This window comes from Vulpes lagopus, chromosome 15 (genome assembly GCF_018345385.1).
Source record: "Vulpes lagopus strain Blue_001 chromosome 15, ASM1834538v1, whole genome shotgun sequence".
In the NCBI taxonomy this organism is placed as follows: Eukaryota; Metazoa; Chordata; class Mammalia; order Carnivora; family Canidae; genus Vulpes; species Vulpes lagopus.
Genome location: NC_054838.1, coordinates 19,179,566 through 19,323,744, shown reverse-complemented (window position 1 = coordinate 19,323,744; position 144,179 = coordinate 19,179,566). Strand labels below are relative to the sequence as shown.

The following is a 144,179-nucleotide window of genomic DNA, read 5'->3' as shown; positions in this document are numbered from 1 at the left end:
GTATTACAAAGCTGTGGTCATCAAGACAGTGTGGTACTGGCACAAAAACAGACACATAGATCAATGGAACAGAATAGAGAACCCAGAAGTGGACCCTGAAATGTACGGCCATCTAATATTCGATAAAGGAGGAAAGACTATCCATTGGAAGAAAGACAGTCTCTTCAATAAATGGTGCTGGGAAAATTGGACATCCACATGCAGAAGAATGAAACTGGACCACTCTCTTTCACCATACACAAAGATAAACTCAAAATGGATGAGAGATCTAAATGTGAGACAAGATTCCATCAAAATCCTAGAGGAGAACACAGGCAACACCCTTTTTGAACTTGGCCACAGTAACTTCTTGCAAGATACAACCACGAAGGCAAAAGAAACAAAAGCAAAAATGAACTATTGGGACTTCATCAAGATAAGAAGCTTTTGCACAGCAAAGGATACAGTCAACAAAACTAAAAGAAAACCTACAGAATGGGAGAAGATATTTGCAAATGACATATCAGATAAAGGGCTAGTTTCCAAAATCTATAAAGAACTTATTAAACTCAACACCAAAGAAACAAACAATCCAATCATGAAATGGGCAAAAGACATGAAGAGAAATCTCACAGAGGAAGACATGGACATGGCCAACATGCACATGAGAAAATGCTCTGCATCACTTGCCATCAGGGAAATACAAATCAAAACCACAATGAGATACCACCTCACACCAGTGAGAATGGGGAAAATTAACAAGGCAGGAAACAACAAATGTTGGAGAGGATGCGGAGAAAAGGGAACCCTCTTACACTGTTGGTGGGAATGTGAACTGGTGCAGCCACTCTGGAAAACTGTGTGGAGGTTCCTCAAAGAGTTAAAAATAGACCTGCCCTACGACCCAGCAATTGCACTGTTGGGGATTTACCCCAAAGATTCAGATGCAATGAAACGTCGGGACACCTGCACCCCGATGTTTCTATCAGCAATGGCCACAATAGCCAAACTGTGGAAGGAGCCTCGGTGTCCATCGAAAGATGAATGGATAAAGAAGATGTGGTTTATGTATACAATGGAATATTACTCAGCAATTAGAAACGACAAATACCCACCATTTGCTTCAATGTGGATGGAACTGGAGGGTATTATGCTGAGTGAAATAAGTCAATCGGAGAAGGACAAACAGTGTATGTTCTCATTCATTTGGGGAATATGAATAATAGTGAAAGGGAATATAAAGGAAGGGAAAAGAAATGTTGGGAAATATCAGGAAGGGAGACAGAACATAAAGACTCCTAACTCGGGGAAACGAACTAGGGGTGGTGGAAGGGGAGGAGGGCGGGTGTTGGAGGGGAATGGGTGACGGGCACTGAGGTGGACACTTGATGGGATGAGCACTGGGTGTTTTTCTGTATGTTGGTAAATTAAACACCAATAAAAGTTAATTAAAAAAAAAAAGATGTAGAGCCATGTATATAAGCAAAACTATGAAAATCTTAGATGATATTTAAAAATAATAACCTTTTAACAGAGACCTTTCAAATATTAACACAAAATTAAGTCATAGGGAAAAGACACTAAATTATAAATGTGTGATACAAAAATCCATAAATCAACTGGCAAAGTAGAAAAAGACTTATTTTTAATACAAAAATCAAAGAGTCCATTCTTCATAATATTCAAGGGTTTTACCCAGCAATGAAAGAAAGTTGAAGAGCCCAATAAAAGAAAAGTAGGAAGGGAAATACACAGTCACTTCACTGAAGAAATAGGAAATGAAATGATCAATAAACTATAAAATTATGCACATCCTCAATTATAATTAAAGTATCATATAATAAATTAACAGGGAGATACCATTTTTTTGACCTAATGGATTAACAAAATTGAAGAGTTTCATAATGCCAAGTGGTAGTAATATTGTACTAAGTAGGAACTTTTTTTGCAATATTGTGTAAAATAATACAATTTTAAGAGGGCAATACAATATATATTGTATATTTTAAAGGAATTCTTAGATCCTGTAGAACCCCAGGAATATATGTTTCAGATAGAGTTGAGAAGGACACAAAGATGTATGTTCAATAAAGTTCTCTTTTGGCACTGTTTTAATGTCTGAAGATTGGAAAAAATCTGTATATCCATTCGCATGGATATGGTTAAATGTTACAGCACATTTCTACCATGGAACATTATCATTTATTTTTAATAAGTTAGGTGTGTATGTGCTGTGAATTCAAAACTAAACTATAAATAATGTGTAAGTCAAACTACAAAATCAATAAAACAATAAAATTCAGATTAATAGCATTTCTTTAATGTGATGAATGATGTTTGCTGAAATGATATTGCCACAGGAATATGACTGGGGGATTAACAGCCTCAGGGCATTTTCTTGAACCCAAATAGCAGGGCATTTCCTTGAACCCAAATAGCTATACTACCATATAATAATCTGATTCTTCCACCTTTTTTCTCTTACGATTTTGGACCTTTGGATAATATGAATGCATCATTTGGATCTGAAATTTACCTTTAACAAATGTTTTCATTAGCTTGAGAGAGTTATAGGAGTAGTTCCTTTTTCATGTGGCCAAACCAAAGTCATAATAGTTTAAAAGTCTCATTCCTTAAGACTGCCCTTTGTGAATTATTCCCACCAAAGGAAAGCTTTGCCTTTATGTCCAGTATATTAACAACTTTAATAGAAGAGCCCACCCAGAACACCTACTATCATGTTGATATTAAGACCCTGCTACCCAAATGAACTCCACCATATAAGGTGAACATATGGCATTAAAACAACAGTAGACCAAAATGAAACTATGAGCCCCTGCAATTAAGTTTGTAGTACTCAGAAAGTTGGCATCCAGACACTCCAATATCTATTTACTTTCATTTCTTTTCATTGCCATAAATGTTAAAACACAAGTTTGATGACTTGTGAACCCCGAGATATCTGCTGATGCTATCTGGAACGCCACTGGTGTAAGGTTTGAATGAAGGGTGCTAGTATGAGTCAGAGACTTCAGTCTGTGACCTCAACTAGAACACCGAGTGCCCTAGGATGTCTCAGAGGATGGAAAGGTAATCAGGTGAGGGCTTTTCAAGCTCCAGGGAATGCTCTATTTACATACTCTCAGGACCTCAGCTTTAAATAGATCCTTGAAGGAAAATGCTCTCTGTTCAGGAGTGGGACCTAGGAGAATTGGAGTTTGTACCTGGAATTCAGTAAGGCAGAAAAGCTTGGGGTGGAGGCAGACTCCTAGGATGACTGGAGTGCAGCCCTGGGAGGCATTGATTAGGAGCCAACCCACAACCGGTGCTGCCCTTCCAGACTGGATCTTGGAGGCTAGAGACATCATTCCCTCCCACACTTGATCCTTGATTCTTCACCAGGGACCTGCATCCCAGTTTCTGCCTACTCTCTGCCTCCAGGTGAGAGTGGACAAGCAGGTGATGGGCCTCAGGCCATAGGAATCTTAGTACCCATTGGGGGTTGGGAGGTGGGCATGGCATTGGGAAAGGTAAATTTTGACACTTGCTTTCTTGCACATCAATGTTCCTTGCTGGACACCCAGAGACAACAATTCTATTCCCACTCATCTCCAGGATCCCAACCCAAAAATGCTTTCCCAGACTTTCTTCTTCAGGGATGGGGCTCCTTCCAGAGAGATCACAGAGGTTGTGCTTCTTGCTGTTGAAAAGAAACTTCCTGATACTCCCTTTGCCTCCTTTGTCAGGACTTCAGCATCATGTTTGCCTCAGCTTGCATTTGTCCCACCCTCTCCCACTGAACAGGCAAGGGGCTAGAAGGAAACAGGAATCTTGCTTCAAGGAATCCCATCAAGAGCTCCTTGCTCTTGCGTCCTCTCCGGGTCTAGGAGATGTGAAGGAATCAGGACCGCGTAGTACAGCGTTCTAGGAAGGCAGCACTGCTGCCTCCAAGCCCCTGGTGAGTTAGGGTAGACAGTGGTGTGAGTCCAGTTACAGGCAGTGCTGGCCTTGCAACCCTGAAGAGGATACTGGCGCCCACTACAGGTGCCCTCGGGCAAACATCCCATAGTGTGGTATCCTTCACATAAGGTCAGGCATGTGGGTTCCCACAACACCCAGCCTTGGTCAGTATCCAGTTGGCTCAGTACCCACTCTGGGACATCTTTGGGTGTTGTGAAAGATATGGTGGCCATGAGGGTATATAAATTAGAGTATGAAATACTTCAGTGAGTATCTGTGGTGTTGGATGTCTGTGTTTATATAAGATAATGTGAAGCTGAGAGTGAGTATATGTAGCATGTGGTGTGTGTATATGACAAGGAACAATGCCATGTATGCAATGTGACTGTGTGAGACACAGTAACTAAGAGAAAATATCTGGAAAGACTATAATAGAATTAATGTTATTAGGGCCTCAGAGGATGAAAGATGCATTGCCTGTCCCTTTGATTTGGGGACAGAGCCATACTTTCATATCTCTTCCTGTATTTCTTTCTTGTTTTTTTTTCCACATCTCTAGATTTCTGTTCACTCAGCTTCTGTTCCCTGATTTCATATAACTTCTGTTCTCTTTATTGTATCTTCCACTCTGATTTTTCCTCTTTGCTTTTTTTCTGCAAATTTGATAAACCAGCATCATTGTTTAATTAATTAGTAAAGATGACAAAGTTAAATGAACTCTTTAAGACCATGAAAATAATTCCCTGGCCTTCTTTGGAATGTAAAGAATACTACATTTCATCTCATTTACCACCTTTTCTACTGATTTTTATTACTGTCCTGGTGCAGGCCTTCCCAATCTGTGTATACACATTACAAATCCTACCTTCTAGGGATAAATAATCATTCTTTAAATATACCATACAATCTCTACGTGGATGCTACGTTTTTGTTGTAGGTTAAGAGTTTATCTATGAGGTAAGGGTATTATTATTTTTTATATTTTTTATTGGAGTTCAACTTGCCAACATATAGCATAACATCCAGTGCTCATCCTGCCAAGTGCCCCCTCAGTGCCCATCACCTGGTCACCCCAACCCCCTGCCCACCTCCCTTTCCATTACCCTTTGTTCGTTTCCCAGAGCTAGGTGTCTCTCATGTTTTGTAACCCTCACTGATATTTTCACTCATTTTCTCTTCTTTCCCCGTTATTCCCTTTAACTATTTTTATATTATTTAATGGAATCATCTCTAGAGGGACAGAAACATATATGACACACAAATATACATACCCTCATACACCCTATATGTGTGAATCATACATATTATTTCAACCTTGTCAAACCCATTTTTAAAACTCAACAGCATGAGCAACATCTTTCTATGGAAAATGTAGATCTACTTTATTTTAATGGCTTAAAGTTAGTGCATCATGATCACAGTAGCCATTTCTTTCAATGTAGCTGTCAGACGTTGTGCACACTACTTTCCATTAAGTTCTTAACTTAATCTTTACATCCATACTATGAACTTGTGGTGTTATATCCAATTCACACAGGAAAACAGAAGCATAAAGGGGCTAAATCAACTGGTCAAGGCCACAGAGGTATGAAATAGGGGGAAAGGATTCAACCTGTGTCTGTATGATTCACACATCTTTACAGTTACCCATTTCTCTACATGGTATAGATTATATTCGAAAGCAATAATTTATTTTGCCCATCACCTATTGTTAGACTGTAAGTTATTTTATCCTAGAAACAATCCTATATGTGAATACTCTTTAAAGCAAAGTTTCATGCATACCTGTAACTCTTTCTGAAATGTAAAGTCCTAAAAATAACAAATTCAGAGAAAAGGCAAATCCATTTCATAGATTTTTAATATTTTTAGATAACTGCCTAGAGATATTTTATAGATGTTACATGTCTACATTTTCATATCTGTTTGTCCCATTCCAAAAATACAGTGGGTGATTTCTTTTTTTTTAATAATAAATTTATTTTTTTTGGTGTTCAATTTGCCAACATACAGAATAACACCCCGTGCTCATCCCGTCAAGTGCCCCCCTCAGTGCCCGTCACCCATTCACCCCCACCCCCCGCCCCCGTCCATGAAAGACTCCTTTTTTAATTTCTTTTTTTATAATAAATTTATTTTTTATTGGAGTCTTTATGTTGTGTCTCCCTTTCTGATATTTCCCAACATTTCTTCTCCCTTCCCTTATATTCGCTTTCACTATTATTTATATTCCCAAAATGAATGAGAACATACAATGTTTGTCCTTCTCCCATTGACTCACTTCACTCAGAATAACACCCTCCAGTTCCATCCATGTTTAAGCAAATGGTCGGTATTTGTCATTTCTAATGGCTGAGGAATATTCCATTGTATACATAGACCACATCTTCTTTATCCATTCATCTTTCGATGGACATCGAGGCTCCTTCCACAGTTTGGCTATTGTGGACATTGCTGCTAGAAACATTGGGGTGCAGGTGTCCCAGCATTTCATTGCATCTGTATCTTTGGGGTAAATCCCCAAAAGTGCAATTGCTGGGTCGTAGGGCAGGTCTATTTTTAACTCTTTGAGGAACCTCCACACAGTTTTCCAGAGTGGCTGCACCATTTCATATTCCCACCAACAGTGTAAGATCTATTTCATCTTTGATAATCTAATGTGAGAGAAACAATAGTTATTATTTTATTCTCTGTTTCTTTAGTTGAGAATGAACATTCTTTACACAATTTTTGGGCCTTTGCATTCTTTCTGTGAATTGGCTATGTAACATCCTGTTTGCATCATTTTCATTGATATTCTTTTTAGAAGCTCTTTGATGTCCTAGTTTCCTATTTGTTGTTTCTATGTTAAATGTATATGTTCTTTATTAAACCACTCATTTTTACATTGTTTTATAATAGACTATATCCACCTTTCCTTAATGGTTATGGTTTTCATGGCATCATTAGAAGGTCCTTTCCCACACAGGCTGAATCCTGGATCATATGATAATTCTAATTTTAATTTTTTGAAGAACCCCCCATACTATTTTCCACATGGCTGCACAAGCTTGCATTCCCACCAACAGTATACAAGGAGTCTTTTCCCCCACATCCTCCCCAACACTTGTTGTTTCTTATGTTTTTTATTTTAGCCATTCTGACAGGTGTGAGGTGATTTCTCATTGTAGGTTTGTTTGTATTTCCTTGATGAATAGCGATGTTGGGCATCTCTTCATGTGTCTCTGCCATCTGTATGTCTTCTTTGGGGGAATGTCTGTCCATATTTCCTGCCCATTTTTTTATTGGAGTATTTCAGTTATGATGTTGAGTTGTACAAAATCTTTATATATATGGATAATAACCCTTTATTGGATATGTCATTTGCAAATATCTTCACCCATTCAATAGGCTGTCTTTTAGTTTTGTTGATTTTCTCCTTTGCTGTGCAGAAGAGTTTTATTTTGAAGTCGTCCCAATAGTTTATTTCTGCTTTTGTTTCTCTTGCCTCAGAAGACATTTCTAGAAAGATGTAGCTATAATCAAAGTCAGAGAAATCATTGCCTGTGCTCTCTTCTAGGATTTTCATGATTTCAGATCTCACATTTAGGTTCTGAATTCATTTTGAGTTTCTTTTTGCATATGGTGTAAGAAAGTGGTCTGGTTTCATTCTTTTGCGTGTAGCTGTCAAATTTACCCAACACTATTTGTGAAGACTAACTGTTTTCCATTGCATATTTTTGCCTCCTTGATCAAAGATTAATCTACCATATAATGATGGGTTTATGTCTGGGCTGTCTGTTCTACTCTACATCTCTGTGTCTGTTGTTGTGCCAATACCATATTGTTTTGGTTACTAGAGCTTTGCAGTGTATCTAAAAATCTGGGACTGTGGTACCTGCAGTTTTTCTTCTTCCTCAGGATTGATTTAGCTCTTCAGGTTCTTGTGTGGTTCCATAGAGATTTTTAGCATTATTTGAATCAGTTCTGTGAAAAATGCTGTTGTTATAAAGATTGTGTTTAATCTGTAGATTGCTTTGGGTAGTACAGATATTTTAAGGATTTGTTCTTCCAATATATGAGCATAGAATATTTTTCCGTTTGTGTTATCTTCATTTTTTTTCATCAATGTTTCATAGTTTTCAGAGTACGGGTCTTTCACCCGCTTGGTCAACTTAATTCCTTGGGTCCTTATCTTATTCTAAATGGGATTGTTTCCAAATTTCTCTTTCTGCTACTTCAATTATTAGTGTATAGAAATGCAACAGAACTATGTATTGATTTTGTATCCTGTGACCTTTCTGAATTCATTCATCAGTTCTAGCAGTTTTTAGGTGGAGGCTTTATGGTTTACTACACATGGTATCATGTCATCAGCAAATAGTGAAAGTTTTACTACTTCCTTACCGGTTTGGGTGCCTTTAACTTCTTTTTTTGGATTACTGTAAGGCTAGGACTTCCAGTATCATGTCGAATAAAAGTGTTGAGTAATATCTGTTTTTCTTAGTCTTTTGCTGTGATTTAGTCCTGTTGTCTCATTCAGTATATATTCCTTTGTGTCTTCATTTTGAATGTCAGCTACATCTCCTGCTCTTAAAAGTAATGGCTTTATCGGGCACCTGGGTGGCTCAGCTCATTAAACGTCAGTCTCCAGCTCTAGTCTTTCACCCTGGGGTTCTGGGATCAAGCCCTGCATTGGGCTCCTTGCTCAATGGGGAGTTCGCTTCTTTCTCTTTTTGCCTGGCACTCTGCCTGCTTGTGCCCTCCCTCTCTGTCTCTCTATCTTCCAAATAAATAAATAAAATCTTTTTAAAAAGTAATGGCTTTATGAAGAAGAGGCCCTATATGTCTTGCAGTGCAGTGTTTCTTGTTCTCCAGGACCTGATGCCTCAGGAAGTATCCTTTATCTGTTTTGCTTATGCCCTGCTGTTGAGTCATGGCCACTTTTCCCCTTCAGTCTGGTAGTCTGCAAAGGCTCTCTTTGCCTTGTATGGGCAGTGTTTAGTCTCCAGACATTGGAGCACATTTTAACAGGGTGTGCACTGGTCTGCTTGTGAAATGAGACCTGCTGGTGCTGCTGCCAGAACTGAGGTCCTACAAAATGTGTGGGTCAGGATATGAGGTGTTGGTGGGCTTTGTGCTGGTCTTCTGTGGAGGGATCCCATGGAGCCAAGACTGAGGCAAGTGTGACTGTGAAGGAGGAACTGCCAAAATGTGGGTGTAAGCAAGTTAGGTAGCGAGTGTCAGCACTGTGTTGTTTCCCACCAGTGGCCCTGTGTTTATGCTGAGTAGTGAGAAAGGAAAATGGTACCTGCCAGCTCCTTTGTTCTTAAAGGGGGCCTCCCTGTGATCCCTGCCTTTCTGTGGCATGCTCTGAGATAAGTAGTCACTCCACCTCCTCTCTGGCCCCAGTGTTTTTCAAACTATTATTTCCATGCTGTATCTTCCCTGGCTGTTTGTTGTGCTATCTCTTTAAGTGTCTTTTAGAGCCCAGTCTGCCAATTTTTTTAAAATTCTAGGCTGTAAGTCACACTGGTTGGGAGAACTCACAAGGTTTGGTCCCTCTCACTTTCAAGGCCAAATGTTATGTGGTTTTGTCTTTCCAGAACAAGCTCTCTGGTGTGACAGTCTGTTTTTTGCCTTTCTCTGCATCACTGGTTGCCTCCCCACTGTGGACTGCTCTGGTCCATTTCATTCCCAACTGGTGTGTTCACCCTTCTTACCTCTCTCAGTGTGGCCTCTTTTCTACATGTAGCTGTGGAGTTTGTTCTGCTGTTCTTCAGGTCATCTTCTGGGTTATTTAAGGTTGTAAGTGTTGCCTAGTTGTATCCATGGGACAAGGCGAGCTTAGAATCCTCTTACTTCACCATTTAATTAGAATGTTTTATCCATTTAGTTTTAATGAAATTATGAATAAAATTGGGTTTAAGTCTACCAACTTGTTATTTGCTTTCTATTTTTCCCATGTATTCCTTGTTTTTTACCTCTTTCTTGCCTTCTGTTTGAGTACTTTTATTATTCCATTTTACATATTCTATTTGATTTTTTGCCATACTTATTGTTTTATATATTGAAGTTTACAGTATTCATCACAGTTTTATTCCAAAGATCTGTCCTCAGAGAGGTAGCAACTCATTGCCAGGAGTTTTCAATGAAGCTCCTCCATTCTGGATGACTGGAATTCCTAAATCTTGCTGCTTTACGTGGCCTCCCTAATAATTGTTTTTTGGGGGGGTTTGTTCTATCTTATTCCATGCCTGCCTGGCTTAATGTACAGCTAAAACTTGTTCAGATTTCTAAAGCCCCTTTTCTATGCAACTGCTTATTTTCTGATGCTCTCTTTCACCACTTCTAAATACTTCGGCACTATCAGTTATGGATCTTTGTCTCCTCAGCTCAGTGAGGCCATCATGCTCTGCTTAGGCTCCAGTCTATGGACCATAGTTCTCAGAATGTCTCTACACATAACGTTAGTGGGACCCTGGCTGTTCAGGATTACTTTATGAACTAGCTTTAGTCCAATGACTGAATATAGTAGTTCCATCATTTGTTTTATATTTCTTCTAGCGAGAGGGCTGGTGCTATAGCAGTTACTTTATGTCCACAATAGCCAAACTGTGGAAGGAGCCTCGGTGTCCATCGAAAGATGAATGAATAAAGAAGATGTGGTTTATGTATACAATGGAATATTATTCAGCCATTAGAAATGACAAATACCCACCATTTGCTTCAATGTGGATGGAACTGGAGGGTATTATGCTGAGTGAAATAAATCAATCAGAGAAGGACAAACATTATATGGTCTCATTTATTTGGGGAATATAAATAATAGTGAAAGGAAATAGAAGGGAAGGGAGAAGAAGTGTGTGGGAAATATCAGAAAGGGAGACGGAACATAAAGATTCCTAACTCTGGGAAACGAACTAGGGGTGGTGGAAGGGGAAGAGGGCAGGGGGTGGGAGTGAATGGGTGACAGGCACTGAGGGGGGCACTTGACGAGATGAGCACTGGGTGTTATTCTGTATGTTGGCAAATTGAACACCAATAAAAATAAATTTATTATTAAAAAAATAAAATAAAACTGAAAGCAGATGCAATAACACGACTTTAGTTTAGGGCATCCTCAACTAAGTGCTGTTTAGATTTTCCCATGTTTATATTTTTCCTATATTGGCAATACATGATGACCTATTGAAGAACAAAAACGTTAAAAAAGAAATAAATAACCCACACATAATTCCAATACCCAGAGTTAAACACTCCGAACATATTGGAAATAGTTTTCTTTCAGTCATTTCTGTGCATTTTGAAAACATATATTAACATTGGCCCCTAAGGCATTAGCAAAACCACTTTTGGTAAATACCAGTGTAAGATGATTGTTATCATTATTATTAATTATATTAATCATTATCTTTAGATTTTAGATGAAACAATAATGCTCAGATAACAGGTAAATAATAAATAAGGGGAAAATTAAGTTACAAACATTACATTACTGGCAGTGCTGAGAGTCGTTATTACCTGTGGAATTTCAGGAATAATTGTGAGAGAGGAAGCAGTTCTTTGTTGAGCTATAGGCACTGTGCTGTACAATACAGCTCTAGGAATTACTCATTTTACATAACTGAAACTTAGTATCCTTTGACTAATACCTAATTTGACTAATAATCACTTCCTTCCCCTAGCCCCTGAAATGACTATACATTCTCTGCTTCTAGGAGTTTGACTATTTTACATAAGTGATATATGTAGTATTTGTCATTTTGTGTGTATGTGTGTATTTGCACTTCTGTATCTGGCTTAGTTCATTTAGCACAACGTCCTCCAGGTCCATCGATGTTGTCCCAAATGGCAGAATTTCCTTCTTTTCTAAGGTGAGCAATATATATATATATTATATATAATATATATAATTATATATTTATTCTTTTCTAAGGTGAGCAATATTCTATTGTGTGTATATTAAACATTTTCTTGATCCATTTTTAAATGGACATTTAAATTGCTTCAGTGTCTTGGCTATTATGAATAATGCTGCTATGAACATGGGAGTCCACATATTTCTACCAGATCTTGATTTCAATTCCCTTGGATATATATCCAGAGGTGAAATTGCTGGAACATATATAGCTGTATCCTATATTTTTTGAGAACCTCGAAACTGTTTTTCCATAGTAGCCGCACCAATTTACATTTCCACCTGCAATGTACAGAGTTTCCTATTCTCCACATCCTTGCCAAGATTAGTTATCTTAGGGGTTTTTTAAAAAAACTTTTTGTAGTAACCATCCTAACAGAGTTAATGTAATATTTCATTGTTTTGATTTATACTTCCAGGATGATTAGTGATGATGCACAACTTTTCATGTACCTGTTGGCCATCTGCATATCTTCTTTGGAGAAAATTTTATTTAGTTTTCTTGTTCATTTAAACACTGGATTATTTACTTTTTTTTTCAGTTGAGTTGTATGAGTTCCTCATATATTTCAGGTATTGACCTTTCATCAGATATATGGTTCGCAAATATATTCTCCTAATTCCTAGGTTGCTCATTTTGTTGATTGTTTCCTTTGCTATGCAGTAGTTTTTTAGTTAGGTGTTTGTTTGTTTTTAAATCTCATATACCTTTTTTTTTTTTTTTTTTTTTTTTTTTTTTGCTTTTTTGGCTTGTGCTTTAAGTGTCAAATCCAAAATCCTTGCCAGGTCTAATGCCCAGAAGTTTTTCTCTTTTCCTCATTGAATTTCATAGTTTCAGGTCCTATGTTAAGTCTTTAATCCATTTGGGGTTGATTTTTGTATATGATTTGAGATAAGGGTCCAATTTCATTCTTTTTGCATGTGGATATCCAGTTTTCCCAACACCAGTTTTGGAGAGGCTGTCATTTCCTCATTGTATATTCTTGACACCCTTGTCAAAAATCTGCTAACTGTATATGTGTGGTTTACTTCTGGGTTCTTTATTATATTCTATTTGTCTGTATATATGTTTTTAAGCATTCTTACATAACATGATAAATAAATTTTCTTGTGAATGTTTTTCTGCAGTTTATTTATTTTGAATAGATTCCTAACATTGGATTTAGAAATTGGCATAATATTTGAGGATATTATATGATATTAGGCCTAGGGACTCAGAAACTCCTAATATTCTAGTCCTGGTCATTCGTTAGAGTCCTACAAAAGAAACAAGAAATATTAAAAAATAACAGACTGCTTTTTATTAATTGCATTAGTCCCTAATGTCACTCAAGTTCAGAACTTTGATAAGCCTGGGGTGGGGTGCTTGGTCTAGTCTAATGTCTTTCAAAATCTCCAACCCCCCATTACATCTTGAATGGGGCTTTCTCTAATTTATCAGTCCAGTTTCATGAAGAAGTGAGGAAATAGAACAAGCATGACCTTTTAAAGCACAATAACCCTAGCCAGTAGTAAATAGGGACCAAGCGACATCCTAGAATGTCACAAATAAGATTCCTCCTCATGGGGAAGAAAGGACCAATAAAAAGGAGCTCTCTCCCTCCCCCATATTGCTGAGAACTGGGTCAAAGTATACAACCATTTGAATTTTTTTAATTAATTTTTATTGGTGTTCAATTCACCAACATACAGAAAAACACCCAGTGCTCATCCCGTCAAGTGTCCACCTCAGTGCCCGTCACCCATTCCCCTCCAACACCCGCCCTCCTCCCCTTCCACCACCCCTAGTTCGTTTCCCAGAGTTAGGAGTCTTTATGTTCTGTCTCCCTTCCTGATATTTCCCAACATTTCTTTTCCCTTCCTTTATATTCCCTTTCACTATTATTCATATTCCCCAAATGAATGAGAACATACACTGTTTGTCCTTCTCCCATTGACTTATTTCACTCAGCATAATACCCTCCAGTTCCATCCACGTTGAAGCAAATGGTGGGTATTTGTCGTTTCTAATTGCTGAGTAATATTCCATTGTATACATAAACCACATCTTCTTTATCCATTCATCTTTCGATGGACACCGAGGCTCCTTCCACAGTTTGGCTATTGTGGCCATTGCTGATAGAAACATCGGGGTGCAGGTGTCCTGACGTTTCATTGCATCTGAATCTTTGGGGTAAATCCCCAACAGTGCAATTGCTGGGTCGTAGGCAACCATTTGAATTTTAAAATATATTTGACAAAATTATTTTCCAGACAGACTGACTAATTTTCCTACCCATTTGCATTGTACAAAAATGTCTTTTTTCTGCACCATCATTTTACAATTAATGAATTCTGCCTTTTATTAATTGTGTAATTTGGAGAAGGTAGCTGAACTTTTCTGTGCTTCAGTTTTTTCGTCTATAGAGTAAGAGCAATAATGTCTGCCATATAATGCTATTGGGACAATGTACTTATATGAAACGCTTCATGCCTGTCATGAGTTAAATTTCCAATCAAATACAAGTTGCTAATTTGTGATGTGGTTGTTTTGTTAAAATCCTAGCTAATTTCCCAGGTGAAAGATGTATCTCTCAGTGTTGTGTTGTAATTATTCAGTTATAATAATTGTATTTTTCCTTTATTTAATAGCTATTTGCATTTCTTCTTTGTAAATAGTCCTTGGTCCATTATTTCATGGCCTCAACAATTTTTATAGTGTTTTATATGTAATCTTAATGTAAGAAAGTCGTTAAATTATTTAAATTTAAATAATTTAAATTCAATTAGCCAACATATAATTCATCATTAGTGTCAGATGTAGTGTTCAATAATTCATCACTGGCGTATAACACCCAGTGCTCATCACATCACATGCTCTCCTTAATGTCCATCACTCAATTACTCCATTAACTTGTGTGAGATCTCCTTCAAACATTTCCTCAGTTTGTAGTTTATCTTTTAATTTTATTCATGATATCATCTCACCGAAGCCTTTCAATTAATGTTGTAAATTCTACATGTTTTCTCCTTCATGGTTTCTTAGATTTTGTATCAACTGATCCTATCCAGATAGCACTAGAATTTTAACTTATTTTTCCTGTTTTTATTGTTTTACTTTCAGTATTTTACTCTTTAATCCAAATAGAATAATAGTCTATTAAATACTAAGGCTTTATTTTTAAAAGAAGAAAATGTGTTGCTTTTAAGAGGTCTAATTAAGTTTGGTGCCTGAAAGCAGTTTCATATTTTTCAAACATATGTTATAATTGAATATGTAGTATTTTGAATGGTTAGTGGTGCTGGTTTATACATGGTAATAGTGCTAACAGTATACACAGTCATTTTGTAACAATATGTGTACAGCCATTTAGTAAAATCCACACAAATTCCAATATCCTCATAGCAGAACTAGCCAGGAAGGCTTTAACAATGTCATAATCTATAAGTGGCACTGGAAAGAAGAGATTTGGGAAAAAGTGAAGTGGATTGAAATTACAACCAAGTAATAAGAATTAATATATTCTATTTAGTATTAATTAGAATGACTTAGATAGCAAAAAGCTAGAAATATCCAATCTGGTTATAAGCTGAGCTTTATTTAAAACTCGACTCTTTTACAAGACTCGATGATACAAACCCAAAGGTTGTTCTTTTTATTTGTGCAAACAGGTAAACAGGCATAAATCTCAATGGGAAAGGAAAACCAAACCTTTGTGACTGAATTTATTTTACTGGGCCTTTCACAAGACTTGCAGACCCAGATCCTGCTGTTTGTTCTTTTTCTCATCATTTATCTTTTGACTGTGCTTGGGAACCTGCTCATCATCATTCTCATCTTCATGGACTCTCGACTTCACACTCCCATGTACTTTTTTCTTAGAAACCTCTCTTTCGCAGATCTCTGTTTCTCTACCAGCATCGTCCCTCAAGTGTTGGCCCATTTCCTGGTAAAGAGGAAAACAATTTCTTTTCTTGGATGTATGACGCAGATTGTTGTCTTCCTTCTGGCTGGATGTACAGAGTGCGCACTGCTGGCGGTGATGTCTTATGACAGGTACGTGGCTGTCTGCAAGCCCCTGCACTACTCTAGCATCATGACCCAAAAGGTGTGTCTCCAGTTGGCCATTGGATCCTGGGCCAGTGGAGCACTCGTGTCTCTGGTGGATAACACCTTTACTTTCCAACTACCCTATCAAGGACAGAACATTATTAATCACTACTTTTGTGAACTTCCTGCCCTTCTGAAGGTAGCTTCAGCAGATACTTACAGCACAGAAATGGCCATCTTTGCAATGGGTGTAGTCATGCTCTTAGTTCCTGTGTGCCTGATTCTGGTCTCCTACTGGAATATTATCTCCACTGTGATCCAGATGCAGTCTGGGGAGGGGAGGCTCAAGGCTTTCTCTACCTGTGGCTCCCATCTCATTGTTGTTGTCCTCTTCTATGGCTCAGGAATATTCGACTACATGAGGCCAAACTCCAAGACCACAAAAGAGCAGGATAAAATGGTATCTGTGTTCTATACAGTGGTGACTCCAATGTTGAACCCCATAATTTATAGCCTGAGAAACAAGGATGTTAAAGGGGCTCTCAGAACACTAGCTGGAAGAAAGTCCTTTTCTCAGAGGCAGTGATCTCTGGGTTTAACTTTTAATTTAGTTTAGTTTTAGTTTTAGTTTTAGTTTTAGTTTTAGTTTTAGCTTTTAGGAGAGAGCGCATGCACATGAGGGGGCGCAGAGGGAGAGGAATCCTAAGCAGGCTCCACGCCCAGCCCAGAACTGATTCAGGGCTCCAACTTACGACCCTGAAATCAGGACCTAGCTTAATCAAGAGCTGGATGCTCAACTGATGAACCACCCAGACACTTCTCTAGGTCTTGCTTTTAGACTATGGTAACATGCTTAAAGGGGGTACAGTATTTTAGTAGACAGTTAAGAATTAGGTCAAGAAGCATAAAAGTAAAGGACATGTTCTAAACACCATGAATCCTCACATGAGGAGAAATAAAAGGATGCAAAATAGGTTTTCTTGATCATGTAGTACATCAAATGCCAATTTAGAGTTTGCGGTTAATTCAGCTAATGCAGATATATTTTAAGCATGATCACAACTGAATCTAAGGTTTAAACTGGATTATTTTGAAATAACATCAATAGGAGTTGCTTACATGATTCTAACATCAAAGACATTTCAGGTCTAGATGTCCTACTCATACAGATATAGGAGTAGGCTCTGATAGAAACAACGTATGTGGAAGAGTCTTTAATACTGAGATCGTTCATGGCTCAGAACATTTCAGCTTGTAAAATGGTACCAAAAGCAAAATATTTCCAAGTTCATGATGTGCTCTCCTGAAAGCTTCCAAAAAATGAGTTTTTTTTATCTTATTATCTCAAATTTCAAGTAAACATAGACTATCAAAGTAAAAAGGAACTTAACAGTCATTTAATTGAAACATAGATCTAAGGCTTTAACCACTCCATTTTTTTTCTATTGAGTAATTATCAAGCATTTACCTAAAGAACACTATATGCCTCCCAACTCTCTTGAATCACCACCTTTCATCTATACAGTTGATCCTTGAACAACATGTGCCAACCTCCTCATATTAGAAAATCCATATATAACTTTGGACTCCTTCAAAACTATCTTCTAGTAGCCCTCTGTTGACAGGAACCTTCCCAATAACATAAACAATCGATTAATGCATATTTTGTACATTATATGAATCATATACTGTATTCTTACAATAGAGTAAGCTAGAAAAGAAAATTTTATTAAGAAAATCACAAAAGAAAATACATTTACAGGACCATACTATGTTGAAAAAAATCCACATATAAATGCACTCATGCAATTAAAATCTACATTGTTCAAGGGTCAACTATAGATAGTTCTTTGCTATTACAATGATCTTCCTTATGATAAGTCAAAATCAATGTTCCTGTATCTTGGCCACTTTCTCCAGTTTTAGTTTTAGAACAATTTTCATTTTCCTATACCACAGCCCACTGAAGAAATTTTCTGTATTGGCCGAAATTCAATTCTCACAGCCAACCATCTACTTGTTTCTTTAAAGTTCCTTTATCTAACATGTTTTGGCACTCTGTATTCATTCTGGTCATCCTTATTTGAACAAACCCACTTTATCCAATGAATACCTCTTCCAAAAGCAAAAGAAAAATGAGAAATTTAGAAATGCAGTTTACTAATCTGAGGCTGATCCCTCCATAGGCTTAGATGCCTGTAACCACATCTCACTATGACTCAACTTCTCAAGAATGGCCGATTCTGGAGTCCACTTCAGGTTTCATAGATCCTTAATCAAAACAATCTAGTTGACAGCTTATTTTACCCAAACTTGAAATCAAGCACTTTTTTAGAGGAGATTTAAAGATAACCATCCTACAGTTGCCATGGATATGAGTCAGGAACTACTGACTCTGCTATAGACCTCCCCAGTGAAGTAGTATCTATTAGGTAAATTTCTTCTTTCTTTCACTCATACATCCATGTTATCATTTTAAAACTATTTACTGAGTACTTATTTCATTTTATCTGATCTGACTCTAATACTATTCAACATATGCAGAGCAGTAACTAATACATACTGTGTTTCCATACACAATTTTGCATTTGTTACTATCTATTTTTTAAAGATTATATTTATTTACTCGAGAGAGTGAGAGAGAGAGAAGGAGCAGAGGGAAGGTGCAGAAGGAGAGGAATAAGCAGATTCCTCACTTAGGAGCCTAATTAAGGGCTTTATGCCAGGACCCAGTGGTCATGACCTGAGCCTAAGGAGGACACTTAACCAACTGTTCCATCCAGGTCCCCTTGCTGCTGTCCTTTTAAATTGCTGGAGCTGCACTACAATAGACAAACTCTAATCTGGGGTGTGAGGATCAGAGAAAACTCACATATAAACATGTGCTAATTGAAATGATATAGACAAGGACAAAACACTAATAGGTGAAGTTGGTGATTTGGCTGCCCATGATGATCTAAATGAGATCTATTTCACTAATGGGAGGAAATGTAAACAGAAAATTTCGACACTAATTTAGAGAAGTCTTGTCATGAAGAAGAAAGAAGATATGGATGAGAAAGTGGGATAGTGAACTTTATAAAAATGTTTACATTCCCAGGTCACTTCCCTCTTTACTTTGAAGACTTTAACCCCTGGGTAACTGCCCACACTACTTTCCACAACACATTACTCCTGTTATAGATCTTAGGTTTTCTAATTTTTACATAAAATGAAATATTAAACTATTCTGCATTCTCAGAATTCCTCCCACGATCTCAGCCATCCATGCCATGGTCGTGTCTTTAATATTGCCTTTACCAGTAGTTGCCATCCCCACTCCAAATTCTGAAACCATAGATCCTGAGCAAAATAAAATGGTTACAGTTTTCAGGCACTGAGTTCTGAGATGGTTTGTTATACAGCAAGGGATAACCGAAATGCTGAGAGAATTATGTTCCCATTCATTACATCAAAATAGATATCGATGGGGTTTTTTCACTCTACGAATAAAAGCTTCCATCTCTCTCAAAACAAAACAAGACCAAAAAAAAAAAATCCCCAACACATGCTCTCTCTCCTGCTATGGAAGGAGAGAGGGAATAAACTGCCAGAAAGTTTCCAAAGAAAACATTTCCTGTATACACCCAAAAATAATAATAAAGATAACATATAGATAAGGGTTCTTAGTTGCAAGTAAGAGAGATTGACTATGTGTGATTTAAGCTAGAAGGAAAATTATTGAAAGAATGGTAATTCTGGTCCTGCAGCCAGAACCACAGGCCAAAATCAGATAGAATGGGTGTGAGGACAGCCTCGCTGCCACTCAGCACTAGATGGAGGCTGTCACTCTGCCAACACCATCAGCCCAGGCCCTGCTGCTGGAGCTGCTGCTTCACTGAGGCTGGAAATTGGGCTGTTGGTGCTTCCTCTGCCCCTGAAAGAAAAAGACTAAGAAAATTGTGTGCTGACCAACACTAGGTCAGTCAGGTGATCCAGGAGAACAGCAATAGTGATCATGTGAGTAGTATGTGCCCTTGGGATGATGTGATGGAGATAGCACTTTATCTTTGTGACCTCCCTCCCCTATACCCATAACTTCAGTCTAATTCGAGAAGAACACCAGACAAATTATAACAGGTCATCTTCCTATAAAATATGTGAACAGTACTCTTTAAATCTGGAATGGGGGATCCCTGGGTGGTGCAGCGGTTTGGCACCTGCCTTTGGCCCAGGGCGCGATCCTGGAGACCTGGGATCGAATCCCACATCGGGCTCCCAGTGCATGGAGCCTGCTTCTCCCTCTGCCTGTGTCTCTGCCTCTCTCTCTCTCTCTCTCTCTCTGTGACTATCATAAATAAATAAAAATTTTAAAAAAGTAAAAAAATTAAAAATAAATAAATCTGGAATGGTCAGCAAAACACAAGTCTGAGAACCTGTCACAGCCAAGAGGATCTTAAGGAGAGATGCCCAGTAAATGTAATATGGCATCCTGTGTGGGATCCTGGATCAGAAAAGGTATATAAGGGAAAAGAGAAGAAAAGAACGGGGACACCTGAGTGGCTCAGTCAGTTAAGCATCCACCTTTGGCTCAGGTCATGATCTCCGGGTCTGGGACCAAACCCCATGTGGGCCTCCCTGCTCAGTGGGGAGTCTGCTTCTTCCTCTACCCCTCCTGCTACACTCGTGCTGTCTCTCTCAAATGAATACATCAACTCTTTAAAGGAAAGAAAGAAATCCAAATGAAGTATGAATTTTGGTTAATACTGTATCAGTAGGGGGCTTGGTGGCTTAGTCTTTTGGGTGTCTGACTCTTGGTTTCAGCTCAGGTCATGATTTTGGGATCTTGGAGTGCTGTGATTATTCCCCATTTGGGGCTCCACACTCAGCGTGGAGGATACTTGAGATTCTCTCTCTCCCTCCCTCTCTGCCCCTCCCCTTACTCTCTCTTTCTCTCTCTCTCTCTCTCACTCTCAAATAAATAAATAAATAAAACTTAAAATCATGAGGTACCAATGTTGGTTTCTTAAAAGTGACAAATGCCATAATAATAATAATGTAAGATGTCAGTAATAAGGGAAAGTGGGTATATGTGGACTCAGGGTACTTCTCAGTTTTTCTGTAAGCCTAAAACTGATCTAAAAAAAAGTCAATTTTTTAAAAAAGAAAAGAAACGACTTGCTGTCCTTGCTTTTTCATATCACTGGAGATTAATTCAGAGTGTAGACTGGGAATATCTGACTGACTCCACCTTACAAGCTATACCATAACTATGGTGATGACAAGAAACTGAATTTCAGGTGTATCCAGCTTCTGTGGAGGGAGACAGGCTCTTAAGTAGCCCAAGACTCACCGAAGACAATAAATGTGAAAGGGAATTCAAATGACCAGAAGCCAAAAACATGTACATATTGCATGTGTAATATGTCCATTACACATGGCCTGTGAAACCAAATCACCCTCACTAATGTCTTGACTACCTATGGATTCCAGCCTGACCAGTGTAATTCATAATCTATACAACACAATACTCTAAGGACTTGTAGAACACAGAATGTTGAATGAAGAGATACAATAGCTTAGCATAAGGACCGCTTCTGTTAGACATTAAGATAGTCCTCATCTGATTGTGTTTCCTTATATGTTACCTATAGCTAGTACAACATCTGCCACATATTAGATTCTCAATAAAAATATGCTGAATGAATATGTGGTCTAGGAAAAATATTGGCTTAAGTCAAGTTTCCTCTTTATTTTTCTCTTAAATAAATACAGATAGGTTCTAATTCAGAAGATCTGGATTTCATGATGCTAAAAGGAAAGGGGAATTTGTAGTAAACGATAGCATGATCTCAAGGATCAAGTCCCAGAGAGCTTCAGAGTCCTCTACCTTTACTATGAATGTCACATATTGAGAAAAACCTTACAAGATTATTGAACTAAAAATCTGGACCTTTAGTAAAGTGACCACAACCAGAAGGTTGCCCTATTTAATTAGACAGCAGCCTCAGGGATTCAGGGGGCCTTTGGTGGCACATGGTCAGAAACCTCATATCTATGAGAGGTAGGAGAGAAGGTCTGTCCTACTTTGTGCCTTTTCCATTGCACTGATCTTTAACCAGGTATAGATCATGTTTGAGCCTCTCTACTGGCAATATTACAAGATAAAATTTTAATTTTTGTCTGGCTACATTATTAAGACTTTATTAAGGCCAGCCTCATCACAAACAATTCATAGCATACACCATACCCCCAGCATACACCATACCCCCAATCTTGAAAAATATCATTGAGTGAATAGCAGTGATCTGAGTAAGAAGTGATCTGAGCTTGGAGCTTAGCTTTGCCAGATTTTAGCGACAACAAATTGGGGATGCCAATCTCTACCTTACCTTAAGGTGTTTTGTGGTGATGAGTGAGATGCTATGTATAATGTGCCTAAGACAGTAGGGAGCACAGAGGAGGTTAGAAAAAGCTCCTAGTATGCTTTTTGTTTTACGTTGGTGAACTCATGGTCTAGAGTTAAAGCTCCCTCCCTGGAGGCTCTCTGTGACTGATTCTGTTGAGTCTTCCCCTGGGCCTCAAGCCAGGACCTTCTCCTTTTAGCGTTTTCTCTTTTTCTCTTCCTTTCTGCAAAGTCATCCTCCCCCATAGCCTCAACTATTATCCACCCAGAACAGACACAAAGCTTACACCTCTGGCCTCAGACACCAATAAGCTGCGGACCCCTGGTCCATCTGCCTATTTGATAATGCTTCTTGGATGACCCAGAGTTATCTCGTACTTAACAAGCCCAAACTGGATTCACGAGACTTCCGCAGACTTTTTACTGGGATGGAAACCAGAATGAATGATTGAGTGAATCGATTAATCAGGGACCACCATGTTTTATACATCCCAGTATATTTTCGAAATTCTGCCCTGTTTTTTGGTCCCAGGCTAATGGGGTGGTGGTAACGCGGAGAAGGTGAGGATTTGGGGCAGTTACAGGGGTGGGATGGGGGAAGCTAAGAATGCACGACAGGCTCTCCCTGCACCTCAACCTGACCTGCACCCTCACTGTGGCCTGCTGCCACCCACTCCCAGCCCCCTGGTTGGACAGCCTTCTACGGGTGGGTGGGGCCTAGGGAAGGGCGGGTCTGGAGATGGGGAGGGGCGGGGCCTGGAGGTGGGGGCGGGGCCTGGAGATGGGGAGGGGCGGGGCCTGGAGATGGGGCGGGGCCTGACGATGGGGAGGGGCGGGGTCTGGGGAAGCCCCAGTCTTCTCAGGTGGACTGGGGCCGCGGGGGCCGCTGGGGGCTCCTTCCAGGGCTGGTGCGCGTGCGTGCGCCCGGGGGGCGGGGGCGGGGCGCCTGGGCTTCTGGGACACGCGGGGCCCGGGCGGCGCGGAAGGGCGGGCTGTGCCCTGCTGCTTGGCCCTGGCGCCCGGGCGGACGGAACGGAGCCCCTGCCGGGAGCCGCGCCCAGGGACCACCGGGTCGGTGGCGGTGAGGACGCGCTGTGCGGCACGGGGAGCCCCGCTGCGGCGCGTCCGCGGGTTGGGGCGCGCGCCCCGCAGTGTGCGCGGGACCCCGGGGGGCGCGGGCGGCGGGGAGGCGCGGGCTGCAGGAGGAGGGGTGCGCGCCGGAGCCCGGGGAGCCGCGTGCGGCGCCGCCTCCTGCCCTGCTGCGGGGGCGGCCTGCGGCCTCGTGGCTGGGGGTGCTTCGGGGCGGGGATGACGGGGCTGGATCCCTGGACTGCAGACGCGGTGGGAAATCTGCGTCCCAGCAGCCTTCTTCCCGGTCATTCCTGACCTCGCCGCCAGTGCGGACACTTCAAGGCGTCTTTCTCGGTTTCAGACGCGCCGCGTGCACAGGGCCCTCTGCGCCCCTCGCCCTGGCCAGGCGAAGGGGCTTACCTAGGCCACTACCTGTCAGCTCTTTCGTTGAAATTTAAACTTGCTCCACAAAACAACCCTCTCCACCCACGGAAAGTACCTTGCTTCTCAAAGGGAATCGTGTGTGCTGCCAAACTTTCTCTCTCATTATTCTGCTTTTCAAGAGATTGAACGTCAACTTTAAGTTCATTTCTCTAATAATGACATTTATGACGAATGAACCAAGATGATCGGTTCATGGAGCCATGCATTGTCTCTTCTGACATTTCTTTTAGGAAGAAGATTCTGAGGGAGTCCATCGGAATCAAGAGAAAATACTAAATTTCAGTTCTGATTATAAAGTCTTTTGTGCTCAAAATCACGTACTCCCTATCCTCCATACCGACTTACTGTCTTCCAAGACCAGCTCAGCAAGGCATATACATCCCCACATGGAGAATCAATACGGACTCCATGGAAGTTCTACTTATGTCCTCTCTACGTGAGGACCATGATTCTTCTTCACAAGGAATTTGACATTGTAGTTGTTTGTTAAAGTAGATCCACTGTGGAAAACACCTTGCCTAGTTCGATTAGAGAGATTTACCCCTAAGGATCTGATTGTTTGAACCAAATTAGTTGAATTTTAAAGGCCAAATTTTAGTTCACTCCCAATATATGCCAGGTTATTACCTTTGTCACATTGTGCCTTCTCTTTTGATACCTTTATTCTTTTTAATCTTTTTTAAAAAAAGATTTTATTTATTTATTCATGAGAGACACAGAGAGAGATAGAGAGGCAGAGACATAGCCAGAGGGAGAAGCAGGCTCCATGCAAGGAGCTCAATGTGGGATTCAATCCCTGGACTTCAGGATCACTCCCTGAGCTGAAGGCAGATATTCAACCACTTAGCCACCCAGGCATCCATCTTTCCAACCCTTTAATAATATTACAACCATTTTTCATCTGAGGAATGAAAAAACCATCAAATTAGCATGTTAGTGGGCAGAGGGGAGAATGCAAAAGTGTGAGCATCTTGGTATAAGTCATCTGAGTCAACGAGTTCCATAAAATCTCTGAAGCCAAGATCAAAGACAAGGCAGAAAGGGGAATCCCCACAACTCTGTTGTCCTGTTGCTTCCAAAGGTGTTATTGACGTCAAGGCATACTGTGCAACAATAGTTCCATTTAAATGAGGTCACCAGAAGGATACTTGGAGCAGTCTCTGCAGTGGGTGAAGTGCTCAGGAGAATTCTGAATCATTAGGGTGGATCTTCAGCTCTGTTTCTTCTCATAGGTTCCCAAATGGTTATAAGTAGAATAAAAAATAACATGCAGTTAGCACTCACATCTCCATTTATGGGCCCCATTATCAGTTCTGCTTACCTGTCCTCTTTTTGCGAAGTGTTGTATTGTTGGAATTAAGTACTGGGTTTCTAGGTTCTAGGTTGCAACCCTGTTGTATTACATATTCTACATATGATTATTAAGAACTTCATCATGTGTAGAATGTGAATATGATGTGCCCTAGATAATAATAGATTCTTCAATTATTAACATTTAACCCTATTTTCTTTGTCTCTCCTAATACCCATAGTTATTTAAATAACTTGATGCTAAATTGTGGACTTACTGCCCAGAATATATAAGGAACTCCTACAGGTAGGAAAAGTCAGAAAATTCCAGTTTATAAAATGGACAAAAGACTAGAACAAGTCTTTACAGCATAGGGAACACAAATAGCTAATAAGCATATAAAAAGTTACACGACAGAATTACCAACTAGAATACATACATTAAAAGTACAGTGAAATACCACTAAGCCTCATAAGGATGGATTTAAATGTCTGAGGATTTTTAACACTTTACATTGCTGATGGGGGAATAGCCTGGCACAGTCAATTCAGACGGTCCATTTGGCAGCATCTTTAAAACCTAACCATAAATATATGCCTTCTCTCCTACAACCAGTGGTTTCTCTCCTCTGTGGTATACATGCCTTGTGGATACAAGTGCTTATATCCACCATAACTATGTATGAGATTTTTTATTACAACCTTATTTATAATAGCTGGATTTGGAAACTATAAATTTCACGGATAATAGAAAGGAAAATTTGTGATACAATCATGCAGTGCAATACTATTAAAATATTTTTGAAAGAATTAACTACTACTACATGCATCAGGTAGACGGAAAGATGTGTAGTATAAGCAGCAGACATTACAAAGTACATTCAGTTTTAAAATTTTTTATTTATTTATTTTAGAGAGAGAGAGAACATAAGCAGAGGAAGGGGCAGCAGTAGAGGGAGAAGCAGACTCCTCAATGAGCAGGAAGCCTGATGTGGGACTATATCCCAGGACCCTGGGATCATGACCTGAGCAGAAGGCAGACACTTAACTGACTCTGCCACCCAGGTGCCCCTAAAAATTATATTCTATCAGATTCCATTTCTTTGAAGTTCAGGAAGAAGAAAATTAATTTATATTTTTAGAATTCCAAGTAATGGTTACCTTTGAGAGACTTTTTATTTGGAGTTGACTGAGAGCTCCTTGATGGCTGTGAGGGTCCTACATTCTGATCTATATAATAGTTATACAAATACATACGTAAGAGTTTCTTGAGCTGTATGCAGATTGGTACACATTCTATATATAAGTAATAACTCATTTAGAGAGAGGGAGAGAGAGAAGAAAAAAATGAGACTAAGCATTTAATTGAAACTGCTGGGGACAGGAGTAGAAATATCAGGGTCAATCCAAAGGCAAAAACAAATAAATAATAAAGAAGAAATCAAAGAAATCGAAAATAAAATATTAATATGATATTTTAACAAAATCCCAAATATTTCTTTAAATGATTACAACATAGCCAAAACTCTATTAAAAAATATTTATGGGGGTCCCTGGGTGGCTCAGCAGTTTAGCGCCTGCTTCAGGCCAGGGCATGATCCTGGAGACCTGAGATCAAGTCCCGCATTGGGCTCCCTGCATGGAGTCTGCTTCTCCCTCTGCCTGTGTCTTTGCCTCTCTCTCTCTCTCTCTTTCTCTTTCTCTCTGCATCTCTCATGAATAAATAAAACCTTTTAAAAAATTTATGAGAGACTGTACTAAGGTAAATATACTAAGGGGCAGTTGGCCCTCCCTCCAAAGAAATGCAAAAACATAACAAATACTGTCAGAATTAACTTTATCTGGTTTCTGGAAAATAAAAGTTTACAGCAGCCAATTGAATGTTTAATCAAGAAAAACACTACTGAAACCATGTTTGAGTTGTTTATACCTTAGTCTCCCCATGAAAGTGAAATGACATCTCATAGAATGGGAGAAAATACTTGCAAATCATATATCTGAGAAGGATCTAGTATCCAGAATATATAAAGAATTCCTGAAACTCAAAAACGAGAAAAGGAAACAACACAATTTAAAAATGGACAAAGGGCTTCTAAAGGTATTTCTCCAAGGAAAGTATGCAAATGGCTGACAGGAACAGGAAAGGATGTTGCACATCATTAGATGTTTTGGAATTGCAAATTAAAACCACAGTAATAGAACCTCTCCTTTCTTCTATAATCCCTTTTACTATTTTTTGTATTCCCCACATGAGTGAAACCATATAATAAATGAGTGGGAAAAATCAGAGAAGGTGACAAAACGAGAGACTCGTAACTCTGGGAAACGAACAAGGGGTAATGGAAGGGGAGGTGGACGGGGGCTTGGGGTGACTGGGTGATGGGCACTGGGGGGGGGGACTTGACGGGATGAGCACTGGGTGTTATACTATATGTTGGCAAATCGAACTCCAATAAAAAATATACATATTAAAAGAAAAAAGAAATAGAACCTCTTCCTTTTCTATTGGCAATATTGCTAAGTCACAAAGTAAAAGCCAAGTGGCACTGGTAGAAAAAAAAGAGTGATAAGTGGAACAGAATTCAGAGTTCATAGATAGACATATATGATTTTAATGTCTGACAGTGAATTCCAAAAATCCTTAGAAAGAGAGGACAAATAGTGAAGTATAAAGTGTCACTAAATACTAGGTTACTACCTAGAGAAAAATAAAACTGGACTTCTACCTAACATGACACAAGAAGGTAGACTCTAAATAGATTAAATAAAAGTTAAAATAAAACAATGACATTATGCAAGAAAACATAAGGGAACATCTATCTTTCTGACCTAGGGGACAGAACCTCCAAAGCACAGACCATAATGAAACAGTTGATGAATTTGATTTCCTCAACATCTGAGATTTGTCTTCAATGAAAAACATTTTATACAAGTAATTTATGAATAGGGGGCAAGATGGCGGAAGAGTAGGGTCCCCAAGTCACCTGTCCCCACCAAATTACCTAGATAAGCTTCAGATCATCCTGAAAATCTACGAATTCGTCCTGAGGTTTATTTTATTTTATGTTATTCTAGCCTGAGATTTAAAGAGAGAACAGCTGGAATGCTACAGTGAGAAGAGTTCACGCTTCTATCAAGGGGGGGGGGATAAAGAAACAAAAGGCCTGCAAGAGGGAGGGGCCCGCAGGAGCCAGACTAAGGCGGGGGCGAGTGCCCCCAGGACAGGAAAGCTCCCTCCAGGAAAGGCAGGAGCTGCACCACCTCCCGGGCGGAAAGGGGCTCGCAGGGAGTTAGAGCAGGACCCAGGAGAGGGAGAGTGCGCCGAGCTCCCTAAGGGCTGCAGCGCGTTCGGCGGGAACCGGAGCAGCTCCGAGGGGCTCGGGCGGTGGCTCCGCGGAGGGGGCTGCACTGCCGGGAGCGCGAATCCAACAGCGCAGGCGCCAAAGCACAGGGCGTCAGGACACAGCCCAGGATCCGGCCTCCCCCGGGACAGGCAGAGGCTGGGAGGGCCCAGGACAGCGAGGACGCTCCTGCCCGGAGCTGAGCAGATCAGCGGCCCCGCCCGGGAGCCCCCAGGCCCTGCAGAAGGAGAGCCCCGGAGCTACTGCGGGGGCTGACTCCAGGGTCCCAGAGCTGCCCCCGCCACTGTGGCTTCCTCCCGGGGCCTCACGGGGTGAGCAACCCCCACTGAGCCCTGCACCAGGCAGGGGCAGAGCAGCTCCCCCAAGTGCTAACACCTGAGAATCAGCACAGCAGGCCCCTCCCCCAGAAGACCAGCGAGACGGACCAGGTCCAGGGGAAGTCAAGGGACTTAAAGTACACAGAATCGGAAGATACTCCCCCGTGTTTTTTTGTTTTTGTTTTTGTTTGTTTTTGTTTTCTTTTGTGCTTTTGTTTCTTTCTTTCTTCTTGATTTCTGATTGCTTCCCCCACCCCACCCCCCTTTTTTCTCCTTTCTTTCTTTTTCTTTCTCTTTTTCTTCTCTTTTTCCCATTTTTTCTTCTTTCTCTTTTTTTCTTTTTCTCTTTCCTTTCCTTCTCTCTCTTTTTCTCCTTTTCCCAATACAACTTGTTTTTGGCCACTCTGCACTGAGCAAAATGATTAGAAGGAAAACCTCACCTCAAAAAAAAAGAATCAGAAACAGCCCTCTCTCCCACAGAGTTACAAAATATGGAATACAATTCAATGTTAGAAAGCCAATTCAGAAGCAATATTATACAGCTCCTGGTGGCTCTAGAAAAAAGCATAAAGGACTCAAGAGACTTCATGACTGCAGAATTTAGATCCAATCAGGCAGAAATTAAAAATCAATTGAATGAGATGCAATCCAAACTAGAAGTCCTAACGACGAGGCTTAACGAGGTGGAAGAACAAGTGAGTGACATAGAAGACAAGTTGATGGCAAAGAGGGAACCTGAGGAAAAAAGAGACAGGCAATTAAAAGACCATGAGGATAGATTAAGGGAAATAAATGACAGCCTGAGGAAGAAAAACCTACGTTTAATTGGGGTTCCCAAGGGCGCCAAAAGGGACAGAGGGCCAGAATATGTATTTGAACAAATCATAGCTGAAAACTTTCCGAATCTGGGAAGGGAAACAGGCATTCAGATCCAGGAAATAGAGAGATCCCCCACTAAAATCAATAAAAACCGTACAACACCTCGACATTTAATAGTGAAGCTTGCAAATTCCAAAGATAAGGAGAAGATCCTTAAAGCAGCAGAGAAAAAAATTCCCTGACTTTTATGGGGAGGAATATTACGGTAACTGCAGACCTCTCCACAGAGACTTGGCAGGCCAGAAAGGGCTGGCAGGATATATTCAGGGTCCTAAATGAGAAGAACATGCAACCAAGAATACTTTATCCAGCAAGGCTCTCATTCAAAATGGAAGGAGAGATAAAGAGCTTCCAAGACAGGCAGGAACTGAAAGAATATGTAACCTCCAAACCAGCTCTGCAAGAAATTTTAAGGGGGACTCTTAAAATTCCCCTTTAAGAAGAAGTTCAGTGGAACTATCCAGAAAAACAAGGACTGAATAGATACGATGACACTAAACTCATATCTGTCAATAGTAACTCTGAACGTGAACAGGCTTAATGACCCCATCAAAAGGTGCAGGGTTTTAGACTGGATAAAAAAGCAGGACCCATCTATTTACTGTCTACAAGAGACTCATTTTAGACGGAAGGACACCTACAACCTGAAAATAAAAGGTTGGAGAACCATTTACCATTCAAATGGTCCTCAAAAGAAAGCAGGGGTAGCCATCCTTATATCAGATAAATTAAAATTTACCCCGAAGACTATAGTCAGAGATGAAGAGGGACACTATCTCATACTCAAAGGATCTATCCAAAAAGAGGACTTAACAATCCTCAGTATATATGCCTCGAATGTGGGAGCTGCCAAATATTTAAACCAATTAATAACCAAACTGAAGAAATACTTTGATAATAATACACTTATACTTGGTGACTTCAATCTAGCTCTCTCTATACTAGATAGGTCTTCTAAGCACAACATATCCAAAGAAACGAGAGCTTTAAATGATGCACTGGACCAGATGGATTTCACAGATATCTACAGAACTTTACATCCAAACTCAACTGAATACACATTCTTCTCAAGTGCACATGGAACTTTCTCCAGAGTAGACCACATACTGGGTCACAAATCGGGTCTGAACCGATACCAAAAGATCGAGATAGTCCCCTGTATATTCTCAGACCATAATGCCTTGAAATTAGAACTTAATCACAACAAGAAGTTTGGAAGGACCACAAACACATGGAGGTTAAGGACCATCCTGCTAAAAGATGAAAAGGTCAACCAGGAAATTAAGGAAGAATTGAGAAGATTCATGGAAACTAATGAGAATGAAGATACAACCGTTCAAAATCTTTGGGATGCAGCAAAAGCAGTCCTGAGGGGGAAATACATCGCAATACAAGCATCCATTCAAAAACTGGAAAGAACTCAAATTCAAAAGCTCACCTTACACATAAAGGAACTAGAGAAAAAGCAACAAATAGACCCCACACCCAGCAGAAGAAGAGAGTTAATAAAATTCGAGCAGACTCAACGATATCGAGACCAGAAGAACTGTGGAATAGATCAACAGAACCAGGAGTTGGTTCTTTGAAAGAATTAATCAGATAGATAAACCATTAGCCAGCCTTATTAAAAAGAAGAGAGAGAAGACTCAAATTAATAAAATCATGAATGAGAAAGGAGAGTTCACTACCAACACCAAGGAAATACAAACGATTTTAAAAACATATTTTGAACAGCTATACGCCAATAAATTAGGCAATCTAGAAGAAATGGATGCATTTCTGGAAAGCCACAAATTACCAAAACTGGAGCAGGAAGAAATAGAAAACCTGAACAGGCCAATAACCAGGGAGGAAATTGAGGCAGTCATCAAAAACCTCCCAAGACACAAAAGTCCAGGGCAAGATGGTTTCCCAGGGGAATTATATCAAACGTTTAAAGAAGAAACCATACCTATTCTACTAAAGCTGTTTGGAAAGATAGAAAGAGATGGAGTACTTCCAAATTCGTTCTATGAGGCCAGCATCACCTTAATTCCGAAACCAGACAAAGACCCCACCAAAAAGGAGAATTACAGACCAATATCCCTGATGAACATGGATGCAAAAATTCTCAACAAGATACTAGCCAATAGGATCCAACAACACATTAAGAAAATTATTCACCATGACCAAGGAGGATTTATCCCCGGGACACAAGGCTGGTTCAACACTCGTAAAACCATCAGTGTGATTCACCATATCAGCAAGAGAAAAACCAAGAACCATATGATACTCTCATTAGATGCAGAGAAAGCATTTGACAAAATACAGCATCCATTCCTGATCAAAACCCTTCAGAGTGTTGGGATAGAGGGAACATTCCTCGACATCTTAAAAGCCATCTACGAAAAGCCCACAGCAAATATCATTCTCAATGGGGAAGCACTGGGAGCCTTTCCCCTAAGATCAGGAACAAGACAGGGATGTCCACTCTCACCACTGCTGTTCAACATAGTTCTGGAAGTCCTCGCCTCAGCAATCAGACAACAAAAAGACATTAAAGGCATTCAAATTGGCAAAGAAGAAGTCAAACTCTCCCTCTTCGCCGATGACATGATACTCTGCATAGAAAACCCAAAAGCCTCCACCCCAAGATTGCTAGAACTCATACAGCAATTTGGTAGCGTGGCAGGATACAAAATCAATGCCCAGAAATCAATGGCATTTCTATACACTAACAATGAGACTGAAGAGAGAGAAATTAAGGAGTCAATCCCATTTACAATTGCACCCAAAAGCATAAGATACCTAGGAATAAACCTAACCAAAGAGGTAAAAGATCTATACCCTAAAAACTATAGAACACTTCTGAAAGAAATAGAGGAAGACACAAAGAGATGGAAAAATATTCCATGCTCATGGATTGGCAGAATTAATATTGTAAAAATGTCAATGTTACCCAGGGCATATTACACGTTTAAGAGTTAGAACAAATTATTTTAAGATTTGTGTGGAATCAGAAAAGACCCCGAATAGCCAGGGAAATTTTAAAAAAGAAAACCATATCTGGGGGCATCACAATGCCAGATTTCAGGTTGTACTACAAAGCTGTGGTCATCAAGACACTGTGGTACTGGCACAAAAAGAGACACATAGATCAATGGAACAGAATAGAGAACCCTGAAGTGGACCCTCAACTTTGTGGTCAACTAATATTCAATAAAGGAGGAAAGACTATCCACTGGAAGAAAGTCTCTTCAATAAATGGTGCTGGGAAAATTGTACATCCACATGCAGAAGAATGAAACTAGACAACTGTCTTTCACCATACACAAAGATAAACTCAAAATGGATGAAAGATCTAAATGTGAGACAAGATTCCATCAAAATCCTAGAGGAGAACACAGGCAAGACCCTTTTTGAACTCGGCCACAGCAACTTCTTGAAGATACATCCACGAAGGCAAAAGAAACAAAAGCAAAAATGAACTATTGGGACTTCATCAAGATAATAAGGTTTTGCACAGCAAAGGATACAGTCAACAAAACTAAAAGACAGCCTACAGAATGGGAGAAGATATTTGCAAATGACATATCAGATAAAGGGCTAGTTTCCAAAATCTATAAAGAACTTATTAAACTCAACACCAAAGAAACAAACAATCCAATCATGAAATGGGCAAAAGACATGAACAGAAATCTCACAGAGGAAGACATGGACATGGCCAACATGCACATGAGAAAATGCTCTGCATCACTTGCCATCAGGGAAATACAAATCAAAACCACAATGAGATACCACCTTACACCAGTGAGAATGGGGAAAATTAACAAGGCAGGAAACCACAAATGTTAGAGAGGATGCGGAGAAAAGGGAACCCTCTTACACTGTTGGTGGGAATGTGAACTGGTGCAGCCACTCTGGAAAACTGTGTGGAGGTTCCTCAAAGAGTTAAAAATAGACCTGCCCTACGACCCAGCAATTGCACTGTTGGGGATTTACCCCAAAAATTCAGATGCAATGAAACGTCGGGACACCTGCACCCCGATGTTTCTATCAGCAATGGCCACAATAGCCAAACTGTGGAAGGAGCCTCGATGTCCATCGAAAGATGAATGGATAAAGAAGATGTGGTTTATGTATACAATGGAATATTCCTCAGCCATTAGAAACAACAAATACCCACCATTTGCTTCAACGTGGATGGAACTGGAGGGTATTATGCTGAGTGAAATAAGTTAATTGGAGAAGGACAAACAGTGTATGTTCTCATTCATTTGGGGAATATAAATAATAGTGAAAGGGAATATAAAGGAAGGGAAAAGAAATGTTGGGAAATATCAGGAAGGGAGACAGAACATAAAGACTCCTAACTCGGGGAAACGAACTAGGGGTGGTGGAAGGGGAGGAGGGCGGGTGTTGGAGGGGAATGGGTGACGGGCACTGAGGTGGACACTTGACGGGATGAGCACTGGGTGTCTTTCTGTATGTTGGTAAATTGAACACCAATAAAAATTTATTAAAAAATAAATAAACCAGACTGTGACACTAGTATATAGCAATTATAATGGCTCAAATTTTAAAAACCAGATATACCAAAAGTAGACAAGGATATGGATCAACTAGAACTCTCATATATTCATCATCGAAATGTAAAATAGTAAAACTCCTTTGGAAGACAGTTTGGTAGTTTCTTAAAAAGTTATATATACACTTACTATTCTGCTTTGTAATTCCACTGCTAGAATGACCTGAATAAAATAAACACATATGTCCACTCAAAAAAAAAAGAAAGAAAGCAAAAGTGAAATTCATTAGTATTAATGGTCTACGAATGGAAAGAAGAAAGATATATAAATTTACCTCTATTAGACCGGCAGAAATTAGAAAGTCAGATACTGTAAATTGTCGACAAAAAGCAGAAGAGAGGAACACACATTTACATTTGGGAAAATGATAGGTACAGCATAATTTCTCACACAGAATATGATACGGTCATATGGTATATTTCTGTAATGTGTGTAGTTCTGTTATTTGTGTTGGCAATGCATTGTGTGATTTGGATATCCTTCACTGGAGAAGAGAGAAATGAAAATGCAAGAGATGTGCACCAAGGATATTGCACAGCAGTAGGGAGAAGGATTAGATAAACACCTGGCATTGTAAATGATCTTTAAGACTCAGGTAAGTGAAAAGGTAAACAAAGAGGCATATAACACAGTATCATTTATTTAGAGTAAAAGTACATGCACACACATAAAATCATTTTTTGATGAAAATAAATGCATCACATATTTAGAATGGTTATGAAGTCATTGGAAATAAGATATGGGTGTATATGATGCAAACAAATGCATAAATAAACAAGAGGGGGGCTTTAAAATCACTAGTCATATAAGATGTCATATACTGAGGAATGTAATTAACTCCATTCTCCACACCTGAGAACACACACACAAAAAACAGGAAAATTAAGATTCCTTGGTACTTGTACAGAAAAACAAAGTCAGTAAAGGAACAGAATACAGAGTAAAGATATAGATCAAATTTAGCAAGAGTTTAATGTCATATAAAAGACACTTAAAATTAATGAGAATTTCCCCATAAGTGGTGCTAAGTGACAACTGAGAGGAAAGAAGATTTCTGCAGCATTCTTTACATCAGAATAAATTCTAGGCATATCGAGATGTAAATGAAGCCATGCGTGTAAGCAAAACTGAAACTTTTAGAAGAAAAAGGGGTGATTTTAAAAGCATAACCCTTTAACAACAGAGACCTTTCAAGGATTAACGCTAAATAGTCATAAAGGGAAAAGACTGATTAAATTATACATGTGTGATACAGAAATCCATAAAGTCAGCTGGTAAAGTAGAAAGACTTCTTTTTAATGTTAAAAGACCCCATTCTTTGTAATACAGAAGGATTTTACACAGCAGTAAAAGAAAGTTGAATAGTCCAGTAAAAGAAAAGTAACAAAGGAAATATTGAGTCACTTCACAGAAGAAATAGGAAATGAAAATGATCAATAAACAAAATTATGCTCATCCTCAACTACAATTAAAGTATCATATAATAAATTAACAGGGAGATACCTTTTTTTTGACCTAATGGATTAACAAAATTGAAGAGTTTCACACTACGAAATGGTAGTAAAGTTGTAACTAAAGAGGAAATTTTATGCAATATTGATGTGTAAAATAACACAAATTTGTAAGAGGGCAATTGACAATATCTATTGGCACTTAAAGCAATGTACCTTTAGATCCTGCAATTAGATTCTTCATCAGATATATTTGACACAAAGATATATGTTCAATGACGTTCACTGTGGCACTGTTCTAATGTTTGAAGATTTGAAAAAATCTGTATGTTCATTACTATAGATATCGTGAGATATTACAGCATATTTTGACCATGCAACATCATCATTCAGTTTTAATGAGCTAGACTGATATGTGCTGTGAAATCAAAATTAAACTATAAATAATGTGTAAGTCAAGCCACAAAACCAATAAATTCAAATTACCAGTGTTTTTTAATGTGATGAATGATGTTTTGCTGAATGAAATCACCACTAGACATATGATTGGGGGATGAACAGCTTCAGGGCCTTTCCTTGAACCCGACATGGCTATCCTACCATGTAATTACCTGATTCTTCCACCCATTTCACTTACATTTTTTGGCCTTCGGCTAATATGAATGCATCATTTGGATATGATTTACCTTTTAAAAAATGTTTTCATTAGCTTGAGAGGACTATAGGAGTAATTCCATTTTTATGTGGCCAAAGTCTTAATTTAATAATTTAAAAGTCTCATTCTTTAAGACTGTCCTTTGTGAATTATTTCCATAAAAGGAAAGCTTTGCCTTTATGCCCAGTAAATTAACAACTTTAATAGAAGAGCCCGCCCAGAACCCCTACTATCATGTTGATATTAAGACCCTGCTAACCAAATGAACTCCACCATATGAGGTGAACATATGGCATTGAACAACCATAAAACAAAAGGAAACTATGAGCCTTGCAGTTAAGCTTGTAGTACTCAGAAAGTTGGCATGCAGACACTCCAATATCTATTTATTTTTATTTCTTTTCATTGCCATATATGTGAAAACAAAGTTTGATGACTTGTGAACCCCGAGATATCCGCTGATGCTATCTGGAATGCTATTGGTGTAAGGTTTGAATGAAGGGTGCTAGCATGAGTTAGAGACTTCAGTCTGTGACCTCAAATAGAACACCGAGTGCCCTAGGATGTCTCAGAGGATGGAAAGGTAATCAGGTGAGGGCTTTTTAAGCTCCAGGGAACTCCCTGTTTACATACTATCAGAACCTCAGCTTTAAATAGATCCTTGAAGGAAAAATGCCCTCTGTTCAGGAGTGGGACCTAGGAGAATTGAAGTTTGTACCTGGAGTTGAGTAAGGCAGAAAGGCTTGGGGTGGAGTCAGACTCCTAGGATGACTGGAGTGCAGCCCCGGGAGGCATTGCTTAGGGGCCAACACACAACTGGTGCTGTCCTTCCAGACTGGATCTGGAGGCTGCAGACATCATTCCCTCCCACACTTGATCCTTGATCCGTCACCAGAGACCCTGCAGCCCAGCTTCTGCCTCCTCTCTGCCCCCAGGTGAGAGTGGACAAGCTGGTGATGGGCCCCAGCCATAGGAATCTTAGTACCCATTGGGGGTTGTGAGGTGGGCAGGCATTGGGAAAGGTAAATTTTGTCATTTGCTTTCTTGCACATCAATGTTGTTCCTTGCTGGACACCCAGAAACAACAATTCTATTCCAACTCTTCTCCAGGATCCCAGCCCAAAAATGCTTTCCCAGACTTTTTTCTTCAGGTATGGGGCTCCTTCCAGAGAGATCACAGAGGTTGTGCTTCTTGCTGTGGAAAAGCAACTGCCTGATACTCCCTTTGCCTCCTTGGTCAGGCTTTCAGCATCATGTTTGCCTCAGCTTGCATTTGTCCCACCCTCTCCCATTGAACAGGCAAGGGGCTAGAAGGAAACAGGAATCTTGCTTCAAAAAATCCCGTCAAGAGCTCCTCGCTCTTGCGTCTTCTCCGGGTCTAGGAGATGTGAAGGAATCAGGAATGCATGCTACAGCGTTCTAGGAAGGCAGCACTGCTGCCTCCAAGCTCCTGGTGAGTTAGGGCAGACAGTGGTGTGAGTCCAGTTACAGGCAGTCCTGGCCTTCTAGCCCTGAAGAGGATACTGGCGCCCACTACAGGTGCCCTCGCGCAAGCATCCCATAGTGTGGTATCCTTCACATAAGGTCAGGCATGTGGGTGCCCAGAACACCCAGCCTTGGTCAGTATCCAGTTGGCTCAGTACCCACTCTGGGACATCTTTGGTTGTTCTGAAAGATATGGTGGCCATGAGGGTATGCAAATTAGAGTATGAAATACTTCAGTGAGTGTATCTGTGGTGATGGATGTCTGTGTTTATATAAGATAATGTGAAGCTGAGAGTAAGTATAGGTAACATGTGCTGTGTGTATATGACAAGGAATAATGCCGTGTACATAATGTGAGTGTGTGAGACACAGTCCCTAAGAGAAGGTGTCTGGAAAGGCCATACTAGTGACAATATTACTAGGGCCTCAGAGGATGGAGGATGCATTCCCTGTTCCTTCAATTTGGGGGCACAGCTATACTTTCAAATCTCTTCCTGTATTTCTTCCTTCTGATTTTTCTCCACATGTCTAGATTCCTGTCCTCTCAGCTTAGCTTCTGTTCCCTGAATTCTTCTGATTTCTATTCTCTTTATTGTTTTTCCCACTCTGATTTTTTCTTCTTCCTTTTTTCTCTAAATTCAATAACATAACATCATTGTTTAATTAATTAGTAAAGTTGACAAAGTTAAATGGATTCTTTAAGACTGTGAAACAGTTATAGTCCCTGGCCTTCTTTGGAAAGTAAAAGATACTATATTTCATCTTATTTACCTCCTTTTCCATTGATTTTTATTACGCCTGTTTCAAGGTTTCCCAATCCACATATACACATATTTATGTAAATGTACAAGTCCTACCTTTAAGGGAGAGAGAATCATTCTTCAAATGTACTGTGCAGTCTCTACATGATGCTAAATTTTTGTTGTGGTTAAGGGTTTATTCATTTGGTAAGGATATTCTTTAATGGAATTATCTCCAGATGGACAAAAAGATATACAGCCTGCACATGCACACACGCACCCATACACACACACACAAAACCCCACATGTTTTTCATACCCAAACATGTTATTTTGCAACCCATTTTTTTAACTCAACAATGTGAACAACATCTTTCTATGGAAAATATAGATCTACTTACTTTTAATGACTTAAGGTTAGTGTATCGTGATCACAGCAGCCATTTCTTTCAATGTACTTCTCAGGCATTGTGCGAACTAGTTTCCATTAAGTGCTTAATTTAATCTGTACATCCATACTATGAATTTGTGGTGTTATATCCATTTAACACTAGGAAACAGGAGGCATAAAGGAGCTAAATCAACTGGCCAAGGCCAAAGAGCTAAGAAGTAGAGGGAAAGAATTCAACCAATGTCTGTAAAATTCACACATCTGTACTGTTACCCATTTCTCTGTTATAGAGTATATTGTATAGGAAAATAATTTATTTAGCGCATCTACTGTTAGACTGTAAATTGTTTTATCCTGGTAACAATCCTATACATGAATAACTTTTGAAGCAAAGTTTTATGCATACTTATTTTGAAAATGTAAAATACTAAAAATAGCATTGTTCAGAAACAAAAGGCAGGTCCATTTTGTAAATTTTTACTACTTTCAGATTGCCTTCCAAAGAGATTTTATAAATGATACAGGCCTACATTTTTCATATCTGCCCTATTCTCACAAATACAGTGGATGATTTCAATCTATTTCACCTTTGCTAATCTAATGTGAGAGATACAATAGCTATTATTTTTGTTTCTCTAAGTGACGATGAACATTCTTTACAGAGTCAGTCTTGGGGTATTTACATTTCTTTGAATTGTGTGTTTAACATCCTGTTTGCATCATTTTCATCGCTATTCTTTTTATTCTTTTCAGAAGCTCTTTGATGTCCTATTTTCCTATTTGTTGTTTATATGTTAAATACATATGTTCTTTATTTAACTGCTCTTTTTTACATTGTTTTTTAATAACCTTAACTAAAGATTATAGTTTTCATGTCGTCCTTAGGAGGTCCTTTCCCACAGAAAGATCACAGACAGTATTCACTTACATTTTCTACTAGTAATAGTATGACGTCTTTGGTTTTGTTTTGTCTTACACTGAGATATTTAATCCATCTGGATTTGAGGAAAGATTCAGAATTGTTGTGAGAGTGTTTTGTTTCCAAACAGATAGCCAGATATCCTAACACCAATTTTAAGTAATACACCTGTCTCTCTTAAGGTAGATGAGACTTGTATCATTCGTTTCCTTAAATTCTTGATTTTGATTCTTGTCTACATTATTTCATTGACATTTTGGTTTTTGAGCGAATACAATACATATAAATTAATCAGATTTAACCGTATATCTTAATGTCAGGTAGGTTAAATTTCCCACCCTCACCCCTACCACAGTGGGTTTTTCAAATATTTACTGTCTCAAAATGTTTTTCAAATATTTACTGTGAAGAGTTTCACAAGTATTCTTCTGGATAAACTTCGGAATTACCTTGTTAAAGTTCCCATCAGAAATGCGTATGGATTTTGATTATAATTGCACTTGATTTTAGCATGTTTCTGGCGAGTGCTTCTCAAAATATGGTCCATGAAATAATCACATCAAAATCATCAAGAATACTTGTTAGAAAGGCAGATTTCTTTGTTCCACCACCAACCTATTGAAAATCTCCGGAGCCCAGAAATATTTATTTTTGACAAACTCTCACAGAATTAGTGAGAACACTTTATATATGAGAAACAAGGATTTAGGAAGCATTCATAATATTTCAGTTTCCCATCTGGGAATTAGGTGTCTTTCTCCATGTATTCATGTTGATGTCTATGATCCTCATTGGAGTATAATTTTCCCCTTGCTTTGATTTTGACCATTTCTGTTAACATGACAACTGAACATTTGGAAGAGGATGCTGTCATGAACTGGAGCTACATTTAATAAATTCTCTCATAGTTCTCATTAATATATAAAAAAGCATACATAAAACTAGTTTGTTGATAGAGTTCTTATTGTTTCCAATCAGTTTTCACTATTTTATTAGGATTTCCAGGCAAAATAATATTCACTTACAAATAATGATGTTACCATTTCTTTCCAGTCCTTGCACCTCATAATTCTAGTTTCTACTTCTAATTTCTATTGCATTAATTAACTCTTTGCAAACAGATATCTTTTCTGAACCCAGAATTTAATGTGAATGTTTTAACATTTCACCATTAAGCATGATGCTAGTTTTTGTTTTCAAATAATATGTAACATCATAAAAGGCAGTATATTCAAATTCCTTTTAAAATGATGCATACCGGGGAGCCTGTGCGGCTCAGTCGTTTGAGCATCTACCTTTGGCTCAGGTCATGATCTTGGGGTCTCGGGATCTGGCCCCAAGTCAGACTCCCTGCTCCATGGGAGCTTGCTTCTCCCTTTCCCTCATCTGCTCACCTTCAATTTGCTTGTTTGAGCTCTCTCTCTCTCTTTCAAATAAATAAGTAAAATCTTAAAAAAAAAATAAAATGATATACACCTAAGTTCCTATTTTACTTAAAATGCTCCTTAATAGTGAAAGTAAACTTTATTAAATGCCTTTTACAGCATCTACTGAGATTATTTTATCCTCATTTTGACCTGTTAATAGGAAGAAATGCTGTAATAAACTTCCGAATAATCAGTTCATCTGTGCATTCATGGGAAAAATTCAATAGATAGTGATACATAAACAAATAAAAAATAAAGTCTTTTGGAATACTGCGGTACCCTATAGGCTTTTATTTATTTTTAATTTTAATTCAGGTATAATTAACATACAATGCTACATTAGTTTCAAGAGTGAAATATAGTGATTCAAATTTCTGTATATTACTCAGTGTTCATCATAATAAGGATACTCTTAATCGCCTTCACCTACTTCCCTCCTCCCCCCGCTAACCCCCCTTTTGTAACCATTAGTTCTCTATAATTGAGTCTATTTTTTGGTCTCTTTTTCTTTTTTCTTTTAAGATTTATTTATTTACTTATGATAGACAGAGAGAAAGAGAAAGGCAGAAACACAGGCAGAGGGAGAAGCAGGCTCCATGCCGGGAGCCCGACATGGGACACAATCCTGGCACTCCAGGATGGCACCCTGGGCCAAAGGCAGGCACCAAACCGCTAAGCCACCCAGGGATCCCTCTTTTTCTTTATTTTTTCTGTTGATGAGCATTTGGGCTGCTTCCATAATTTGAGTACTGTAAATAATGCTGCAGTAAACACACTGGTGCATATATCTATTCAAATTAGTGTTTTTGCATTCTTTAAGTAAATACCGTGTTATGGAATTACTGGATCATATGATAATACCGGTTTTAGTTTTTGAGTCACCTCCATACTGTTTTTCACAAGTGGCTGCACAATTTGCTTTCCCACCGACAGTGTATAAGGGGTTCTTTTGTTATTAGTTTATTTTTGCTTTTGTACACTCAGGAGACATTTCTAGAAAGATCCTGCTATTTTTCATCATATTAACTTATGATTAGTTGTATTTCTTTGGTGCTGTTTGTTATTTCTCCTCTCTCAGTTATAATTTTATTTATTTGGGTCCTTTCTATTTTCCTTTTCATAAGTCTGGCTAGGGGTTCGTCAATTTTACAAATATTTCAAAGAACCAGCTCCTCGTTTCATTGATCTGTTCTATTGTCTTTTTAGTTTCTCTATCATTTATTTTCATTCTAAGCTTTATTATTTCCCTTCTTAAGCCGGCTTTAACCTTAATATGATGTTCCTCTTATAGCTCCATTAGGTGTAAGGTTAGGTTGTTTGTTGGTATTTTTCTTGCTTCTTGAGGTAGGCCTATATTGCTATTAACTTCCCTCTTAGAAAAGCTTTTGCTGCATCCCAAATATTTATGACCATTGTGTTTTTATTTTTGATGGTCTCCATGTGTTCTTTATTTCCTCTTTTAGGAAACGTTTTCATACTCTATCTGTTCTTTCTTTCTTTCTTTCTTTCTTTCTTTCTTTCTTTCTTCTTTCTTTTCTTTCTTTCTTTCTTCTAGATCATGCACACAACTAGCTGGGGAGGGCAGAAGAGAGGGAGAGGAGGTGAGTCTTAAGCTGGCTCCATGTTCAGATGGAGCCCAATGTGGGGCTCAATCATGAGCCTAGATAATGACCTGGGCTGAAATCAAGAGTCAGATGTTCAACTGACTGAGGTACCCAGAGCCTCCATTTCTAATTTGATTTCTTGATTCACCCATTCATTGTGTAATAGCATGATATTTAGCTTCCATGTTTTGTCCTCTTTCCAGATATCTTCTTTTGTTTGCTTTTTAGTCATTGTATTGTGTATGGAAATATGCATGTTATGACTTCACTGTTTTTTAATTTCATAACTTATTTTGTGGGCTAATGTGTGATCTATATTGGAGATTGTTTAATGTGCACTTGAAAACAATGAAAACAATGTGTATTCTTCTGTTTTAGGATGGTTTGTTCTGAATATATCAGTTAGATCTATCTGGTCCAATCTGTCATTGAAAAGCACTGATTCCTTGTTGATTTTATGTTTGGATGATCTATCCAAAGATCTATTATTCTTGGTCTCTTGTTTTTAAGTCTATTTTGTCTGACAGAAGTATTCCTACCATGGCTCTCTTACACTTGCAATTGCATGATAAATGTTTTCCTATCTATTCATTTTCTTTCTTTTAATAAATTTATTTTTTATTAGTGTTCAATTTGTCAACATACAGAATAACACCCAGTGCTCATCCAGTCAAGCGCCCACCTCAGTGCCGCCACTCAGTCATCCCCACCCGCCGCCCACCTCCCCTCCACCACCCCTAGTTCGTTTCCCAGAGTTAGGAGAAAAGGGGGAAATATCAGAAAGGGAGACAGAACATGAAAGAATATCTATTCACTTTCAATCTAACCTGCATCATGTTTCTTTAGGTCTGAAATGAGTCTCTCATAGGCAGCATATAGATGGATCTAGTTTTTTTTGTTTTGTTTTGTTTTGTTTTATCCATTCTGTCCCCTGTGTCTTTTCATTGGAGCAATTAGTCCATTCACATTCAAAGTAGTTATTAATAGATATGTATTTATGGCCATTTTGTGGTTGTTTTGTAGTTTTTCTCTGATCCTTTCTTCTCTTGCTCTCTTTCATGGTTTGTTGCTTTCTTTAGTGATACACTCAGATTCTTTTCTCTTTATTCTTTGCATATCTTATTACTGGTTTTTGATTTATGGTTACCATTTCATTTGTATAAAGCATCTCCTGCAAATAGCAGTTTATATTAAGTTGATAGTTGCTTCTGCTTGGACCCATTCTTTATTCCAATCGGCCCCACACATGTAGACACACATTTTAGTTATATGGTGTCATATTTTACAGCCTTTCATTTTATGAATCCTTTCACTGATTTTTACAGATTTTTAAATTTTTACTGGTATTCTGTTTCCTATTCCTTGTATTCTCACTTATGGTCTTTACTTTCCACTCAAGCAGTCTCGGTTAATGTTTCTTATAGAGGTTGTTCACTAATCCTGAACTCTTTTAGTTTCTGTTTGTGTGAGAAACTCTTTATCTCCTATTCTGAATGATAACCTTGCTGGATAGAGTATTCTTAGCTGCAGATTTTTCCCTTTCAGCACTTTGAATTTACCAGTCTCTACCTCATGGCCTGCAAAGTTTCTGCTGATATCCCCTGTAACTGTCTTCTTTTCTCTTGATGTTTTTATCTTTCTTTTTGCCATTTTAATGACTATGTGTCTTGTCATGGAGCTCCTTCAGGTGACTTTATTGGGGGATGTCTGTATATCCTGAATCTAGATTTCTGTTTCTTTCCCAAGATATTCTAAGTTTTCATCTCTTACTTCTTCAGTAAATGTTCTGCCCCCTTTTCTCTCTCTTCTCCTTCTGGAATTCCAGAATGCAACTGTTATTAGGCTCAATGGAGTCACCAAGTTCTCCATGTCTAACCTTTGTTTGTTAATTTTTTTCTCCCATTTGATCATTTTGATTAATTTCCATTGCTCTGTTTTATTGCTGATTAATTCATTCCTCTCCTCTTCTAGCCTGCTATTTATTCCATCAAGTGTACTTTTATTTTCATTTTTTGTATTATTTGTCTCTGATGGATATTTTTTTATCTCTTTCTTAAGCTTCTCACTGATGTTCTCCATTCTTTTCTCAAGTTCAATGAGTGTCTTTATGATCATTAGTTTAATTCTCGGTGTCTATCAGATAAGTAGTATCTGTTTTGCTTAGATCTCTTGCTGTTGTTTTGTCCTGTTCTTCCATTTGGGACCCATTCCACTGTGCTTTCAGTTTGGCTTATTCTCTGTGTCTGTTTTCTGTTTTAGAAATGTCAGCTATGTCTCTATATCTTTTGAAGGTAGTGGCTTTATGAAGCCTGCAGTGCAGTGTTTGTCCTGCAGTGCAGTGTCTCCAGTTCTTCAGGACCTGGTGCTTCAGAAAGTGCCCTTTATCTGTGTTGTATATGCCCTGCTGTTAGCCCTGGCCATTTTCCCCCTCAGTCCAGTAGTCTGCAGGGGCCTTTCTTTGGGTGTTTTGTGCAGTGTTTAGTCCCCAGTCAAGTGGGGAGCATTATACCGAAGTGATATGCTGGTCTCCTTGTGAAATGAGACCTGCTGCTGCCAAAACTGAGGTCCTACAAAATATGTGGGTCAGGAGATGAGGTGTTGGTGGGGTTCAGGTTACTCTGGGGGAGGCCTCCCATGGAGCCAAGACTGAGGCAGGTGTGACTCTAAGGATCACACTGCCAATGTGTGGGTGTAAGTGTCAGCACTGTGCAGGTTCCTGCAGGTGACCTGTGTTTATGGTGGAAGTGAGAGGAAAAATGGTACCTGTCAGCTCCTGTGTTCCCAGAGGGGTCTCCCTGTGAGCCTGTCTATCTGTGGCATGCTTTGAGATGAGTAATTAACTCTCCAACCTGACTGCCCCCATAGTTTTTCAAACTACTGGATACAACATACATGCTGTATCTTCCCTGGCTGTTTGTTGTGCTATCTCTTCAAGGGCTTCCCAGTCTCTCCTAGAGCCAAGTTTGCCAATTTATTAAATTCTAGGCTGTAGTTGGAATTTAATAGTTCTGAGAACTCAAAAGATTCGCTCCTCCCTCCTTTCAAAGCCAAATGGTACATGGCTTCATCTTCCCAAAGCAAGCTCCCTGGTGTGACTGCTTTTTGCCCTTCTCTGTACCAGTGGCCACCTCCTCACTTCCACAGTCCATTTCATTCCCAAAGTGTGTCTTCACCCTTCCTATCTCCTTCAGTGTGGCTCTTTTATACATGATGTTTGGAGTTTGTTCTCAATCTTCAGGTCATTTTCTGGGTTATTAAATGATGTAAGTGTTATCTAGTTGTATCCAGGGGATAAGGAGAGTTTAAGGTCTCCTCCTTTAAATTGGAATCTTTTATCCATTTACTTTTAATGGAATTATAAATACAATTAGGTTTACTTCTACCATCTTGTTATTCGCTTTCCATTTTTTCCCATGTATTCCTTGTTCTTTTCCTCTCTCTTGCCTTCTGTTTGAGTACTTCTTATTATTCCATTTTACATGTGCTATTTATTTTTTTCTATTCCTATCATTTTATATATGGAGAGTTAGAATACTCATCACAGTTTTTTTCCTAAGACCTGTCCTCTGAGAGGTAGCAACTCATTGCCAGGAGTTTTCAATGAAGCCCTTCCACTCTAGATGGCTAATATTCCAAAATCTTGTTGCCTTACCTGGGCTTCCTAATAATTACTTTTTGAGGGGCATACCCTGTCTTACCCTCTGCCTGGCTATCTTAATGAACACCGAAAACTTGTTCAGATTCCTAAAGCCCCTTTACTGTTCATTTCCTTCCTTTCTCATACTCTCTTTCACTGTTTCCAAATGTTTTGGCACTCATCAGTTATGGATCTCTTTCCCCTCAGCTCCACGAGGCCATCATGCTCTACTTAGGTTTCAGCTCCATGGTTTCAGTTCTGAGAATGCCTCTAGGCATAAAGTTAGTAGGACCATGGAACTCAGCTTATTTATTGCCTTGCTGTGCAGGATTACTTTCTGAATTAGCTTTTGCCCAATGTCTGAATATAGTTGTTCCATATTTTGTTTTATATTTGCTTTCAGCGAGAGGCCTGGTCCTATAGCAGCTACTTTATAAAGACTGAAATCAGATGCAATAATGTAACTTTAGTTTAGGGCATCCTCAACTAAGTGCTGTTTAGATTTTTCACGTTTATATTTTTCCTATATTGACAATAGATTGTGGTCTTCTTATTTTTTTAAGATTTATTTATTTATTTATGATAGACATAGAGTGAGATAGAGAGAGGCAGAGTATGTCACAGGCAGAGGGAGAAGCAGGCTTCATGCCGGGAGCCCGATGTGGGACTCGATCCCGGGACTCCAGGATCGCGCCCTGGGCCAAAGGCAGGTGCTAAGCCGCTGAACCACCCAGGGATCCCCTAGATTGTTATCTATTGAAGAACAACATTAAAAAACAAAAAACATTAAAAAGAAAAAAATAACCCACTCATAATTCCAATATCCAGAATCGATCACTCCCAACATTTTGGAAATTATTTTTTCAGTCCTTTCTGTACATTATGAAAACATATTAACATTGGTCCCTAAGGCATAACAAAATCACGTTTGCTAAGTACCAGTGGAAGGTGATTGTCATTATTGTTATTAACGATGTTGATTTTATCTGTAGGATATAGAGGAAATAGTAATGCTCAGGTAACAGCTAGATGATCAAATGAGAGGAAAAAGAAGGTGACAAACATTACATTACTGACAGTGCTGAGAACAATTGTTACCTGAGGAATTTCAGAAATAATTGTGGGATGGATGCCTAGGTGGCTCAATTGGTTAAGTGTGTGCCTTTGACTCAGGCCATGATCCCGAGTCCTGGGATAGAGCCTGGTTTTCGGCTCCTTGCTCTGTAGGTAATCTGGTTCTCCCTCTCCATCTTCCCGTCTTCCTTGCTCATGCTCTCTCTCACTCTCTGTCACAAATAAATAAGTAAAATCTTTTTAAAAAAATAATTATTGTGAAAGTGGACATGGTTCTTTGAATAGCTATATGCACTATGCTATACAGTACCTCTAGGACTTACTCATTTTACATAACTGAAACATAGCATCCTTTTACTAATACCTAATTTGATTAATAATTGCCTCCTTCTCCAAGCCCCTGGCTATGACTGTACTGTTATCTGCTTCTAGGAATTTGACTATTTTGCATAAGTGATATCTTGTAGTTTTTTTCCTTCTGTGTCTGGCTTATTTCACTTAGCTAATGTCTCCAGGTTCATCCATGTTGTCACAAGTGTAAGAATTTCCTTCTTTTTATTAAGGGTGAATAATATTCTATTGTGTGTACAGTCAACATTTCCTTGATCCATTTGTCAATGGACATTTAAATTGCTCCTATGTCTTGATTGTTATGAATCATGCTGCACTGAACATGGGCGTTCAGATATTTAATTTGAGACCCTGATTTCAGTTCCCTTGAATATCTACCTAGAAGTGAGATTATTATATTATGTGATAGGTCTATGCTTAACTTTTGAGAAACCTCCAAATCATTTCTCATAGTAGCTGTACCAATATACATTTCCACCAATGATGTATAAGGGTTTCCTTGTCTCCACTTTCTTCCCAACACTAGTCACCTTCTGGGTTTTTAAAAGACTTTTTTATAATAACCATTTTAACAAGGGTAATGTAATGTATACCATTGTGGTATTAATTTCACTTCCACGATGATTAGTGATGATGCACAACTTTTCATGTACCTGTTGGCCATTTGTACGTATTCTCTAAAAAAATGGTTACTCATTTATCTTGTCAATTTAAAGCATTGCATTATTTGCCCTTTGTCATAGAGGTGTATGAGTACATTGTATATTTCAGATTTAGCTCTCTATGAGATATATGGTTGGTAATAATTTACTCCTATTTCATAGCTTGCCTTTTTATTTTGTTGATTGTTTCCTTTGCAGAAGGAACTAAAAGCAGAAGGTTTTTAGTTAGTTTTTTTTTAATCTCACTTTTCTAGTTTTTGCTCTTGTTGTGGGTGCTTTAAGTGTCAAAACCAAAATTACTGCCAAATCTAGGGCCCAGAAGTATTCCCTATGTTGCCTTCATGGAGTCATACTTCGGGTATTATGTTAAGTCTTTCATCCATTTGGGGTTGATTTTTGTATATGATGTGAGATAAGGGTCCAATTTCATTGTTTTGCATGTGGATATCCAGTTTTCCCGACACCATTTATTAGAGAGACTGCCATTTCCTCATTGTGTATTATGGGCACCCTCGCCACAGAAACCCAGCCTGTATACGTTTATTTCTGAGTTCTTTATTATATTCTATTTGTATGTCCATTTTTAACCATTATTATATAATATGATGAACATATTTTCTTGCAAATATTTTTCTGCAATTTAAAGTACTTATCTAGAATAGATTCCTATAATTAGATTTATAAATTGGGATAATATTTGAGAATATTATATGAAAAAGAATTTTAAAAAGAGAATATTATATGATACTAGGCCTAGGGACTCAGAAACTCCTAATATTCTAGTCCTGGTCATTCCTCTCATTCGAGTCCTACAAAAGAAACAAGACATATGAAAAATAACAGACTGCTTTTTATTAATGGCACTGGTCCCTATTGTCACTGAAGTTCAGAACTCTGATAAGCCTCAGTCAGGGTGGTCTACTATAAAGTCTTTCAAAATCTTCAACCTCCCTTACAGCTTGAGTGGGATGTGGTCCAATGTATCTGTCCAGTTCCATGGAAAAGTGAGGAAATAGAACATGCATGACCTTTTAAAGCCCAGTAACCCTAGCCAGTAGTAAATTGGGACCAAGCTACATCCTAAAATGTCACAAATCAGATTTTTCCTCATAGGGAAGAAAGGATTAGTAAAAAGCAAATCTTTCCCTCTCTGTACTATTTAGAAAAATTGAGAGCAAAATATACAAATATTTAAAGTTTAAGATACATTTGACAAGGTTATTTTCCAGACAGGTTGGACTAATTTTCCTACTCACTTGCATTGTACAAAAATGTCTTTTTTCTGATCCTTCATTTTAAAGTTAATGAATTCTGACAATGATTAATTGTATGATTGGAGGAAGGTAACAGAACTTTTCTGTGCCACAATTTTTTTGTCTGCAGAGTGAGATTAATAATGTCTAACTTACAATGTCATTGTAACAATGTAATTATATAAAAACTTCATGCCTGGCATGTGTTAAATTTTCAATAAAATACAAGGTTACTGTTTTGTGATATGATTGATTTGTTAAAATCCTAGCTAATTTTCCAGGAGGAAAACTGTCTTTCATGTTGTAGTTGTTCTTAATTAGTTACAATATAATTCTTCTATTTAGTAGCTATTCACAATTCCTCTTTGTAAGTAGTCAGTTCATATTCTTAGCCCATTATTTTTTGGGTCAACAATTTTTGTGGTGTCTTATATGTAATCTTAATGTAAAAAAGACATTAACATTGGTCTGACATCTCAAATAATTTCCTCAGTTTGTAGTTTATCTTAATTTTATTCGTGATATTATTATTTCACAAAAGCTTTTCATTTCATGATGTAAATTCTACCTGTTTTCTTTCATAGTCTATTAGCTTTTATGTCAGTATGATCATGTCCAGATAGCACGAGAATTTTGACTTGTGTTTCCTGGTTTTTTTATTGTTTTACTTTTACCATTTTACTCTTTAATCAAAAGGGAACAATACTTGGTATAATAAGTGATAAGCCTCTATTTCTATGCCAAGAAAAAAATAGCTGTTTTTTAATGGGACAAATTAAGTTTGACCCTGTTTCATATTTTCAAGCATATGTTATAATTAAATATGTAGTATTTTGAACAGTTAGTGGTGAAGGTTTATACATGGTAATAGTGCTAACATTACACACAGTAATTTTGTAACAATATGTGTACAGCTATTTAGTAAAATCCACACAAATTCCAATATCCTCATCGCAGAACTAGCCCAGCAGGCTTTAACAATGTCATAATCTATTAGTGGCACTGGAAAGAGGAGATTTGGGAAAAAAATTAGGTCGACTGAAATTACCACCACTAATAAGAATTAAGATATTCTATTTAGTATTAATTAGAATGACTTGGATAGCAAAATAGCAAAAAGCTAGAAATACCCAATCTGGTTATGAGCTGAGCTTTAAATGAGACTCTTCTACAAGATGTTACAAACTGAAAGGTTGTTCTTTTTATTTGTGCAAACAGGTAAACAGGCATAATCTCAATGGGGGAGGAAAACCAAACCACTGTGGCTGAGTTTATTTTCCTGGGCCTTTCACAGGACTTGCAGACCCAGATCCTGCTGTTTGTTCTTTTTCTCCTCATTTATCTTTTGACTGTGCTTGGGAACCTGCTCATCAGCATTCTCATCTTCATGGACTCTCGACTTCACACTCCCATGTACTTTTTTCTTAGAAACCTCTCTTTCGCAGATCTCTGTTTCTCTACCAGCATCGTCCCTCAAGTCTTGGTCCATTTCCTGGCAAAGAGGAAAACTATTTCCTTTCTTGGGTGTATGGCACAGATAGTTGTCTCCCTTCTGATTGGGTGTACAGAGTGTGCACTGCTGGCGGTGATGTCTTATGACCGGTACGTGGCTGTCTGCAAGCCCCTGCACTACTCTAGCATCATGACCCAACAGGTGTGTCTCCAGTTGGCCATAGGATCCTGGGCCAGTGGAACACTCGTGTCTCTGGTGGATACCACCTTTACTTTCCAACTACCCTATCAAGGACAGAACATTATTAATCACTACTTTTGTGAACTTCCTGCCCTTCTGAAGGTGGCTTCAGCAGATACTTACAGCACAGAAATGGCCATCTTTGCAATGGGCGTGGTCATCCTCTTAGCTCCTGTGTGCCTGATTCTAGTCTCCTACTGGAATATTATCTCCACCGTGATCCCGATGCAGTCTGGGGAGGGGAGGCTCAAAGCTTTCTCTACCTGTGGCTCCCATCTCATTGTTGTTGTCCTCTTCTATGGCTCAGGAATGTTCAACTACATGAAGCCAAACTCCAAGATAATGAATGAAAGGGATAAAGTGGTCTCTGTGTTCTATGCAGTGGTGACTCCAATGTTGAACCCCATAATTTATAGCCTGAGAAATAAAGATGTTAAAGAGGGTCTCAGAAAACTAGCCGGAAGAAAGCTGTTTTCTGAGAGATGGTGATCTCAGGGTCAGAGTTTTATTTCACTTTAAGTTTTTTTTAATAAATTATTTTTTATTGGTGTTCAATTTGTCAACATACAGAATAACAAACAGTGCTCATCCCGTCAAGTGCCCACGTCAGTGCCTGCCACCCAGTCACCCCCACCCCCCGCCCACCTCCCCTTCCACTACCCCTAGTTCGTTTCCCAGAGTTAGGAGTCTTTCATGTTCTGTCTCCTTTTCTTATATTTCCCACTTATTTTCTCTCCTTTCCCCTTTATTCCCTTTCACTATTTTCTATATTCCTCAAATGAATGAGACCATATAATTTTTGTCCTTCCCCAATTGACTCATTTCACTCAGCATAATACCTTCCAGTTCCATCCACATCGAAGCAAATGGTGGGTATTTGGTTTCTAATGGCTGAGTAATATTCCATTGTATACATAGACCGCATCTTCTGTATCCAATCATCTTTCGATGGACACCGAGGCTCCGTCCACAGTTTGGCTATTGTGGACATTGCTGCTAGAAACATAGGGGTGCAGGTGTCCCGGCATTTTATTGCATCTGTATCTTTGGGGTAAATCCCCAGCAGTGCAATTGCTGGGTCATAGGGAAGGTCTATTTTTAACTCTTTGAGGACCTCCACACAGTTTTCCAGAGTGGCTGCACCACTTCACATTCCCACCAACAGTGCAAGAGGGATCCCCTTTCTCCACATCCTCTACAACATTTGTGGTTTCCTGCCTTGATAATTTTCCCCATTCTCATGGTTTTTTTTAAAAATAATATATTTACTTTTATTGGTGTTCAATTTGCCAACATACAGAATAACACCCAGTGCTCATCCCATCAAGTGCCCCCCTCAGTGCCTGCCACTCAGTCATCCCCACCCTCCACCCTCCTCCCCTTCCACCATCCCTAGTTCGTTTCCCAGAGTTAGGAGTCTTTATGTTCTGTCTCCCTTTATGATATTTCCCACACATTTCTTTTCCCTTCCCTTATATTTCCTTTCACTATTATTCATATTCCCCAAGTGAATGAGACCATATAATGTTTGTCCTCCCCCAATTGACCCACCCACTCAGCATAACACCCTCCAGTTCCATCCACATTGAAGTAAATGGTGGGTATTTGTCATTTCTAATGGCTGAGTATTATTCCATTGTATACATAAACCACATCTTCTTTATCCATTCATCTTTCGATGGACACCGAGGCTCCTTCCACAGTTTGGCTATTGTGGACATTACTGCTAGAAACATCGGGGTGCAGGTGTCCTGGCGTTTCATTGCATCTGTATCTTTGGGGTAAATCCCCAACAGTGAAATTGCTGGGTCGTAGGGAAGGTCTATTTTAAACTCTTTGAGGACCTCCACACAGTTTTCCAGAGTGGCTGCACCAGTTCACATTCCCACCAACAGTGCAAGAGGGTTCCCCTCTCTCCGCATCCACTCCAACATTTGTGGTTTCCTTCCTTGTTAATTTTCCCCATTCTCACTGGTGTGAGGTGGTATCTCATTGTGGTTTTGATTTGTATTTCCCTGATGGCAAGTGATGCAGAGCATTTTCTCATATGCTTGTTGGCCATGTCTATGTCTTCCTCTGTGAGATTTCTGTTCATGTCTTTTGCCCATTTCATGATTGGATTGTTTGTTTCTTTGCTGTTGAGTTTAATAAGTTCTTTATAGATCTTGGAAACTAGCCCTTTATCTGATACGTCATTTGCAAATATCTTCTCCCATCCTGTAGGTTGTCTTTGAGTTTTGTTGACTGTATCCTTTGCTGTGCAAAAGCTTCTTATCTTGATGAAGTCCCAATAGTTAATATTTGCTTTTGTTTCTTTTGCCTTCATGGATGTATCTTGCAAGAAGTTACTGTGGCCGTGTTAAAAAAGGGTGTTGCCTGTGTTCTCTAGGATTTTGATGGAATCTTGTCTCAGATTTAGATCATTATCCATTTTGAGTTTATCTTTTTTTGAGAGAGTATTGCATGTGTGCTTGCTCTAGCATGTTAGGGGAAGGGCAGAAGGAGAATTAGAGAGATTGGATCATAAGTAGGCTCCACACCCAGGCCAGGGCTGACTCAGGGCTTGATCCCATAACCCTGATATCATGATCCTAGCCAAAATCAAGATTCGGATGCTCTATTGCCTGAGCCACCCAAGCACCTCTGTGGGTCTGATTTTTAGAACTATTATAATATTCCTAAAAGATGCACAGGATTGGGGATCCAGTATCGCTCAATAACTGGGCCATCCAGGTATCCCTTGAAGAGTCTTTAATCCTTGGATCACTCATGGCTCAAAGCATTTCACCTTGTATAATAGCACAAAGCCAAATACTAGTGCCCGATGTTTTCTCCTGAAGCTTCAAAAAATGAATTTATTTTCACTTGATATCCCTAATTTCATGTAAACATAAAATAGCAGTGTAATAAGGAAATTTAAGTCATGTACACAAATATAGTTCTGAATCTTCAACTACTCTGTATATATCTACTGAGTGATTATCCAGCATTTGCCTAAAGAAGAATATATTCCTCCGTAACATCTTGGATCATGAGATGAATGATTTACTTTCATTTATAAAACTGACCAATGAACAGCATGTGCCAACCACCTCATATTTGAAAATCCTCATACCACTTTTGACTCCCCCAAAACTTAACTTCTAATAACCTTGTTGCCTGGAAATCTTACCAATAACATGAGCAACAGTCAACTAACATGTATTTTGTATACATATTACACACTGTATTCTTACAACAAATAAGAGAAAAAAATGTTATTAAGAAAATCATAGGAGGGAAGCCCAGGTGGCTCAGCAGTTTAGTGCCAGCTTCAGCCCAGGGTACGATCCTGGGACTCCGGGGTCCAGTCCCACAACGGGTTACCTGCATGGAGCCTGTTTCTCCCTCTGCCTGTGTCTAGGCCTCTGTGTGTGTGTGTGTCTCTCATGAATAAGTAAATAAAATCTTTAAAACAAAAAAAGATCATAGGAGAAAATACATTCCCAGTACTGTACTGTATCAAAAAAAAAATCCATGTATAAGTGGACCCATGCAGTCCAAACCTGCATGGTTCAAGGGTCAACTATAGATAGTTTTTTGCTTTTACAAAGATCTTCCATATGGTAAGTCAAAATCAATGTTCTGGTACCTTGAACCAAACTCCTCTAGTTTTAGTCCTAGAGAAATTTCATTTTCTTCTACTATAGCCCTCTGAAGTCAGTTTCTGTATTGGCCCAAATTCAATTCTCACAGCCAATCACTCACTTGATTCTTTAAAGTTCCTATATCTAACATGCACTGGCACCCTGTATTCATTCTGGTCATCCTCCTTTGAATGATCTTATTTTATCCATAAATACCTCTTCCAAAAGCAGAAGAGAAATTCAGGATTTTCGAAATTGGAATTTGTGAACGTGAAGCTGACCCCTACATGGGCTTAGATGCCTAGAACCACATCTAACTGTGACTCAACTTCTCAAAAATAGTCGCTTCTGGGCTCCCCTTCAGGTTTCATGAACCCTTAGGACACACAATCTGCCTGACAGCCACCTATTTTACCCAAGCTTTCAATCAGTCACTTGTTTAAGGGGATTCAATGACAACTGTAAAAGTTTTCTACACGTTACCATGGATATGAGTCCAGGAACAACAGACGTCAGGAGTCAGGAACTACTGACTCTACTATAGAATACCTTCCCAGTGAAGAAATATCTAGTAGCTAAATTTCTTCTTTCTTTCATTTATGCATCCATGCATTCATTTTAAAACCATTATTGAGCTCTTTTTATATTTTCGCCTATCTGACTTAGTTGTTTCCAATATACCCAGAACAGACACTGATGTATTATGTATTTCAATACAAATTTTTTGCAATCATTACTGTCCTTTTAAAATTACTGGAGCTGGACCACAATAGACAGATGCTAGTCTGTGGTGTGAGCACCAGAGAAAACTTTTATAGAAACTGCATCTGATACTTGAAGTGACATAGACAGGAGAAAGCACTAATAGGTGAAGTTGCTGATCTGGCTGCCCATGATGATCAAATGAGATCTATTTAACTAATGGGAAGGAAAATAAGGAAATGTAAACAGAAAATTTCAACACTAATTTAGAGAATTCTTGCCATGAAGAAGAAAGAAGAAGGTATGGCTGAGAAAGTGGGATTATGAGTTTATAAACATTTTTAAATTCCTAGGTCACTTCCCTCTTTACTTTGAAGACTTTAACCCTTGGGTAACTGTCATCCCATGGCACACTATTTTGCTCATTTCATTATTGTTTAATGACATATGAAAGTCTTTGACATTGCCTAACAGTGGAACATGAGCTGTGCTGTGTAGATTTTGATGTGCAATATTTTTATTGTTTCGAATTTGAGTGGTATTTTGGAAGCAAAATTTATTTAATTTTATTTTTTAAATTTTGTTTATTCATGAGAGACACTGAGATAGAGGGAGGCGGAGACACAGGCAGAAGGAGAAGCAGGCTCCATGCAGGGAGCCTGATATGGGACTCGATCCCAGGACTCCAGGATCTTGCCCTGGGCCAAAGGTGGGCGCTAAACCGCTGAGCCACCCAGGGATCCCCATAGAAGCAAAGTTTAAATTTCAAATTAGTTCAGAATTTTTTTTCTGTTTGTGTTAAATTGTAGTTTTCAGTCTGATAACAAGTGTGGTCTCTACACAGGTAGATACTTTTTATTTGAGGCAGTATTTGTATAACCTAATATACAGTAGCTTTTGGAAACCTTTCGTAAGTGCATGAGTAGAAATTATATTCTGTCTCGTTTTCTATATCTCACTAAGCACATTTTCATCTGTACTCCATTATTACCTACTTGTTTACATTATCTGTTAAGGATTGAGAAAACTGCCATAGTCTCCCCTGTTTCTGGTATGTCATTGTTGATTTCATCTTTTGTTTTCTGAGGATTTTGCAATAAAGTATATTCCAGGTATGTTTTTGGTACATGTAGTAAGTTATATTTCATTATCAGTTGTACCTTCAGTCATTTTTTTCTTGTTTGTCTACTTTAATGCATTTGTCCTTTAATTCATTATATCCTTGCATATTGTTTATTTTGCTGCAATGGGAGCTGGTCTTTATTTATCATGTAACATTGAGCTCCTATTTCTTGAAAGTCAAGACAAAAGTCAACCAACAAAAGCTGATGAAAAGGTTTATATGGGAAAAAAAGTTTACATGTAGGGACGCCTGGGTGGCTCAACAGTTGAGCGTCTGCCTTTGGCTCAGGGCGTGATCCTGGATCCAGTATTGAGTCCCGGCATTGGGCTCCTTGTGGGGGGCCTGCTTCTTTCTCTGCATTTCTATACCTCTCTCTCTCTCTCTCTCTCTCTCTCTCTCTCTCTCTCTCTGTCTCTGTCTCTCATGAATAAATAAATAAAATCTTTAAATAAAAAGGCTTAAAAGGGTTTATATGTAATACATTTTAATTCTTTCTGTCGTGTGACACTATCTTGAGTCTGTGTTTCCTTTTCTGATCACCTATAGCCACATGGGATCAAATAAAACCAGTCTCTACATTCCATGGCTCCTTGGATAAACTGGGTTATTCTGAGTCTGGAAATGAAATGAAGCTATACTGTAATATATGGAAGATTCTTCCAGTATACTAAAATCATCGTGGGTGTGGGCCGCTTGTGGTTAGGACACATTCAGCTCTCCTCCTCAGGAGTCACGCCTAACTGCTGCTTCACCTTCCTTGATTTTCTCTTTCCTGCCCTTTCATTCTGCAGAAAACATACCCTAGTTCACCTCAGCACCTTTCTGCGTTAAGAACCCCTCTTCAGAAATGCTTGGCCAGGCTTCTTTTTTAGTACCGCTGACTGGTGAAGAAAGAGAGTAGGAGCCAAAAAGTGCAGCTGTGATTTTGAACATTCTCTATAGAGCAACGAAAATTAGAGGATATATAGATATGTATGTTGTGCCTCCTTTCTCAGGCTGAAGAAAGGTTAGTATTCTTCCAACATATTGTGAATCCTTAGACACTTTTTTTTTTTTAACATTTTGGAAGATACAGCTTCTAATTTGCAACAAGTATAAGAAAGGTGGAGAACAAATCCATAGGGGATTCTTTCTAAGAGTGTAATAGAGGTCTAAATAACATCTGGAGCCTTCTGCCTTCCTGGAACAAGAGTACCCAGTCAAATCCTGGGCATAAGAATGACATGAGGAAACTAATATTTGTTAGTGAGTTTGTTCTTGTGGGCCTTTCAACCTTGTCCCCGCTCCAAGCTCTATTCGTTCTCCTTTTTTTTGACTATTTACCTGGTTAACCTGATGGACAGTGGTCTCATCATCCTGGTCACTACAACTGACTATACTCTACAAAATCCTATGTACTTCTTCCTCAGTAACTTGTCCTTCCTGGAGATAGGCATCAACTTGGTCATAGTGTCTTAACTGCTGGGGACTCAAATCATCCAAGGCCCAACAACCATCTCCTTCCTTGGCTGTGCCACTCAGATGTATTTCTTCTTCTTCTGTGGGGCTGCTGAGTGCTGCCTTCTGGCCACAATGGCATATGACCGCTATGTGGCCATCTGTGACCCTTTGCGCTACCCAATCATTATGAGCAGCAGGACCTGTGCCCAACTAGCAGCTGCCTCTTGGTTCTCAGGGTTTCCAGTTGCCACTGTGAAAACCACATGGATTTTCAACTTCCCTTTTTGTGGCTCCAACAGAGTGAACTAATTTTTCTGTGACAACTCCCCTGTCATTGCACTGGTCTGTGCTGATACCTCTCTGTTTGAACTTCAGGCTCTGACAGCCACTGTTCTATTTATCCTCTTTCCTTTCTTGCTGATCCTGGGGTCCTATGTCTGCATCCTCTCCACTCTCTTCAGGATGCCCTCAGTTGAGGGGAAACGTAAGGTCTTTTCCACCTGTTCCTTCCACCTCCTGGTTGTCTCCCTCTTCTATAGCACCACCATCCTCACATACTTCCAATGCCGATCCAGCACCTCTCCTGAGAGCAAGAAACTGCTGTCCCTCTCCTACACAGTGGTGACTCCCATGTTGAACCCCATCATCTTCAGTTTAAGGAAATGGTGAAGTGAAGGCTGCACTGAGGTGAGTCCTCCACAGGACCCTGGGCCCTCAGAAACTCTACCTGAGTGAGATGCAAACCTAAGGGATGGAATGCAAGGACAAGGGAAAGAAAAAATAATTCCTCCCATGGGTTTTGGTCCCTACTTAATCTAAGAGCCGTGATATACCCACTAGGATTTTGGACTTATTAGGATCTGTTTCTGAATTAAAAAGCATGAGTGATAAAGGAGAACTTCTGTAGGTGCAGGATTCTGTTCGACCAATGTATCTGAGGATGCTGCTAGATTACACAGTTTGGGATCCAATCGTAAGGTTGACAATTGTACTAACAACACTATGATTTGCCATTCTTTACTTATTTTAACTTTTCCTGAACTTCTTCATCCGTATCTTTTTATTTCTATTTGTCCAAAAACTCTGCCTGCAATTTTCCAGGATCCTTTTGCTTACAAAATAAAGTTATGATAATAAATATAGAGTTTTGTTTCATTCTTCACTCATTTCTTGAAACTCAAAATTCCAACACATTTTTTTTCAGCATTCATCATGTTTCATACCCTGAAACACAGTGCTGAGTATAATAGGCAATTTCACCTGGTGGAATGTATATTCTAGTAAAAACGAGAAATAATATAGCAATACTTAAAAACTTTCACTGCCTTATAAAGTAACCATGTACTACTAAGCTAACAAATGAGGACTTCTTCCTCTATTGCTATGATGTTCTGTGCATCATCTGGAAAACGACTACTCAACTCGGACACTACCTCAATCTCAAATTATTCACGTTGGACCTGAGAGACGTTTGACAGAAAGGATGTAAGGAATCTTATATTAAGTGAATAAAAATTATTTGGTAGTTTGTATAGGTAAGGAGCTAAAAGGGTCTCACAGTCAGTGGCAGATTTCAAGCCTGCATGGGAAATTCCTTGTGGCCACTTTCCTCAGAGCTCCCTTCATATCCCTCTTCTTCAAGTTATAGATGAGGAGACTGAGCATGGGGGTCACTATTGCATAGAACACAGACACCAGTTTTCCCTGTTCTTTGGAAGACTTTGGTGTCATGTAGGTGACAATTCCTGACCCATAAAAGAGGATGACCACCATGAGGTGGGAACCACAGGTAGAGAATGCCTTGAGCCTCCTCACAGATGACTTCATCCTGACCACAGTCACTATGATGTGGCCATAGGATACTAGAATTAGGAAAACAGGATGAGGAGAATCATGACACCCATGAGGAAAATGGCCATCTCTGAAGTATGGGTGTCTGTGGATGCCAGGATCAACAGTGCAGGGGCCTCACAAAACAAATGAGCAATACTATTGCTGCCTCGGTAAGTTAGCCTTAGTATAAAAGTGGTATCTACCACAGACACCAGAATGCCGCTGGTCCATGATCCCACAGCCAGCTGAACACACACCCTCCAAGTCATGATGCGAGGGTAATGCAAAGGGTTGCAGATGGCCACGTATTGATCATAGGACATAACCGCCAGAAAGGCACACGGTGTACCCCCAAAAATGAGGAAGAGTAAAAGCTGAGCTGCACAACGTGTGAATGAAATGATCTTTTTCCTGGATAGAAGATGAAACAGCGCCTGAGGAACGATGTTGGTAGAAAAACAGAGGTCAACCAAAGATAAGTTGCAGAGGAAAAAATACATGGGTGTGTGAAGCCGAGAGTCAGCCTGAACAAGGTGCATTAGAAGCAGATTTGCAAGCACAGTAACCAGGTAGACACCCAGGAATAAAATAAATAGGAGCTTCTGAGTGTGGGGGTCATCAGAGAGTCCCAGGAGGAGGAACTCTGTCACCTGCGTCTGATTTGCTGCTCTCATACTTTGTTGTTTCAGGAAGAAGTCAACATGTTAAACATGGATCCATAGAACCTCAGATTTGGAGGACTTTCGAATTGCTCTAAATCACTATCAACCATTCCAAAACTTCTCTTTGATATAAAATGATCATGCTGCTTTAGTTGGAGCATTTTCAGTGTTGTAAAACTTCGTACTTTTAAGCTGGCGCCTTCATTCTTAGTAAGTGTAGAGTAGATCAAAAGAATATACTTCTTATTCTGAATATGAAACATCTAATAATTAAATAGATTTGATTAATCTGTAAAGTCATGGCATTGAATTTCACTATATTATCAACTAGAAATTTGAGTCCTATGCTGCTATTGCCACACATCCCCATTTTATGCTGGCATAGATTTTTTTTTTATTCTTTGGGCATATGACTGTTGTCTCTTCCCTGAAAAGATAGTCAATAAGATATAAGAAATGAAAAAAGGGCCAAAGTATCTTAAAGAACTGACTTTTTTTGGACAAAATAACTTGTTTTGAAAGAGCTGGAAAACCAAGAAGTAATGGGGTAGTATGCCATCATCTCTTTGGCAATCGCACCCACGTCTTCGGATGGAACACCCAAATATCAATCTTAACCATCAAAAACTTCCAAAATGGCAGACACACCATCACAGCATTTCCATTTTAAGCCACCAGGTTGACTAATTTTCTGTGTGCAAACTACACAGCACTAATGCACCACCTCTAGCCCATCAGCTCTCATTGCCTTGCATTATGTGTCTCTTCTTCCCAGAAAATAAAAACTCCTTTTAAAACTAAATCTTTCTCATTTTTGTGACCTTTTATAGACATGATGTTGTGATTTATTGGATCAATTATCATTAATCAACTAAATTTAAAAATTGACCTTATGGTTTAGTAGAGTTGCTTAAAAAGCCTGCCAGGTCTCTGTGTCTAAGGAGGAAACATGGTTGTTCCTGACTTTGTTCCCTCTCACAGGAAAAAGAAACAACAACAATTCCAGAATAAAACACCACTGAGAAGCAACCTGCACCACAGAGACCAAGAGAGATGGCATTAGAAAGGTAAAAGAAGCAACTACTTATCTGATATGTACTCTGGCCAGGGAACAAGGGTGGATGCAGAACTAGATGCTTGATTCAGATCCTCAAAGGAGTTTTGCTGACCTCAGAGACTGGTTTGCCCAGGCCCAGGCAGGGAGCTGAATCACAACCCTGCTGTGAAGAGTGTCTTCTGGCCCCCTCTGACCAGAGGGCTGAGGACAACTTCTGGAAGAGTACAGCCCAGCAGAGCACTAGCTGAGAGGTCAGTGGGCAGAACTGATTACTCCCAGAGCAAAGCCAGTACTAGAGGAACATTCCTGTCCTACACACAGGCAAATGCATTAATTCATAGCCTCGACTGAAGGTAAATCCCAGTGCCTCCTAACTGGAGAACCTGTCTGGGAAACTGAGAGTAGCCTGAAGTGACTCAACTCCCTCCCACCTAGGCAAGGAAGCTAGGGCATTGCCCCACCCACTGTCAAGAGGGTCTCCTGGCCCCATCTGATTGGAAGGGCTGGTGATAGCTCCTAGGGCAGTGCATCCCAGGGACATTCAAGCTAAGAGGCAGGTGCACAGAACTGAGAGTTTTCAGAACCAAGCCAGTGGCTCTGTTCCATCAGGAAACTTAAGGTGGGGCAAGACAAGACAACAGAGAGATTAGCCAGCTTTAGAGCTGCTTTCCTACTGTGCTCAGGCAAGAAATCTTGTGTAGCTCTACTCATCATTGAATACACCCTGTAGCTTGTGCAACCAAGAACCTAACCAGAGCACACTGAAAGCTGCCTAGCCCATCCAACAGCCCTATGTACAGTGGCACTAGAGCAGAGAGCACAACTGTAGCTTCCCTCATCTGTAGAGCAAAACTGATGACATCACTTGGCCAGGGAATTCAGTAAACCCTCTGAAGGACGGACTGGGGTCCTTAAGAGCTGTACAGGCTTTGGGTTCTGTCTTGCTGCCCTGCCAGAGCAGGAAATCTATTTCATATATTATTTTTTTTCTTTTTTTTGTTCTTTTTTTTATTTCATATATTATTAATAAATAAAGTACCTAGTCTTGATCCTCTAATAAACCTGACCAGAATCCAGGCAGCCACAGAGCCCATCCTACAATCTCACTTCAGTAGGGAACTAAGACAGAAGTCCTAACCCAACTGTTCTTGGTCTGTGGCATACCTCCCATCACATTAATAGAATGAAAGAAAAGAATCATATGTCTCCAGGATCGCGCCCTGGGCCAAAGGCAGGCGCCAAACCGCTGCACCACCCAGGGATCCCGAATCATATGATCATCTCAATAGGCACAGAAAAGAAAAAAGATTTGACCAAATTCAACACCCATTTGTGATGAAAACTCAGCATGATATGCACGGAAGGAACATATCTCAGTATAATAAAGGCCATGTTTGACAGCCCACAATTATTGTCATAGTTGATGGTGAACAGTTGAAAAGCTTTTCCTCTAGGAACAAGACAAAGTTGCCCCCTTCCACCACTCTAGTCAACATAATACTAGAGATCCTGGCCAGAGCAGTCAGGGAAGAAAAATAAAAGGTATCACAATTGAAACTGTCTGTATTTGCAAATAATAAAATTTGACATACAAAAAAATCCTAAAGACTCAATCAAAAGAAGAAAACCTGTTAGATCTAATTAATGAATTCAGTAAAGTTGAGGATCCAAAATCAACAAAATCAGTAGCATTTCTATACACCATCAACACAGTTTCTAAAAAACAAATCAGTCCCTTTTGTAGTAGCATCAAAAACAATAAAATACTTTGGAATAAATTTAAGGAGATATAAGTTCTCTATGATGAAAACTACAAGACATTGATGAAAGAGATCCAAGACACAAAGAAATGGAAAGCTATCTCATGTTCATGTTTAGAAGAATTAACAGTGTTCAAATGTCAATACCACCAAAAGCTAGCTATAGATTCAATGCTGTCCTTATCAAGAGTCCAATGGCAATTTACAGAAGTAAATGAAACACTCCTCAAGTTTATAATGGAACCATGAAAAACTGCAAATTTCCAAAGAAATCTGAGAAAGAAGAACAAAGCAGGAGGCATCACACTTCCTGATTTCTAGCTATATTATAAACCTATAGTCATCAAAACATTATGGCATTGTCATAAATACAAACAAATAGACCAATGGAACATAATGGAGAATACGTAAATAAACTCAAACATATGGAGACAAATAACATTGGACAGGCGAAAAAAGAATGCTCAATGAAGGAAAGATAGTCTGTTCGATAAATGGTGTTGGCATAATTGGATAGTGACATGCAATAGATTGAAACCAGACTCATCTCTTATACCACTCTCAAAAATTAATTTCCAATGGATTAGACTTAAATGTAGGTCCTGAAAGAACACAAATAAAAAACAAAAATAATAGAAAAAGTGATCAGACTTGTTACCAGAGGCAGAGGGTATGGGGAGGACATTTTGGAGGAGGGGGACCAAAAGCTACAACTTCTAGTTATAAGATAGATATATACCAGGGAAAGAATGTAGACCATGATGGCTACAGCTAAGACTACTTTATAGTATATTAGAAAGTTGTTAAGAGAGTACTTCTAAGTTCTCATCAGAAGAATATTTTTCCTTTTCCTTTTTCTTTTCTTTTCTTTTTTTCTTGTTTCTCTATAAGAGAAGATGGATATGAGTTGAACCTACTATGGTAATGGTAATCATACCACAATATATGCAAATTAGGCCATCATGCTATATTCCTTGAACTTACACAGTGATGTATGTCAATTATATCTCAATAAAACTGAGGTTGGCGGATGGATGACTGTCATTACGTGCATAGAGATTTGCAAGACTTGGGGAGTAATAATAAAATTTCATGGAACGGTTCAAAAGGACGGGAGAACAATTTAAAGTCTAAAGATTAAGGCCCTATACAAAGTTTAAGCTTTTGGCCCTTTATCTGCTTGGTAAAGGTGTCTCAAAATAATGGTTCCAATGCATCACATAAAATGTATAGGGTTGCCAAGAAGACCAGACATATTCACATAGAGTTTATTATAATAGTTTTAGAAAGCAAATATATAATATAAGGATACATGTGCTTCTTTATTAATGCATTAAATTTCAAAGTGTTGTGGCAGGTCTAATAACACCTTAATTCGAATATTAATGAGCTTAAAGGATATCTGTAGGTATCTTCAACAACTACAATGTGATATAAAAATACCTGTGATTTCTGTTAGTGATCAAGTCTTGGATGCTGCTAATGATAGTTTCGCTTAAATACCAACATTCAAACAAGCAGGACATTTTGAATTCCAGTTAGATTAAAGAAGAAATAAAGAAATAGCATTCACACCTTAATTGAAGAGCACTCTAAAGTTCAACTTAAGAACTCCTAGGCTAGGGGTACCTCGGTGGCTCAGTCAGTGAAGCATCTGTCTTCAGCTCAGGTCATGATCCAGGGTCATGGGATCCAGCCCCACATTGGGCTTCCTGCTCTGCACGGAGCCTGCTTCTCCTCCCTGCCCCTGCTCTCGCTCTCGCTCTCACTCTCTGTCTCCTCAAATAAGTAAATAAAATCTTTTAAAAAAAAGTTTTCTAGGCTAAAGAAATGCCCAGTTTTCTCAAAATGACATTATCACATTCTATGTTATCTGATAATAGGGTCTTAGGCATCTGGATAGATCTATGAGTCAAAGCGATGAAAGGTTCCAATTCATCATTGAAAGAAAGCATGAATAAATAAAACATTAATATAAGCAACCACATCTAGTTGACAATCATTGATGGTTCCCTTATCTAACCCTAGGCCACAATTCCAGCCATTTTCCCTGCCGCATAGCTAGGACACATTGTATTTTTTTCCTCACTGATTTTTGCTGGGCATAATCCCTTTATTCAGAGGTATGCCCACTACTAGGTTTACTATCAATTTCTTGAACATTCATGAATATTTTGAGTATTCAGTCAGTTTCTTGTAGATCAAAAGACATTGGCCAAGCACATTGTTGGTACTGGGGATACAGAAAAAAGAACCAGGCCCTGAAGTCAAAGAACCTCAGATACAAATACCCAAACTATAGTCATATTTCATCCTCAGTATCAGTGTGGTCCCAGAAATATCATAGATTCATGGCAAATAATAGCTTAATGAATGAATATACTGGGTCAAGTAAGTCTGTATGACCTGACAGTTACTTAAATCAAACTTACAAAGAACAGCTTCTAAAGTTAAATGTAGTATATTGCTGAAGTAGTTGACATAAAAATACATTTTGAGACCACACCCTGTTTTAAGAACGGTACTTTGGGAATTTCCTTTCATCTGGTGGAAGGTATTACTTGGTTAGTTCTTAGAGTCTCCCCAAATGCTTTAGACTTTGTTACTCTCTCCACCACAGTTCACACCCATCACAGAGTAGAAAGTATTGCATGTCTTTAGTCTCGGAAAATTAAAGGACAAGCAGATATTCTCAGTTTTGATGAATAGAGATACCATAAAATTGAACACTTGTCCCAAAGTTTTAAGTGATGCTTATAATCAGTGGCTAACCTAACAGACGGGCAGCTGCAGGATTTTGCTGATTTCTATACCTTTATTTGGCTAACACTTTCCTTTCTGACCCACACATGTTTCCCATTCCCCACTCCCACTCACTTCCAATACATGTGGACGTACACAAGTCAACACATCTAGTCTAGAGACTTGATACATTAGTGTACCTTCAGCTTCGTGTACTTTTATCGTGGCTGATAATATTACATTGGATTTATTTTCTTTCTCTGTGAGTGTAACAAGTGCAAGGCCCATATCTGACTCAACTTTTTTAAAAAGATTTTTATTTGTTTATTCATGAGACATACACAGAGAGAGAGAGTTTAACTTGGCACAGTCAATTCAAAAAGTCCATTTGGAAGCATCTATGAAAATTTACCATAAATATATGCCTTCCCTCCTACAACCTGTAGTTTTACTCCTCTGTGGTATCCATACTTTGTGGATAGGAGTGTTTAAATCCACCATAATTATGTACAATGATTTTTTATAACAACCTTACTTTTAATAGCTCGATGTGGAAACAATATACATTTCATGGATAGTAGAAAGGATAAATTGTGATACAGTCATGCAGTGCAATACTTTGATATTTTTGAAAGAATAAACTACTACTACATGCAACCAGGTAGACAGAAAGATGTTTAGTAGAAGAATCCAGACATTAAGAAATATATTCTTTTATCTTAAAAGATTTTATTTATTTATTTGAGAGAGAGAGAGAGAGAGCATAAACTAGGGAAGGGGCAGAGGGAGAAGGTCATATCCAAAATATATAAAGAACCCCTGCAACTCAAAACCAAAAAAGATAAACAACACAATTTAAAAATTGGCAAAGGACCTGTCTCCAGGATAGATACACAAATGGCTGACAAGAACAGGAAAGGATGCTGCACAACATTAAGCATTTGGTAATTGCAAATTAAAACCACAGTTAGAAATAGAACATCCTCCTTTTCTATTTGAAATATTGCCAAGCCTCAAAAAGAAAAGAGCGGTGGCATTGGTGGAAAAAAAGAAAAAGGACTAATAAGTGGAAGTGGAACAGAATTCAGAGCTCAGAGACACACTAATGTGAAATTTAATGTCTGACAAAGTTAATTCCAAAAATCCTTGGGAAGAAGGCCAATAGTGTAGTACAAAGTATAGCTAAATACTAGTTTACGACCTAGAGAAAAATAAAACTGCATTTCTACCTACACGACACAGAAGGTAGACTCTAAATGGATTAAGTAACTAAAAGTTAAAATAGAACAATGACATTATATAAGAAAATGTAAGGGAACACCTATCTTTCTGACCTAGAGGATGGAACCTCCAAAGCACAGACCGTAATGAAACAGTGGATGAATTTGATTTCCTCAACATCTGAGATTTGTCTTCAATGAAGAACTTTATGAAGAAAGCTAAAAAGTGGAGAAAATGGATGAGATACTTGTGTTATGTAAAATAAATAGAAAATAATTTCATATCAGGAATTCTTAACAAATTCTAAAATTCAGGAAGAAAAATGAAGAAATGTCTAATAGGAAACACACACACATACACACACACACGCACACACACACCAGAGGATATACAAGGGAATTCACAAAAATTACCTTCAAAGGCTTACAAGAATAGAAAACAATGCTGAAATTCACTTGAATTGAAAGGTCTACAAATTGAATCAACAAAGAAGCCCCTTTCACTCCTATGAGGCATGCAGAAATTTGTCAGATACTGTAAAGTGTGGGCAAAAAGTAGAAGAGGGAAGAATACTCATCTACGTTTGGGAAAATTGAGCCATTCTGGGAAGGAATATGGTACTATTGGGTCACCTTATGCCTGTGCATATTCTACGATACAAGAATTATTGCTAAATAGGGAGCCAGAGATTGTCTCACACAGAAAATGGTACCGTCATATGGTATATTCCTGTCATCTTTGTGGTTCTGTTATTTGTGTTGGAACCGTGTTGTGTGATTTGGATATCCTTCACTGGAGAAGAGAGAAATGAAAATGCAAGAGATGTGCAGCAAGGATATTGCACAGCAGTAAGGAGAAGGATTAGATGAACACCTGGCATTGTAAATGATCTTAAAGACTCAATTAAGTGAAAAAGGTTAAAAAAAGGTGAAAAAAGGTTTTAAAAAGGTGAAAAAGACTCAGTTAAGTGAAACAAAGAGGCATATAACACAATATCATTTAAGTAAAGTAAAAATATGTCCACAAACAATACATTTTTTGAGGAAAATAAAAGCAGCACATGCATTAAGTGGTTACAAAGTCAGTGGGAATGAAGTATGGGTGTGTGTTATGCAGACAAATTCATCATGAACAAGAAAGGGGCTTTAAAATCACTAATCATGCAAAATATCATATACTAAGGAATATAATTAACTCCATCCTCACACCTGAGAACATGCACACAAAAACCAGGAGAAATAAGATTGCATGGTACTTGTACAGAAATACGAAGTCAGGAAAGGAACCATCTACAGAGTGCTAAAATAGATCAAATTTAGCAATAGTTTAATTTCTCTAATAAAAGACACTTAACATTGATGAGAATTTTCCAGGAAATGGTGCTAAGTGACCATTGTGAGGAAAAACCGTCGTATCTCTAAAGCACTCCTTACATCAGAATAAATTCTAGACGTATCATGATGTAAATTAAGCTGTACATGTAAGCAAAACTATGAAAATCTTAGAAGACAAACGGGATGATTTTTTTGAAAAAAGATTTAATTTATTTACTCATGAGAGACAGAGAGAGAGAAGAGAGAGAGAGAGGCAAAGACACAGGCAGAGGGAGAAGCAGGCTCCATGCCCGATGTGAGACTTGCTCCCCAGACTCCAGGATCACACCCTGAGCTGAAGGCAGACGTCCAACTGCTGAGGCACCCAGGTGTCCCCCGGGATAATTTTTAAAAAGCATAACTTTTTATCAACAGAGACATTTCAAATTTTAACACAAAATCAAGTCATTAGGGAAAAGACTGATTAAATTATAAATGTATGCTACAAAACTCCATAAATTCAGGTCACCAGGGTAGCTCAGTGGTTGAGGGCCTGCCTTTGATTCAGGTCTGATCCCAGGGGTCCTGGGATCAATTCCCACATCAGGCTTCTCACAGGGAGCCTGCTTCCCCTCTTTTATGTCTCTGCCTCTCTTTGTGCCTCTCATGAAAAAATAAATTAAATATTTAAAGAAAAAGCCGTAAATTCAACTGGTAGAGTACAAAAAGACTTGTTTTTTGGGATACCTGTGTAGCTCAGCAGTTCAGCGTCTGCCTTCGGCTCTCAGTGTGATCCCAATGTCCCAGGATCAAGTCCCATGTTGGGCTCCCTGCATGGAGCCTGTTTCTCCCTCTGCCTAAGTCTCTGCCACTCTCTCTCTATCCCCTCATGAATAAATAAATAAAATCTTTAAAAAGAAAGACTTGTTTTTAAGACAAAATCAAACAACCCATTTTTCATAATATACAAGGATTTTACATAGCAGTAACAGAAATTTGAATGGCCTAATAAAAGAAAAGTAACAAGGGAAATACACAGTCAGATCACAGAACGAAAGGGAAATGAAAATGATCAATAAGCATATGAAACTATGCTCAACATTATATGTTATCATTCATTTGGGGAATATAAATAATAGTGAAAGGGAATAGAAGGGAAGGGAGAAGAAATGTATGGGAAATATCAGAAAGGGAGACAGAACATGAAGACTCCTAACTCTGGGAAACGAACTAGGGATGGTGAAGGGGAAGAGGTTGGGGGGTGGGGGAGAATGGGTGACGGGCACTGAGGGGGGCACGTGACAGGATGAGCACTGGGTGTTATTCTGTATGTTGGCAAATTGAACACCAATAAAAAATAAATTTATTATTAAAAAAAAGAATAAATAAAACTATGCTCATCCTCAAGTGTAATTAAAGTATCATATAATAAGTTAACAGGGAGATACCATTTTTTTGACCTAATGGATTAACAAAATTGAAGAGTTTCACACTACCAAATGGTAGTAAAGTTGTAACTAAATAGAAACTTTTATGCAATATTGATGAGTGTATCATGTTGATATTAAGACCTTGATAAACAAATAAAACTGTATCAAATAAAGGTAATCATATGGCATCAAAACAGATATAAAACAAAATGAAAGCACTAGCCCTGCAATTAAGCTTATAGGACTCAGCTACCATCCAAACAATCCAATACCTATTTTTTTTTATTTCTATTAAATTACCAGATATGTGAAAACACAAGTTTGAAGACCTGAGAACCCCGAGATATATCTGCTGATGCTATCTGGAATGCTATCGGTGTAAGGCTTGAACAAAGGGTGCTAGTATGAGTTAGAGACTTCAGCCTGTGACCTCAAATAGAACACCGAGTGCCCTAGGATGTCTCAGAGGATGGAAAGGTAATCAGGTGAGGGCTTTTCAAGCTCCAGGGAACGCCCTGTTTACATACTCTCAGGACCTCAGCTTTAAATAGATCCTTGAAGGAAAAACGCTCTCTGTTCAGGAGTGGGACCTAGGAGAATTGGAGTTTGTACCTGGAGTTGAGTAAGGCAGAAAGGCTTGGGGTGGAGTCAGACTCCTAGGATGACTGGAGTGCAGCCCCGGGAGGCATTGATTAGGAGCAAACCCACACCAGTGCTGTCCTTCCAGACTGGATCTGGAGGCTGCAGACATCATTCCCTCCCACACTTGATCCTTGATCCTTCGCCAGAGACCCTGCAGCCCAGTTTCTGCCTCCTCTCTGCCTCCAGGTGAGAGTGGACAAGCTGGTGATGGGCCCCAGGCCTTAGGAATCTTAGTACCCATTGGGGGTTGGGAGGTGGGCATGGCATTGGGAAAGGTAAATTTTGTCATTTGCTTTCTTGCACATCAATGTTGTTCCTTGCTGGACACCCAGAGACAACAATTCTATTCCCACTCTTCTCCAGGATTCCAGCCCAAAAATGCTTTCCCAGACTTTCTTCTTCAGGTATGGGGCTCCTTCCAGAGAGATCACAGAGGTTGTGCCTCTTACTGTTGAAAAGCAACTGCCTGATACTCCCTTTGCCTCCTTGGTCAGGCCTTCAGCATCATGTTTGCCTCAGCTTGCATTTGTCCCACCCTCTCCCATTGAACAGGCAAGGGGCTAGAAGGAAACAGGAATCTTGCTTCAAAAAATCCCGTCAAGAGCTCCTTGCTCTTGCGTCTTCTCCGGGTCTAGGAGATGTGAAGGAATCAGGACTGCGTGGTACAGCGTTCTAGGAAGGCAGCACTGCTGCCTCCAAGCTCCTGGTGAGTTAGGGCAGACAGTGGTGTGAGTGCAGTTACAGGCAGTGCTGGCCTTCTAGCCCTGAAGAGGATACTGGCGCCCACTACAGGTGCCCTCGCGCAAGCATCCCATAGTGTGGTATCCTTCACATAAGGTCAGGCATGTGGGTGCCCACAACACCCAGCCTTGGTCAGTATCCAGTTGGCTCAGTACCCACTCTGGGACATCTTTGCTTGTTCTGAAAGATATGGTGGCCATGAGGGTATGCAAATTAGAGTATGAAATACTTCAGTGAGTGTATCTGTGGTGATGGATGTCTGTGTGTTTATATAAGATATTGTGAAGCTGAGAGTAAGTATACGTACCATGTGGTGTGTATGTGACAAGGAATAATGCCGTGTGCGGAATGTGAGTGTGTGAGACACAGTCCCTAAGAGAAGATGTCTGGAAAGGCCATACTAGTGACAATATTACTAGGGCCTCAGAGGATGGAGGATGCATTCCCTATCCCTTCGATTTGGGAACAGAGCCATACTTTCAAATCTCTTCCTGTATTTCTTCCTTCTGTTTTTTCTACACATCTCCAGATTCTATCCTCTAAGTTCCTTTTTTTTTAATTTTTTTAAATTTATTTATGATAGTCACAGAGAGAGAGAGAGAGAGAGAAGCAGAGACACAGGCAGAGGGAGAAGCAGGCTCCATGCACCGGGAGCCCGACGCGGGACTCGATCCGGTTCCCCAGGATCGCGCCCTGGGCCAAAGGCAGGCGCCAAACCGCTGCGCCACCCAGGGATCCCTATCCTGTTTCTAAATTAAGCTTCTGTTCCCTGATTTCATCTAACTTCTATTCTCTTCATTGTATTTTCCCACTCCGATTCTTTCCTCCTCATTTTTCCTACAAATTCAATAACATAACATCATTATTTAATTAGTTAGCAAATTGAACAAAGTTAAATGAAATCTTTAGACTATGGAAAATAATTATCCTTGGCTGCCTTTAGAATATAAAAGATACTACGTTTCATCTTATTCACTTCCTTTTCCCCAAGTTTTATTACTCTCCTGTTTGGACAGCTTCCCTATCCACGTATACACATATGTATGTCAACCTAAAAATCCTACCTTTAAGGGATAGAGAATCAGTCTTCAAATATGCTGTACAGTGTTTACCTGGATGCTAAGTTTTTGTTGTGGGTTAAGAGTTTATCACTGAGGGGCACCTGGGTAGCTCAGTGGTTGAGCGTATGCCTCCGCCTAGGATGTGATCATGGAATCCCGGGATCGAGTCCCCCATCCGGCTCCCTGTGAGGAGCCTGCTTCTCCCTCTGCCTATGTCTCTGCCCCTCTCCCTGTGTCTCTCATGAATAAATAAATAAAATCTTTTTTAAAAAGTTTATCACTGAGGTAGTAAGGGTATTATTTAATGGAATTCTCTTTAGAGGGACAGAAACATACACAACCTGCATATGCGCATACACATGCAGATACACACACCACATAGGTTAGGTTTATACCCATACATGTTATTTTCACAACCTACTTTTTATTTTTTCTATTTATTTTTTCATGAAAGACACAGAGTGAGAGAGAGAGAGAGAGGAAGAGACACAGGCAGAGGGAGAAGAGGCTCCATGCTGGGAGCGTGACATGGGACTCCATCCCAGGACTCCAGGATCATGCCCTGGACGGAAGGCAGGCACTAAACCTCTGAGCCACCCAGGGATCCCACAACCTACTTCTTAAACTCAACAGTGTGAGCAACATCTTTCTAAAGAAAATATAGGTCTACTTATGTGTTAGTAGACATAGGTCTACTAACCTTAATGGCTTAAGGTTAGTGCATCATGATCACAGTGGCCATTTCTTTCAATGTAGCTGTCAGACGTTGTGCAAACTACTTTCCATTAGGTTCTCAACTTAATCTGTACATCCATGCTATAAATGTGTGGTGTTATACCCAATTCTTTGTGGTGTTATGTCCAATTCACACTAAGCAACAGGCATAAAGGAGCTAAATCAACTGGCCAAAGCCACAGAGCTAAGAAATAGGGGGAAAGGATTCAACCTGTGTCTGTAGGATGACACATCTGTACTGTTACCCATTTCTCTATATGGTATAGATTATATTATACAGGAAAACAAGAATTTATTTAGCACATCACTTACTGCTAGACTGTAAGTTGTTTTATTCTGGAAATAATCCTATATGTGAATATCCTTTGAAGCAAAGTTTCATACATACCTATAATTATTTCCAAAATGTAAGGTCCCAAAAATAGCATTGTTCAGAAACAAAAGGCAGTTCCATTTTGTAAATTTTTAATATTTTCAAATCACCTTCCAGAGAGATTTTATAAAGGCTACATGTGTACATTTTTCATATCTGCTTGCCCCATTCTCAAAAGTACAGTGAATGATTTCAATCTATTTCACCTTTGCTAACCTACTGTGAAAGGAACAGTATTATTTATTTTCTGTTTCTCTAAGTGAAGATGAACATTCTTTACACAGGTTGGGCATTTGTATTTCTTCTGTAAATTGGCTGTGTAACATCCTGTTTGCATCATTTTCATTGGTATTCTTTTTACTCTTTTTAAAAGCTTAAAAGCTCTTTGATATCCTACTACTACCAAGTAGTTTCCTACTTGGTGTTTATATGTTAACTGTGTATGTTCTTTACTTAACCACTTATTTTTACCTTGTTTTATAATAGACTATACCCCCCCTAACTTAATGGTTATGGTTTTCATGGCATCCTTAGTAGGTCTTTTCCCACAGAAAGTACTCACTTACATTTTCTACTGGTAATAGTATGGTGTCTTTGGTTTTGTTTTTTCTTACACTGAGATATTTAATCTGTGTGTATTTGGGGGGGAAATAAGAATTGTTGTGAGAGTGTTTTGTTTCCAAACAGATACCCAGATATCCTAACACCGTTTTTAAGTAATACGTACACCTTTCTCTGTTAATTTAGATGACGCTTGTATCATTCATGTCCTTGTATTCTTTTTTTATATATAAATTTGTTTTTTATTGGTGTTCAATTTGCCAACATCTAGAATAACACCCCGTGCTCATCCCATCAAGTGCTCCCTTCAGTGCCCATCACCCAGTCACCCCCACCCCCCCGCCCACCTCCCCTTCCACCACTCCTAGTTCGTTTCCCAGAGTTAGGAATCTTTCATGTTCTGTCTCCCTTTCTGATATTTCGCACTCCTTTTTTCTCCTTTCCCCTTTATTCCCTTTCACTATTTTTTATATTCCCCAAATGAATGAGACCATATGCTGAGTAAAATAAGTCAATCAGAGAAGGACAAACATGTCCGTATATTCTTGATTTTGATTCTTCACTACTTTATTTCATTGAGATGTTTGTGCTTGGGCTAATACAATACATATAAATTAATCAGATTTAATTGTGTATCTTAGTATCAGGTAGGTTAAATCTTCTAACCTCACCCTACCACAGTGCTTTTCAGTTTCGTTTTTTCAGATATTTACTGTGAATATTTTCACATGTATTCTTCTGGATAAACTTCAGAATTATCTTAATTTCCCATCAGGATGCTTGTGGATTTTGCATTTGATTTTATATAATTGCATTTGATTTTAGCATGTTTCTGGGGAGTGTTTCTCAAAAGATGGTGCATGAAATAATCACATCAAAATCACCAAAAATACTTGTTAGAAAGGCGGGATTTTTGTTCCACCACCAACCTACCGAAAATCTTCAGAGCCCAGAAATATTTCTTTTTGACAAACTCTCACAGAGAGAATTATGAAGAACACTAATGTGTGAGAATCAAGGAAGGAAGAACTGATATCTTTATAATATTTTAATTTCCCATCTGGGAATTAGGTGTGTTTCTCCTTGTATTCATGTTGATGTCTATGATTCTCACTGGAGTATAATATTTCCCTTGCATTGGTTTCGATCATATTCTGTTAACATCACAACTGAACATTTGAGAGAGTGCGCTGTTATGAACTTTAACTACATTTATTTTTTTATGACTTTATTTACTCATAAGAGACACACAGAGAGAGGCAGGGATATAGACAGAGGGAGAAGCATGCTCCCTGTAGGGACCCCAAATGTGGTACTTGATCCCAGGACCTGGGATCATGCCCTGAGCCAAAGGCAGATGCACAACCGCTGAGCCACCCAGGTGTCCCAACTATAACTACATTTAATAAATTCTCTAATTAGTTCTCAGTATATAGAAAAAGCGCATATAACACTCATTTGTTTACAGATTTCTTATTGTTTTTAATCACTTTTCAGTAGATTTTAGTTTTCCAGACAAAAAATAATATTCATTTACAAATAATAAAGTTACCATTTCCTTCCTTTCCGATAATTAGATCTCTTCATTCTAGTTTCTATTTCTAATTTCTATTGCATTAACTAACTCTTTGCAAACAGATACCTTTTCTGAACTCAGAATGTAATGTAAATGTTTCTAATATTTCACTGTTGAGTATGACTGAGCCTTTGATTTCAAATAATGTGTAATACCATAAAAGGATGCATATTCAAATTCCTTCTAAAATGAAGTATACCAGGGAGCTGTGTGGCTCAGTTGTTTGAGCATCTGCATTTGGCTCAGGTCATGATCTTGGGGTCATGGGATATGGCCCAAGTCATGCTCCACTCCATGGGGAGCCTCCTCCTCCCTCTCTCTCATCCACTCCCCCTCCTTATGCTTGTGCACATTCTCTGTCAAATAGATAAATAAAATCTTTATTTTTTAAAAGATTTTATTTATTCATTCATGAGAGACACAGAGAAGTAGAGACAGAAAGAGGGAGAAGCAGGCTCCATGCAAGGAGCCCAATGCGGAACTCGATCCCAGGTCCCGGGATCATGCCCTGAGCCAAAGGCAGATGCTCAACCATTGATCCACCCAGGTGTCCCAATAAATAAAATCTTTAAATAACATAAAATAAAATGATATACACCTAAGCTCATTTTTTACATAGAATGTTCATTACTAATGAAAGTAAACTTTATTCAATGCCTTTTACAGCATCTACTGACATTATTTTATCCTCATTTTGATCTGTTAATATGAAGAAATGTTTTAATAAAGTTCCTAATAATCAGTTCATCTGTGCATTCATGGTAAAAATTCACTTGATCATGAAGCTTTATTCTTTTGGAATACTGTGGTATCCTATAGGCTTTTATTTATTCTTAATTTTAATTCCAGTATAATTAACATCCAGTGTTATATTAGTTTCAAGTATAAAATATAGTGACTTGGGATGCATGGGTGGCTCAGTGGTTGAGCATCTTCCTTTGGCTCTGGGTGTGATCCCAGGGTCCGGGTTCAAGTCCCATGTCCAGCTCCCTGCGTGGAACCTGTTTCCCCTCTGCCTATGTCTCTACCTTTCTCTGTGTGTCTCTCATGAATAAATAAGTAAAATCTTTTAAAAATATATAGTGATTCAACAATTCTGTTTATTACTCAGTGTTCATCATGATAAGGGTATTCTTAATCCCCTTCACTACTTCCTCCATCCCCCCACTTACCCTCCTTTTGTAACCACTAGTTCTCTATAATTGAGTCTATTTTTTCGTTTCTTTTTTCTTTGTGTAGTTTTTCTTAAATTCCACATATGAGCAAAATTATATGCTATTTGTCTTTCTCTGAATTATTTCACTTAGTATTATACTCTCTAGATCCATCCATGTTGTTGCAAATGGCAAGATCATTCTTTTGTATGACTAATATTCCACTCTGTATATATGCCACTTCCTATTTTCCATTTATCTCTTGATGGGCATTTGGGCTGCTTCCATAACTTGACTATTGTAAATAATGCTGCAATAAACATAGGGGAGCATGTATCTTTTCAAATTAGTGTTTTTGCATTCTTTGGGTATATACTTTGTAGTGGAATTATTGGATTATATGAGAATTCTAATTTTAATTTTTTGAATCACCTCCATACTATTTTCCACAGTGGCTGCACAAGTTTGCATTCCTAGAGCAGAGCATGACGGATTCTTTTTCCCCACATCCTCCCCAACACTTGTTTTTTCTTGTGATTTTTATTTTAGCCATTCTAACAGGTGTGAGGGGATATCTCATTGTGGGTTTGCTTGTATTCCCCTGATGAGTAGCGACATTGAGCATCTTTTCATGTGTCTGTCTGCCATCTGTATGTCTTCTTTGGGGGAATGTCTGTCCATGTCTTCTGCTTATTTTTTATTGAAGTATTTGTGTTTATGGTGTTTAGTTGTACAAATTCTTTATATATTTGGATACGATCTCTTTATTGGATATGTCATTTGCAAATATCTTCTTCCATTCGGTAAGTTTTCTTTTAGTTTTGTTGATTCTTTCCTTTGTTGTGCAGAAGATTTTTATTTTGAAGTCATGCCAATAGTTTGTTGCTTTTCTTTCCCTTGCCTCAGGAGACATTTCTAGAAAGATGTTGCTATAGTCAAAGACAGAAAAATCACTGCCTGTGCTCTCTTCTAGGATTTTTATGATTTCAGGTCTCACATTTATATCCTTAACTCATTTTGAGTTTCTTTTTGCATATGGTATAAGAAAGTGGTCTGGTTTCATTCTTTTACATGTAGCTGTCCAATTTTCCCAGCATATTTGTGAAAAGACTGTCTGTTTCTCATTGCATGTTTTTGCCTCTTTGGTCAAAGATTAATCCACCATATAATGATTGGTTTATGTCTGGGCTCTCTGTTCTACTCTCTACATCTCTGTGTCTGTTGTTGTGCCAATGCTATATTGTTTTGATTACTAGACCTTTGCAGTGTATCGAGAAATCTGGGACTGTGGTACCTGCAGTTTTTCTTCTTTCTCAGGATTGCTTTGGCTCTTCAGGTTCTTGTGTGGTTCCATAGAGATTTTTAGCATTATTTGAATCAGTTCTGTGGAAAATGCTGTTGTTATAAGGATTGTGTTTAATCTGTAGGTTGTTTTGGGTAGTATGGATATTTTAAGGATTTGTTATTGCAATCCATGAGCATGGAATATTTTTCCATTTGTGTCATATTCACTTTCTTTCATCAATGTTTTATAGTTTTCTGAGTACAGGTCTTTCACCCCCTTGGTTAATTCCTAGTTATCTTGTTCTTCTTGGTGAAGTTGTAAATAGGATTGTTTTCTTAATTTCTCTTTCTGCTGCTTCAATTATTACATGTAGAAATTTAACAGAATTCTGTAGATTGGCTTTGTATCCTGTTACCTTTCTACATTCGTTCATCAGTTCTAGCAGTGTTTGGGTGGAGTGTAAAGGGTAATCTATATGTGGTATTGTGTCGTCTGCAAATAGTGAAAGTTTTACTACTTCCTTACCAATTTGAGTGCCCTTTATTTCTTTTCTTGTCTGATTTCTGTAGGGCTAGGACTTCCAGTATTATGTTGAATAAAAGTGGTAAGAATGGACATACTTGTCTTGTTCCTGATCTTCGGGGGAAATCTGTCAGTTTTTGACTATCGAGTATGATGTTAGCTGTGAGTTTTTCATGTAAGGCCCTTATGATATGGATATATTCCCTCCACACCTACTTTGTTGAGGGCTTTTATTTTGAATGGTTGTTGTATTTTGTCAAATGTTTTTTTCTGCATTGAAACAATCTTATGGGTTTTATTCTTTCTTATGTTGATGTTATGTATCATGTTGATTGATCATAGTGAAATATTTTTAAATATATTGTTGGATTCAGTTTGCTAGTATTTTATTGAGGATTTGTGCATCGATGTTCATCGGAGAGATACTGCCCTGTAGTTCCCCCTCCCTTCCTCTGTCTCTCTGTCTCTCTCTGTCTCTCTTTCTGTCTCTGTGTCTCTCTCTCTCTCTCTCTCTTTATAGTGTCTTTATCTGTACTGGTGGCCTCATAGAATCAATTTGGATGCTGTTCTTTCTCTTCTATTTTTTGCAATACTTTGAGAATAGGTATATTAACTCTTCTTTAAATGTTTAATTTCATTCACCTATGAAACCATCTGGTCCTGGACTTTTGTTGTTGGGAGCTTTTTGATTACTGATTCAACGTTATTGCTGGTAAGCAATCTGTTCAAATTTTCAATTTATTCCTGCTTCAGTTTTAGGAGGTTATATGTATCGAGGAAGTTTTCCATTTCTTTGAGGTTGTGGAACTTGCTGGATATGATTATTTGTATTTCTGTGGTGCTATTTGTTATTTCTCCTCTCTCAGTTGTAATTCTATTTATTTGGGTCTTTTCTCCTTTCCTTTTCCTAAGTCTGGCTAGGGGTCATCAATTTTAAATTTTTTTCAAAGAACCAGCTCCTGGTTTCATTGATCTGTTCTATTGGTTTTTTTTAGTTTCTCTGTCATTTATTTCCATTCTAATATTTGTTATTTCCCTTCTTCAGCTGGCTTTAAACTTCATTTGATGCTCTTCTTCTTCTAGCTCCATTAGGTGTAAGATTAGGTTGTTTATTGATATTTTTCTTGCTTCTTGAGGTAGGACTATATTGCTATAAACGTTCCTCTTGGAAAAGCTTTTGCTGCATCCCAAATATTTATGACCATTGTGTTTTCATTTTCGATGGTCTCCATGTGTTTTTGTATTTCCTCTTTGAGGAAATATTTTCATATTCTATTCTTTTCTTTCTTTTTCTTTTCTTTTCTTTTCTTTTCTTTCTTTCTTTCTTTCTTCTTTCTCTTTCTTTCTTTCTTTCTTTCTTTCTTTCTTTCTTTCTTTCTATCAGGATCATGCACACAAATGAGCTGGGGAGGGTAGGGCAGAGGTAGAGGAAGGGAATCTTAAGCCAGCTCCATGCTCACATGGAGCCCAACATGGGGCTCAATCACTACCCTAGATCATGACCTGGACTGAAATCAAGAGTCAGATGTTCAACTGACTGAGGTACCCAGAACCTCTATTTCCAATCTGATTTCTTGGTTCACCCATTCATTGTTTAATAGCATGGTATTTAGCTTCCATGTATTTGTGTTCTTTCCAGATATCTTCTTTTGTTTGATTTCCAGTCATAGTATTGTGGATGGAAACATGCATGGTGTGACTTCACTGTTTGTTTGTTTGTTTTTTTTTAATTTCTTAAATTTTGTGGACTCATGTGTGATCTCTTCTGGAGATTGTTTCATCTGCACTTGAAAAGAATGTGTATTTTTCTGTTTTAGGATGGATTCTGAATATATCAGTTAGATCTATCTGGTTCAATATGTCATTGAAAGGCACTATTTCCTTGTTGCTTTTGTGTTTGGATGATCTATCCAATGATCTATCTATCCTTCTTGGTCTCTTGTTACACTCTTTGTTTTTAAGCCCATTTTGTCTGATAGAAGTATTGCTTCCGGCTTGCTTTGCACTTCTATCTGCATGATAGATGTTTTTCTTTTTTTTTAATTTTTAAAAAGTTTTTATTTATTTATTCACGAGAGACACAGAGAGAGAGAGAGAGGCAGAGACATAGGCAGAGGGAGAAGGAGGCTCCATGCAGGGAGCCGGATGTGGGTCTGGATCCAGAACTCCAGGATCAAGCCCTGGGCCAAAGCAGGTGCTCAACTGCTGAGCCACCCAGGTGTCCTGATAAATTTTTGCTATCAGTTCACTTTCAATCTGCATGTGTCTTTAGGTCTGAAGTGAGTCTCTAGTAGAAAGCATATAGATGGGTCTTGTTTTTTATCCATTCTGTCACCCTGTGTCTTTTTATTGGAGCATTTCTCCATTTACATTCAAAGTAGTTATTGAGAGATATGTATTTATGGCCATTTTGTTACTTGTTTTGTGGGTTTTGTAGTTTTTCTCTGATCCTTTCTTCTCTTGCTCTCTTTCAAAGAGAGAAGGTTTATTGGCTATCTTTAGTGATATACTCAGATTCCTTTCTCTTTAATCTTTGCATATCTATTACTGGTTTTTGATTTGTGGTCACCATTTCATTTGTAAATAGCATATTCTGCATAAAGAGGCCTATATTAAGTTGATGGTCGCTTCAGCTTGGACCCATTCTTTACTCCAATACCCCCAGACATATGTAAACATATGTTTTAGTTATATGGTGTCATATCTTACATCCTTTTAATCCATTTTGGGTTGATTTTTGTATATGATGTGAGATAAGGGCCTAATTCCTTTGTTTTGCATGTGGATATCCAGTTTTCCCAACACTATTTATTGGAGAGACCGTCTTTTCCTCATTGTGTATCCTTGGCACCCTTGCCACAAAAACCCAACCTTGTAAGGGTTTATTTCTGAGTTCTTTATTATATTCCATTTGTGTATCTGTCCATTTTTAACCATTATTATGTAACAAGATAAACATATTTTCTTGTGAATATTTTTCTGGAGTTTATTTATTTTGAACAGATTCCTATAATTGGATTTAGAAATTGGCATAATATTTGAGGATATTATATGATATTAGGCCTAGGGACTCAAAAACTCCTAATATTCTAATCCTGGTCATTCCTCTCCTTAGAGTCCTACAAAAGAAACAAGAAATATGAAAAATAACAGGCTGCTTTGTATTAGTTGTGCTAGTCCCAAATGTCACTCTAGTTCAGAACTCTGGTAAGCCTGGGTTGGGGCACTTGGTCTAAAGTCTTTCAAAATCTTCAAACTTTCTTACAGTTTAGTGTGACTTGGTCCAATTTATTAGTCCAGTTCCATGAAGAAGTGAGGAAATAGAACATGCATGACCTTTTAAAGCACAGTAACCCTAGCCGGTAGTAAATAGGGACCAAGCAACATCCTAGAATGTCACAAATCAGATTCTTCTTCATGGAAGAAAAGACCAGTAAAAAGGAAATCTTTCCCTCCCCCCATCCTATTGAGAAGTCGGTCAAGGCATACAAATATTTAAAGTTTTTAATATATTTGACAAAATTATTTTCCAGACAGATTGGACTACTTTTTCTACCCTCTTGCATTGTACACAAAAGTCTTTTTTTGTAAACCTTCACTTTACACTTAATGAATCCTGCTGTTTATTAATTGTGTAATTTGGGGAAAGTAGCTAAACTTTTGTATGCCTCAGTTTTTTCATCTGCAAACTAAGATTAATAATGTCTACCTTATAATGTCATTGAGACAATGTACTTTTAAAACCCTCCATGCTTGTCATGTGTTAAGTTTTAAATAAAATCCAAGTTACTATTTTGTGATGTGGTTGTTTTGTTAAAATCTTAGCTAATTTCCAAGGTGAAAAATGTATCCTTCATTGTTGTACTTAATTACTTGTAATAATATCAAGTATTCTTATATTTAGTAACTAATTGCATTGCATCTTTTTTTTGTTTGTTTTTTAATTTAAATTCAATTTGCCAACATATGCTGTAACACCCAGTGGTCATCCCATCAAGTGCCCTCCTCAGTGCCCATCACCCAGCTACCCCATCCCCCCATCCACCTCCCATTCAGCACCCCTTTGTTTTCCAGAATTAGGAGTCTCTCATGTTTTGTCTTCCTTTCTAATATTTTCCACTCAGTTCCCCTTCTTCCTGCATTTCATCTTTGTAAGTAGTCTGTTCATGTTCTTAGCTCATTATTTTTTGGACTTAACAATTTTCATGGTGTTTTATGTGTAATCTTAGTGTATTAAAGACATTACCTCTGATCTGACATCTTTAAGTATTTTCGTCAGTATGTAGTTCATCTTAAATTTATTCATGATATTATTATCGCACAAAAGCCTTTCATTTTATGTTGTAACTTCTGCATGTTTTCCTCATGGTCTCTTGGCTTTTGTGTCAGTCTGATCCTGTCCAGATATCACAAGAATTTTGACTTGTTTTTCCTGGTTTTTTACTTTTACTTTTAGCATTTTATTCTTTAATCCAAAAAGAACAATACTTGGTATATTAAGTGATAAGCCTCTATTTCTGTTTTTTTAAAGATTTTATTTTTTTTATTCATGAGAGACACAGAAAGAGAGAGAGAAAGAAGCAGAGACACCGGCAGAGGGAGAAGCAGGCTCCATGCAGGGAGCCTGACATGGAACTCGATCCCGGGTCCCCAGAATCACACCCTGGGCTGAGGCAGCACTAAACCGCTGAGCCATTTGGGCTGCCCAAGCCTCTATTTCTAAGCCAAGAAAAAATTGCTGTTTTTTTAAGAAGTCAAATTAAGTTTGATGCCTGAAAGCTGTTTCACATTTTCAAGCATATGTTATAATTAAACGTGTAGTATTTTGAATAGTTAGTGGTGCAGGATTGTACATGGCAATAGTGCCAACAGTAAACACAGTAATTTTGTAGGAATATGTGTATAGCCATTTAATAAAATCCATTCAAATCCCAAATCCTCATATGAGAGCTAGCCAGGAAGGCTTTAACGGTGTCATAATATAGATAAATGGCACTGGGAAGAGGATATTTGGAAAAAAATTGAAATGGGTTGAAATTACAACCAAGTAATCAGAATTAATATTTAGTATTAATTAGAATGACTTCAGTAGCAAAAAGCTAGAAATATCCAATTTGATTATAATATGAGCTTTAAATAAGACTCTTCTACAAGACTTGATGTTACAAACCAAAAGGTTGTTCTTTTTATTTGTGCAAACAGGTAAACAGGCATAAATCTCAATGGGAGAGGAAAACCAAACCTCTGTGGCTGAGTTTATTTTCCTGGGCCTTTCACAGGACTTGCAGACCCAGATCCTGCTGTTTGTTCTTTTTCTCATCATTTATCTTTTGACTGTGCTTGGGAACCTGCTCATCATCATTCTCATCTTCATGGACTCTCGACTTCACACTCCCATGTACTTTTTTCTTAGAAACCTCTCTTTCGCAGATCTCTGTTTCTCTACTAGCATCGTCCCTCAGGTGTTGGTCCATTTCCTGGTAAAGAGGAAAACGATTTCTTTTCTTGGGTGTATGGCACAAATAATTGTCTTCCTTCTGGCTGGGTGTACAGAGTGTGCACTGCTGGCTGTGATGTCTTATGACCGGTACGTGGCTGTCTGCAAGCCCCTGCACTACTCTAGCATCATGACCCAACAGGTGTGTCTCCAGTTGGCCATTGGATCCTGGGCCAGTGGAGCACTCGTGTCTCTGGTGGATACCACCTTTACTTTCCAACTACCCTATCAAGGACAGAAGATTATTAATCACTACTTTTGTGAACCTCCTGCCCTCCTTAAGCTGGCTTCAGCAGATACTTACAGCACAGAAATGGCCATCTTTGCAATGGGCGTGGTCATCCTCTTAGCTCCTGTCTGCCTGATTCTGGTCTCCTACTGGAATATTATCTCCACTGTGATCCAGATGCAGTCTGGGGAGGGGAGGCTCAAGGCTTTCTCTACCTGTGGCTCCCATCTCATTGTTGTTGTCCTGTTCTATGGCTCAGGCATATTTGCCTACATGCGGCCAAACTCCAAGACCACAAAAGAGCAGGATAAAATGATCTCTGTGTTCTATACAGTGGTGACTCCAATGTTGAACCCCATAATTTATAGCCTGAGAAACAAGGATGTTAAAGGGGCTTTCAGAAAACTAGCTGGAAGAAAGTCCTTTTCTCAACAGCGGTGATCTAGGGTTTGACTTTTATATTTGTTTAGCTTAGTTTAGTATTAGTTTTTGAGAGAGAAAGAGAGTAGGAGCTGGTGGAATGGCAGTAGGAGAGGGAGAGGGACAAGCAGACACCCTGTTCAGTGGATAGCCTAGGAGGGGTACCATCCCAAGATCCTGAGATCATGATCTGAGCTGAAGTCAGCTGCTGAACCGATTGAGTCACTGAGGAGGCCCTAATTAATTAATTAATTAAATGGAGAGTGTGGATGAACAGGTAGCACAAGGCGAAGAGGGAGAGAGAAAGAGAATGTTTAAGCAGGCTCCATCCCTAGCATAGAGCTGATTGAGGGCTCCATCTCATGACACTGAAATCATGACCTGAACCAAAATCAAGAATCAGATGCTTGGGATCCCTGGGTGGCTCAGTGGTTTAGCGGCTGCCTTTGGCCCAGGGAGTGATCCTGGAGTCCTGGGATCGAGTCCCACATCAGGCTCCCTGCATGGAGCCTGCTTCTCCCTCTGCCTGTGTCTCTGCCTCTCTGTCTCTCTGCCTCTCATGAATAAATAAATAAAACCTTAAAAAAAAAGAATCAGATGCTCAACTGGTGAGCCACTATGTTACTCTGGTAACATTCTTATAAGAGGTACAGGATTTTAGTAGACAGTTATGAAATAATTGAAGAAGCATAAAAGTGAAGACATGTTCTAAAAACCATGAATATGCACACTGAGCTAGAACACAGAGGAGAGAAATAAAAGGATAAAAAGTTTACGTTTTCCTGATTATAAAACACAAGTGCTATTTTGGAATTTGTGGGTTAATTCCGCTAATGTGGATATTTTTTCAACATGATACAACTGAATCTAAGGCTTAAACTGAATTATTTTGATATAACATCTAATATGACTGGCATACATGATTCTAACACCAAAGACATTTCCGGTTTAGATGTCCCACTCATACAAATCTAGGATTAGGCTCTGATAGAAACAACCAATATATCTGGAAGAGTCTTTAATATGGGATCATTCATGACTCAAAGTATTTCATCTTGTAAAATGCCACCAAGGGCAAAATACTTCCCAGTTCATGATATTTTCTCCTGAAAACTTCAAACACAACAGTTTTTTTAATCTTGATATCCCAAATTTCATGCAAACACAAACTATAGGGTAAAAAGGAAATTTAACATTTAACTGAAACAAAGTTCTGAGGCTTAAACCAGTCCATAATATTTCTATTGAGTGATTATCCAGCATTTGCTTAAGATTATATACCTCTCAAAAAAAAAAAAAGATTATATACCTCTCTACTATCTTGGATCATCCCCTTTCATTTATACAGCTGACAATCAAACAACATGTGCCAAACACTGCATATTGGAAAATCCATGTAACAACTTTTGAATCCCCTAAAACTTAGCTGCTAATAGCATTGTTCACTGGAAACCTTACCAATAAAATGAGCAGTCGGTTAACACATATTTTGTATGTGTATTATATACTGTATTCATACAATAAAGTAAGCTAGAGAAAAGAAAATGTTATAAAGAATATCATAGGAGAAAATACATTCACAGTACTGTACTATATTAAAAAAAAACATGTATAAGTGGACCCATGCAGTCCAAATCTGCATTGTTCAAGGGTCAACTATCGATACTTTTTTGCTTTTACAAAGATCTTCCTACGGTAAGTCAAAATCAATGTTCCTGTATCTTGAACTCACGTTCTCTAGTTTGAGTCCTTTAGTCCTATAGGAAAATTTCATTTTCCTATTCCATGACCCTCTGAAGTCAGTTTCTGTATTGGCCCAAATTCAATTCTCACAGCCAACCACTCACTTGTTTCTTTAAAGTTCCTATATCTAACATGCTCAGGCACCCTGTCCTGTATTCATTCCGGTCATCCTCCTTTGAATGAGCTCATTTTATCCATTGAATCCCTCTTCCAAAAGCAAAAGAGAATTTAGGATTTTAGAAATTGGAATTTGCAAACCTGAGGCTGACCCTTCCATGGGCTTAGATGCCTAGAACCACATCTTAGTGTAACTCAACTTCTTTAGCATGGTCCTTCTGCATTCCACTTTAGGTTTCATGAATGCTTAGTACAAACAATCTGCCTGACAGCCACCTGCCTATTTTCCCCAAGCTTTTAATCAGTCACATGTTTAGAGGGGATTCAATGTAACTGTAAATTTTTTCTACAGTTACCATGGATATGAGTCCAGGAACAACAGATGTCAGGAGTCAGGAACTACTGACTCTGCTGTAGAAGACCTCCCCAGTGAAGTAATATCTAGTAGCTAAATTTCTTCTTTCTTTCATTCATGCATCCATGTATTTATTTAAAAACCGTTATGAGCTCTTTTTCATTTTCTCTCATCTGACTCTAATTGTATCCAAACTATCCAGAGCAATAGCTGACACATTATATGTTTCAATACACATTTTTGCATTTGTTACTATTTTTAAATTTACTGGAGCTGGACCACAATAGACAAATTCTAATCTGGGGTGTGAAGATCAGAGAAAACTTTGATATAAGCAGCATGTGCTACTTGTGTTATAGACAAGGACAAAACACTAATAGGTGAAAATGCTGATTAGGCTGCCCATGATGATCTAAATGATACTGTTTAAGCAACAGGAAGAAAAATAAGGAAATGTAAACTGAAAATTTGGACATTAACTTAGAGAAGTCTGGCCATGAAGAAGAAAGAAGAAAGAAGGTATGGCTGAGAAAGTTGAATTGTGAACTTTATAAAAAATTTTAGATTCCTTGGTCACTTTCCCCTTTTCGTTGAAGATTTTAACCCCGTAGGTCACTGTCACTTGCCCAACACACTACTCCTGTTATAGATCTTAGGTTTTCTAATTTTCACATAAAAAAATATTCAATGATTCTGCATTCACAGAATTCCTTGATCTTCATTCTTCCAATGAACTCAGCCATCCACACCATGGTCATATTTTTAATATTGCTATTACCAATAGTTGCCATCCCCACTCCAAATTCTGAAACCACAGAATCCTGAGCAAAATAAAATGGTTACAGTTTTCAGGCACTAAGTTCTGAGATGGTTTTACTATACAGCAGTGGATAACCAAAATGCTGAGAGAATTATGCTGCCATTCATTCCATCAAAATAGATGGTGTTGGGACTTTTTCACACTACTAATAAAATCTATGACCTCTCTCAAAACAAACCAAACAAAACGCTCAACACATGTTATCTCTCTTGCTATGGAGAGAGACAAGAAATAATCTGCCAGAAAGCTTCTAAAGAAAATATTTCCTATATACACCCCAAAATAATAATAAAATAATATGTAGATAAGGGTTCTAGATTGCAAGTAGGAAAGACCCACTCTGAGTGATTTAAGTTAAAAGGAAAAATATTGAAAGAATGGTAATTCTGGTCCTGCAGCCAGAACCACAGGCCAAAATCAGATAGAATGGGTGTGAGGACAGCCTCGCTGCCACTCAGCACTAGATGGCGCACGTCGCTCTGCCAACACCATCAGCCCAGGCCCTGCTGCTGGAGCTGCTGCTTCACTGAGGCTGGAAATTGGCCCTTTGGTGCTTCCTCTGCCACTGAAAGAAAAAGACAAAGAAAATTGTGTGCTGACCAACACTAGGTCAGTCAGGTGATCCAGGTGAACAGCAATAGTGATCACGTGGGTAGTATGTGCTCTTGGGATGATGTGATGGAGATAGCACTTTATCTTTGTGACCTCCCTCCCCTAAACCCATAACCTCAGTCGAATCATGAGAAGAACACCAGACAAATTCTAACAGGTCATCTTCCTATAAAATATGTGACTAGTACTCTTTAAATCTGGAATGGTCAGCAAAACACAAGTCTGAGAACCTGTCACAGCCAAGAGGAGCTTAAGGAGAGATGCCCAGTAAATGTAATATGGCATCCTGTGTGGGATCCTGGATCAGAAAAGGGATATAAGGGAAAAGAGAAGAAAAGAAAAGATCAGGGGAACCTGAGTGGCCCAGTCAGTTAAGCGTCTGCCTTTGGCTCAGGTCATGATCTCAGGGGTCTGGGACCAATCCCCATGTGGGCCTCCCTGCTCAGTAGGGAGTCTGCTTCTCCCTCTACCCCTCCCCCCCACACACACACACTCCTGTTGTCTCTCTCAAATGAATACATCAACTCTTTAAAGGAAAGAAAGAAATCCAAATGAAGTATGAATTTTGGTTAATACTGTATCAGTAGGGGGCTTGGTGGCTAAGTCACTTGGGTGTCTGACTCTTGGATTCAGCCCAGGTCATGATTTCGAGATGTTCAGGTGGTGGGATTATTCCCCACTTGGGGCTCCACACTCAGCCTGGAGGATGCTTGGGATTCTCTCTCTCCCTCCCCCTAGGCACTTCCCCCTGCTGTCTCTCTCTCAAAGAAAGAAGAAAGGAAGAAATCTTAAAATCATGGGATATCAATGTTTATTTTCTTTTTTTTTTTTTAAGATTTTATTCATTTATTCATGAGAGACACAGAGAGAGAGAGTGAGGCAGAGACACAGGCAGAGGGAGAAGCAGGCTCCATGCAGGGAGCCAGATGTGGGACTCGATCCCTGGTCTCCAGGATCAGGCCCTGGACTGAAGGCAGGTGCCTAACCATTGAGCCACCTGGGTCGCCCTCAATGTTGATTTCCTTGATTGTAATAAATACAATAATAATAATGTAAGATGTCAGTAATAAGGGAAAGTGGCATATGAACACTCAGGGTGTACTCAGTTTCTATATGCCTAAAACTGATCTTAAAAAAAAGTTTATTTTTAAAAAACAACAGAGACGGCTTGTTCTTGCTTTTTCATGTCACTAGAGCTAATTCAGAGTGTAGACTGCATGACTCCACCTTGCAAGCTAACCATAGCCGCAGTGAAAACAAGAAACTGATTTCAGATGTATTCAGCTTGTAAGAAGGGAGACAGGCTCCAACTAGCCCAAGACACACAGAAGACCATAAATGTGGAAAGGCAACCCAAATGACCAGAAGCCAAAAACTGACATATGGCCATTACACATGGCCTGTGAAACCAAATACCGCTTCTCCTCTCCCTCTTCTCTCCTCTCACTCCATCCTTGCCCCCTCCCCTGTTTCATGCTTTCTCTCTCTCAAACAAAAAAAATAAAATCTTATAAAATATAGTGTCCTCTTCTGATTGTGTTTACTAATATAATGCACTGCTAGTACACTATCTGCCACAAATTAGATTCTCAATAAGCATTTGCTGAAAGAATATGAGTGTAGGAAACGTATTGGCTCAAGTCCAGTTTTCTCACCATTTTTAAAAAAGGTTATATTAATTTATTTTACATAGAGGCCAGAAGCAGGGGGAGTGGCAGTCAGAGAGGGAAGAGGCTCTCCACCCCTAGGATCACAGCCAGAGCCCAAGAAAGATACTAAATCAACTGAGCCACCCAGGTGCCCCTGTACTTTTTATTAAATAAATACAGATGGGTTCATATTGGAAGATCTTGTTTTCATGATGCTAGAAGGAAATGGAGTTTGTAGCAATCAATTGCATGCATCTCAAGGATCAAGTCCCAGAGAGCTTGAGAGTCCTTTACCTGAACAATGAACATCGTATATTGAGAGAAACCTTACAAGATTGTTCCATTAAAAAAATCTGGACCTTTAGTGAAGTGACTGCAACCAAAAATTATCTTGTTCAATTAGATAGCGGACTCAGGGCTTCAGGGTTTCATGAGGGCACATGGTCAGAAACCTCATATCTATGAGAGGTTGGAGAGAAGGGCTGGGCGTTCTCTGTCCTCCTTTGTGCCTCTTCCATTTCCCTGGTCTCACTGGGTTTTGAGCCTGTTTCCTGGCAATACTTGCAAGTTAAAATTTAAATTTTGCCTGGCTACGTTATTATGACTTTCATAAAGGTCAGCCTCATTAAAAAGAATTCATAGCACACACTCTACCCACAATCTTGAAAAATACCATTGAGTGAACAGCAGTGATCTGAGTAAGAAGTGATCTGAGCTTGGAGCTTAGCTTTGCCAGATTTTAGTTGCAAAAAATTGGGGATGCTAATCTCCACCTTACAGTGTATTGTGGTGATGAGTGAGATGCTATGTATAATGTGCTTAAGACAGTAGTGAGCACAGAGGAGGTTAGAAAAAGCTCCTAGCAACCTTTTTGTTTTACGTTGGTGAACTCATGGTCTAGAGTTAAAGCTCCCTCCCTGGAGGCTCTCTGTGACTGATTCTGTTGAGTCTTCCCCTGGGCCTCAAGCCAGGACCTTCTTTTAGTGTTTACGCATTTTCTCTTCCTTTCTGCAATGTCATCCTCCCCCATAGCTTTAAGGATCATCCACCCAGAACAGACACAAAGCTTACACCTCTGGCCTCAGACACCAATAAGCTGCGGACCCCTGGTCCATCTGCCTATTTGATAATGCTTCTTGGATGACCCAGAGTTATCTCGTACTTAACAAGCCCAAACTGGATTCACGAGACTTCCGCAGACTTTTTACTTGGATGGAAACCAGAATGAATGATTGAGTGAATCGATTAATCAGGGACCTCCATGTTTTATACATCCCAGTATATTTTCGAAATTCTGCCCTGTTTTTTGGTCCCAGGCTAATGGGGTGGTGGTAACGCGGAGAAGGTGAGGATTTGGTGGGATGGGGGAAGCTAAGAATGCACGACAGGCTCTCCCTGCACCTCAACCTGACCTCCACCCTCACTGTGGCCTGCTGCCACCCACTCCCAGCCCCCTGGTTGGACAGCCTTCTACGGGTGGGTGGGGCCTAGGGAAGGGCGGGTCTGGAGATGGGGAGGGGCGGGGCCTAGAGATGGGGGCGGGGCCTGGCGATGGGGAGGGGCGGGGCCTGGCGATGGGGAGGGGCGGGGTCTGGGGAAGCCCCAGTCTTCTCAGGTGGACCGGGGCCGCGGGGGCCGCTGGGGGCTCCTTCCAGGGCTGGTGCGCGTGCGTGCGCCCGGGGGGCGGGGGCGGGGCGCCTGGGCTTCTGGGACACGCGGGGTCCGGGCGGCGCGGAAGGGCGGGCTGTGCCCTGCTGCTTGGCACTGGCGCCCGGGCGGACGGAACGGAGCCCCTGCCGGGAGCCGCGCCCAGGGACCACCGGGTCGGTGGCGGTGAGGAGCGCTGTGCGGCACGGGGAGCCCCGCTGCGGCGCGTCCGCGGGTTGGGGCGCGCGCCCCGCAGTGTGCGCGGGACCCCGGGGGGCGCGGGCGGCGGGGAGGCGCGGGCTGCAGGAGGAGGGGTGCGCGCCGGAGCCCGGGGAGCCGCGTGCGGCGCTGCCTCCTGCCCTGCTGCGGGGGCGGCCTGCGGCCTCGTGGCTGGGGGGTGCTTCGGGGCGGGGATGACGGGGCTGGATCCATGGACTGCAGACGCGGTGGGAAATCTGCGTCCCAGCAGCCTTCTTCCCGGTCATTCCTGACCTCGCCGCCAGTGCGGACACTTCAAGGCGTCTTTCTCGGTTTCAGACGCGCCGCGTGCACAGGGCCCTCTGCGCCCCTCGCCCTGGCCAGGCGAAGGGGCTTACCTAGGCCGCTACCTGTCAGCTCTTTCGTTGAAATTTAAACTTGCTCCACAAAACAACCCTCTCCACCCACGGAAAGTACCTTGCGCATAATTGGCACCTGTTGAGTTTCCTCGATGCTAGAAAATCCCTTGAACCTGTGGCCCCTGGTTCAGTGCCCTAGATTCCTGCCGCCTGTGCCTGTGGCGCCCTCCGTGTCCGTGGGCCTGGCTCGCCCTCGAAGCTCCCCCTCGCTTCTGCCACCGCCGTCCTGAGAGGCGGCCGTTCACTGCAGAGGTTAAACTCTGACCCTTCTTGACTTTGCTCGCTCCAGTGTTCATCGCTTACACAGCGCGAGGCTGCTCGCAGTCTCAGCCACACGCTGACCTTCTGTCGTCCAACTGCTCCTTTTCAGGAATCTTCACTGCAAGCAGGTCCTCCTGAACATCTCTGACCTTCAGGGTCTGTAAATATTGATACCGACTGAGTTATTAATTTATGTTTTTAATCTATATATTCCCAGTATATATTTTTTGTTTTTCTCACTTGCGGTTGACTGTTTAATCATCTCATTCTTGTTTACGTACTTAAACAAGTACGTATGTAAGGCCTCGACGTCGCCTAACTGGAACTTGATCTGTTCTCTATAGATTCTGATGTGTGATTTTGTTTTTTAAGATTTTATTTATTTATTCGTGAGAGGCAGAGAGAGAGAGAGAGGCAGAGACACAGGCAGAGGGAGAAGCAGGCTTCATGCAGGGAACCTGATGTGGGACTCAATCCTGGGTCTCCAGGATCAGGCCCTGGGCTGAAGGCAGCGCTAAACCGCTAAGCCACCAGGGCTGCCCGGTGCTCTTTCTGCGTGTGTTCTCTTTGTCAAATAATTTAAAAAAGAATCTTATTTTAAAAAGTGCTATCTCGTTTTATATATCACACTTAAATACATTTTGCATATCTACTATCTTGTTACTTAATTTTAGTTTATCTTGCTAAGGATTTAGAAAGTTGCCATAATCTCTACTGTTTCTAGCATGTCATTGTTGATTTCATCTTTCGTTTTCTGAGGAATATGTGATAAATATATTCCAATTCTATTATTTGGTACATTTAGCACGCCATATTTCAGCATAAATTGTACCTTTGGTCATTTAATGTTTTATTTTTGTCTGGTATAATGCATTTGTCCTTTTTAATTCATTATATTTCTGTGTATTGTTTATCCTTGGCTTTTGGAAGATCTCCCAGAGTAGATGCCCATTAGGAAACCAATCTACTGATACAACAGAAGTAGAAATTGGTATGACCCTCTGGAATAGTCACCCTAACGCTTAAGTATGAACAGAAAACTAAACTAAACTATTTATTTATAAATAAATAAAACTCACCTCTCTGTAGTAAGCCTGGGCATAGAAATGAGAGTGGGGTGGAACACTTGATTTTCATCATAAAAGTTCTCATATGCTTTTGATCATTTTTCTTTTTGCCATATGCATGGATCACTTTGAGTTGAAAAAATTTCTCTATAATTTTAATTTGCTTTACACCATAAAATGTTGTTTTCCCTTTACCTCAGCATTTCGGGAGAGACTGTTTTAGGTTTGTCTGTCATATCATTGGTTCAGTGAAGTGTCCCTTTTGTTCTTTACTCCTTCCAATCAAGGTTGTCAGTCTCTTAATCCATTTTTATATTTATCTTATTCTCCTCTTATTTTACCAAATGACTCCCTAATTCTGTTCCACAAATTTACCATGCATCCCTTTGAATATGAATACATCAGGCAAGTGTCTTTAATATCTTAAATAAAATTTTTATTTTATCATTTCAGATTTACAGAAAAATTGAGAATATAGTGCAAAGGATTCCCACATACCCCACACTCATTTCCCCTATTAGTAACAAATTAGTACAGTACATTTGTTGCAGTCAGTGAAATAATATAGACATGTTAACTGAAGTCCATATTTTAATCATACTTCTTTGATTTTTACCTAATGACCTTTATCTGATCCAGGATCCCACCCAGGATGCCACATTACATTAAGTTGTCATATGTCCTTAGGCTCCTCTTGGCTGTGACAGTTCTGAGACTTGCTTTTAATGACCTTCACAGTTTTGAGGAGTACTAGTCAGGTATAGTATGGGAAGCCCATCTATTAGCATTTGTCTGTTAGAATTTTTCTCATAATTAGACTGGGGTTATGGGTCTGGGAGGGGAAAATCACAGAGATAAAGTGCTGTTTCTACCACATCATCTCAAAGGTACATACTGCCAGCGTGACCTGTCATTATTAATATTAACTTTGATCACATGGCTGATAAATATTTTTCAGCTTTCTCCACTATAAATTTACTCTTTTCCCCTCCTCCATATATACTCTTCCGAAGGGATTCACTATGCAGAGCCCAAACTCAAGAGACAGAGTTATGCTCCACTTCCTGGAAGGCTGAGTATCGACATAAATATTTGGAATTCTTCTGCATGAGAGATTGGTCTATTCTTCCCTATTTATTGATTGATTCAGTCAGTCATATATATCTATATTGCTTATGAGTATTAATTTTATGATTTAGGTGATTGCTCATATTGTTTCAGTTTGGCCCCTGGGAGTTCTCTCACTTGACTCCTGGACGTATTCGACATGATCCAGGACATGTGTTTTTGTTTTTGAGCTCTTATTTAGTTTTTTTTTTTTTTTAAGATTTTATTTATTTATTCATGAGACACACACACACACACACAGAGAGAGAGAGAGAGAGAGAGGCAGAGACACAGGTAGAAGGAGAAGCAGGCTCCATGCAGGGAGTCTGACGTGGGACTTGATCCTGGGTCTCCAGGATCAGGCCCTGGGCTGAAGGCAGTGCTAAACTGCTGAGCCACCCGGGCTGCCCTCTTATTTAGTTTCTAATACTTCAAGATGCTCCAGTGTATATCTTTTGCTCCAGTTCTAGAATAAGCCGTTTCTCTATAGAGCCTTGGTTCCTTGTATTGCATTAAAAACCGAAATCTGGGAACTAAGTGTTGTTGCTTCTGGGATGTTCTTGTTTCTAGGTCCACTCAGCTGACAGAGCAAGGAAATATATGTGTGTATACCAACCCCTGTATATACAAATATCTATAAGTACTTCTGTATGCAACCACTTTTACCTGTATTAAGCTAAATATAGGTTCATATTGATATTTCCAACTCTAATTCATTACTGCCTGGGTCATTCTTATTTCCTTCCCTTGATTATCTGTAAACTACTGAAACATGGAGAAACCTGCCTCTCATCATCTGCGATCCACTTATTGTTCAGTATAGCAGTATCAGAATTGTTAACCTATACCTCCATAGGAATTAACTTTATCAACTAGAGTACAGTGCTACTGTATATTTTCCTCTGCCTTTAGTCTTACAGATTCCACTCATTTCCATACTTCTATTTTTTTCTTCAGAAAGTTGCACTCTAAAATGTTTTTTTCTGGGGATCCCTGGGTGGCGCAGCGGTTTGGCGCCTGCCTTTGGCCCAGGGCGCGATCCTGGAGACCCGGGATCGAATCCCATGTCGGGCTCCCGGTGCATGGAGCCTGCTTCTCCCTCTGCCTATGTCTCTGCCTCTCTCTCTCTCTCTCTCTCCCTCTCTGTGACTATCATAAATAAATAAAAATTTAAAAAAACATAAATATAAATATAAAAATAAAATGTTTTTTCCTTTGACTTTTTTGAGCATTGTGCATTTTTCCTTCTATACTGTCTTTTCATAGGTCTCCATATATTGTTCTCTCCCTCTGTCTACTAATCCATATTTGAATGTTGAGTGGTCTTTCAAGTAGACATTGCCAACAGATGAGGTCAGGAAATACTTTTGTGAACAAACTTTTGGCCAATCTGTAAGATCTGCTAATAAGCAGACCTATACATGTATAGATAATAGTCTATTGAGTGCTGTGTGTGGGTTTTTTAATGGTTGTTATATGATTCCAATAAAACACAATGGAAAGTATTGAAAATTGATACTTTGCCCATTGCTTCAGGCTTTTTTTTTTTTTTTCCTAAACCTTTGATGCCTTTACCCATTTCTCCCACCTGCCACCCTTCTCCTCCAGCAAGCACCAATTTGTTTTTTGAGCTTGTCTTTTTGTTTGTTTTGTAAGATTACACACATAGGAGAGATCATACAGTATTTTTTTTCTCTGACTTTAGTTCACTTATCATAATGACCTCAAAGTTCATCCATGTTGTTGCCAGTGGTAAGATTTTATTCTTTTTATGGCTGAATAATATTTCTGTGAGTGTGTGTGTGTAGATAAAACATCTTTATCCATTCATCTCTTGATGGACACTTATGTTGTTTTTATATCTTGGCTATTGTAAATGTGCAATGAACTTGAGGGTGTGTATATCTTTCCCCATTAGTGTTTCCATTTTCTTTGGATAGATGCCTAGAAGTGGAGTTGCTGGATCATAGGGTAGTTCTATTTTAATTTTTTAAGGATCCTCCATTCTGTTTTCCACAGTGATTGCACCAAGTGACACCACCATCAACAGAGCACAAGGGTTCTCTTTTCTCCACACCCTCAGCAACACTTGTTATGTCTTGTCTTTTTCATAATAATCATTCTAACAGTTATGGGGTGATACCTTATTGTGGTTTGATTTGCATATGCTTGATGATTATTGATGTTGAACATCTTTTTATATATCTGTTGGCCATCTGCATATCTTCTTTGGAAAAACATTCAAATCTCTTCTCTGGAAAAATAGTCAAATCTTATGTCTTTAAAACATTGTTTTTTGTTATTAAGTTGTGTGAGTTCTTTATATATTTTGGGTATTAATCTCTTATCAGATATATGATTTGCAAATATATCTGCAAATCAATCATGTGATATACCACATTAAGAAAATGAAAAATAAAATCCTATCATTTCAATAGATGCAGAAAAAGCACTTGACAAAATTCAACATCCACTTATAATGATAAACTCTCAACAAAATGGATATTGAGTGCTTATTATCTGCCAAGAAGTGAATGGGTGTTCTTTTAATCCCTATAATTCAGTCAGATGGGTATTGTTATATCCATGTTACGGTTGAGAAAACTAAGGTTTGGTAAAATAATTGGCTTAAGTTTATACATGTAGTAACTAGTACAGCTGGGATTTAACCTCAGGTCAGTATGACTCTAAAGTATGTACTCTTAGTCACTGTATATTCTCTATAGCAGAGTTTCTTTCTTTGGAATTACTGACACTTTGGACTGGATAAGTCTATGTTTAGAGCATTGTCTTGTGTATTTTAGGATGTTTAGCAGGATTCCTGGGCTTCTCTCGCTAGATGCATGTAATATCCCCCAGTCGTGACAGCCAGAACTGTCTCCAGACATTGTCAGATTTCCCCTGGTACCAAATGTCCCCGGAAAACCACTGGCTTAGAAATGGGTAATAAAAGTGAACCCTGAAAGTTGAATTACATCCAGACTGGGAGAATTGTAAATTGGATAGAAAGCTGTATCTGAACTTCTCTGAATGTAATGACTCTCATAATTGGGCAAGCTTTTGGGGGAACGCTGAGTGCTCTGCTCTTAAAGTTTTTAAAAGATACTGGCTCTTATGGGAAGGCTTTTCAGTCAGTATGCTTTCTGCACAACCAATGTGGATCTCTTCATTTGGCTATACTCTATGAGGACTCCCACAGAAGAACAGTGCTAGTTACTCTGCTAGTAAGCTGTGTTTTCTGTCCAGTGGCCTTCTGAACAAACTAGTGCCAAATACGGCCCATGTAGTCTTGTGTGTCTACATGTTTAGTTGAGCCTGTAACCTCCCTGGTGGACATTGCAGATTGGCCCATAGTGAGTCCTAACAAATGAAAACTCCTAATCATTATAGTCTGGGAATGCACTTTTTTTTTAATTGAGGTAAAATTAATATACAGTATTAGTTTTAGTATTCAACATATTGATTCTACAGTTCTATACAGTACTTAAAATGACCACCATGATAAGCGTAGTCGATTGTACATATATTGTACACAAGTGACAATAACATCTGTCAACATGTGTTATTATGATATTATTACCTATATTCCCTATGCTGTACTTTTCATCTCTGTGACTTATTTTATAACTGAAGTTTTTTCCACATCCCCCCCACCCACCTGTACTCTGGCAGCACCAATTCTCTATAGTTAAGAGTCTATTTGGTTTGTTTGCTCATTTGTTTTAGTTTTTAGATACCACATGTAAATGAAATTTTGCTTTTTTTTTCTGTCTTATTTCACTTAGCATAATACCCTACAGATCCATCCATGTTGTTGCAAGTACAAGATCTCATTGTTTTTTATGACTAATATTCAATTGTACATGTATACTACCTCTCCTTTATACATTCATCTTGTGTTATTTCTGTATCTTAGCTATTGTGAATAATTCAATAAACATAGGGGTACATATATATTTTCAAATTAGTGTCTTCATTTTCTTTGGCTAAATACCCAATGGTGAAATTACTGGGTCATATGGTATTTCTATTTTTAATTTTTTGACAAGCCTCTATACTGTTTTCCACAGTGGTTGCACCAGCTGACATTCCCACCAATAGTACACAAGATTCCCTTTTCTCTACATTCTTAACAACACTTGTTATTTCTTGCCTTTTTGATACTAACCATTTTCTGACAGGTATGAAATGATAGCTCATTGTGGTTTTATTTTGCATTTCTTGACGATTAGTGATGTTGAGCATCTTTTCATGTACCTGTTTGCCATCTGTATATCTTTGGGAAAATGTCTATTCAGTTCCTTTTCCCATTTTTTAAAAATATTCTGTTTATTTATTCATGAAAGACACAGAGATAGAGGCAGAGACACAAGCAGAGGGAGAAACAGACTCCATGCAGGGATCCCAATGTGGGACTCAATCCTTGCATTCCAGGATCATGCCCTGAGCTGAAGGCAGACGCTCAACCGCTGAGCCACCTAGGCGTCCCTCTTCTTCCCATTTTTTAATTGAAGTGTGATGTGATATGCGTGTATGTGTGTGTGTGTGTGTTGAGTTGTATAAGTTCTTTATATATTTTGGATATTAAATACTTATCAGATACGTCATTTTCAAAAATATTCTCCCATTCAGTAGGTTGCCTTTTTGTTTTGTTGATGCTTTCCTTCACTGTGCAAAAGGTCTTTATTTTGATGTAGTCCCAGTAGTTTATTTTTGCTTTTGTTTCTCTTGTCTGAGAAGATATGTCCATAAATATGTTGCTAAGGTTGATGTCGAGGGATTACTGCCTGTATTTCTTTTAGGAGTTTTATGGCTTCAGGTCTCATATTTAGATCTTTAAATCCATTTTGAGTTTATTTTTGTATATGGTGTAAGAAAGTGGTCCATTTACATTATTTTGCATGTAGCTGTCCAATTTTCCAGCACCATTTATTGAAAAGACTGTCCTTTCTTCATTGTGTATTTTTACCTCCTTTGTCATAGATTAATTGATCATATAGATATGGGTTTCTTCCTGGCCTATCCATCTATGTATCTATTTTTGTGTCATTGGAATATATTTTTGATTTATCCCTGACAATGAAATGATTCATATTTATTCTCTTATTTTTTAAACAATTGTTTCTTAATTTCTAGGAGTGTTTGCAATTATACTCATTTTATATAACCTTATTGATATTTTAGTGAGAATTTAGAAAGAGATATTTTTAGGCATCACTAGTGTAAAGCCTTAATAACTTGAATATCTTTCTGAAGATGTATTTTGCTTAGTTTTAAAGCAAAAATGTATTGTCGCCTGATGCAGGAGAAATCTAATTGTAATTACGAGGTTTGTTTTAAAAGGATTGTCACTTTTTGTGTGTTGTCTGTGTTTGTTTTCTGTCTTTTTGGTGGGTGATTAAGGGGAAGAGACAGCATATTTTCTTGTTATAAAAAAAGAAACAAGAATGGAAGGATAATCCATAATATTTATCTTATTAGACAATTTTAAGAATATTATTTGTATTATTTTATCTTTTAATACTGCTAAAACATGTTCATTATATATAGGTCATATTGGTGTCTTTTTTTTTTTCATTGTCTTAGGTACCTGACTGTTGGCTTTGTGTCTCAAGCTCCTGGAAGTTTTCTCTTTTTGAGATAGAACTTGGCTGAAATCACACTGCACACATATTGTATACAAGTGCTTAGCTCATGCTCAAGAAATACTATCCTCTAATAAGACAAATCTGAACTACAGTGGGAGTTCTGTATAGGAAGATGCAGCCTCTGATCAAGTTGATGGCTATCTCAAAACCTCAAAACCTGATTCTAAATGAACAAAGTGAGGCCCTGAGATCAGATGTATCTTGGCAACAGGAATCCATCCCAGTCGTGGAAACATATGACTCTGAGGCCTCTCGTCAAAAGTTCAGACATTTCCAGTATTTGGAAGTGTCTGGGCCTCGTGAAGCCCTGTGCCAACTCTGGGAGCTCTGTCTTCAGTGGCTGAGACCAGAGGTTCATACAAAGGAGCAGATCCTAGAGCTGTTAGTGCTAGAGCAATTTCTGACAATTCTCCCTGAAGACATCAGGACTTGGGTGAATTTACAACATCCAAAGAACAGCAAAGAAGTGGTGACCCTCATAGAGGATGTGATTGAAATGCTTAACGATAAAGGTGAGAATGTAGAAAATTGTCAGTAGAATTGTTGACCTTTATGTGGGATCTTGAAAAAAAAGAAAAATGAGCTCATAGGTACAGAGAACAGATTGGTAGTTGCCAGAGGTGGGGATGGAGGGTGGGCAAAATGAGTGGAGGGTCACAAGGTACAGAAACTTCCAAGTATACAGTAAATAAGTCGTGGGGATGTAATGTATAGGGTAGTGACAGTTGATAATACTGTATTTCATATTTGAAAGTAGTTAAGACATTAAATCATAAGAGCTCTCATTACAAGTAAAAAAGTTTGTAGCTATATATGGTGACAGATGTTAACTAGACTTATTGTGATGATCATTTTGCAATGTACATAAATGTTGAAGCATTACATTGTACACCTGAAGCTAATACAGTTGACCCCTGAACAACATGGGTTTGAACTGTGTATCCAATTATACGTGGGTTTTTTTTTCCAATAAATACAGCACCGCACTGTAAGTGTATTTTCTCTTATGATTATCTTAACATTTTCTTTTCTCTAGCTCACTTTATTGTAAGAATATAATATGTAATACATTTATAAAATGTGCATTAGACTGCTTATGTTATTGGTATGGCTTCTAGGCAGTGGTAGACTATGAGTAGTTAAGTTTTTGGAGAGTCAAAAGTTACATGCAGATTTCCAACTGCTCAGGAGGTTAGTGCCTCTGACACCCGTGTTGTTCAAGGGTCAGCTGTATGATACTATGTGTGAATTATACCTCATCTAAAAAGACAAAAAGAGCATTAAAAAAAAGTCATTGACTCTTCCCATATGAAAATAAATTATCTCTTTCTGAAGCTAGAAGATGTCAAGTCCAGATTCTGAAGGACTTTCCTATATCAAGAAGCATGGATTTTATTCTGTAGGAAATAGAAATAGAGAATGAGATCTCACAGAATGGGTAGGGGAGTAAAATTATTTGATTTGTCTTTTAAAATGTCATTTTGATAACATTAGAGAGTAGTGGTTGGCAAACTATGGCCCAAAGGCCAAATATTTTTGGAAATAGTGTTTTTGGAACACAGCATATCCACTGATTTACATTTAGTCTACAGTTACTTTCATGCTATGACTGGAGTCAGTTAGTTACAGCAGAGACTGTATTGCCTGCAAAACCCAAAATATTTACTATCTGAATCTTTCCAGAAGAAGTTTATCAACATCTTGTTTAAAAGATAGACCTGAGGGCTCTGAAAACAGGAAAATCAGTTAAGATAGATGAGGTGTTAAAGAATGAGGGAGTAGGGATGCCTGGGTGGCTCAGTGGTTGAGTGTCTGCCTTTGACTCGGTGTGATCCCGTAGTTCCAGGATTGAATCCTACATTGGGCTTCCTGCGTGGACCCTGCTTCTCCCTCTGCCTATGTCTCTGCTACTCTCTCTGTGTCTCTCATGAATAAATAAATAAAAAATTTTTAAAAAGGATGAGGGAGTATTGGGAAAACAGAGGAGTTTGAGCCTGAAGGAATTATGGGCTGCATATAAGGTGTGAGTGGGATAAGATTGATGTAAATGTGCATGTTCTTGCTTTATAAGAATGGGGCATAAGTAGCAGATTTTATGGGAAGGGATTTATACAGTAATTATGTGGCTTGTTTAATTTGAGGTCTCTGTGGGTTAGGAAACTTACAGGTACAAACAGAAGTAGGAAAAATATATATCCTCAGGGAGCATCAATATTTAAGGGCAATTGCAGATATAACTACTCATTACAGGAAATACAGAAGATGGGAGAATATGTTAAATTATACCAAGGGAATGCCATTAGTAAAATTTAAACTCTGAGAAACTACAGGACAATCTAGTTTCTAAGACAAAATAATTTTGTTTCTGTTTTTTTTTTTTTATTAAAGATTTTACTTACTTAGAGCAAGCACATGTGCACAAGCAGGGAGGGAGGGAGAGATGGGGAGAGAGAACCTCCAGTACTCTGCACTGAGTGTGGAGCCCAGCATACAGCTTCATCCCATGACCCTATAATCTATGAGCTGAGCCAAAATCAAGAGTTGGACATTTAACCAACTGAGCCACCTAGGCACCTCTCTGAAACAAAATAATTTTAAAGGAGAAGTAGGGGTATGGAAGAGGGATTTAGAAATTAATGTAAAAGATGTATGATCAATCACATAAATGTGTGAACCTTATAAGTCATGAGGCAATTAATTGGATATTTGACAAGGAATTATTGACTGGGAACAGTGATATTGTTCCTATGTTTAGTCCTTATTTGAAAAAGAAATAAAGGACTAAACAGAAGAAGAGAAGCTAGGTAAGCAGGCTAGAAAACTGTGACCTAGGACATCAGAGAACCAAGAAGCGTTAGTATCTTGAGCTAAGAAAGAAGTCTTCAAGAAGGGAGTGTTCAAAAATGGTGTGACAAAAAGGTTTTCCTCTTAAGATAAGTATTGAAAGTAATTTCCTGAAATTGTTGATTATGAAGTAATTGTTAAGCTCTGGAAAAGTTTCAGAAATTGAGTTGAAGTGGTGCTTATTTGTAGTTAGTTATATTTAGTTTTCTGTTACTGTTATAACAAATGACCACAAAGTTAGTGGCTGAAAAGAATGTGAATGTATTTTACTACACATTTGTAGATCAGTAGTCCAACATGGGTCTCCCTGAACAAAAATCAAGGCCTCGGTAGGACTGCATTCCTTTCTGAGCCTCATGATTCCCTTCCCCCATCTTCAAAGCTGGCAATGGCGAGCCATGTCTTTTCCACGCTGCTTTCTCTTCTGCTCCATTCTTTGGTCACAGTACATGTACTTGCTCAGTTGAGCATGGTTACTCTCTCTGTGTCTCTCTCTCTCTCTCTCCCTCTCTCTCCCTCTCACTGTCTCTCACTGTCTCTCACTTTCACTGACCGCAGCTGGTAAACTTCAGTTATTTAGAATTCATGTGATTAGATTGTGACCACCCAAATAATCCAGGGTAATTCCTCATTTCAAGGTCCTTAACTTTAATCATTCCTGCTGAGTCCCTTTTGCCAGTATATCCAAGGATTAAGGGTGTTGGTATCTCTGGGGTCTGTTATTCTCCCTATCACATTCCCCCGCCCCCCCCGAAAAAAAACAGATGGATGAGGTATGAATGTGATAATGATTATAGACTATTGAAGTTTGATTTAGGAGGAAAGGAGAGGTTGCTAGGTAATAGAGGATGAGAAAGGTTTTTAGTTTCTTTTAATCTGTCTTGGCTCTCTGAAGAACCCACCTAAAGGACTTGCTCTTATTTTATCTGACTCAGAACTCTCCCAGGGCAGAGGTAAGCCACCTACAGGGCATTTGTCAAAGCATTTAATGGGAAATGTGTTAGCCTCTGCCACCTAAGACAGTGAATAACTGTTGAGGCAAACACAAAAAGATTGGGAGGAAAGGTTGGGGTATGAGATGCTTTGGGAATAAGGGATTTGAAAAGTTCGTATGTATTCCTAGAGATCTAGAAGGCTGGGCACATGTTCAGAAAGACGTGATAAGGCCTTAACTCTCACTTTTGGCTGACCTTCAGGCTTTTCATAAACAGGAACTAAAGATTAAGGTAAAATTGAAAAATTATCTAGCTAAGTGTTGAAGGCCAGCTTCAACACACACAGCCCATCTGCAGACTAGGAAATGGGTGTGTGTGTGTGTGTGTGGTTTTTTGGTTTCGGGTATCTAAGGAAATCTCTGTGGAATCATGAGCTGACCACTAAGCTAAGGGAACAGACTTAAGTGGACACATACAACAAAGAATATAGACTTTGCAAATCAGTTCAGAAAAGTAATTGAGCAAGAATTGCAACAATCAGGCTCCCAAAAATATGAAGCAGAAAACTGACAGAAATGAAGGGAGAAAGAGGTCAAGTTTAATAGTTGGAGACTTCACTTTAGAGGATTATACACCGTGATCAAAAGGGATTTATCCCAGGAATACAGGATGGTTCAACATATGAAAGTCAACATTATATACCATACTAATATAATTAAGGGGAAAATCTCAAGGACCTCGATGCAGAAAAGCATTTGGCAAAATCCAATGCCCTTTCATGATAAAAGCACTCAACATGCTAGGGATAGAAGGGAATTTCTTCTTTCTGATAAAGGGCATCTGTGAAAAACTTACAGCAAACTACATACTTAATGGTTAAAGACTGAAAGCTTTGCCCTTAGGATAAGGAACAAGATAAGGATGCCTACTCTCACCACTTCTGTTCAACATTATACTGCAGGTACTAGCCAGTGCAACTAAACAAGAAAAAGAAGTAAAAGGCATCCTAATTGGAAAGGAAGAAGTAAAGCTGTCTTTACTGTCATTTGATTTGTTGTTATGCAGCTCACCCTTAAACAACATGGGTTTGAACTGCGTAGGTCTTTATGTGACTTTTTTGTTGTTGTTTTTTAAGATTTGATGGCAAAAGCCACAAGGCATTTATTTACAACTGCCCACTCATCTCCACAAGTCAAATGGAAGACAACTGGTTTAAAGGTCATAGCTACTGCCCCTGAGTACCCAGAGAGGCCTGCAGAGCCTGTCAGCAGCCCTTGGGATCCCTGAGACTGGATTACCTATCAATTTTTTTCATCAAAAAATAATTTTAGGGTGGCCCCAGTGGCTTAGCGGTTTAGGGCCGTCTTCAGCCCTGGGTGTAGTCCTGGAGACCTGGGATCGAGTCCCACGTCAGGCGCCCTGCATGGAGCCTGCTTCTCCCTCTGCCTCTCTCTGTGTGTCTCTCATGAATAAATAAATAAAATCTTTAAAAATAATAATAATAATAATTTTAAAAAGACAGCCTGTATTCATGTATTGGATGACTTAATATTGAGGTGATAATGCTCTCTAAAGCATCTGCAGTTGAATGAAATTCCTATCAAAATTCAGCTACCTTTTTTTTGCAGAAATAGACAAGCTAATCCTAAAATTCATATGGAATTACAAAGGACTCCAAATGCTCAAAACAGCCTTGATGAAGTACAAACTTTGAGAATGCATATTTTCAATTTCAAAATTTACCTCAAAGCAATGACTTTAGTTAGGACAGAATTCTAATTATCCCTCTTCCCTAATCCCTCTTCTCCCTAATCAGAATCACTATTAGAGCTTTTAAAGACTATAGCGTTTGAGCTCCCAACCTTTGGAGATTCTGTTTGCTGGTAAGGGCTGACATGGCTATTTTTCCAAAATTCTAAAGATGATTCCTGTGTGCTTAAACTACTATAATCATTAAATGTTTCTCCAGGGCAAACCTTATCTCCCTAATGTTTTCCTTCATCTTCCTCAGAGATACCCTGCAAGGATTCTGTCCTGCTCCAGAAGGAGAGCATTAAGGAGAAAATGGATGCTGACTCACTAAACGTCAATTCCCAGGTGAATTAGGATCTTTACTGGAATGACCTTTTTCTTTTTGGCTTTTGAACTTTTGCTAAACATAGGTCCATCTAAGGACATAAGACTGTTACTTCTCCCATAAGACATTGGATCCATTTTGTTTTAGTTGGTGATGAACTCTCTGGAAAATATTTAATCTTTCTATTTTTCTGTGCATCTTTTCCCTCAGGTTTGTAGATGATAAAGCTATAGAAATAGAGCCCACCAGAGAATGTTTAGAATTAAAAGTGAAGGGGGATACCTGGGTGGCTCAGCGGTTGAGCATTTGCCTTTGACTCAAGGCATGATCCTGGATTCCCTGGATAGAGTCCCATGTCAGGCTTCTTGCATGGAGCCTGCTTGTCCCTCTGTCTATGTCTCTGCCTCTCTCTCTCTGTGTCTCTCATGAATAAATAACTAAAATCTTAAAAAAAAAGAAAAGTGAAGGGAGCCAAGGACAGTATCCTGAGTAAGGTCATTGATTAGGCAGGAGCAGAGGAAACCTCAAAGAATACTGAAATGAAAGCATCAAAGTGGTAGAGGAAAACCACAAAGATAGGATGTCACCAAAAAGCCAAAGATGAGAAGATTTCAAGGATAAATCCTTTAAAAATTCAGGAAAATTTAGCCTGAAGAGTACCTATTTCCTAAGCATTGTGGAGATACTGTCATACATGGGAATAAAAGCCAGGTTGCAGAGGAAGACAGTGAGGAGGAAGTAGGCAAAACTAATGTAGATGATTTACTCACAAAGTCATGTGATGTCTTAGAGTCATCTGGCTCTGAGGTAGAGTGAGGAAAGAGATTCGTGTATTTCATTGTGATCGAAGGTGCCCATTATGACAAGGTTGAGAATCCTGGGAAGAGAAGTGCAACAATTGCTGGTGTGAAGGCCTTCATAAGAAATATTTGTGTAGTTCCCAATATGCCACTTGTCTAAGGGCTGGGAATATGATGATAAACAAAAGGAAACCCCCTGCCTTTGTGGAAATGTCAGTAGAAGTAGATAGGTACACACATGCAAATAAGATAATTGCAGATAGTAATAATTATTACAAAGAAAAGAAATAAACATAATACAGTAAAGACCAATGAGGAGGGTGGCTACTTGGTTTGGGTAATCAGGAAAGGACTGCATGATGAGATGTCCCTGGGCCGGAAGCTCTGAATAGGAAGGAGTTAGCAGACTGCATTTCTCAATTAGAGAAAATACCCTGCCTCTTCTGCTAGCAGAAGCTCCATCTTCATTACAAAGTCCCCTCAAATCTACCTGAAACTCCTTCTGTTCTGAACTCCTTTTATGTCAAGTATTTTTACTCTATACTAATGTTTTATTCCACAATTATTCCAGCTGTCTTTTTCTCAACCAAAATGAAAATTTGGGATTAGGACTACACTTGATTTACCTTTTGCAGCCCTCACAAGAGTACCAGGTTGATAGACCTCTAATATAACTTCGATTTTCATCACTTAGAACCCCAAATGTTTGTCTGTTTCTTACATATTCTGGGCAGCCTATCCTTTCCAAATTCATTTCTCCTCTATTAATATTTTTGGGAGTTCCCTTTGATTAAAAAGGAATTTAATGTTTTAGGAACCAGTAACATTCAAAGATGTGATTGTGGAATTCAGCGAGGAAGAGTGGGGACAACTGGACCCTGCTGTAAAGAACCTGTACAGGGATGTGATGCTGGAGAATTATAAGAACCTGAATTCATTGCATCAAGGTGGCTTCTGTGTATTTCCCCCATCTGCCCATCAGTAGTCTCTTCATCTGCTGCTAAAAACTATAGGACTACTGTGGTGGTTAAGGGCACTTGGGTTTGGGTTCAGGTTTCCTAATATCCTTTGGGCACAATAGCAGATTTTCCTGCTGTATCTGAGGGGAAGTCCTTTCTGTGGAAGAGCTAGAAATACCCAGGTCTGTGGTGACCCCTGGCCTTATATTTCAGCAGCTCTTTGACTACTACATAAGGATGGAATCTTTTTCCTGTAAAAATATCTGAAGTGTCTGCCTGTTGTTGTTTTTTCATTTTCCCCATGAATAGAACCTCTACTTTCCAAAGCAGCTGAGATTTCCAATTTGGAGAGTAAGGAAAGAAGATGGATAATGGAGCAAGAAATCCCAAGCACATCTGTTTTTGGTAAGAACCAGTCAGATACGAGGCATTTGTAAGAAGCTTCTCTTTGTTAAACACACTGTGTACTATTAACAGCTTTTAAGAGTTGAGGAGGTAACAGCAAGACTGCTGAAGCTTTGAAGGAAAAAAAGTCATCATTCCTTCTCGTTCACAGATTCTTTTTCTTAAGTAGGGAGGCAAAAGAATGTTGTAGATGAGGATCATAGAGACTAAACTTAAAGGTGTGTGCCCTGGAGCAACTTATCTGCCAGTTTCCTCATCTATAGCATCGAATTAGTAACAGTATTTTCTTCCACATTCCTGTGAAAATTAAGTGAGTTTACATGGGTAGCACACTTAGAACAGTGCCTAGCACATAGTAAGCGCTATGTAAACAAACGAGCCAACGTAATATTAAATCATATTCTTTTAAAGAAAATGAAAAGCTCTGCTTTATACTAGAGTGACTTTAGTAATTTTCCGTTTTTCCTTTGTTTACCATAGAACTTCTTGTGCCCTCTCTTCTACCTTCATTGTAATCTCTTTCTTTCTTTTTTTTTTTTTTCTAAGATTTTATTTATTTGACAGAGGGATAGATAGAGCCAGAGAGCACAAGCAGGGATGGGGAGGTGGAGGGAGAATGGCAGGAGACGTCTCCCCACCAAGCAGGGAGCCCAATGTGGACCTCGATCCCAGAACCCTGAGATCATGACCTGAGCTGAAGGCAGACACTTAACCAACATAGCCACCCAGACACCCCATAATCTCTTTATTCTTATTAACATTTTGTTTGTGGGAGATTATCAATTATTGTGTGCTTCATATAAATTTTAATACATATAGAAAAATATGAAGAAGAATAGAACTCACCACATAATCTCACTACCCAGAGCTATGCAGTACTAACATTTTTTTTTTTAATTTCAGTACTAACATTTTGATATATTTTCTTAGGCTTTTTGTGTGTGTGTGTGATGATGTACCTGTGGCTTGTGAAAATTTGTTATTTTTCCAAAATTGAGTTTGTCAGGGATATGTCATTTTATATATGTCAGTCTTCTCACCTTATATAATACCATGGGCAATTACCTGGGTCACTTTAGTCTATGGAAATGTGGTTTCTAATTCACATGTAATGTTCCATCATATACATGTATCATAATATATTTGACCATTCCCCACCCCCAGCTGTTGGACATTCAGGTTTTTTTTTCTTTTAAGATTTTATTTATTTAAAAAAATATATTTTATTTATTTATTCATAAGAGAGACAGAGAGAGTGAGAGGCGGAGACATAGGCAGAGTGAGAAGCAGGCTCCATGCAGGGATCCCAATGTGGGATTCGATCCCGAGACTCCAGGATCACACCCTGTACGAAAGGCAGACACTTAACCGCTGAGCCACCCAGGCGTCCCAAGGACATTCAGGTTGTTGCCAAGTTTTCAGGCATATCTGGCAATAGGATATACCTTATTAGAAGAGAAACTTCAGCATCAAAGGTCATGAATATATTTAACAGTCTTGTTACTTTGTGCTGTATTGTCTACAGAAAGGTTATACCAGTTTATAGGTCACTAATAATGTATTATCTGTTTATTATTATCACCCTAGAACCATATTGTTTACCTGAAATCTTTGATTTGATAGGCAAATTATTTAATTTCTTCCTTTTTAAGGTAAATTCCCACCCTCTTCCAGTGGACCCCATGCCTTTTTCCCCTGCCTTTTTTCACTTAAGATTTTACCATTTCTGCCTCATCCTCCCATTAGCTTTTTAACATTTTCAGGTCATTAAGGATTTAACATTTTTTTCTCTCAACCTATTACTCTCTCTCCCACCTCTTTATTGCCAAACTTCTCAAGATATATTATACTTGTCTCATTTCCTCAGCATTTATCCCTCACCCCATTCCAATTTAACTCTTATTCCAGATCTCCATCTGAGACAGTCCTTACTAAGATCATAGATGACTTTCTTGTAGCTAACTCCAGTGGATATTTTTTCATTCCTTGTCCCACTGACTTCTCCACAGCAAGTGCCTCTATTACCTGCTCCTCACTTTTAAAACACTTGTAGGTTCCTGTAAAACTTCCAATTTTCCTCCTCTCTTTCTGACCCTTCTCTCTGTTGGAGACTTGCTCTCTCTAGCTCTAATTTCAGAGTTTCTTAACATTTGGTCTCATTTTGTCTTCTTTTATTACTCTGTATTTTCTTCTCTAAGTTATCATATCCACAACTGCAACTTCACTTACTACACACAAGTGTAGGTGAGTTTACAAGTTTGTGTCCCCAATCTAGGCTTCTTCTCAGAATTGAAAATTTTAGAGATAATGTGACATTTCTCTTGGATGTCTGAAAGATGACCAGTTCTGTAAAACCAAAGTCATAACTTTTTCCTTTTCAGTCCTCCTTCATTGTTCCCTGAGTGAATGACACTGCTGTCCATCCAGTTACAGTGTGTAGTGTATTATCCTTGACACTTCTCCTTCATCTCTCTAATACTTGGTATTATTTTATCTTTCTCAATATCCCCTGAATGTCTGCACTTCTCTCTGTAGTCCATGTACCGTCATCATCTCTCCTCTACACTATCCCCACAATCTTTTAATTCATCATACTGCATGATCTTGCCATGTCTCTTTGCTTTTTCCCCAGCTCCACTGTTTGACCCACATTGCAGTCAAAGAGATTGAATTCTGTCCTGTACTTGCTTAAATCATTATGTTGACTGCAGTTTTGCTTTTCCCTACCTAGTCCCTTCCTACTTCTCCAACCTTGCCTTACACTGCATCCTCCCCTCACTCTTTACACCCAAACCACACTGCTCTTGTAGTCAGCACCATATAAATATTAGCATCTATTGTGTCCTAAGCACTCTGATAGGTGAAGAAAGACTGCAGAGAAAAGAGTTCCATAGGATACACATTCCAGATGACCCTTGAGTGCGGCTGGCCCTCCAACTCAGGGCCTCCGTACATGTGGCTTCCTTACATAAAGTGCTCGTTCTCATTCTTTGCCTAGTTGACTCTTCATCTTCCTTCAGATCCCAGTTTCACATTTCCTCAGGAAAACCTGTCTTGAATAGTTTCTTCTGTTATATACTTCCATAGGATCATAATTATCTCTTTTCAGCACGTATCACAGTTATATTTTACTCGTATCTGTATAGGTCTTATACAGATAGGCTTCCACATTAGGCTTTATGTTCCTTGAAGGTAAGGACCATGTGTCTTTTTGCCCTACCTTTATTTCTCAAGTTTTTGCACATTTGTAGGAACCAAGGAAAAAAATGGTTAGATAAATTGGATTATGAGAAAGGTAAAAATTATTTGTTTTGGTCATTTGTGATTAGTAAATGATTTTAGGTCCTTTATTTATTAAGACCTTAGAAATTTTTAAGTAAGATCTTATGTAAATTCCCACTATTGATCACAGTTAGGTAAATGAAATATCACTGAAGTTTATTTTATTTATGGTGTCTGCTGTACATATTTTTTAAATTTATGTTATCATTATGTCTATCTTATACCCAGTGCTTTATATCTGTTATTTTTAGGCATAAGAATTTTTCCATCCCCAAATTAGAAACCTATTTCCTAATTTCTTTCTGATTCCATCTATTTCATCATTTAAATATACTTTAGTCAGTCAATCCGGAATTTACCTTGGTAAATGAAATTTATTTTCTGAAAGGGTTAATGGATTACAGTGGATTAAAGGTGGCTACAGAATCTTTCTCTCTCTCTCCATCAAGATGTAGACTTGGGGGGATCCCTGGGTGGCTCAGCGGTTTAGCGCCTGCCTTTGGCGCAGGGCACGATCCTGGAGTCCCGGGATCAAGTCCCACATCGGGCTCCCAGCATGGAGCCTGCTTCTCCCTCCTCCTGTGTCTCTGCCTCTCTCTCTCTCTCTCTCTCTCTCTCTGTCTATCATAAATAAATAAATAAATAAATAAATAAATAAATCTATCTTTAAAAAGAAAAAAAAAGATGTAGACTTGGTACATCTGAAACTAATGTAACATTGTGTGTTAACTATACTTCAGTTAGAAAAAAATAATATGCAGACTGTTTCCCCTCCATTTGAATCTCAGCTAGCACTAGACTGTGTTTAATCAATAAAATGCAGCAGAAGTGACACTGCCATTTCCAGGTCTAGCATGTAGACTTGAACCTGCCACTTCTTTGTCTTAGAAGTTAGCAGCCACTACTTCAACTAGCTTGACATCACTCTGTTTGTGAGAAGCCCAATGTAGCTACATGGAATGTACATACATATACACACATGTGCACATATATATACTTTAAAGGCTCGTCAGATGATCAGAGGCAAATCTAGATTTAAGTGCTAATGATCCAAGTTTATTATAAACAGTTTAAGGTAAATTTGGACAGAAATATAAAGTCAAATTTTGGACAGCTTAATTAGTCAAAACCTATGAAAAAGAATCCTGTGGATTTTAATCTACTAAACACAGATAAGCCACTGGAATGATTTGAAAACTTAGGGGAAACTTTCAGATAGGCCAAAGAAAGGCAGAGATGGTTTGGCCTAGCATAGGCTAGTCTCCAGGGGAGTTATGAGCAGACACCCAAGATTGGGATGATAGGCTAAGGTTTAAAGTGTTCATTTTTGTTTCAAGTTAGAGATAGGGACAAAGTCTTGTAGATAAAGCATAGTTTATCAGTTTGGGATTGGTAGGAATAAGACAATGATTCAGAATCTGTTTAGGTCAAAAGGGGAACAAATCATGGGTGTAAAGATAAACTGTGGTGTTTCCACTAAAATCAATAGAAAAGAGTGTCTGTTGCTATAATTGTTTAATGTTGACCTGAAAGACATAAATGAAAAAATGAAAAAGTTAGTAGAAAAAAGGAAAAAAGGCTATTATTTGTAAATGATAGCTTTTCTACTTAGAAAATCCAAGAAACTTATTGTCAAAACTGTTATATCTGTTAAGAGCTTTGTTAAGATGGCCAGATGTAAAATAAAAATATTGGTAGCTTTCCTATATGTTAGTACTGATTTGAAAATAACAAAATATATGAAAGTGATTTTAAAAGGACTAAAGGAGTTATATGAAAAATGAGTTGTAGAAATATGAGAATATCAGAGATTTACTTAGAGAACACATTTAGGTATTTTCCAATCAGTAAATACTGCTGGAACAGCGTCAGTTTCAGTTACCGATTATTTCTAACAAATTGCCTCAAAACTTACTTTAAACAGCAACCATTTTATTAACTATCACAATTTTGTGAATTGACTTAGGAGTTCATATGATGTGGCTGAGAATACAGTGTTCTGCTGGGATGGAATGGTCAAGATGGCTTATCACATGGCTAGCAGTTGACATTGATGTTACTGGGAACTTTTGCCCTGTGGACCATGGCACTTCCATGTGGTCTCTTCTTGAGGCACGGGTTTCTCATAGCATGCCAACCAGGTTCTGGGAATATCCTGAGAGGAATTGGAAATCATTAGTCTCCTAAAGGCCAGGCCTGGAAGTGACATGGTATCACTTCTACATTCTTTGGCTAAGCAGTTACAGGAGTAGCCCATTTTCAAAAGAAAGAAAAATAAATTCCACTTCTCTATGAGAGAGTGTATCTATTTCTTTTTATTACTCTAGTATAATTAATATGTGGTGTTATATTAGTTTCAGGTGTACAATATGATAATTCAGTAATTCTATACATTATTCAGTGTTCATCATCCTAAGTGTACTGTTAAGCCTCTTCACCCATTTCACCCAATGCCCTCACCTCCCGTCTGACAAGTGCCAGTTTGTTCATTGTATTTAAGACTCTGGTTTTTTGTTTGTCTTTTTTCCTTTGTTTTTTTTTTTTCTTAAATTCCTCTTACGAGTGAAATCTTAAGGTATTTGTCTTTGGCTTATTTTACTTACCATGATCCCCTTTAGATCCATTCATGTTGTTGCAAATGGTGAGATTTCATTATTTTTTATGACTTAGTAAGTAGTGTATTCCATCATATGTGTATGTATGGATGTGTATATATGTATACATGTGTGTATATATAGACATATGTATACACGTGTGTGGGTATATGTATGCGTATATACATGTGTGTGTATGTATGTGTGTACACACACCACATTGCCTTTATTCAATCCTCTATAGATGAACATTTTGGTTGCCTCTATATTTTGGCTATTATAAATAATTCTGCATAAGCATAAGGGTATATATATTTTTTTGAATTAGTGTTTTCCTTTTCTTTGGCTAAATATCCAGTAGAGGAATTACTAGATCATATAGGATTTCTATTTTTAATTTTTTGAGGAAACCCCATGCTGTTTTCTATAGTGGCTATACCAGCTGGCATTCCTGTAACAGTACACAAGGGTTCCTTTTTCTCCACATCCTTGCCAACACTTATTTTTTGTGTTTCTGATTTTAGCCATTTTGACCAGTGTGAGGTGATGTCTCATTGTGGTTTTGATTTACATTTCTCTGATGATGTGTGATGTTGAACATCTTTTCATGTGTCTGTTAGCCATCTAATGTCTGCTTTGGAAAAATATCTATTCAGGTCCTCTGTGCATTTTAGAATTGGATTGTTGGGTTTTTTTTCATGTTCAGTTGTATAAGTTCTTTATATACTTTGGATTCTAACCCTTTATTGGATATGTGATTTGAAAATACCTTCTCAGGGCATCTGGCTAGCTCAGTTGGTTAAGTGTCTGCCTTCAGCTCAGGTCATGATCCTGGGATCAACTCCCATCTTGGGCTTCCCTGCTCACTGCATAGTCAACTTCTCCCTCTACCCTTCACCTTTGCTCATGCTCTCACTCTCTCTCTCAAATAGATAAAATCTTTTAAAAATTTTTAAAAATCAAAATATCTTCTCCCATTCAGTAGGTTGTCCTTAATTTTGTTGATGGTTTCCTTCACTGTACAAAATATTTTTTAACTTTGGTGTAGTCTCAATAGTTTATTTTTGCTTTTGTTTTCCTTGCCAAAGGACACATATCTGGAAAAATGGTGCTATGACCAATGACAGAGAAACTACTTCCTATGTTTTCTTTTAGGATTCTTTGGTTTCAGGTCTCACATTTTTGTCTTTAATTCATTTTTAGTTAAATTTTGTATATAGTGTTAGAAAGGGGTCCAGTTTCATTCTTTTTCATGTAGCTGTCCAGTTTTCCCATCACCATTTGTTGAAGAGACCATCTTTTTCCCATTGTGTATTCTTGCCTCCTTTGTCTTAGATCAATTATCATAAAGCTGTAGGTTTATTTCTGGCTCTCTATTTTGTTCTGTTAGTCTATGTGTCTATTTTTTTATGCCAGTACCATTGTTTTAATTACTACAGTTTTGCATAGTATGTCTTGATACCTTCAGGTTTGTTCTTCTTTTTCAAGATTGGTTGGCTATTTGGGGTCTTTTGTGGTTCTGTACAAATTTTACTATTCTTTGCTCTAGTTCTGTGAAAATTGCTATTTTTATAGGGGTTGCATTAAATCTGTAAATTGCTTTGGGTAGTATGGACATTTTAACATACTGGCTCTCCCAATCCATGAACGTGGGATATCCTTCCATTTCTTAGTGTTATTAGCTTCAAGTCATTTTTCAGTACCGTTTTATGTTTTCAGAGTATAGGTGTTTGACTCTTGATTAAATTTATTCCTGTATTTTTTATTCTTTTCTATTTTTGATTTAAATTCAGTTTAATTAACATATACTGTATTATTAGTTTCAGCAGAAGAATTTAGTGATTCATCAGTTGCATACAACACCCAGTGCTCATTACTTCAAGTGCCCTTCTTAATGCCCATCACCCAGTTACTCCATCCCTCCACTCACTTCCCCTATATATTTAGTTCTTTTTAGTGCAATTTTAAACAGGACTGTTTGCTTCCTTCCTCCATTCCTTTCCCTCTCCTCCCTTCCCCACTCCTCCCATTTGGTTTATTTTCTTAATTTCTCTTTCTGCTACTTCATTTTAAGGTATAGAAATGCAACAGATTTCTGTAATATTAATTTTGTATCCTGTAGCTATACTAAATTATTAGTTCTGGTAGTTTTTTGTTTGAGTCTTTATGGTTTTTTATATATAGCATCATGTCATCTGCAAATAGTTTTACTTCATATTTGCCAATATGAATGCCTCTTATTTCTTATTCTCTGATTGCTGTGGCTAGGACTTTCAGTACTATGAATGAAAGTGGTGAGAGTGGACATCCTTGTCTTGATCTTAGAGGAAGAGCTTCTGTCTTTCCCCCTTAGAGTGCAATGTTAACTGTGGGTTTTTATGAATGTGCAACCATTTTGATCTACTTGGTCTGTCTCTGGCCACAAATAATTTTTTTCCTCTCCCTTGTTAAATACACTTACTCTCTCCTAATAGACCTCATCTCATTATGGATCAAGCTTGAAGTCCAGGATCTTACCACCTAAATTAGGTACAGGTTTAGAAGAGGTTTCTCTCTCACTGAAGATCTGTGAATTAAAATATAGATTATCTGCCCACATACCCAGTATACGCTTAAGAGGCAGAAACAGGGCAGCCCTGTTGGCGCAGCGGTTTGGCGCGGCTTGCAGCCTAGGGTGTGATCCTGGAGACCCGGGATCGGGTCCCGCATCGGGCTCCCTGCATGGAGCCTGCTTCTCCCTCTGTCTGTGTCTCTGCCTCTCTTTCTGTGTCTATGAATAAATAAATAAAATCTTAAAAAAAAAAAAAAGAGGCAGAAACAGGGAAACTATAGTCAGAACTCTCATTATATTCCTAGACTCTGCCCTAGGAGATTGTTTTAATCCTCCAGTTTCTGGTGTATTATACAGACAATTTCTGCTAGAAATTAGGCTAAATCAGGGTGAATTAATAGGTATTTGACAGAATTGGATGTATCAGTGGGCTGCTTTGAGGTAAAAGTCATTTCATAAAATAATAGTACCTCAGGGCAGATTAGATACAAGAAATAAAGAGCAATGAGTATGCAAGAAATCTTTGCAGACTCTAGTATACATATTAGAAGAACAATGACTCACCAAACAAGTAAGGACATTGAGGGAGGTTCTTTCCACATGAAAGATGAAATTCTTAGGCTCGTTTATTGAGTTGGAAGACAGTAGTAGGATAGCCAATTGGCATTGTCTTGGAGACAGATTTAAAAAAAAAGTGGATAATATATGTGAGACTAGAAAGCTGAAGATGTGTTTTGGCTAGCAATAAAATGTGGAAGTAAAAGCATTAGATAAAGCTGAAGTTATGTGCAGAAGGATAAAGGGAAGTCAGTGAAATTTAATTATTAAAAAATTGCTAAAAAATACAGTATATTGGACATATTTATACAGAAGCTAAATGAGAAAGGGATTTTGATGGGAAGCCTAGGTGGCTCAGTGGTTGAGCATCTGCCTTTGGCTCAGGGTGTGATCTCAGGATCCAGGAGCGAGTCCCATATCAGGCTTCTTGTAGGAAGCCTGCTTCTCCCTCTGCCTGTCTCTGCCTCTCTCTCTCTGTGTCTCTCATGAATAAATAAATTAAATAAATTTTTTAAAAAAGTAAAAAGTAAAGTTAGGTATAGCCCACACAGACTATTTATGAACCAGTAATAATTTGAACTGTAATAGGTCACCCCATCCCAGTTCTTATGCCGGTATTTTACCAAGCCTATGTATTCTCTCTAATATTCCTAAATAGCTGTCCTCATATTTTATGATCTCCTGACCTCCTTTTTTTAAAAATATTTTTATAATTTTCTTATTTATTTATGATAGTCACAGAGAGAGAGAGGCGGGCGGGGGGGGGGGGGGCAGAGACACAGGCAGAGGGAGAAGCAGGCTCCACGCACCGGGAGCCCGATGTGGGATTCGATCCTGGGTCTCCAGGATCGCGCCCTGGGCCAAAGGCAGGCGCCAAACCGCTGCGCCACCCAGGGATCCCTCCTGACCTCCTTTTTAATACTGTTTCCCTTTTATTTTTTCTATAATTCCCCTTTTCTTATTTCCCCTCACATTTCCATTCTGTATTTAAGACCTATAAAATATGCATATTCCCTTGTGTGGTTTAGCATTCCTTTCCTAATTAAACACTTGCCTTTCTTCTATTTCATGGAATTTTTTATTTCTTTTTAGACAGAGAGGTAATTTCAGAAAACCAAGATTCAGTTCCAACGCAGAGAATTTCTGGAAAAGTTTCATCTCCTGGCGTGATTATGACAAGACTGACCAAAAGTGGATCCCCTTCTTTAGATGCTTGGGTGAGCGATGATTGGCTATATAGGAAACAGGAACACTGGGACATAAATTTGTCAGAAGCTTTTGTTCATAAGACAGTCTGCTCAGAGGTGGGAATCTTTGAAAGTAGAGAGAATAAGAAAAGCTTAGATGTTAAGTCAGTTAATTCAATTTTGGGTATACAACAAGGAATTCCTATAAGAAAGGGGTCCTCAAAATGTGAGAAGTTTAAAACTAACTTCAAGTTTAATATAGACTCAGGTAAGCAATATTCAAAATATGATGAATGTGGGAATGCCTTGAGCCTAGGTATAGGTGTTCAGTACCCAGAAGGTCATACCTTAGTGCATTCCTATGAATGCTATCAATGTGGAAGAGCCTTCAGCCGGAGTTCATCCCTCATTCGACATCAGATCATTCACACAGGAGAGAAACCCTATAAATGCAGTGAATGTGGGAGATTGTTCAACAGACGTACAAACCTTACTAAGCATCAGAAAGCAAAGGTCTGTGAAGGCAATACCTGTAGAAAAGCTGTCAGTAAGAGTGAAGACCGTAATAAAAATAAAAATAAAAATTCAAGACTTCAGTCTGGAAATAATCCCTATGAATGTATTAGCTGTGGAAAATCCTTCAGCCGAAGCTCATCCCTTATTCGACATCAAATGATTCATACAGGAGAGAAACCATTCAAATGTCAGGAATGTGAGAAAACCTTCAACAGGAATTCAAACCTTAAAAAACACCAAAAACTTCATACTCAAGAGAAGTCCTCTAACAGGAAGCAACAAAGGATTACTTACTTACATCAATGAATTTATACTGGAAGGAATCCAGTGAATAGAGTAAATGCAAGAAAACATTTGTCAGGGATTATTCTTTAATTGATATGACGGAATTAATATTGGAGAGAAATCTGTTATTGGATAGGAATCTGAGGTGGTTTCCAGGCTCTCAAATGAAGCCAGAAGGGTTTGGAGTCAAATGTATCACCATACAAGTCTGCCTATCATTATTCTGTTATCTGTTGCCATCATTCCTGGTTCATAAATGGGAGCTATGGCATCCCATATTCACATGACTTATTGAAGTGGGTATTAGTGAGGAGCCAAGCAAAACCCTTGGAGTTCGATATTTTAATAAAACTCAAACTTTCAGTCCTTATAAGAAGGTCATAAGAAACCAGGAGCCCAGAAGAATACAGAAAGACTATACTTCTAAGGACTGAACTCTCTGAATTAATAGAGATGACAGCCATGGCAAATTACCCCATCCCTGGTAGTATCCTTCACTGTCCTGGTGCTGAGTGGGGACTAGAATTGGAGGAGAGTTATCAATTGCAGTGGGAGGTGGGTTAACAAATCTATAGGTAGTCTTCATATCTGCATTTTTAAAAGTACTCTTTGGGATCTAGGCTGGAGAGAGATCCATAGCTCCAGGTTTATCATTTATACCAAATATTAAGAGGTCAATAAAATGTCTTAATACTCGATGCTCTAGAACTTCCTTTTCCTTCTGTAAGTTACAAAGGGATCCTAAGGCAAGCTTATCTTTAATCTGCCCCAAAATACTTCTATAGGAGACATTTCCAATGAATTATGATTGGGGCTTTTTGTTAAAGCTCATATCTTATCCAAAAACCAAAAAGGTATACTGGAGTGTGAACACTTATGAGTTAATGTAGAAAATTATTCTGTATTCATTTGTTTTATGGTTTCAGGTCTTTAATCCATTTTTTATTTAATTTTTAAAAAAAGATTTTATTTATTCATGAGAGACACAGAGAGAGGCAAAGACACAGGCAGAGGGAGAAGCAGGCTCCATGCAGGGAGCCCGATGTGGAACTCGATCCCAGAACCCCGGGACCACAGCCTGAGCCGAAGGCAGATGCTCAACTGCTGAGCCACCCAGGCGTCCCTTTATTTAATTTCTGTATATGGTATAAGAGTCATCTACTTTTGTCTTTTTTTTTTTTTTTTTTTTTTTGGCATGTGGCTGTCCAGTTCCTCCCTACCCTGAGAGCCTACAGAAGACAAATATAGGACTCTTCTTTCAGCTTTTACAGTGAACATGTTTCTGGCACCATGTACCTGCTGTATGATCTGAGCTAGTCATCCAGCTCTTTACTGGGCATTGATGCTTACCAGAAATCCTTCTCCTTCCCCAGACAGTAGTCTTTTCCATTTCCCAAACACTGTTTAGACACAATTTCTAAATGAATTATGCAGAATTATGCCGCCTTACTCTCCTCACCTTCATAAATCACCACACCCAGCTCTCAGAAGATCAGCTTGCTTCCATCAGAGAAGTTGCATATTGCCAGACCAAAACTATCTCCACATCCTGCCATCAAATCTTCAGAGTGTATTTCTCCTCTGTAACAATGGAAGAACTATCCTTTCATACCATGGTGCTCTGAATCTTTCCCTTTTCACTTTCTTAGAGAAATCACTCCCTTATACTATATGTTGGCAAATTGAATTTAAATTAAAAGGAAAAAAAGGAATAAATTATTTTTAATATGCAAAAAAATCCCCACTCCCATCAATCACCTCTCCTTTTATATCTTTATTTTTTTAAGATTTATTTATTCATTCATTCATTCATTCATTCATAGACCTAAAGAGAGAGAGAGGCAGAGACACAGGCCGAGGGAGAAGCAGGCTCCATGCCAGGAGCCTGACGCGGGACTCGATCCTGGGACTCCAGGATCGCGCCCTGGGCCAAAGGCAGACGCCAAACCACTGAGCCACCCAGGGATCCCCCCCCCCTTTTATATCTTTAAATTCACCTTCTATACTTGGCATCTTCTCATCAGCATTTAAAAGGTCACATCTACCTTGAAAAACTAGGAAAGGAACATAGCAAAACAAAAACCTCTCTGCTCCACTACCCGTAGTAATTATACTTCTCTTTCATCTCCATGCCAGCCACACTTCCCGGAAAGTGTTGTCCATACTGGCTCACTGCCCACTCCTCAACAACCTGCAATCTGATCATAATCCTCATCACTCTAATGAAGGAGTGCTCAACAAAGTAACCAACTGCTTCTTTTTTGGAACCTAACATACTTTTCAGCCTTTATCTTCCTTCACCTTTATCTCCCTGTGGTGTTTGACTCTATCAGTGGCTCCCTTTTTCTTGAGGTATCCTTTTCCCTTGCTTTTTATATACTACAGTACAGTATACTGTATTGTATACAGAATACTATAGTATCCTGATTTTCCTCTTAAATCTTTGACAGCAGTTCCTCCTGAGTCAGAGATCTATCTCTCCATGTGATGTTGCTCCTCACTGTTCTAGTCTTCAGTTACTGAAGTAACTTAAGTTACTATGTCTGCATGGATGACCTCAAGCTAAAATATCTTCCCCAAGCTCCAGACCTATAAGACATCTCCATATGGATAGCTCATGAGCCGTTCAGCCTCAGTGCAGGGAATGGTCCAGTTGTCTAATCTCAAAAACCTGCCCCTTCTCTCTGTGCCTGTATGCCATATCCCATGAATTACTAAGGCACTCTGCTAGTTGTTATCCATTATCGTTATTCATCCCATTTTCACTGTCAATAGAATTTTAGCCACCCAACTCTAAATTTCCCTCTGTTAGTACTGGCCAATGGGATGTGAACAGAAGTGATGTATGTCACTTCCAGGTCTTCAAGAAGCTAGGCATTATCCTACTCTCCTGACACCTTTTCCTCTCCCTGCTGGCTGGGAAACCATGAAAACTGTAGTAACTGTAGTGGACTACAAATGGAAGCCAGTATTGGGAATGGGATCCTGGACCACACCCATCTACCTCCATACTGGTAGAAATAAACTTGTCACATATAAGCTCCTGGTTTTGCTGTGTTTTGTTTTTCTTTTGTATCACAGGTTGCCCTGTACCTTAGTTAATATACTCACCAGATCTTTTAGACTCTTCCTTGTATCTATCTGCATATATCTCTCCTGATACTATATTTATATTTCTGGTTATTGTCCTCTCTCCTACCTTACTTCAACTAGTGTCTCTGCCTTAAATTTTGTAAAATGCAGGCAGAGGATCTTTTTTGAAATACAAGTTTTGATTATTGCACACAAACGCTTAAACCTTTCAAAGACTCCCTGTCAACAAAAGTTGACCTAAAAAGGTGAAATCTAAACTCTGAAATGACTCATTTGCCTTTCATGTTCTAATGTTCTCTTGCCCTACACCCTTTGGACTCCCATGTATCAGCCATGCAACAGCTTCCAGTTTCCCATCCACTGTGTATGCTTAGCAGTGTGGTTTTCCATATATTTCCTGTTCTTGGAGACCTCTTCCTTCTCTTCATCTAGCTAATTTTCATTCCTTCAAGCTCAGCTGAAGAGATTTCTTCCCCTAGAAAGCCACCTCTGACAACCCAAGACTATCTATGTACTAAATTCCACATACTTACATGTGTATAGCACCTATAGGAATCTTATTACAATTATTTATTGGACTGTATCCTGTATTTAGTATGGCTTAGGGGGGACAAGTATTCTGTAAAAAGTATCATACTGACAGGCAACAAATAATATTGAATGTGAGTGAGAAGGAACTAGACCTACCACTTATTTTTTACATCTCATTGGTTAAAACTATGTAACCAAAGACATTTTTAAAAAATACACTATTTATTGCGAGAGTGAATGGGGGGAGGGGGGGAAGGAGAGCGAGAATCCCAAGCTGATTTCATGGGGATTGTGGAAACCTACAAACCTACATAGAGGTGAGCCTCTATGTCCTGACCCTGAAATCGTGACCTGAGCCAAAACCAGGAGTCCAACTTAGTGGACTAAGCAACCCAGGCACCCTTACAAAGACATCTTTAAATGAATACGAATGATCCCACTATAACGACAGTACTTTTTCAAATTTGTGTATTTGAATATAAAAAATAATTGTTCCCACTCAATTAAGATGGAATTATGATGCGTGGCCCTGATCGGGCTCTATTTGCTATCTCCATACACGTGAGCTTTGAATTTAGTGATTAGCGAATACCAGTTCTGCTCTGTCCATGTTCTCCAGGTACTACTTGGTATCCGTGTTGTTGTCTCTTGCTTCCATTACTTCATTTTGATGTTGTAAAGGCCACGCTAGGTTATTAAAAGGAAGATCCGTAACTGTCATAGACCCTAACTATGGACCGGTCTAGCGAGTGCGGGAAATAAGGTGACAGAATTTTCCTTTACATCTTCTAAGGCAAGACGGTAACAGCTCGGTGGGTTTGGCTTAGGAATCAAAGTGTGTAAGAGGGACGTGCGGGAGAAGAGCGCAAGGACGGTCCCTTTGGCAGTTCTGCGAGGTTACTTCTCGACGCCCCACCGCCTTGAGGGATTAGACGGATTCCCAATCCCTCCCATCATTTCCAGAATAAAGTCCGCCTGGCTCGGCCCTGGTGGTCTGAGCTCACCGTCGCAGTCCCGGGAGCTGCAGGAAGCTCCAAAGGAGCCCTGCGAGGTCTGCCAGAGGGCAGGGCAGGGCAGGGCAGGCCGGAAGGCTCCGCAGCCCAGCCCAGCCCAGCCCCCGCGCCCGGCTCGACCCCACCACCGCCGGCCTCTCACGGCGGCGGGCAGGGGTCTATCCCGGCCGGAAGGCGCCGCCCACGTGGGGCCGGGGCGGGGCAGGGGGGCCGGAAGTGGGGCGCGCGGAGCCTGCGTGGTGGCCTGCGGCCGCGTCCGTCCTGGTGCGCAAGCGCGGTGGGGGTCCGCCGGCGGCGGGGCGGCCCACCTGTACCTGCGCGGCCGCCTCGCGGTCCTGGACTTGGCGCGCATTCCCAGGAAAACCGAGTAACCGCTCTGACTTTTGGGCTTCTCTTCTCTTGCACTTGCTACTGGAGGTGTGCCGCGACCTCCATCCCCAGGGCCGTGAAAGCCGGTTCCATTTGGTGTCCGAAGACCTCGCGGTTTCCGGCTGGGCGGCTCCGCTTGCGGTGGTCGCGGTCGCTCTGGACTCTAGCGTGCCGCTTGCCAGGACCTTCCCCGGATTGCGAAACTAACCCGACGTTGCACCGTTCAGATTGTGCAGAATGAGTGTGCCGTGAAGATGAGCACTTTCTTATGTGTGATGCGCTATTCTAGAGTTCATGAGGGGACTTAAGACTTGTTAATCCAACCTCTATGAATTTACAGTTTATGATGCTTAGAAGAAGTCAAATGATTATCCCAGTGCCATGCAATCAGTAAAAGACCCTAGGTAACACGCAGAGTCCTTCAGATCTTTCCGCCATTGTGCCTTTTCACTGTTCACCAGGAGAACTTTAAAAAAAAAAAAAAAAAAAGTTAAAATTCGAATTCGTTTGGCAATTTTAATGTTTAGTGAAAGACACCTGTACACATGACTCATAGCGGTATTATGAATTCTAGAAGCTGTGAAGATGAACAAAGAAGATAGTGGATCTCACAAGCCTGCGTAAGCCTAGTACAATATTTAGTAGGTGTTGTTTGGTAGGCGTTTCTGGCACATCTGCCTGACTCTGACGGTTGGCCTGATGACAGTCTGCATTACGCCTAGTTCACATTGGCCCAATGATTGTAACCTTTGGCATTAGGTAGAAATATGCCTTATTTTCATAGTAACTGATGTGAGCTCAGGCAGCCTAGCTCTTAATCACCAGGTTATACTTACTCCTGAGACTCCGTATTTTGCTCAGTCTGCTTGAAACACCCAACTCCAGGGCACATGGGTGGCTCAGTGCTTGAGAGTCTGCCTTCAGCTCAGATGATCCCTGGAGTCCTCGGATCGAGTCCTGCATCAGACTCCCTGCAGGAAGCTTGGCTTCACCCTCTGCCTCTCTCTCTCTCACTCTTTCTCTCCCCCCACCCCGTGTGTCTCTCATGAATAAAAGTCTTTTTTAAAAAAAAGAAACACCCAACTCCCTTTTTCTGCCTTCCTCCACAACTCCTGGCCCCAGTTTATAACAATAAAATTTCAGTTTATTCGGACTGAGATTAGAATCACCCCCTAACTCCTACCCAAGGTTGGGCATAATTTAGTCTTATGGCACAATTTGAGCTTTATATTATCCAGATTGAAAAAAAAAAAAACTAGGAATAGCTTAAACTCCAAAATGAAATCATTAATCTAGATAATTTCACTCTTCCTAAAACACCATTGTGCTCAACTACAAGTTTTTACAAGCAATTCCTCCTATTTCTAAACTATTTTGGCCACCTTTTTGGCCACCACTAATATGCTATCCAAAGCCCAATTTTAAAACTGCCCTCTGATAATCATCATACTGAGACTCTATCCAAAATTTATTTCTCTCACTTCCCCTGTTAACACTACGTTAACACTTTATCTCTTAAAGGCATTACTGCAGTACCTTCCAAGTGGAATCCTGGCTTTGCCTCTAGCCCCTATGGTGGGTCAATTCTCACAGCCTTCAGAGTGACCTTGTTAAAATTTAAAGTTAAATCATGTTCCTTAAAACCCTCCAATGGCTTTTCACACTATCTCTCACCTTATTTTTTTAGTGAGTATGTTTTCCAAATTTATACTGGTGAGCACTCAAGGAAACAATTAAAAAAAGAAACTACCTCCTACTGTCAAAACTCATTGATACCACCTAGTGGTGTGCTAAATGGTCTTGGACCTCCATTCTTCCTCATTGTCTTCCCTCACTCTACAATATATCCAATCTCCACACTGTTGTTAAAGCCATCTTTTTTTTCAAAATGGCAGTATCACACTCTTCATGTTTCTTCACGACCAACAGAATTTTTTTAGTTAAACACAGGAAGTCCTTCATGATCTGGCCATCCTTTAACCTCTCCTTTCACTGACACTTTCTACACCAACAGTGTCAGGGTACTTGTAGCTGGGTTTCTACATCATTTAATTTCGTTATTTAATTTTTCTTTTTTTTTAAGATTTTATTTATTCATGAGACACACAGAAGGAGAGAGAGAGAGGCAGAGACACAGGCTGAAGCAGGCTCCTTGCAGGAAACTTGATGCAGTACTCAATCCTGGGACTCTGGGATCATGCCCTGAGCCAAAGGCAGACGCTCAACCACTGAGCCACCCAGGCATCCCACTATTATTTCTTTGTACAAATTACACTCTGTGACCTGTATTTCAGTAATTGAACATAGAAAATTACAAAAGTTGACAAGAATAATCAAAAACTTCAGACATGACATTTATGGCAGTTAAATACATGATATAAAAATGAAAAGTCCAAATCCCTGATATACAGATAAGCATTATGGTACCGTAACACAATGGAATATTAACCATTAACATTTTAAATAAGTTGTATGTAAAAATGTGATTTTATTTTTTATGAAAATAAAGCACTAATAAAAATATAAAAAATACAGAAAAGTATGAATAACATAAAGATAGCCACAATCCATTCTATCAAATAGATCCACTAATAACATTTTTTGTGTGTATATATTTATATATATATATGCAATTTTCCCCCATGAGACTATCTATATAAATATATAAATAGAATCTTACCCCATATACAGTTCTTTATCTTGTACTTAACACTGTAGGTACATTATCATTACAATAGTCTTAGAAAATATAATTTTAAATGACTGCATAATATTACACATACAGGTGCATCATAATTTATTTGACCTTTCCCCTATTTGGGGGAGGGGAGCACAGCATAAAGAATAACCTCAATAAATATCTTGAATATTTATCTTTGTGGGTCTAATGTAGTTCAGAATCCTTAAACCTGCCACTTTCTGGGGAAACCTTTTGGAACATCAGCCTAAAAGGGCCGTGTTATATGCCTTATCCTATTCCTGGGCATGTCTGAAGAGACCAGAGTGAACATCTGATACAAAGCTAGCCAATTCAAAGGCTTCCCAGGAGCCTATGGTTTAGCCTGGCTTCAAAGGCTTATGTAGAGGTAGTAATGAAAATTGAGCCAATCATCTTCCCCCACTCAGAAATCTGAACAGAGACCCAGAAGGAAGTTACAAGTTGTGGCAGGCAATAGAATTAAAAAACATATATTCATGGATATGGTGGCAATTACAGACCTGCAAAGTAAGGACCTGTAGAGTAAGTAAGGAGGTCAGCAGGTAGAGAGAATAGAGGCTAGTGAAAGAGAAGTTTTTGAAAGAGTGGCTTTGTCTAACGGCTTTCTAGTGCAAGTTCTAAAACATGAATGTTATATAGCTCTTTTTTCAATTAGATAACTTTAGCAGGCATCTCTTTTTTGGAAATAGAAATGCTCTAAAATGTGTAATCTATTTCCAAAAGATATATGTCTAGACATGAAATCACTGTAGGAAAGAATATCAAGACTTTTGAGGCTTATGATTAGCCAAATCATAAGTCCAAAATCTATCAATTTACCCTCATTGTAAGTAGTGTGTAAGCATTGATCACTCTCTATTCACTGAAAATAGCTATTATAATTGTTAATGTAAGTGGGATTTCATTGCTTTAATCTGCTGATGTCTTTTGCCAATTTTTAGTAGATATCCAGTCTTCCATTTTAATTTATAAAAGTTCTTACCTGTCATAGCCATGGCAAATATTTTTCCTATTGCCTGATTTCCATGTTTTTACCTACAGTTTAAAAAACCTTATGTGTCCCAAATTCTTAGGTATTTTTTCTGAGTTCTTCCATTTTATCTAATTCTCAAAAAAATGCATATGTGTGTTTTCAACCATATAAAAACCGACTTTGGTGAATTTTAAACATTTATGTTAAAGCAGCACAACCCTTTTTAAAAAAGAAATCTTATGCTAATCTTGAAAAGCAGATAAAAATGCGGTTAAATTTGTAGTGTTATTTCTAATGTACCAGCCTTCATGAAACAACATGGAGGTTAATGAAATTCTGCCTGAAAACTTTAATCAGTCTGTATTAGATCAATATATATATATATATGATGTGGGTCACGAGATGAAAGTCTAATATTATTTTTCACCAGAGGTAAATCATTTTCTTAGCACCATTTACTGAATAATCCTTCTCCTACTCATGGATCTATATAATATGTAAAGTATATATGCATATATACTAAATTCATATATACATATGTAATCCATATACTGGTCTGTTTCTAAGTGACTTGCTGACTGAGCATTCTTAACATTTTTTTCATATGTATAATGAAGGTCTCCATTTTAGCTTCAATTATATCATCTTATTTTAGGGCAATCTCATTAATCTTATAAATTATCTTTGATCTTCTCCAGTGTGTTTTTCTTATAAGATTTTAGTTTTTTTTTTTTTTAATTTCAAATCTCATTGGGGGTTTTTTTTTTTGTTTTTTTTTTTTTGTTTTTATTTATTTATTTATTTATTTATGATAGTCACAGAGAGAGAGAGAGAGGCAGAGACACAGGCGGAGGGAGAAGCAGGCTCCATGCACCGGGAGCCTGATGTGGGATTCGATCCCGGGTCTCCAGAATCGCGCCCTGGGCCAAAGGCAGGCGCCAAACTGCTGCGCCACCCAGGGATCCCTCATTGGGGTTTTGATGAAATTTCAAATAAACCTATAGATTAACTTAGGAACATTTCCTCTAAAAAATTTAGAAGACTTCTTTATGCAAGTCCTTTTTTATTTTCCTCAGATTTTTTCATTATTTTCATTCTACATCTTTATTCTTTTTTAAAGGAAAAAAATTTTAGTGTTATTACAAACTATACTTTTTCCCACCTGTTATATTTTCTGATTACAGCAAGAATTCAGGAAACTACTGGTTTATTTTTACTCACCTTATGGGTTTAATTAGTTCATTTTAATTCACTTTTAAAGACGTATTGTAGGTACTCCCTTATGTTTGTCTAATAAACCTTTGCCTAGTCTTTTAGATCAATAAAATTAATCAGTAAGTCAATATTGAACAATCAATTAATAATGGATAGTTACTGACCAGTATCATTTTGCTTTAATTTTTTTCTCTCTTTGGCTAATAAAGGGACCAAATATTTGTTTTTATTTTCTCCCCTGTTTTGAAAAGTATATGTGCTTCAGTTCTATTAGTTGCAATTTCTAACTTGTAAAAATATATATGTATATATATTTTACATCTTTATTTCTTCAATTTTAACTGTTAAAGAAGATGTAGAGTCCCTGCTATTTAAGATCAGAAATGTAGCACATTTTCTTTTGCTCTTCTTACCCCCATAGGGTTGCTGGATTTCCAAATAAAAACATAGGTTGCCTAATTAAATTTGAATACCATATAAGCAAATAACTTCTTGGTGCAAGTCCCATGCAATATTTGGGATATACTTATACTAAAAAATTATTCATTGTATATATGAAATCTGAACAAGGTGTCCTGTATTTTATCCGACAACCCTAGTCTCCCACTCAGGCATTTATATATTATCTGCTTTTATTCATATATTAAATATTTTCTTGCACAGCTATTTAAAATTTTTGACATTTTATAAACAAATTAACAATTATTCTGACTTAACTCCGTGTTTAACTGATTTTAGTGTTCATTACCAGTTTTAGGCACATTTAATGGCCACATTCTTGACCTCCCTTTGAGAAAGGAACATGTATGATACTTTGTTTTCTTATCTAACTTGGTGCTTGCATAATTTAAACAATGACAATTTAATTTTAAAAAATACCAAAAGTGATAATAGGTTTTTTAATCTCACAATTCTAAAGGTGTCGTTCAGCTGTCTTTTGACATTTACTGTTGGAGTTCTTTATCCATTCTCTCTTTCCACTCTCTTTGTAGAAACCAGAATTTTTCTTTCTGCATGCTTTCAATTGTTCTTTTTTCTCTGTTTCTAAGCATGATTTTTATTTGGTTTTGCCTAAAATCTAGTAAGCCATATGTACGTTTAGCGCAGGTAAAATGTCTTAATTTCTTTGATCACTGATTCTATTCTGTTTTATCTTCCTTAGAAACACCTTTAATTCCTACATTGCATCTCCATTCTTTACACTCCGTCCTGTCTCATTGTTTCCATCTCATTATCCTTTGTGTATGCACTGAAGATCTTCTGAAGTATATTCACTAGTGTTTGATATTCTGCAGTGTCAATTCTGCTCTTACTGCCTTTTACTTTGATCCATTTTAAATTTCCCTGTAGTCCTTCATTATTTCTCTTTTCATTTTAGAGGCTCTTCTGTACTTACAGATTTCTACTCTAGTTTTACTGATTTCAGGTTTTCTGTCATGCCACTTAGGACACCAATTTTTTGAAAATTCCTTCAGGAGACTGAAATAGCTAATTTTCAGGGCTATCAGGTTTTACCTCTTCACAGTGGTGTTCTTTCTTTGGTGCTGCAATTCCTTGTTATTTCCCTGAACACGTCCACTTAATTTAGTTTCTCTTGGGTAATGATGTCTAAGCATATTTATATTACCAGTAGTTAGGACTGGTGTATTCCTGCTGACTCTGCTCCATTTTACAATGGCCACATTCTCTCTCCTAACATCCTTAGCTTATTAATTCAGTTTTGCACATAGCCCTGCATTCACTTCTGCTTCCAGCAGCTATTTCTCATTACCACTCTGTTCTGCTGAGAATAAGTCAGTCTACTGCTTAAATCTCTTAATTTTGAACAGTTGGACTATCTTTAGTTTCCTGAAGATTCACTTCTATCAGCTTTTACTGACATCTTTCACACAGATATTAAATATTGTACTTCTTGTTACATGGTATCTGAACCTATGAATCAATGTGGAAACCTGGAGAGGGGGATGTGAGAATTGACCGTGGTAACGTAAAAGTGCAGGACCCCTGCAAAAGAATGCTTCCTGACTCTTCTGGTTGACAGAGATAACATCTCTTAAGACATCCTATCTTAGATAAAGGGTCATGCAGTGCTTTCCTGTGTCCTAACCAATCGAATTGTACTGGCCCTATAGTTAATTCTTCCACATTTGAGCAAGAGGTTATCTACCAGTCTGAGTTTCAAGTTTTGTGTGTTTTGTCCCTGTGGCTTTCTGGGGACTTTACAAAGGAGTCAGAATGCTGTTTCATAGATAGCTAACCAATTTCCGTTCAAAACAAAATGTAAGTAAATGTTTTGAAGTCAATGAAAATACAGGGTTGAATACACAGTATGATTTCAATGTACATGAAAATGCACAAAAAAGACTAGAATAAAACAGGATGAAGAGTTTTCTCCTTGAATCCTTCATATATTTTATAATGGACAGGTATAATAGAATAGAAAAAGTAAATACACTTTCATTTTAAATATATAGGCATCCTAAGGATTTCTTCTTGAAGTAAATGATTCTTAGTGGGAGTTAGGGGAAACTATAAATGTTGCTTGGGATTATTCGGGTTATTTATAGAATTTTCTTCCCAGCAGCATTTATTGGGCTTAAGGTTAAGCTTTGATTAAAGTGGTTAACTAAATTAATGTAATTATAAGGTTTCTCGTGGGTGATTATTGTGAATATGTGAACTGTGATCAAATCTCTTATAATACTCATGGCATTTATGAGGTTTTTCTCCTGTGTGGACTCTCTGATGAATTCGAAGAGCCGAGCTATGACTGAAACCCTTGCCACACTTAGTGCATTGATAAGGCTTCTCTCCTGTGTGGACCCTCTGATGAATGTGAAGATTAGAGCTGTGACTAAAGCCCTTTCCACAGTCCTCACATTTATAGGGTTTTTCTCCTGTGTGAACTCTCTGATGAATGAGAAGGTGCGAACGCTGACTGAATCCCTTACCACACTGTTCACATTTATAGGGTTTCTCTCCAGTATGGACTCTTTGATGAGTGTGAAGCTTCGAACTCTTGCTGAAGCCCTTCCCACATTCATGACAAGTATAGGGTTTCTCCCCAGTATGGACCCTCTGATGAATACGAAGATCAGAGCTGTGACTAAAGTCCTTCCCACAGTCATCACATTTATAAGGCTTCTCTCCTGTATGTACTCTCTGATGAATCTGGAGATTTGAGCGCTGGGTAAAGCCCTTACCACAGTCATCACATTTATAGGACTTCTCTCCTGTGTGGACTAACTGATGAATTCGAAGATTTGAGCTCTGACTGAAGCCCTTACCACATTCATCACACTTATATGGTTTCTCTCCTGTGTGGACTCTCTGATGAACATGAAGTACTGAACTCCGACTAAAACTCTTACCACACTGATCACATTTAAAAGGCTTCTCTCCTATGTGAAGTCTCTGGTGAATATGGAGTAAAGAATTTCGACTGAGGTCCTTATTACATTCAAATTTATAAAGTTTCTCTTCTGTATGGATTCTTTGATGATTGTGAAGACTAGAGATCTGACTGAAGCTGTTACCACACACGTGGCATATATAAGAAACCTCCCCTGGGCAGACTCTCTGATGAAAGTGAACACCTAAGCTCTGAGTGAAGTTATCATCAACTTGATCACATCCATACAGCTTCTTTCCTATGTGAATTCTTGGATGTCTGGATAGATCTGATCTTGGAGAGAAACATGCTGTGCTGATAGAGCATTGATAGAACTTTTCTCCAAGTTGATTTCTTTTGTGGAGAACACACTGTGAGTTCCAATAATAAATTTCTTTACATATATTACATCTACAGTATTCCTCTTCCATAGAGTTTTTCAGTAGGTCATGTTGACATAGCTCCCCGGTGTACTCCGGAAGGGCTTCCACTGTTGGGACATAAGAATGCTGAACTATGAGCTTCTGTTCTTTTTCCACAGAGAGATTTTTCCTAGATATGTCAAAATGGCATCTGCTTCCTTGAAAACCATGTGATTCATTCATGTAGATTTCTCTAGCATAGTCTTGAGGGTTATGTTTTGTTTCTAAGGACTGCCAAGGTATAAGCTTTGTATATTTTAAGTTCCTGGCACTTTTGTCTTCAAAAGTCAGTTCATAGTTCCCATACCCTGGTACTTGTGTGGAGAGTATTAACCATTCTTGATGGTGGGAAAGGTCTTGTTGCTTTAGGTCTTTGGAATTTATTCCTTGGACAGTTGCCACATAGTTTCTATTCTCATATATCTGAGTGCTGGCATTCCTCCAGCCTTGCCACCAGGGAAGATTTTCATGTTCTAAATATCTGAATTTTTCTTCTTGGAATTTGTAGTTCTCTTTCCAGTTTCCTAAAAGAATAAGCACATAATCCACTGGTGAGATGAAAGTGGTTTTAAAAAATTTCCAAGTATCTCAATCTGTGAATTCCAGATTTATGGGAATATATGTGTGCGTGAGAGTGGGAAAGAATTATGACTTAGGTTGCTTCGTATGTCTGAAATTCATGTGTTTGTTCATTCATTCACTTAGTCATTCCATAGATATATCTTAAGCCATCTACTACTTACAAACTATTGTTATAAATAAACAAGTAAGGCCGACTGCTTTGTGGAAATCACCTTAAAAACTAAGATTTGGGATCCCTGGGTGGCTCAGCAGTTTAGCACCTGCTTTCAGCCCAAGGCGTGATCCTGGAGTCCCGGGATTGAGTCCTGCATCAGATTACTGTATTTGGGGCATTATGATAAGAAATAACATACTGTTTCTATTTTTCTGTTCTAGCAGAGCATGACAGATTGTGTGAAAAAATGGCTGCATTAACTCTGTACCTTTGGTACCCCCTCCATGCTGACTTTAGCTTGGCTATACAGCTTACTTTGTTTACTGGGACAACAGCAAAAGTGATACCAGTAGAGACTTGAAAGTGCTTGTGTATTGGGCCTTGCCCTCTCTCTTGCTAGTTTTGAAAATCCTATGACCACTACCATGTAAAAAAAAAAAAGCCTGGGCTAGGCTGCTTGAAGAAGGATATATGGGGATCCCTGGGTGGCTCAGTGGTTTGGTGCCTGCCTTCGGCCCAGGGCGTGATCCTGGAGTCCCGGGATTGAGTCCCACATCAGGTTTCCTACATGAAGGCTGCTTCTCCCTCTGCCTGTGTCTCTGCACCTCTCTCTCTCTCTCTCTCTCTTTTATGAATAAATAAATGAAATCATTAAAAAAAAAAAAGAAGAAGAGGGATGTATGGTCAACAACACATCCCCATTATCCCCACTGATAATGACCAACTGCCAGACATGTAAGTCACTGTCCAGCCTCATCTGAGACCATCCAGCACCAATCAGATCGTTCTGTGATAGAAGATCCATCTAACCAATTAGAATCATGAAAAATAATGTTTGTTTTAAGTCACTAAGTTTGGGGTAGTTTGTTATATAGCAAATGCTAACTTGTACAAATATATGAAGAGAGAACAAATTTAGGACCACACAAAATTGATTATATATGGAGATTTGTATTTTAAGTATAATCCAGAAAATAATTAAGAATAAAAATCACAGGGGCACCTGGGTGGCTCAGTAGCTGAGGTCTGCCTTCAGCTGAGGGTATGATCCCAGGGTCCTGGGATTGAGTACTGCATTGGGCTCCTTGCAGGGAGTCTGCTTCTCCCTCTGCTCATGTCTCTGCCTCTCTCTCTCTCTGTCATGAATAAATACAATCTTTCAAAAAAAAGAATAAAAATCTGGGACGCCTGGGTGGCTCAGCGGTTAAACATCTGCCTTCTGGCTCAGGACGTGATCCTGGAGTCCCAGGATCGAGTCCCACATCAGGCTCCATGCTTCTCCCTCTGCCTATGTCTCTGGCTCGCTCGCTCTCCCTCTCTCTTTCTCTCTTTCTTTCTCTCTGTGTGTCTCTCATAATAAATAAATAAAATTTAAAAAAATAATAAAAATCACAAACACCTATTAATTACATAGCCTAGGTGTCTTAGGGGAGATGTCTCACTCTATCTTCTGTCATCTATGACCCAATTTCTTAGGGTCATATTTCTCCTATCTCAATACAATACCTAGATAAAGAACCAAAATACTCAATAAAAGTGGTCCCAGAAGAAACAAATTCTGTTACTTAAGAGCTGGGATAACTTTACCTACTGACATGACATTTGTGTAGTTCTCCCACATGACCTCTCTGTAGAGCTTTTTTTGAGAAGAATCCAGGAACTTCCACTCCTCCCAAGTAAAAATAACAGTCACATCTTCAAATGTTACTGCCATCTGGTCAAAGATCAGGTTTTCCAGGAAGAAGAGATCTAAGTGAGAAGATGGGTAAAGAAACAGCCATTTAACAGGTAATATAAGTGACAAAATCAAAAAAGAAAGAACTTCAGTAATGAAGAAAAACAAGCAGAGACATAATAATACGGTTGGATAAATAATGTATCCAGTCACTGAAGCCCATCTGTCATAAGAAACATTTATATAGAATCTTTCTGCTGACCACTAGGCTAAGGACTTTACATATATTTCAAGTAGTCCTCACAGCAACCATCTCTTGTAGACACTATTATCCCAATTTTAAAAATTAGTAGATAATGGTTGAAAAAGATTAAGTCAATTGACCCCTCAACCCTTTATATTCTGGAAATGGTCATATTCCTGCTTCAATCTGGGCTGGCTATTCTTTAGTGCTCTATTTTCTTTTTTATTTATTTATTTTTTTAGTGCTCTATTTTCAAGATCATAGACTTCTTTTTGTGATTTACTCCATTAATTGGGAGGTATACATCCAAATGAGTTCAATCAAGCTATGAATGTTAACTCCATGGCCACTGGAAAAGCAAAAGGTGAGAAACAGGCAAGGTTTTTTTTAGGATACCTTTGATTTAAAGGAGAATCTCCAAGCATGGTTACACTGTATGCTCGAAGTCCTTATCATCACTCACAAGTAGTTGGGTATTAAATTCTAGAGCAAAAGGAATTTTATCAGAACTGCTTCACTGTTCATAAGTCTTCATTATTGTTTCTAATTCTTCTATTGTTTTTTTTTTAACTTTAATTCCTTTGCAGGCAACTTTTTCTTTCCTCTTTGGAAATATTTTAGGATCCTCTTTTTTGACTGGCCCTTTGCCTCCAATGGTACGGATGCATCCTCAGCTTCCCAAAGTTCACAGGGCTCATCAAATCCTTCTTGTGCTTATTCTCCTTGGGAGCATTCCAGGATGTAATGTGTCTAGCCCTGTGTGGCTCTTAACACTGTTCTTCCTGTTCCCTTCCAAGCTTTTTTAAGATTTGATTGATTGATTGATTGATTGATTGATTGATTTAAAGAGCCAGCAAACATGCACCTAGTCCCGGGCAGGGTAGAGGGAGACAAAGAGAGAGAATCCAGAGCAGACTCCGGACTGACTATGGAGCCTGAGGTGGAACTTGATCCCAGCACCTCAAGATCATGACCTGAGCTGAAATCAAGAGCCAGACACCCAACCAACTGAGTCACCCAGGCACCTTTTCCATATTTTTTATTGAAATTTCTTATTTGCTGATGGTTCTTTCTTTACTTCATCATTGCAGGTTCATATATTTTTTAGTTTTTTATTATCATGCAGTTTTAGAAGAAAAATGTATGTATTCATACTGCCTAAAAATACCTTTTTTAGTGAAGAAAACAGCTCATAAGTTGATTATGTGACAAATAAATTTCATTTCTTTGATGATATATTCTCAATTCTAAAGTTTAATTAAAAATGTTTAGTAAATACTACGAATAAAGGAAATAGGTACTTTTCATGGAGGAAAACTAGAATATCATGACCATCAAATCATAATCATAGCAGTTAAATATTATCAAGAAGTTATGTGAAAAGGGCTGTTATTTCTATCACAACAATCCTTAAGGTATAATTATCAACACTAAAGGAATAAGGAAACCAACATTTAGCAAGATTAAGTAACTTGTACAAGGTAATGCAGTTAAAAAATAATGGTTTTTAAACACAGGACTACCTGCTAAGTTGAAGTCAAGAGAAGTAAAAAACAACTTGGTGAAGGGTTCTAAATCAAGATTTCCTTTTTTTTAAAGATTATTTATTTATTTATTCTTAGAGACACAAAGAGAGAGAGGCAGAGACACAGACAGAGGGAGAAGCAGGCTCCATGCACAGCCTGATGTGGGACTAGATCCAGGGTCTCCAGGATCACACCCTAGGCTGCAGGCCTCGCTAAACTGCTGCGCCACCGGGGCTGCCCTAAATCAAGATTTCCATTTACATCCTTTTTGTGTTAACAAAAGGACAAAAGGAGGATGTAATGAAATATTTAAGGATTCAAAATATACCTCCTAGGTATTGCTTTCCATATAAACCACATGAAAATCCATGCCTAAACAATGAAATATTAACCACAAGTAAGAACTCAAGAATGAGAAAATTCAGTGTTTATTTTTAAATGTTTATAAAACAAATGTTAAAAACTTAAAGTACAATAAGTCTATTTTAATACATACAAGTGAAAATATAAGAAAAAATTGGGATGCTCAGAAGCCCAAGACTACAGGACTGAAAACTGCAGTCAGAAAATAACTCCTTGGTTTCTTAGTAAAAAGCACAGAAAAATAAAACTCAGCCTGTTGTTATTGGCTTTGTTACTTTTTAAAATATTCAAGAATTCCTAAAAGAAAAAAAAGTAAGAATTTCTTTAAAAAATTATACTAGAGGGCTCAGTCAGTTAAGTGGCAGACTCTTAATTTCAGTTCAGGTCGTGATCTCAGGGTCCTGGGATTGAGCCCCATATCAGGCTACACACTCAGCAGGAAGTCTGCTTGAAGATTCTCTCTCTCTCTCTCTATCCCTCCCCTTGCTCGTGCGTGCTCATTCTAAAATAAATAAATAAATCTTAAAATATATATACTAAAGATTGAGTCTAATTGCTCTTACTGAAAATAAATCCATAAAACTTTTAAATAATTCTGAATTAATATCAATAAAAACTAAAAGCCATCCTCCCCAAATACCTTGAGAGATAATCAAGATAGTTTTTACTGTGCCCTTTCTGACATGTTTTCATGCATACACAAAAGCATGCATACATACCCCACTGCATTTTTTAACAAAGATGTGATAATTCTGGTTTGCATTTTTCACATAATATATAATGTACAGCTTCACATTTCAGTACATATAGGTCTATCTTATTTGTGGTGGTTTTAAGATATGTCCACAAATTATTTGATTCCCTTCCCTTCAAGATGTATAGCCAGTTCCCCACCCCTTGAGCATGGGCTGGACTTAAGAACTCACTTCTGATGAATATTATATAAAAAAATGTAAGGGAAAGAAGTAATGGTGTACAACTTTCAAGACTGGCGCATTTTCTAAGATTTTATTTTGTTTCTTCATGAGAGATATAGAGAGGCAGATACATAAGCAGAGGGAGCAGGGACCCTGCAGGGAACCTGATGCAGAACTCGATCCCAGGACCCGGGGATCACGACCTGAGCCAAAGGCAGACACACTCAACCACTGAGCCACCGAGGCGTCCCTCAAGACTAGCTCTTAAAGGCACTGCAGCTTCCTTTCTGCCCTTTTTCTTAGATCATTCACTCTGGGAGAAGCTACCTTCCATGTGGTGAGAATACTAAGGAGCCCTGTGAAGCGGCCACATGGCCAGGAACTGAGGCCTTCTGTCCTCAGTGAGAAATGAGGCCTCCTGCCAACAGCAACATGAGTGAACCATCTTAGCAGAGGATCCTCCAGCCCCAGTGAAGCCTTCAAATGGCTGCAGTCCCGCTGACAGTTTGACTGTAGTCTCATGACAGACCCTGAGCCAGAACCACACAACTATGCTGCTCTGAGCTTCCTGACCCTTAGAAATTGAGTGATATAATGTCTGTTATTTTAAGCTGCTATGTATAATTTACTATGTAATAAATGTTATTGTTCTAGCATACATTCTATTAGCAGTTAATTACCATTACAGTTAAACTTTTTTATAAAAAATAGAAAGTAGGGGGTCCCTGGGTGGCTCATCGGTTTAGTGCCTGCCTTTGGCCCAGGGCATGATCCTGGAGTCCTGGGATTGAGTCCCACATCAGGCTCCCTGCATGGAGCCTGCTTCTCCTTCTGCCTGTGTCTCTGCGCCTCTCTCTCTCTGTATCTCTCATGAATAAATAAATAAAATATTTTAAAAAATAGAAAATAGAAAGTGAAAATTGCTAGCTCATTATGTGGCTAGTATAATCTTGACTCCCAAGACCAAATAAACACAATACAAAAACATGAAATTATAATCCCATTTGTAAATTTTATAAATCTATAAAAGTCCTAAATAAAATATTAGCTAATTAAATTCAGAAATATAGTAAAAATATACATCATGATCAAGCATGGTTTATTACAGGAAGAAAGGACAGTTAAGCATGAGAAAATCTATTCACATAATTCACAGTGTTAATAAACTACAGAAGAAAACCTTAATTCACTAATGAGAAAAATCAGATGATAAAGTTCATAATATTCACCACCTTTATATGGTCTTTAAAAATACTTTTAGCAAAGTAGGAATAAAAACAAACTTTCCTCATTCAGTAAAGTTTACATATTAGAAACCTACATAAGCATTAAGCTGAATAGACAAATTTTTTGTGTTCCTTTTATTATGGTAAACAAGTTATATAAGAATGACTACCATCACCATTGCTTTCAACAATGCTGACAAATACTATAAGAAAATGAAACAAGAGGCATAAGGATTAGAACTAAAAATAAAAAATGTACTTTCTGCATGTTATAGCAATCTACCTAGAAAAATCAAGAGTACAGAGATAAACCATAAACTAAACATAGAGCTTAGCAAAATTACCAGATATAATAACGCATAACTGTATCAGCAATCACCGACTAGAATACAGAGGATACCATTCACAAAAAGCAAAACAGGGGTGCCTGGATGGCTCAGTGGTTGAGCGTCTGCCTTTGGCTCAGGTCGTGATCCCTTGGGATTGAATCCCACATTGGGCACCCCCACAGGGATCCTGCTTCTCCCTCTGCCTCTCTGTGTCTCTCATGAATAAATAAATAAAATCTTAAAAAAAAAACAAATATGAAAAATACTATCTTAACCAAGGATATAAAGAACTTTTTGAAGACAACTTTTAAATTCCAATAAACAGAAAGATGCAGCCTAAATAAAAGGAGAAGCATACTTCCATGTTTTTTAATGGGTTGAATTAAATTCAGTATACCTCCAGTCAAATTTCCAGCTGGATTTTTTTTTTTTTTGAGGAACACAATATACTTTTCCCCCTAAAACTTACAGGGAAGGAAAAGAAGGATATAATATAAAAATTTAAGTAAACCAAGCAGGAAGACTTGTCCTATCAGATAGTGACATACCACCAAACCACAATAAAATCACAATTGACAAATAGACCAGTAAAACAGCATGGAAGGGGGTAGCCCCAGTGGCTCAGCGGTTTAGTGCCACATTCAGCCCAGGGCATGGTCCTGGAGACCCGGGATCGAGTCCCATGCCAGGCTCCTTGCATGGAGCCTGCTTCTCCCTCTGCCTGTGTCTCTGCCTCTCTCTCTCTCTGTCTCTCATGAATAAATAAATAAAATCCTAAAAAAAAAAAAAAAAAACACAGCATGGAAAACTCAGACTGTGCTTGTTTATATATGACAACACAACAATAAAGATGGCATTAAAAATAAAAGAAAAGTATGGATTATTTACTATGTGGTGCTGTGAAAAGTGATTAACTGTATAAAAAAATAAAAACGGATTCCACTTAGTATCATACACAATGTGGACACTTCGGTGGATTAAACGCTAAGGGCACGCCTGGGTGGCTAAGTTGGTTAAGTATCTGCCTTCTTCTCAGGTCATGATCCTGGGGTCTGGAATGGAGCCCCACATCATCAGGCTTCCTGCTCAGCGAGGAGCCTGCTTCTCCTCCCTCTCCCTCTGCCTCTCCCCCTGCTTATGCTTACTCTCTTTTTCTCAAATAATTTTTTTTTGAAAGGGGAGGTGGAAGCTATAGAGTAAGTAAAAGAAAATGGTGGAGTTGAAAACATTTACCATTGTGAAACAAATCCAAGAACTGGTTTTTGGAAGAAAAATATTAACAATAAATTAGATAAATTACCAGCTGGCTAACCAAAGGGGAAAAAAAGTAGTGAGCATGAATCGAAAAAAAGTTAGAATTGATACTGGGGAAATGGCAACAGATAAAAATTTAACTTAATGTTAGGTGGGCACTTTCCACAGCTCTTTAAAAATAAATCTTAAGGGATCCCCGGGTGGCGCAGCGGTTTGGCGCCTGCCTTTGGCCCAGGGCGCGATCCTGGAGACCCGGGATCGAATCCCACATTGGGCTCCCGGTGCATAGAGCCTGCTTCTCCCTCTGCCTGTATCTCTGCCTCTCTCTCTCTCTCTCTCTCTCTCTCTCTCTGTGACTATCATAAATAAATAAAAATTAAAAAAAAATAAATAAATAAATAAAAATAAATCTTAAAAGGAAGTATATTTTTTCCTAGAAAACTGTGCAATATGTCCTAAAGAGAAAAAAGTCTAAACAGATCAGTTACCATGAAAGAAATTGCTCAAGTTGTCAAAGAACTATAACCTTCAAAAATAACTGACCCAAAAGTTTTCTCACGTAAATTCTTTCAAATTTTCAAGGAACAGATTTGGAGTTACTAAATTCTTCCAAACATATAGAAAAACTATGAAATTTTTAAAACATTCAGGAAAACACTGAGACAATAAAAGTCAGAAAACTATAGTTCTACACTGTTACTAATGAATACTGATATAAATTTCAAGACTAAATAAAGGAAAATATAAGGCCAATAAAATCTGGCAACATCTATATTTATAACATAACTGCCACAGAACTAATTACTCCAAAATGTACGTGGCTTCACATGACAATGATTATTATCTTTCACAACTTCTCTGGGTCAGAAATTCAGGAATGGCCAGGCTGGGCAGTTCTGGCTCAGATCTCACAAGATTGTTGAGTAGTGGACTAGAGAAGCAGTCACCTAAAGGCTTGATTGGGCTGGAGGATTCACTTTCAGGGTGGCTCACTCACATGGCTGGCAGGCTGGTTGTTGATGGAAGGTCTCAGTTTCTTTGCACTTGGTCATGTGGCCTGGGCTACCTCTCAATATAGAGGCAATCAAAAGCTACATCCTATCTATGACTTAGTTTGGAAGTCACATAGCATCTACTTCTACTGTACTCCACTGGTTGAGGTGATCATATGCCCCAGCCAGATTTGAGAAGAGGGTACGCAAATCCTGCTTTTTGGAGGGAAGAGTATACATCACATTGTAAAATAAGAAGTCAGATATGTTATAGGTGTGGCCAACTTTGGAAAATGCAGATGCAATCTGCTATAATAGCAAAACACATTATAGCATGATGGAATAGTGGTTTATTCCAAAAGGTAAAGAAAGGTCCAAAGAAAGAAATCTATTAACTATAAACTGTCATAATAATGTCAAATAAGAAAAGTCATATATTTTAATCACGGCCAAAAAGGTACTTCTTAAAATGCAATATGGGTCCTTCATTTAAAATTACAAACAGGGATCCCTGGGTGGCGCAGCGGTTCGGCGCCTGCCTTTGGCCCAGGGCGCCATCCTGGAGACCCGGGATCGAATCCCACATCGGGCTCCTGGTGCATGGAGCCTGCTTCTCCCTCTGCCTATGTCTCTGCCTCTCTCTCTCTCTCTGTGACTATCATAAATAAATAATAAAAAAAGAAAAGAATAGTGAAATATAAAATAAGATTTCTTTAAAAAAATAAAATAAAATAAAATAATAAAATAAAATAAAATAAAATAAAATTACAAACAGGGACGCCTGGGTGGCTCAGCAGTTGAGTGTCTGCCTTCAGCCCAGGGCGTGATCCTGGAGTCCCAGGATCGAGTCCCACATCGGGCTCCGTGCATGGAGCCTGCTTCTCTCTCTGCCTAGGTCTCTGCCTCTCTCTCTCTCTCTCTCTCTCTCTGTGTCTCTCATGAATAAATAAACAAAATCTTAAAAAAAAAAAAAAAGACTGGAACTCAACAAAGATACTTCAAATTCATTATTTTTAAACCACTGATGATAATACAAGTAGGTAATTACAGAGGGTATGATTGTATATGGGAAACCCAAGAAAATCAACTGAAAATCATTAGTAATTACAAGGAAAGTCAATGTCCCAGAAATTCCAATACTAACTAGGTTTATACCCTAGAGAAACTTACACATGCATACCAGAAGATATGTACAAAAACATTTTCAGTATAACTGCTGTAAGAGCAAAAGACTGGAAGCAATACAAAAAGCCCAACAACGGTAGGATGGATAAATAAGTTGTTTGTCATTCTGTGAAACAGTACACAGCAGTGAAAAAAACT

At 38.7% G+C, this 144,179-nt stretch overlaps 6 protein-coding genes and 1 pseudogene across 17 annotated transcripts in view; 5 read left to right on the top strand and 2 right to left on the bottom strand.

Moving 5' to 3' along the window:
- The first annotated feature begins 15,489 nt into the window (after positions 1–15,489).
- On the top strand, positions 15,490–16,455 carry LOC121476494 (olfactory receptor 2D3-like). The gene has a single exon (XM_041730556.1). The coding sequence runs from the start codon at positions 15,511–15,513 to the stop codon at positions 16,453–16,455; it is 945 nt and encodes a 314-aa protein (XP_041586490.1). The 5' UTR covers positions 15,490–15,510.
- Positions 16,456–51,071: 34,616 nt separating this feature from the next.
- LOC121476084 (olfactory receptor 2D3-like) lies at positions 51,072–52,016 on the top strand. Its single transcript, XM_041729831.1, has one exon. It carries the CDS (start codon positions 51,072–51,074, stop codon positions 52,014–52,016), a length of 945 nt encoding a protein of 314 aa, XP_041585765.1.
- Positions 52,017–58,201: 6,185 nt separating this feature from the next.
- LOC121476083 lies at positions 58,202–59,166 on the top strand (annotated as a pseudogene).
- An 812-nt stretch (positions 59,167–59,978) lies between these two features.
- Positions 59,979–60,925, bottom strand: LOC121476486 (olfactory receptor 2D2). Its single transcript, XM_041730546.1, is given in 2 exon segments — positions 59,979–60,301; positions 60,304–60,925. Coding segments are annotated over 2 exon segments (945 nt in total).
- Positions 60,926–84,287: 23,362 nt separating this feature from the next.
- Positions 84,288–85,253, top strand: LOC121476495 (olfactory receptor 2D3). The gene has a single exon (XM_041730558.1). It carries the CDS (start codon positions 84,309–84,311, stop codon positions 85,251–85,253), a length of 945 nt encoding a protein of 314 aa, XP_041586492.1. The 5' UTR covers positions 84,288–84,308.
- A 6,919-nt stretch (positions 85,254–92,172) lies between these two features.
- Positions 92,173–120,839, top strand: ZNF215 (zinc finger protein 215). 8 transcript variants are annotated; one of them, XM_041730731.1, is made up of 6 exons: positions 92,173–92,351; positions 100,814–101,387; positions 106,666–106,751; positions 108,346–108,478; positions 108,800–108,895; positions 118,973–120,839. In XM_041730731.1, exons 2-6 carry the CDS (start codon positions 100,988–100,990, stop codon positions 119,887–119,889), a joined length of 1,632 nt encoding a protein of 543 aa, XP_041586665.1. In that variant the 5' UTR covers positions 92,173–92,351; positions 100,814–100,987; the 3' UTR covers positions 119,890–120,839. The 8 variants fall into 8 exon arrangements, with proteins under 8 accessions (XP_041586665.1, XP_041586666.1, XP_041586669.1 ...); XM_041730732.1 differs by having other exon boundaries at positions 92,173–92,361; XM_041730734.1 differs by lacking the exon at positions 92,173–92,351 and adding an exon at positions 92,402–93,209.
- Positions 120,840–132,163: 11,324 nt separating this feature from the next.
- ZNF214 (zinc finger protein 214) overlaps positions 132,164–144,179 on the bottom strand; it is a 15,660-nt gene continuing 3,644 nt past the window's right edge. For all 5 annotated transcript variants that reach the window (XM_041729665.1, XM_041729667.1, XM_041729668.1 and 2 more), the window contains 2 exons: positions 135,918–136,079; positions 132,164–134,118 (listed from right to left, as the gene is read on the bottom strand). In XM_041729665.1, coding sequence (XP_041585599.1) covers positions 132,422–134,118; positions 135,918–136,044 — 1,824 coding nt within the window. In that variant the 5' untranslated portion in view covers positions 136,045–136,079 and the 3' untranslated portion in view covers positions 132,164–132,421. The remainder of the gene's footprint in view (positions 134,119–135,917; positions 136,080–144,179) is intronic.

Bases quoted from the DNA above. Each gene is read 5' to 3' on its own strand.
- ZNF215 (XM_041730731.1), top strand. From the start codon at position 100,988: ATGCAGCCTCTGATCAAGTTGATGGCTATCTCAAAACCTCAAAACCTG. The intron at 101,388-106,665 runs GTGAGAATGTAG...CATCTTCCTCAG, and splicing joins TGAAATGCTTAACGATAAAG to AGATACCCTGCAAGGATTCT. The intron at 108,479-108,799 runs GTGGCTTCTGTG...CCCCATGAATAG, and splicing joins CCTGAATTCATTGCATCAAG to AACCTCTACTTTCCAAAGCA.
- LOC121476495 (XM_041730558.1), top strand. From the start codon at position 84,309: ATGGGAGAGGAAAACCAAACCTCTGTGGCTGAGTTTATTTTCCTGGGC.
- LOC121476494 (XM_041730556.1), top strand. From the start codon at position 15,511: ATGGGAAAGGAAAACCAAACCTTTGTGACTGAATTTATTTTACTGGGC.
- LOC121476084 (XM_041729831.1), top strand. From the start codon at position 51,072: ATGGGGGAGGAAAACCAAACCACTGTGGCTGAGTTTATTTTCCTGGGC.